We start from the raw sequence: 144179 nt of genomic DNA on the forward strand, positions 1-144179 counted from the left end.
TCTTCATTACGTTGGTTCAATTTCACTATTTTTTCATCAAAGTCGTTGGCTAACTGAGTTAATTTCTGGTCCAATTTTTCATCCACGTGTTGAATTTGCTGATCCAGTTTTTCTTGAATTTGCTCGAACTGGTTTCGCACTTGGTCCTTGATATGCTCGGACTGATTTTTCATCTGTTGAGCCAAGTATTTTAGAATGTCAGCCAAATTGTCACTCGGAGTCAATTCCGGATATACACTCTGTTCACCAATCATATTATTACTTTCCGTACTCATGGCCATATTTCGCTTAATTACTTTTCCACTTCGCAATATAGTAATATTAAGGTCGTGATGTAAGCTTGCCGTTTTTACTAACCTTCGAAACGACACTTATATAACACTCCCGTGGTTCGGCACCAATTTTTGTAAGGGCCTGGTTCGTATCTTAAGTAAATCTTCAAAATTAATTAAACGTTTTAACACTTTCTTAGCTGGCTTTTAATAATTGGCCATGAGAAGCATACATAATCAACTTTTCTGCATATTCAACAAGATGTCTACACCACTATACATACACTTATTTACTCGACAAGATGTCTACGTACATGTACATTTATTTATATCGTGGCTATAGTAACAACAACTCTTATTTTAGTTACCGATTACAAAATAATATCTCGAAATCTCTATATGTCTTTCTTTTTCTTTATACGTTATACTGCTCACATAATTCGCCTCTGATCCCTTTCTGTAAATAGGCACAGATTGCTAATGATACATACAACGTTATCGTTGTAAATTACCAAACGAGAAACAGACAATTTCTTAAACGTTTCACACAAAATTAACTGGAGAATCTAGTTTCATAACGTTCAGTAGAATATTATAGCACAAAAGCGTAATGGGAATACTGACAATAAAATGTGCTTGTTTTCATCAACAATTTCAATAATCTCTTTTAACTAAGCAAAATGCTTATTAAAATTTAAAAATGCCGGATTTACGAATAAGTCACTCAAATATTGAAGAAAGTAAATGACCAGTGACGTAACTAAGGGGGGAGGCAAACGAGACTTGTATACCGGGCGCCAAATTGGGAGGGGGCGAAAAATTGGGCAAATATTTATTTTCACTATAAGGTAAGGAAAGGTGTTTTACCAAACTAAATATCATTAAAAAAAAAAAAGTACTTCAGAAATACAGTGACTCACCAACCTTAGGATCATATGCGTACAGCATAAGTTAGCTTCAAAGCTATCTTTTGAGGACATTGTAAAAACCTTTGCAGCCAAAAGAGCTCACAAAGTTAAATTTTAGTTACAGTTTTTTGTGTTTTTATTTAATTTACTTTGATTTAAGAGATTTGTAAAATGTCCGAGTATAATACTCGAAACAACAGTTTGACTGTTTGTCATAATTAAATATTCTATTCTAAAGCAAAGACTGTTGATTCATTCTACACATATGCACATTCCCATTGTAATTCCAAAAACATTGGGGTTTGCAGTTATGATAAGACTATAAGAATATGTCTAGCGTGCTACTCTTGTGTTATTTGGTACAGGGATAAAAGTGATCTGAAAAGGTAGGGGGACGCTTGACGTCACGCCTCTCCTTGTGCCTATCTTCACCAATTGTAATTTTTTTTAGGAAGTTGGGGGACGATGTTATCTTGAACTAAAAATTAAATTCTGTACTGCAACTTTGAAATTAAGCTTCACCACTTGAAGAAAGAAAAAGAATAGGAGAGTTACTGTGTGATGCCAATATGAAATATAAAGGGGGGGCGTTTTTGTTTCGTTGATCAGGTAGTAAGAGAACGCTAAGGTAAGTTCTTGCCACGGAGACTAGTCTAGTTGCGTCGCTGTAAACGACATATAGCAGTTTTAATTCTCATATTTCATAAATTTTGAACATTTTGTACTTACGATAGTGCGTGGGAAATTTAAGAGCAAAATGAGAATTTCTGCCTTTCGCGATGGATTTTACAAGGTTGTGCGTTGGCATAACTGATCAAAGTGCTCATTAGAGGAATAAGCCAATTACATGGGTGCAGACTGATTTTGTCTCATTTGAAATACTGAGTTTGACTGTCTGCTCTAGGGGTTAAGATAAAATTACATCTGGTTTCTTACTTCCATCCTATAGCTTGAGAGAACATAACAACTTCCGAGTTTTATTAAACAAAAATTCGAACAACTTCTTTTCTTGTCCGTTACAAAGTACTGTGTATTACATTGCAGCATTATTTCATCTTGATATGAATCACAACTGCGTCATACACGTATGTACGTAAGATTGCGTGATGGAACATAAGACACGCCAACTACACATATGGTTCCATTGAAGTTGTTACTTGCTAATTACTGTGAACTGCATGTAAGAGGTATTTCGACGAAATGCACAATTCACAGGATACATGAGCGGTGTACAACCTTTTCTTATCAAAAGGTCACCTTCATTTAGGAAGTGTTTCTTTCTTTGTTCCATTGACTATGCAAGGAAATGATGAATGCCCACGTAGGAATTCGAATTAGGACTGTAAGCAGAATAGAATTTAGTAAAAATGCGACGGATCATGTCGTGGTGCTTTACTACGAGTTACACATTACACTTACATGTGCATGAATTACTGAGTAACTGTCCAAGAAGAATTGAAAAGTAAACGGCAAGATCAAGTGATTTCACTGAGTTTCCACAGTAAGACAGATAAATAACTTCAACTCAACTTTCTTCGCTCCTTATTTTTTGAACATAGGACAAACAACTGAAATTTGATCAACTCAGTCACTTCACCATAGTATAGTTCATTTGCAAGTCTACCGTGAAAATTTTAGGGGGCTAGCAAAAATTTAGGGGGAAGCCCGGCCCCCTAGACCCTCTGGATACGGGCCTGAGTCCAGATATACATTGACATATTAATTCACGCTCGGTTCAGACGTGCAGAAAAGTCTGTTGCGGGCCCGCAACAAACTCGTGCGGGCGTCACAGATCAACCAGTTCAGACGAGCAGAAAAGTCTGCTGCGGTTTTAACTTCGATAACCTTTTGGCGTGGATATCATTCTCAAAAATGGCACACGTTGTTTTTTTTTAAAAAAAAAATCAGTTTAACGTCCAACAATTATGCCCTTTAAGCTACGGGAGACGCATGATTAAGACAAGTGAATGATGATGGAAGAATCATGGATTGGAAATGTGGGAGGATACCCCAAGAAAATCGACGAACACGATGTTGTCCACAGACTTGATTGGCCGGGGATCGAACCAAGAACCCCACACACCAAGAGGGTAACGCTTTACCACTGTACCAAATGTTGGTAAACACAGCCTTCAGGTTTCTTTCAAAGTTTGATCTACTAGTAAATAGTTCACTGAGCCCCTTACTACCGTAAAATATGAGAAGATATTTATATTAATAAATGTTTATTTGACAATCAAAAGATTACAGTTTCTCCTACATAGAAAACCACGCTATGCCAAGGATAATCAGCACTGGTTTCTCTGGCCGGGGACAAGGAGACGCATCCCCCTAATATTTTGTTCAAGAGATAAATGGATCAATGCTAATATATATGGAAGAAGTAAAGATAGACAGAACAAATGAAGTTATATGTGTGTTAGAGTAATAGGCTGGTGCGATTGAAATGTTAACTAACGTGCCACTTTCAAGGAAACATTTTTTTAAAACACTTCTTGATTAATCAAAGTATTCTCGGTTGCGTCTAGGCACACCCTTTTCTCATTGTTTAATCAGCAACGATTAGATTCCAGTACGAAGGAAGACTTACATACAAAGTTGATCTGCGAACTAAGAAGGGAAATCTACAATAGGAGCAAAAGTGACGAGAGGAATTAGAAAGGATGGAGAAATCTGAATGATGTATATGAAAGTAAATTTCATGGAAATAGAAGGGTAGCAAGGAAGAACTACTATGACAATATAGAAACTAAAGATGGAAATGAGGCTTTAATGAATGAATTTGGAGTTTGAGGAAGACGGAAAGAATATATTGAGGAGACAGATTATAACAAGAATAAACTGTATATTTTAGATATTAAAACTGGAAACGAAGTAAGTGCGGATGGCAAAGGAATTGGGAAGCTGAAGGAAAGGTAAAAAAAAAAAAAAAAAAAATACTGTAAAGTTGTTTTGTTCTGGTAGAAAGTAGAGCAATTATACGACGGATTCGTTTTCTCTCGTTATCAATTTTATTGCAAAACTTCCCGGTATAATATAGTATGATAAAATTTCACGAAAATAAAAGTTCTCTAATGATTAGGATAAGGCTGCGTTTACTTTGGAGGCACGCTTGGTCAAGTAAAATGGAAGCGCACGCTTGCGTAAGCTTGCCCATACAAACAAAATCTTTATAAGTTCATTTGAAACAGGTGGTGATTTGACGGAACCGGTTACACTGCTCACCACTCGCAAGGGCGCGCTTGCACAAGCTTGCCCAGTCGCAATCGGGAAACAAAACAATTTGTTTTTACAGGCAAGCGTGCTCCTTCAAAGTTGGGCTCTTTCAAGTGACTGTGATTTTCAAGTAATATTTCGTCTTCTCTGTCCAATGACTCCATCTTGACTGATGAAATGGGAGCGCGATCAGTTGCTGTTGCTTGCCTGTAGTATAAACACACCCCCATCGGAGCAAGCTTGCGCAAGCATGCGCTTCCATTTTACTTGGCCAAGCGTGCCTCCAAAGTAAACGCAACCTAATTACATGTCCCAAGTTCAGATGGCCGAGAGAAGGATTCCTCACAAAGCTAGGCTACAACCTGAGTGAGGGGATGGGTTTATCAATGCTCCGTTGCGAGCAGAGAGAGGTCGGAATACCGCAGAATTCCACTGCAAACTAAACAGGATAAGGAGAACCATAAAGCCCCGCTGCAGGCTGGGTGGTTTTGTAGAAAGGAAACTCTCAAAGATCCACTGCAAGTTATGACAGGGGTTAAGTCTCCAACAGAGATCCGCTGCAAGCTAAGTGCGAAGAAGGGCCTCAGAGCTCTGTTGCAAGCTAGGAGAGGGAACTTGACCAGTCAAAGACTGACTGATTCCCGTTGGATTGATCCTCTGAATTTTATAGCTGCCCCAATGTAGCGGTGGCACAGGTTTTCCTCCTCCATCACGCAATGGGTGGTGGTGATGTTCCTCGTCTATCTCTGTAGTAGTGGCTTGTAGTAAATACACGTGGTATTGTTTATAAATAAGAGCACATGTTAATGTTTATAAGTAGCACCATGTGGAGGATTACTGTATAGTGAAATGAAGAACGAAAAGGTGAACAATGTACCTATTAACAACACAAGAATATTTTATTAAAAATACAGAAGGAAAAATAAATATTCGATACTTATAATCAAATCAAGAGCGTCATCCCATCTTAAGACTTCTTTCAGGGAGTCAAGATTTTTGTTGCTAAAAAAATCGAAATTATATATATGAGAACTACAAAGCTACACTGCTGCCAATGCACGTAAGAACACTGAGTAGGAATTTACGACTTTGGCCCAAAGTTGTACACAAGAAGAAAGTGATTGTAGATGGTACTGTTCACAAGATGGCATCCATGGAACATCCTGAACATGCTGTTCTAAAACGAACAGCACTCGCCTTAGTACCACGTATAACTATTTCAAGCAGCTACGCAAGCAGCAGTTTACGTGCGTAGCTGCTCGTACAGATGCTATATATCTGTCTGGGAGATGGTCATTTTTGAGCCCGACTGGTGGTCAGGTGCCGTCTCACCATGTACAGTGCTCGATAAGGCTTAGATTCAGTGACCTAGCAGGCCAGGGAAGAAGCAGTGTTCTGGGTTCACTTGTCAGTATGAGGACGCGCGTTGTGCTAATGAAAATAAACTCCTGAGAAGCTCTGAGGATAGTACCTATTGACACCACCACGAAAGCACGAGTACTGGTGATATTCCCCTGAAGGAAGGTGGATATGTAGCTTGTTTTATTGCCTTATCTTTTACTAATTACTAGAAAGTCTAGTAGTGTTACCTTGATAACTTTCCACATAAAATTGTACGATGGGAACACCACATTGAATTTGGGACTAGTTAGCAATGTACAGGGGCGCAGCCACAAGGGGTTCGAGAGGTTCCGGACCTCCCACAAAAGTTTCGAAATTCGACTAACATTGCACACTTTCTTAACGAACTATTCTGTTTAACAGAGAAATGATTGATGTAGGCTAAATATTTCATTTTACGCCTCATCATGTACTCTTTTTTTTCTTATAAAAATAATCGTTCTATCATTTTTTCTAAAAATATAGGTGACGGTAATTAAGAATTACTTAGTCTTTTTCAGATGCAGAAGAAGACAGGTTCAGTTATATTACATACATTATATTATTGGATCTCCTCAAATACTTTGGACCCCGTGTATAACTCACAATGCTGCTTGTTTTGACGTTCTTTGACTTTTGGCTTTTGTTGCATGCTGATCCTACATCTGGCAGGTTTCAAAGTTTGCTTTCCAGAATGTATAACATTGATAAGCATTGTTTCATCTCATGTGGAAGTGCATCGTGTATTGTGTTCATCGTGCATTCCTTACAAATAAGATGCATGATTTGGAATGTAGTTTTTCTTTTACGCATGTGCGTGTAGGTGTAACTACATGTAACATTCGCGATTCATATACCTCTTTTGTATCAGCTGTTTTGGCTTTTAGTTATTAGATTTACTTGCATTGTGTGCGCTGTAATTCTGTAAATAACCCCCGAATTCTGAATGAATTCTACACCATGACTTCTGTAAACTGCTTATAAGAAAAGTAATTTACTCATCTCTCCACTGAGGAAAAACTTGCAATTAAGGCTCAGACAAAACAACCAAACGGCAATTCAGGAGAGTGTTCGAAAGTAATCCCGTTTAAATTCATAAAACATCTTACAGCAGCAGTTCAGTTTTCATTTTTTATAACACTAATCTGCCACGAACTGTCTTCAGTCTAAACTGCAGAGGAATTTGGATCACTGTGAGGGACAGGGTTTCCTCGGATGAATTGTTCGCAATAATCTAGAAAAATTATTTAGTGAATCTACAAAGATCTTGAATTTAATATTAACTATACCTATGACGTCAGCAAAAGGAGAAAGGAGTTTTTCCACATTGAAAATAATTGACATTCTTAAGGAATTGAAAGTTCCAAGAAAGGATATCACCATTGGTTATGCTTTCCATCGAAAAAGATCTGACAATAAGAATACCAGAGTTCAACCAGCATGTATTAGACTGATTTGCTTCAATCAAAGAGAGGAGAATGGACTTACCAATTAAATACAGTGATTATTCGGATAAATTGTTCTGCTTTTTTTATTTTTAAAAATCTGAATTTTATTTAATTTCATATGTCACATAGCATTCGCATCTAAAGTTATGCTGATTAGTCAAGGAGTCAGTTTATATCTTCTGTCTCCGATCGTTCGTACTGCAACAGCCGAAACCACAATCCACCGTCCGGAACTGATTTATAGTACTCTCTGCATGTGATTATCAATCAATTTGGCCTTCGAAGAATAGTTTCTTTCTTTCTTATGATTATTGAAAAGGAGGAATTCAGCTGAAGGGTCGTTGTGGTGCATGTTTGTGATCAATTTTCTCTGCCTTCTCTTATCACGGGGGAAAACCTTTAAGATCTACCGTGGACAAGAAATTTCCTGTCTGCACACTAGGAGGTATAGGTATAGCCTTAAGTGGCTAATCCGATTGTTTCCATAGATCCTGCACACATTTTAGCGTGAGAGAGAGTCTCTTTTCGGTTAAACATAAGGCATTACTTCCAGACTACTTTTTCTTATTTATGCCAGTGACATACTCTCTCTCATGTTCATTCTGTCTCCCTCTCTCTCTCTCTCTCTCACACACACACACACACACACACACACACACACATATACACAATCACTTATAATTAATTCATTAAACAAAATAATGATTAAGGTTGGTGTAAACAGACAAGGTTTGTCGATAGATGTCACTACAGTCTTCGTATCTGTTTTTTATATATCTTTTTTAATCTTGTACGAAACTTCACAATTTCTCTCACAAATTTCAATCGAGAGACTTCAAAGTTTTAGAGAAGGAACTTCATAACCTACCGAAGGCAAGAATCCGTGTCGATTTTTATTTAGAATTTTCATTGTTAAAACAGTTCCATTGTTAAAAGTTTGGATATCCATTTCATGAAGAAAATTTTAAATAAATAAATAAATAATAATAATAAAAAGAAATCGGCACGGATTCTTGCCTTCGGTAGGTTATGAATTTCCTTCTCTAAAAATTTGAAGTCTCTAGGTTGAAATTTGTGAGAGAAATTGTGAATTTTCATGAAAGATTAAATATATATATATATATATATATACGAAGACTGTAGTGACACCTATCGACAAAACTTGTCCCTTTAAACCAACCTACAATTTAGTTGAGTAAACATTCCAGGAGTTAATTTTAAACTACTTCCGTAATGATTAAAAGACTACTCGTGATTTTTCTTCTAAAGAAAGACGGTTTCCTAGTGGTCTGAGTGCCTCGTATGTATCAGAATATCCATTTCACACAAAGTCACATTGCTAAAGCTACAAGAAAAAAAAAAGTTTACAAGGAACGCTAAATTACAGGGGTAAAGTTAGACTTTTTTAATCTTATAAAAAAGTTATTTTCAGCTAATTTGCAGTTCAGCGGTCACTTTATCTATATATATATCAAAAGATCCAATCCAATACATTTCAATCAAATTTTTTCTAGTAGGCCTCATATCTGGAGAATTACATATAGTGTAAGCAAACCCAAACTATCACTTAACTCAGTATGATGTGCTTATTCCGTAGAAAATACGAGAACTCAATTTAGGAGCCGTTCAAAAAAATGTTGTGGCCCCTGATCCAAAAACTAATTATTGGACAAGATCGCAGCTTTTTTATGCATTTTTTTTTTTTGATCATTCCTAAAATTCTTGGCCAAGATCGTCATCTTTTGATTCTTTTTCTTGGATCATTCCTAAAATTCATTTTTAACACTGTTCACAATTCCATTCGGATACCTCGGTTAAAGAACAGATGTTGGTGTTGTAAACTATGTGGTTTGAGTAGGATGCAATACGAATATCATTGTGGCGAGACGAGACAGTGTAGTGGGTAACAGTGTATACTGTGAAGGCTGATCTTGCGTGATGACCCGTGCACTTGCCAACTGGACTGGAGCCCTCCCCGCTGGTCTAGTGGCTAGCGTGCATGCCTTTGGAACCCGTGATTCCGGATTCGATTTCCAGTGGAACAGCATTGAAATTTGAACGAATTGTGGTGAAACTGGAGTTCATGTTTCGTATAGTCTTGCTGCTGAAAAGGAATACTGAACTTCAATAAACAAACAAACAGCACTAGATTCAAGCCCTGCTTACTCAGGTCCTGTCCTTCATACCCTAGGTGTTGCATAAGATGCACAAGAACTCAAAAATTATAAACATGTGATCAGCAGTCTTTGTGTGACCATGTCACAACTTCTGATTACTTTTTACTTCAATTTTACTTCTAGGGATAACATATCTCTCTCGCTAATATACACGATCAAACTTAAGTTAGATGAAGACTGATGGACAGTGGATCCTGTCTAACAACTGTAAGAGCACATCCCAATGATCGCTTTTACGTTCTAGTAACTATATATAGGCACTAAAGTAGTTTCTTCATTATTCGATTAAAAAAGTACCAATAAGCCTTTTAACTTAGTTTTTTTTATTCTTTCTTTCTTCAAGTCTAGAAGCATTGTAGAACTGTTACGTATGGTTTCACGCCTTTCTGCGTCGAGACATAGGGGGTGATGACATCATAACTTTAAAAAATATTTTTTGTTACGCCTATTATTATTATTATTGATGTGCTTACTTTTGCACCTAGAAGACTGAAATATTGCACATACATTCAATGCACCCCTTAGTGTTTTTCAGATGTCTGCGTTCAAACAGGGGGCCCATAGGGGCAAAAAAGTTAAGCAAAGGGATATTTTTTAACAAGGTTGAAATTTTGTACGCCATTTAATACACCCCTTAGTATTTTTAAGTTGATTTTGAGATGTGTGTGTTAACACAGGGGGGAGGGTCCAGAGAGGCTCAAAATTAGGGGGAAAAATTAAAAATCCCGATTTGTCTCAAAATTTCACGCCTCAGAGATATGATAGGGAAATACAAATGGTACCGTCAGAAAGGTTGTTCTATTTTGAAGAGAACGAGGTACGAACCATGATCCTAGGATAAATAGGAATGATGCTGTAACTGCTTGACTGGAAGTCTAGAATTTACCTAAAAATAAACGGGTTTAATGTTGCGAATTTAAGTAAAGTCAAATCAAAGCAACGGTACACTTCACTTTATTTACCATTCTAGTAAACATTTTATACAATATATATAAAAAGACGTAATTTTACCCTCTTGATAATTTGACATTTTTCTCCCAAGCAATTAGAAAAACCATACCGTATGTAGCTGAGAAATCATTTTCTAATAATACATTTCAATAAAAATCACAGGTTGAGATGACAAAGTCACAGGGAATGAAAGAAACAGATGAACAGGACAATGGTTTATGAATACAGACCACTCTCCCGCTCTCCTCCTCCTCATGCAGAGAAAACTGGTAGGAAATAACACTAATGTATCAATATGATACATTATTATATTAAAGTACAAGGTATCTTTAGGACTACATAACAAAAAAATTTTTTTTTCAACATTTTTTACCTTATTGTCAACAAAAATAAATTCTTCTATATACAATAAATGCTTGTGATGATGTCAGTCTTGTGACAGTAGCTCAATTATTTCAGTCTTTCCTCCTCCTATGTAAAATTGGAGACGTTGATGTGAATGCCTCTTTCGGGTTCTCTCTTTCGAGCTTCTCCCACATGATTAGCCGACTTCTCTTCGGACGAGTTCTCTTTTGTTTTATCTTGACGCCTATACAGAATGAAAGCACATACATTACCGTAATCTTATATAACAGAGGTAAAATTGTTTTACAGTTATGAACACGTAGCACTTAAAATTAAAATTACAGAATGCTGCATAGGAGAGTCAGAATTTCAGCTGCAGTAGTGGTGGGAGGAAAGTCAAATCAGTAAAAATTACATTTTAGCGTTAAAAAAAAAAAAAATAATAATAAGACAGTGCCGCACCGTGAAAAATCAGCGCCCGAGGCGGGAGTATACGACGGCGTTCCCATACATACGAATGAGTTCGACAGACCAGCCGCGAAATGTAAGAAATTTTAAAAAATAAACCCTGCTTTTCCTTGATTTTGAGCACTTTTTATTACTTTTTCCTTTCATTTTATATACGTGCACATGGATTTTCCTAACACGAGTAACATTATAGGACCATTTCCTAAAGCAGGAAGAGGATTTAAGTACATAATAGTAATATTCCAAGTAATTTTTCTTCCCTATTTTCTTTCCTTCCGAATTTTACGCCCGGGGCCGTCGTCCCGCTCGCCCCTCCCCCAAGGCACGGCACTGAAATTAAGGGAAAAAATTACCTAATATTCTAATTCTTGTACAGCCAGCGACAGAAGTTCTTTCTGTTTGATGAAATTAGTTTTGTAAATAACTTCAGAATGGAAGGACAATTTGAGTACAGTTTCAGTAAATTAAAAAAAGAAATATATAATTTTCTGTACGTTCCAGCTATACGACCGTTATTAGCCAAATAAATTTTACCAAACGGAAAGAACTTTTGTCGCTGACTGTACATAATTCTTCCCTTAGCTTTTAGCGATAAAATTGTATTTTTTTTTTTTTTTTTTTAATCTCGAGAGCGCCAATTGTGAGTAGCCATCCTTTCTTTTTCTAAACTATCAGTATTGTGCGAGTAAAAATTGATTTTATGGAAAAACATACTGTTAAAAGTAGCACACAAAAATTCACAACTATACATAAATAAATACAATTTAAAAAATAAAATTGAAAAAAAAAGCTTAATATCCTATCAAAAAAAATCTTAAATTTCGGAACAAATAATATTAGTAATTGAATACGAGTTTTGCTTGAGTTACTGTACAGGTTTGATTCGTTTCTTCCTTTCGTTAACATCATGCAATCTAAAATTCTGTTAACTGTAATCCTTCAATTCATTGCAGTAGCATTTTATCTGATTTTTAACACAGTGAACACTCGATAAAATGACATGAGAATGTTATATTGAAATATTGAGTGGACTTAAAAGTGTATGAGATGAGGCTGACTAGAGATGCACGGGCTCGGAAAAAACCGTTTTTTTTTTTTTTAGAAAAAAACTGTTTTTTTCTGCTTCGCTTTTTTGCTTGAGAAATTTTGGGCTTTTTTGAAAATTCTGCTTCAAATTCATAAACCAGATTTTGTTTCACTTCTCTATACCACAAAAAGTCATTTAATTAGTGGTTGATACCGATAATAATATAAAACCTCGGAAATAAACCATGAATTTCGAAAAGATATTTCAAACAGTTTTACTTCTCAACATATTTACATTATGAATTCCAAAGGATAACAAATGAATATAATAAGATTTTTTAAAACCTCCTACATACAAAAGTAAGCAGGTGGCAAGAACCATGGTTGTTTTTGAAAATGCCAAAAACCCGTTTTTGAGGGGGGAGTTTAAACTAGGTTTTTTGGGTTTAGATATTTTGCTTTATGTATTTATATTACATATTGACAGAAATAAGTTTGTTTCGCCTTGGTGTTATTATGCAACAACGGGGTTATGCTGGAAGAGGTCACATAAGCTTACAGAAGTCCGGTTATTAAATTTCTTAAATTGAGAAACTCCCGCCCTAGCCATCGGGAAAATCCCGTCATTACTCTAAATGTAAAACAATAACGGAAAAATCCGTTTATTGCTTTGCATGTAAAATTTAAAGGTCAACGTATCATAATCAGTACGCTAAAACTGAGGTATTAAATTACAAATTTAGTACGTACATATCATTGAAAGTACAATCCAAGCTAATGTTGGAAGCTACATAGGCAATCGATAAATTTTGCCAATTTATATCAATATATTTAAGCAACCTTGGCTTCTTTATAAAACAACAGGCATTCAGGCATGCAGAAATATACAATTTAGTTTCGTTTCGTATGTTCAGGCTTAACATCCTTACGTAATACCGAGGTTATCAAGGAGAAGACTTTCGCTTAAAGTTACATCCGAACCGCTACTTTGTTTACGCATGAAAGAAGGGTTGTGGTTCGACCGAGAATTGTACATGGGACACCTTGATTAAAAGGTGGAAAGGAAATAAAACTAATGCAGATGGTTTGATGTGTGGAAACGTCATCATAAAGTTCACACGATTCGCATTTTTCGTTTTTTTTTTTTTTGGTTTAAACGTTGTTTATTAAAAAAAAAAAAAAAAAAAAAAACAGCTGGTGTAAACCAGCCAACCCTAAAAGTAAATACTTCTTTTAAAAAATACTCAAATAAGTAGCAAAATTCTATGTAGTATTTTTACTTCAAAATATTCCATACCCTCTTTTTGGAACAAAATAAAATTAAAATAAAACATAAGAAAAATACTTAGATTTATATGATACACTTAAAGGCTGCATATCTAGAGCTTTTGGTTTTGTATATTCTTGAAATTCTACAGTTTTATATAAGCACCATCACGGTTTACTCAGTCCTCAAGTTTTCTGTATTTTTAACAAGAGGGATTCAACATATGAAGGGTGTGAGGTAAGAACATGGTAACCCAAAATTTTACTATTTTAAGAAATTAGAAATTTTCTGCTGCACAATCCATTTTGAAAGTCGTAAAGCTAATTTTTCACATGACTATACATGAAGGATTAAACGAAGCGGTATGCGTTGCTGTCTATCTGGTGCTGCATAACTCAGCAATTGAAAATTTGTTAGTTACCATGTTCTTGGCTCACACCGTTCATATCATTATAGAACTCTCCCCACCCCCACCATCACAAAAAAAAAAAAAAAAAAAAAGACTACGGAATATATTTAAGTTAAGATAAATACAACTGCACAACAAATATGACTGAGTGAAGCTTTTTCGCTTCTATCGGGAAGTCCGGGATTCAACTCAGCGTTTGACCATTCTGACAAAACTTTTCTTCATTCCATCTATGAAGTAGAAATATGCGTGTACTGTGAGTTGGTCGACTTCATTTCTTATTGTTTTTAAATCGTTATTATTACTAATTACCAGCAGTGACGGTTTTGCAAAGGTTAGGGGGACGGTCTTTCGGACTAAAGCCTGTTCTCCAAAATTACGGAATGTCTAAAACAAACGAAATATCTATTAGTTATGCCTTTACTCATAAACTTTAAGCTCCCGTCAAATAAAAATTACGAATGTTTAGAAAAACTAAACATTAGTAAGAAAAAAAACCCTCCCAAAATACTTTTCTAAATCCACCACTGATTCTTAGTATAAAATGATCTTCAAGGTTGTATCCGGAAGATTATCTCTAAATATATAAACGAAACGAAATACAGTATTAGTTATGCCTGTACTCATAAACTTCAAGCTCCTCCCAAACAAAATTAGGACATTTTAGAAAACGAAACAATCAGAGAAACGCGTCCCAAAGTACGTTTCTAAATCCGCTACTGATTATTTGCATAAATTAGTATTCAAGGTTGTATCCGGAAAATTATTGCTAAATCGTTGCACAGCTACAGTATAACAGAAATGTGGAAGTACGGTTAGACGGATATATTGAAAAACGTACGCTTTGACGGATATATAGAAAAAAGTAAGTTTAACTTTTGCGCTAGAAGCTAGAGTACTAAGCTCTTAGAAATAAAACACAGATGACAAACTGAAATGATCCCGAGAAGAAAAAATGTCGATAACTCAAAAGTTAAAATAAAGTTAAATAGCCTCTAAAATTGCCCTCAAATACTACATTCTTCATGTTAGCTTTAATTCGTAAAACATGTGCTCCATCCATCTTGATGGTGAATTTTAGAGCGAAATATGGAATTTAGGTCATGGAATTCTTATCTAACTATAGAATAGAAGTCTTTGAGTTTTACGTCCCACGGTTATGCCGGTTAGGCTAAAGGAGACGGTGATAATGAGAAATGAATGAAATGGTGGAATGAAGAAAGTGGGAGGAAACGGGAGAACCCCGAGAAAACCCACGCACACGGTGTTTGTCCACCACATATCTAACTATAGAATATACTATAAGAAAGCTATTTAGATAGAAAAATCATGAAAATGAAAAAAGCCAAAATTTCCAAAATTCTCGTTTTTTCCCCCAAAAAGCCGGCTTTTTATGTGAAAAAAACCATCCATTCAAAAAAGCCGGCTTTTTTGCATCTCTAAGGCTGACAATGGTAATTGCGCGGGAGTAACAAGCAGTTATCGTCAGCGCCCTCCCGTTAGAGTCAGTTCAGTGGAGGAATCAAGGTTAGCTAAACGGAGCGTTAACGCGATCTACTGAAAATGTCCCCGCGGGCTACTAGTAGCTCTCGATCGACAGTTTGGCGATCACTGCTCTTTAATAATTTGGAGGAGCAAAGGGACTACTTTTTCGAGTTTATTGATATTAATGTAACGTACCTTTTCTTCTTATTATCTGGTTCTTCTTTCAATCTTCTCTTATGTTCAATATCAGTGCACAACATGAAGTCCTCCACATTTTCTTTATCCACTGCCAAATCCTGTAGAAAGACGATTATAATCAAAATCAGATATAGAAGAGAGTACACCATTTGAATGAAGATTAAATAAAGGAAACCAAGTTTCGTTATAAAGAATATATTTCAATAACTACGCACTTTCTGGAAGTCTCAATGAAGTCAACCATAGCCAACCCAGAATTTCACTGTAACATAATAATTTTGACCCAATGAAAGTTCATTAGCGAATAACTTTAAATTTATTAGCACTCTAAAAGACTTAAAAGCAAGTACCTGTACATCGGCTTTCATAACTAACTACAATGGTGTCCCAGAAGTAGTGACTCACTTGTTAGGTGCGGTAGATTAGGCTGTATGATTATTGATGTTTTCTGTTTGTTTCTTGTTTTTTGTTTGTGTTTTTGATGGGGTAATTTTGACATTATGGTGGCAGCAAGATGGTGCTCCACCACACTTTTTCCGGATTGTCCCTGACTTTTTGAACAACACCTTTCCCGGGCGATAGATTGGTCGTCGGGGAAGAGTGGAGTGGCCACAACGGTCACCAGACTTCGCCCCTCCCGAATTCTTCCTATGGGGACACTTGAAGGACAAGGTATATATGCAAGATCCATAAACAGTGTTGCGATAATGACGGCGCGAATCATCGAGAAATTCAACAACATTCCCGTTCAGATGTGCCGAGATGCGTGCAGCAACGTGCGTCTCCGGATGCAGACATGTCTCGATGTTAATGGCAGCCAGGTGGACCTCAAATAGAGAATAGGGATTAGATACTGTACAGCACTTGATTTTTACATCATTCTTCTGTATCTACAATTTTGTTTAATGCCATTCTTGTTTATAAGTAAAATGTACTGATCACTCAAAAGGTTAGTCACTACTTCTGGTACACCCTATAATAATAAATATATTGGGTTGGTAACTAAGTTCCCGCTGTTTTTGGTGTGAGGCACCCATTCTCTATACTTCTGAACTTTGCCCATCGAGTGAAGATGCTTCTCTACAGCAGTGTGGGAGCAATCCATTGTCTCTGCCAGTTCCCTTGTTGTTTGACGCGGATTTTCGTGCAAAAGGTGGTTCAATCGCTCTTCATCGAACTCAACTGGACGGCCAGAACGAGGGGCGTCTTTGAGGTCAAAATTTCCTTTTTTGAACTTTGCATACAAATCACAGGCGTTTCTTTCAGCTATAGCACAAACTCCATACACAGCACAAATGATGTGAGTAGCTTCTGCGGCCTTAGAACCTTGATTAAAGACAAAAAGAAGGAGGTGTCAAAAATGCTCATTCTTCTCAGCTTGACATTCTATGTTAATGATCTGTAAATAACAAAAAAAAAAAAAAAAAAAAAAAAAAAAAAAAATGTATCTTAGTAACAACGAAACATATATTTAGGTAGAACAATATATTCCCTTTCGAATGATGTACAACTTCGTGCCAAAAGTATTTAATGTCATACAGATATTCCCAATTTAAAAAACGGCGGGAACTTAGTTGCCAACCCAATAAAATAAATGAGATAAATTGGGCGTAAGTCTAATAAGAAGATATTCTGGCATGGAGACAAACTCATACCACAATACAGACAAGGCGCATGTTTCTGAAGTTGATCTATAAAATCCTCCCTAATAAATAAAATACAATATTTACATTTTTCTATGTACGAAGTGTGATAAAAAAAAAAATACGGTAAATTATTAGAAACAAAGTAATAAGCTTACATGGAATTTGATTTAATCTCCTTCAAAGAACTTTCCTTGGCTAGCAATGCACTTATTTCAACATTGAATGCATGACTGGAAGCATTTCTGGAAGGCTTCTTTTGGAAGGACGCGCAGCTGCTCTGTCGTGACTTTTTCAATGTCAGAAATGGTGTCAAAACGTTTTCATTTACGCACGCTTTTAATTTTTGGGAAGAGTCAGAAGACACCTGGTGTTATATACGAATAATATGGTGGATGCAGACAGACAGACGAATATTTTTTTTTTGGCCAAAAACTCGCGGATCAAAAGAAAGGTATGGGAAACGAATTTTGCACTCACTCTTGTCATCGGTTAAAATTCTTTGCACGAACCCGTACGAAATGCTTTCTTCGACAAGCTCTCGAATAGTTATTCGTCTTTTTGAACGGACAATTTTTGACACTTTTTGTACAGCGGTGGACACTTCTAAATGGTACAGCCATATGGAGATTTACGGCTAAGGTGTACCATTTAGAAGTGTCCACCGCTGTACGTTTTCTTCTGTTTTTTAAGGCTAATGGACGTCTCGAACGTTGCTCGTCTCCTACTGATTCATTTTCACTTTTAAATCGTTCATACCACTTGTAAACAGTCTTCAGAGTTATGGCATTATCGCCTACACGATTTTCAACATTTCATGAGTTTCTTTGGCAATTTTTTGCAACTTAAAACAGGTCTTAATGCTCACGCGTTGTTAGAAATCCATGATGCATTAAAGACACAGCAAACACAGAAATCCATGATGCAAACCATGTAGACTCTACATTCGAAAGATAAATTGTCCTCTAAAATGGATATAACACAATAAAAAATCACGAAACATGCACATTAAAGTCAATGGCAAATCAATAAAGAAAAAACATGAAGTTGTCCACATATCTCAAAAACTGTAACAAGGAGATGACTAATTGAAAGCTTATTGCAATGAAGAGCTTAAAACAATGGACAGCACGTTTAAGGTAAATATAGACAGAACATTGTTTGAGCAAATCAGTAATAATGATATGCATCTTCTTCAAATTACCCAGGGCGGCCCACGCGGAGGTTATGTGCTTGAAATATCTCACATCTGGATTTGGAATCTCCAGACTCGACTTAGCACGCAACGTGACTTTTGACCTGATCACGTGACACAGTCTGGTCTTTATGCCAAACCGGATAGGTCCTTTTACTAGATGGTTTATAAAAGAAAGAAACAAAAAGAGAAAAATTAACGAAAGGAAAACAACTTCGATTTTTTTTAAATAAAACTATTTCTATCTTTCTAAGTATGTTCCATAAGCATTTCCAAAATTTAATTTAGGCCGTACAAATTTCTAGTAAAGCTTTTCTGGTCAGAATATTTTTGTTGGTAATTTATTTTCTACTACGATATAGTGATACGCTTCTAAAGATGAATCATTCAATTCACATTTGCTACAGAAGTTTTCGATGGAAGAATTAAGAAAAGACAAAATACTTCAGTGATATTTTGCTCATGCTTTCAAATAAAATAAAATAAAAAAAAAAAAAAAAAAAAAAACTCGTGACGGCTCTTGATGGAAGTGAAAAATTTTATTTCTACAAGGTAAAGAAAGAAAGATTCAGACAGTTCTGGTTTAACTGTACATTAGGAAGGATTTCATCCCTTAGCTTGTAGGGATAAAATTTAAAATTTTTCCCGATACGACTTCCCTCAAGATCCGCCACTGAGACCGTAATGAGTGAATCTTACGTTCAGTTAAACTCAACAGCGCTTAAATCAGTCACTGTACACATTTCTTTATAATGTGTTCACTTTCGATCTTTCTTACTGTAAATACAGATTGTTTGGGCGCAGCCTAGACCTAAAGAAACGTCCTGTGGAGGATAACATGAAGTAAAGCTTGTCCAGAAAATCAGAAATAATAACCATCAGCAGCAATAATCATGTCTTCAACGACAGGGAGACTATGAATTCCAGAGTGGTTAAACTCAACGGCAAGTAATGAAAAATGAAAGGAAACGAATTTTAAGTTTTACGCCTCACGGTTATGCCGGCTACGCTAAAGGAGACAGTGATGATGAGAAATGAATGAAATGGTGGAATGAAGAAAATGGGAGGAAACGGGAAAGCCCCGAAAAACCCCACCCACACGGTGTTTGTCCACCACAATGTTCACTTGGAACGAGCTGGGATCGAACCAAAGATCTCATGCACCAGAAGTGAACACTCTACCACTGAGCCATTTCGGCCCCTTAACGGCACGTAATAAAATGATTTAGTCCTGGGTGTAGGTTGTCACCTCATCGAGAGTTCGGAACTTCGTCCCCGCATATGGTTATTTAAGGAATGGAACAAACGGTAATGACAGTGCAATGTCCAGGAAATATGGGGATGCATTTGTTGAATTGAGTTGATTTTGAGTTTGTCACGTTCAGCAGCGAGGCTATATGAGACGTGGACCTACTGATTAACGTGGAATCCGAACCACATGAGCTCCCGCCGGGAATCGAACCCGGGTCTCCCACGCCAAAGGGGCGTAAGCTAACTGCTTAGCCACGAAGGAGCTCTGGGGATGCATTTGTGTTTCCAAACTAAGTCTGATAATGGTATCACGGATGATCTTAGCAACACGTACCTTCGAGTTCTCCTGAAGCATCAGTCATTTACAAGCACTGGCTCTACGGATGTCTGTTCCATGTATGCATTCCAAATGCTGAGACTACACAATTGTATTAATCGTCTGGCAAGATGGCAGTAATTCGCGACACACGATACCCCGAGGAGTCCACCGAACACAGATCATACCCTTCTGATGAGGCAATGGTAATTTTGGTTATTTTGGGCGCCCCACACTGTTCCCAATTGCCAAACCATGGCCGAAATACGCTAAATTGAAGTTTCAATTTGGAGACTTTTAAGATCCTAAATAGATAGGTTGATATCTTTTACGTTAGGAAGATCGTTTTTGAAGGCCAAGATGTACATACTTTGCTATCGAAATCAATTTCAATCTAAGCGTCCAACTCGTTATATCGAGATCTCGCTCAGAATGCAAGAACACGTAGTTTTCAATTGCGCCCCATTTCTTTCTGTTTGTAATTATTTTATTACATTTTTCAATGAAGTCAATGATTGAAAGTAACTAAATTTCAACTATGGACATAAAATGCAATAAAAATGTATTGTTATTAAATTACTGAAGTATTTACAGTACTGTTTTCTTTTTATTTTATTGTTTTCAATTTAAATAGCAAAAATTAAAATATGCAGACATCAGGAGTCCCACGAGATCTCACTCTCATTTTTTTCATTGTTCTTTTATATAAAATATGAAGTAACTGCCTCCCCTTGTCCCATTTTGTTTTATTCATTTTTGTTTTCTACAGTGTTGCATAAATACGTTTTCAGGTATGCATTGGAAGTTCATCTTTTACTTGATGGAAAATGAATGCAAGTATTCCGCAGAAAATAATAATGGAATTACTTTGTCATTAATTTATACAAAAATTCAAAATTACCGACCTCGGAAATCTCTCAATACTAATTACTATTCTTGAAATCGAATTGTTTTTATTGTAAGTCCGTCATATTGTCTCTTTCTTAATATATATATATATATATAAGGTGGCCCAAAAGTAGGTATACAGACCAGCATCGATCTGTATACTGACATTATTTTCTTCGGTTTGTTCCGAGCTTAAGGTATAAGTGAAAAGAAATTAAAAACAAATAACGAAGAAACTAAGCAGCGTGTCTACTAAAATTCCAAAATGAAATTTCGTGACTTTTTTGTCACCTTTTCTTTACAAAATCATAAAATTTCCTAACATTTTCAAGAGCGGATTTGGATGCAAATTAGGCCAAATTTTCATCCATACGATAGAAACGTACTTTGCTTGCGATTTGGTAGCGTCTAAAGCCGACCATAGACATTTTTGGTGGTGAATTTTGACATTTGATAGAACAAAACTTTCCAATCTGTACTTACATTTGTACAGTTACAAAAAAATCGTGACCCAAAAGCTAAATTTCGTGACTTTCATGACCGTTTTCTGATTTCGTCACTTTTTCGTGACTTTCATGACCGACAGACACCCTGCTAAGTCAATACCTGTATGAATAATAATAAGTAAATGATATAAAATGCCATGAGCCAATTGGTATGGGACTCTATACCTATTTTTGGAATATATATAACAAATTCGAAATTAGCAATCTCAAATACCTCTATGTACTGAGTTTTAGAGAGTAAACTACGTTGTCGACATTTGAACACGTTGTGAGAGACTGGGACCACGGTGCACCAGGAGACAACGCTCTATCCAGACACGGGTCCCTCCCCCGACAAAACAATAAACACACAAAGGTAAGTTCTCGGGTCACTTTCTGAGCCGCAGAAAACTCATGTGGGACCCATCGCTTCATTTTATATCATTTCCAATTGAATGCTCGTCCCAAGCATCGATTTACGAAGGATTTAGTATAGGATGGAACATAGTCGAAACGCATGAAACATTAATATCAATGAAAAACAAGTAATTCCTTCACTTATCTCAAAAACCAAACGAGGGAGATAGTTGAAATTCTGCCCGAATGTAGAAGAGACTACGTAGATTAGATGGATAGAACATAATAAAAAAATCACGAAACATTAAGTCATTGGAAAATCAATGAAGAAAGAGGTCGTCCATATATATATATATATATATATATATATCAGAAACTATAATAAAAGAGATGGCTACTTGAGAGCTTATTGCAAAGACATAATGAAGAGCTTAAAGACAATGTATAGCATATAAGGTAAATATGAATAGAACATTGTCAAAAGTCAAGTGCTTTGAGTAAAATCAATAATAATGATAAAGTATATACATCATCTGCGAATTACCTAGGAAGCCCAACGCGTGCTTAAGATATCTCAGATCTGAACTTGGAATCTCCAGGCTCGATTTGGCACGCAACGTGACTTATGACCTGATCACGTGACAGTCTGGTCCTTATAGTAAATCAGATAGACCCTTTGTTTAAACCACCGCTGCACTGTCCATTCATTTATCATATTCCTACATATAGATTTTGTTTGTAAAACACTAATGTTATCTACGAGAAATACATTTCATATCCAATTAAATGGAATACTTTAAGGTCAGCCTACGACTAATTTATGATATAAATATCGAATGATTTTGTTACCTTAACGCCAATTATGCATCCGTCAGTAATTGAGTATGGAGAGCCACGGAGATTGTTCGAAGGTTTGCTTACTTTCCTTGGACTTCTTCTAAAATTTCCACGATCTTCCTACAACAAGAAGAAAACTTTCTTACAAAAGGAATATAATAGATCTGTAGAAATAAATAGTCCAAAATTCTCATTCACAAAAAACATACATGAAGTTCTGTGATATTAAAAGAAGAAACATTTATTTAAAAAAAAGTTAATGTGTACAATTACGAGTAATCATTGATTTGAAATAAGCTCATGTGTGGAATCATAAGTAACCATAGATTTAAAATTTTTGTCTCTGTTGTGGAAACTGTCAGAAGACAAGTACGAGCTAAAAGTAAATAAATACCGTAAAGTCAGCACCTATTATATTAAATTACTAACTGAAATACCCATTCTTCGCATGAGTCAGATAAAATATCTAGGTAAACAAACTGAACAACGAAAGAAAAAAAAATCGGTCATTTTCATGTTTCGGTGTCCCCCCGCCCCCCTAGATGACACCCGGCCCGCATACAATGGTAGCTGAATTTGAAAGTCATCGTTAATGGAAGTGTCACCATTGATCTCAGCGACCGCGAAAACTATGAATTTGACACTAATATCGGTCATTTTCTATTACTTTTACATGTCCCGGTAAACGTCCCCCCCCCCTTCCCGAGACCCTCCTAATTAAAAAAAAAAAACGCTTCGTCTTGTCTGGGGCCTGGATCAAGGTACTCGTGACAAAGATTTGGTAACTCTCGGTTCACGTGTCTCATGGTTCCCAGGCCGCAGACAGACATACATAATACATAGAGATAGGACAGACAAACAAGCTCTTATTTTATTTATTTTATTTATATTAGATTAAAATTGCTCTTCATTGGCTTTGTCACGCCCATTAGATTAGATAGTGAAAGTTACTTTTTTATCATTCAAATCTAGCTCGTTTTCTTATGACACAGGAACGAAAATTCAAGTAGAAGTCAGTGTTATTTCCTCGTATTTCGTTATTTGTGTGTATTTTGTTACTATATTCTTGACGGCTTCTTAGTTAAGTAATTGATTTATTTGCTTGCACGACTTCAAGAGATTGCCTCTCGATTTCGAGTTCGACCTTTCATTTACGTTGATATGTTACGCTTTAGATTTTCGTTGTTTTATAACATTACACATTCATATTTTTCAGTTACAAGTTAAGAAACTTTTGGCAATGATCCAACTTCGTAGTAAGCTTCTGTTTCTACCACGAAATATAAACCAACTAGCGTTTCTGATATATATATTTTTGCTTAGTCCACCCACTGGTATAGTAGTGGCTCGTGTTTGTCTTTGGTGCATACCATCTCGGGTTTCGATTCCTGTTGCAGAGCACCAAAAATTGAATTTCACGATCATTCACTTTTATTAATCATGTCTCCCCTTTTGCCTAAAGGGATAATCGTGAGACGCTAAACAAACATTCATTTCATAATTTTTTTCTTAATGTTTGATATTCTAAGTCCAAAGATATCAGTGTTTTACCACTTTTCTCCTCAAAGCGACACGTGTGTTCAAAAACCATCGAACTCTTGGTTGGCAAAAATACATTTATTGATTTGTAAATCCGAATTACTAATCCCCTTGAGAGTAGTCTCCTTGGTAATGTATACAGTTCTCCCAGCGCTCCTGTCATTGTTGGAAACACCTCTGGAACGCTGTTTTGGAATGGTGAGCAAATGTGCCGTCGCATTCCGCATGATGTCGTATATTGACTCAAATAGGATCATTTTTAGTGACCTTTTCAGCTTGGCGAATAACCAAAAGAAACACGGAGCTATGTCGGATAGTAGGGAGCCCGACGACACACAGAAATGCTGTGTTTAGCGATGAAAGCCTGAATCAAATTTCCCGGATACTCTCCTCATGCCAAATTCTCGTTCAAAATTGAAATATCGATCTGACTGAATGTTTCCGCTTCGGTATCGCCAAGATTTTGGCAAATTTGATGCAATATCGCTGCTCAAGTGTTGTGATTTTAGAAAGAAAAAGAAAAAGAAATTCGACGACCGCTCACTACACATCTTCACGCGTTGATTGGCTGCCAGCCACTGACGTTTCCTGCGGGCAGGAAAAAATTCACGACCGTGCACAACATGTGTCTCCTCTACATCTCCACTAAAGACAGTCTCCCGCACTTCATTGATTTACGCGGGAAAAAAATAAGGTTCGATACTTTTTGAATACACCTCGTATGCTCAACTCGAGGAGCTCACGATTTCTGCTAATTCATCTGTTAAATAGATTTTCAGAATTAATGTGTTGCAGACAACTCCATAATGTAATGTGTTCTCGTAGTTTAAATTTTCTATTCTCCTATTGTGAACAGTCTAGTCAACTAATAATAGGACGCTTTAAGCGAATTTCTTAACATTAAGATTTCTTTACTACGTTGATATAGTCACTGAATAGTTAACTATATGTTTAAAGGATATAAATAAATCGTACGTAAATTTCGAATGAATTCACAATAAATTTATAAAGAATACTTTTTTCTTCAGAGTAAATACGTAAGAGTGCTTAGGCTTTAATATTTTGATACAAAGAACACTTTTTAAGCCCATATTTTACAATATACTGTAGATAATGATGTACAAAGAGTGAAAAAAAATGCACGACAGGGCCCTGATTCGAATCTTGGTCTCCGCTTAAGGTGCCCTTGAGGCTAAGGAGATAAATGATTAATGTAAATGAATAATTGATGGAAACATTGTTGGAATGAGAATGTGTGAGGAAACGAGAAAACTTGTGGACACGATGTTATCCATTACAAACTTACTTGGTCAGGAGTCGAAAGATCGAAACAGGGACTCCATGCAGCAAGATAAGCGCTCCAGTACTGAGCCACCGTGTCCCCTTCAACATTCCATAAATTTCATGTTCCTATCTACAATATTGTGGAGTTGAGTTGAGTTGATTTAGTTAGCGTCCCGATCAGCAGCGAGGCTATATGAGACGTGGACCTACTGATTAACGTGGAATCCGAACCACATGAGCTCCGCCGGGAATAGAACCCGGGCCTCCCCACGCCAAAGACGCGTACGCTAACCGATTATTAGACTTGGACGTTGATGAGTAAGTCATGTTAGTCTTCTTATAATAGTGTAGATAAGTCTTAAAACAAGAAAAAAAAGTACATTATTCGTGTTAAGTTCTGATATTTGGATCTATTTGAATTACGCTATAAGTCAGCGTTTCCCAACCTTTTTCAACTTGCGGCACACTACAGGTGTAACTTGAATTCTCGCGGCACATTCATATTATTATTATTATTATTATTATTATTTGTAAATATGAAATACCGTGATAATTTTTTTCTGTGATTAGGCTACTGATCTTCTCACAGAGAAGAAAGCTCGATGACTGGTTTTCCTTTGTGGTAAATCATTATGCTTATTTCATTCTAATTTAAAAATAGTAAACAATTGCAGTGAAATATAGGACTCGGATTTTTAAAAATCCACTTTCTCTTTCGAAAACTGTATCCAACGTTTCACTAAAAAGGAAGATCACTAAATAAGAACGAATAAACAAATCTCTTGTACTTTTAAACCAAATGTAGGTAATTTGTATGCCAGTTATTTTGTTAATAGGAATGAATGATAATTTAAACTTTCAAGTTAATGAAATAATCTGCAACAACAATGAAGCAATAATGATCAGACAATGATAACAAATATTTTTCTGAACATTAAAAAAGGACAGAAAATAACACAGTATGAAACTTTGTAGATTCATAGTAGAGGTCATAGTAATGAGAAATTCAAATATACATTTTTCCTGTCTTACAATTTGATTCCTATAGAATTAACAATTTTGTTTCGATTTCCTCGCGGCACACCAGTTGGGAAACGCTGCTATAAGTACTGGATCACTTAAACACTTTTCAAATAATTTTTCCATCACACAATAACTCACGCGTACAATATGTCCTATTACGGGCTTTCTCTGAGAGAGAGAGAGAGAGAGAGAGAGAGAGAGAGAGAGAGAGAGAGAGAGAGAGAGAGAGAGAGAGAGAGAGAGAGAGAGAGAGAGAGAGAGAGAGAGAAGAGAGAGAGAGAGAGAGAGAGAGAGAGAGAGAGAGAGAGAGAGAGAGAGAGAGAGAGAGAGAGAGAGAGAGAGAGAGAGAGAGAGAGAGAGAGAGAGAGAGAGAGAGAGAGAGAGAGAGAGAGAGAGAGAGAGAGAGAGAGAGAGAGAGAGAGAGAGAGAGAGAGAGAGAGAGAGAGAGAAGAAAAAATGGTGTCTACACATTTTCAAGAAAAAATATGGCAACCTTTTCCGTCAACACGTGCACGAAAGATTTTCGTGGTTACTTGTGTCTGTGGAAAGAGCTATTTCTTATGAAGAGTATGGGTGAGAGACGTTTATCGGTGGCCATAACTTTATAACTGGATTAGGGATGGCCACAAAGATCCGGTTCCGGCGGAACCGTTTCTCGGAGATCCGGTTTCGGAACCGGTTCCAGACCTGGATCCGAAAAACCGGTTCCGGAACTGGATCTTCTAGAACCGGATCCGTTCAGACCCGAAAACCGGTTCTGGCCATCCCTAAACTGGATAGCCATATCTCGAAATTCGTTAAGGTTACAGACATGAAATTTGATACTTAGATTTTTACTTAAAAGAATTAGACTTATTTCAGCGTTTTTTTTTTTTTTTTTTTAATTTTCTCTACAAGGGAAGAAAATAAAAGAGTGAGGTTGTAATTGTTATAATAAGAGAGCTGTCTTAAAATCCCTTAAGATTAGACGTATGTTGGAGATATGAATGATGCAAGGCCGTAGATAGAGCAAATGCGTGGGTCTCGGAGCACAGTCCTCAGCCAGCCGGAGGCTAGTATTACATATTCAAATGTCTAAGCAAAATGTACTATTATTATTATTATTATTATTATTATTATTATTATTTGTATCTCGCTTTAAACCGGTTTCAGCTTAATAATCTGATGACCGTCTCTGGCAAGTGTAGATTATTTGAAGGGTTCTTCTTCTCCAAAGAACTTCCTAACCATATCACAGTTTCAGGGCTCATAGTGGTCTGGTCTCTTGTAAATAGTTGAAAAGTGACCAAAAGCACACGAAAAAGTGACCAAAATCCCATCATAACCCTTTTTTTTTTTCTTTGTCAATTTCTCCATCACCTCTTTGTTGTTTTGTTTCATCTTTTCTTCTTTTTGAGCTTCCTCTTTCCTTAGGTTTTCTAAGTATGCTTTGTAGTTACGGTAAGCAGACTTAGCAGATATAAGAAGCTTCTGAGTAAGTGGAACCAGTTCTGGCCTATTTCCGAATTTTTCCCTCCCAGACATTATATTTACTTAGCATTGAGAGTTCTCAAAGTCATGAAATATTCAAATTCATCACTTACTCTTAAGAAGAACATACATGAAGCATAACAAAGACGAACATGATGAACCACACAAACACACACACACAACGTTGAGCGAAGCGTTAACTATTACGAGAGAAAACTTACGACTATTACGATACAAGAAAGAATAGATACAGAAGGGTTCTCAACCCCACCTTGAGAGCTTAAGCATCCACCAACCATCCACTGTGCTTTAGAAAGAATAAAAGCTGAAGTGAGAATAAAACTGACTGTTTCACATGTGGCAGCAAGTACTGAAGCTTTCAGAAGAGTAATGAGTAACAAGGTTCTGCCTTTTTCCATTTATTTTTATAATATTTTCTTAGAAAATTGCCAATGCAATACATAAATCACACGAAAAAGTCACTTTACCTCCCAAAAAAGTAACTTTTAGTGACAAATTTGAAAAAAAGTAACTTTTAGTTTAAAAAGTGACTCGCTATGAGCCCTGCAGGTTACTGATTTTTGTAGATTTTTTTAAGACGTTTTGCGTTTACTTTTCAAGTTGTTTTATTTATTATTATTATTATTATTATTATTATTATTATTATTATTATTATTATTATTACATACAATAGTCCCTCCAATATATTTAGTAACAAGTAGCCACTGAACAAAAGTAATAATTCAGGTGAGGTCGTACGCCAGAAGACAAGATTTTCTTTCTGTGACGATGAACCTTCGGATTTTTTAAGTCATAACGTTGGTTAGTTTGTCAATTTTCTCGTACATAATTGCCAAATCTTTACTTAAAAAAAAAAAAAAAAAAAAAAAAAAAAAAAAAAAAAAATTGCTATCCTGATTTCTTGGTTAGAAACAGAAATCACAATTGGTTCGAATTATTCCCTACATTGAACAGCTATATGCAATAGCAGTAATATCGGTGTATTTCTTCGTCCAACACTTCAATACAACATTAACTAACCTGTGCTTTCTTTAGAATTATCCACTCCTTCTTGCTAGGTATATACTTTGCCAATAGTAGAACTTCTGGTGTTAAGAAAAGCATTTTCGCCACGGCAGTTTTGAGGGAATTGAGAGAAGGATTGCTCGCATCCCAAATAAGCTCCACTGGATCTTTGTATGTACGGGTTCCTGGTACATGAACCCACACTTCCAGCACGATTTGGTTTGGCCTAAAAAAATACATAATCTTGAACAGAGTTGACACAAAAACTTTTATATATAGGGGTAATACAGGGGTACAGGGGTAATATAAATGATATTTCTGATTTCGAACGTACGTAATTCATGAAAATAAACACACTGCTGAACAAGACTGCACTTATTTAATATAAATACACATTTACACGTGACGTTTCGATCTTCTAGCCAAGATCCTCATCAGACGTACATGAGGAGGATGACGTACACTGAGTGTACGTCTGATGAGGATCTTGGCTAGAAGATCGAAACGTCACGTGTAAATGTGTTTTTATATTAAATAAGTGCAGTCTTGTTCAGCAGTGTGTTTATTTTCCTGATTTTCTTTGCAAGACGTATGACTATGATTGTGTGTCACGTAATTCATGCGTAGTGAATTCAGACACCAATGGGGAGAAACTTTAGAAGAAAAAAAAAAATACAGTACAGATGGGCTTTCAATGTGAGCCCTCTTGGTGACTGGTATACATGCAATAAATATGTATTAGAATTCCTGACAAGAATGCTGAATGACGTTTCGTTTCATTTATTTGCCTGTTTCATTAGCTTACAAAACACGAGAAATTCTCAGGTAAGCATTACATATATCAATAAAATACATAAATACAAACAATATTATCAGGTAGCAGAAGGTGTACATAATATTGTACCTATGCATCTTTCTAAAACAAAGCCATAAAATAAGAGATATAAATTGAGTTGATTTTGAGTTTAACGTCCCGTTCACCAGCGAGGCTATATGAGATGTGGACCTACTGATTAACGTGGAATCCGAACCACATGAGCTCCCGCCGGGAATCAAGAGATATCAAGTATCTAAACATGATCACTTACATCGTAATTAGGTAACCGTTTTTACCACAACTGGCATGTACTCAGGGGTAAGTATCTGTTATCAGTTCTTCATTTAATGAGTCATTTAAGTATTCCTTAATAGTGTCCTTAATAGCATTTTACAGCAAGTAGGTTAAGTAACTTCTTACAGAAAATAGTAACATTAGTCATATTCTTCAAGTACATAGAAAGTTTATTATACAACCTAACACAATTCATATACACAGTTTTGCTTATATTACCATATTTTCGGTATATCACAAATATGTCACTCCTTGTCTTGTATTATGGCTATGAACATTTTTATTAAAGGTAACAAGATGCCTGTTTTTCACCCTAAAAAGAATAGATTTATGTATGTATAAGCTGGGAAATGTTGAAATTTTTGCTTCTATGAAAACCTTTTTACATATTTATCTTGTGTAAGATATACGGACAGTCACCATGACCAGTCTGCGATTGGTCTCCCCTACTTTACCTTGCCTGATACTCGAGGAAAAACCCAATCTCAAAGCCTCTAGTTTGCTGCGAACTCTAGGCTTCCCTTGCTCGGAGCTCTGTTGGGATTCCAACCTCGGTTGCTTAGCCTGCTTCGGGGCTCTCTCTCTTTTAACCCCTCACTGCTTGCTTCGGAGCATTGGGGTTTCCTGCACCACTGCACTTAGCTTGCTCTGTAGAGATCCTGCTTCAAGGCTGCAAGGTCTTGGGCTACTTTTTTCTACCTCGCATTAGAGAAAGTTATATTGTAGTATTTCTGTACTGTTGTATTATTATAGGATTTTTATAATAAAAGCCGGTAGTGGAAGTCGATTTCGGACCCTGATTTACTCAACCTAGCTCTAGCTTCTTCACCTAAAAAGGGAAAAACTTTACAATATACGCACATACTCAAATGTAGGATCTAAAAGATTTCCGTGGTAACGTATGAGTTACCGCACAAGTAACATGCCTCCTCATGTTATAAATAGAGACTCTCTGTTGATTTCGCCGGAAGATATGTAGCAGTGTAGGAAATGCTAGGAACAGAGACAGATTAAAGCACGCATCATGTACTGTGCTGCTTACATTGGGAATATGGTCCATCGAATCTATTTTGAACGAGGATGATTTATCAGTTGATTTAAGCAAGGTCAAATCTAGCGCGTGGCCCAAAACCATTAATGTGAAGGCTTTGACGAACAGCGTAACTGGAGTATCACCGATTGGAAGAGAGTAGCTGGAGTGATAAGCCTCGATTCCGACTCCATTACACTGATGGTACGCTATGAATATGGCTCCAGCCACATGAAATCTCAGGTCCAGCGTACCAGGTTCGAACTGTACGAGGTCATGGTGGCTCCGTGATACCTTGGATATTACCTTTCGGCAACGTTTGGGATCTTTGGTGCATGTACCGCTTATTTCTCCCTGCTGAAATGGCCACCTAGAAGCCCGGATTTAATTTCCATTGAATCCTTCTGGGATAGTCTGAAAAAAAATATCCAAACATATTAGTCACCACCGGCGTCCTTAACTGATTTGTGGGAAATTCAAGAGGACGTTGGTAGGCTATACCTCCAGACTACTCTCCTAGACTTGTTGAATCTATGTCTCGTTTTGTGGCAGCAGTTATCAAGACGAAAAGAGCTATTAACTATTTCACGAAGCCACTTGGCGTAACAGCCCATTTGAGGGCCTAAGCCGCTCCAACGCTGGCTGAACTACGTCGTCTAGCGATGAGCTGCGTCGCCCTGCCATTAACGCGTATCGGGAGCTTTCTAGACCAAGTGGCCGTCACGTCTTTCATTCACGTGACTCCCCAGTTTGCCCCACGACGCTGGATGAAGGCCGAAAATTGGGAAGCACTAGCCGGGAATCGAGCCCAGGATCACGTGGACAAGAGTTGAACGCTATAACCACTAGACGCTACGGTGGTACCCTCTTAACTATTCAGTTCTAGTTCGTTGTATAAGGACAACTGGGAATTAGGGAGCTGGAATGGAATGAAAAAAGAAATCTAGTTCTGTCCAACGGTTATGTTCTTTAGGCTAAAGGAGGCGGATAATGATGGAAAGTGAATGAATGAGAGGAAACGGAGGACCCTCTGAAAAAAAAAAAAAAAAGACAAATTGTTGTCTAACACAAACTCTCATGGTCTGGGATCAAACCTGCGACTTCTCGCACCAGAAGTGAACGCTCTAACACATAATATGAAGAGATGAACTGAAAATCAGAATCAGGGAAACCATATATACAAGAACCCAGTAGTAATAACATCATTACACAGATATTCACTTGCTGACGGCAATTTATACTTTTCCAAAATAAAGCAACTTGACTTCTAGAACAATGTCTAAAACCTAGGCTCTTCACGGGAGCCTACCTTTGCCAAGAGTGTACAGCTAAATATGTCCATCCATCTCAACATTAACAAAGAACTTCATTTACAAAATGAAATAAATAAGCAAACAGCTCTTTTGTCTTACCACAAATGTTCTTCAGCTGGAAGCAGCTGCATACCAATTGCAGTGCCGTTGCTCAGTTTCATGTTTCGAATCGTTTGTGACGGCCCCCGTAGAACTCTTCCCAGGGTGAACGTATCTTCGTCTTGGTCAATCAGGCGTAGGCGGACATTTTTGGTTGACACACGACTATTGCTATGTGGTAACTGTGACAAGCACTCTTGCTTCAATTGCTCTAAGTTACATTCCTGTCCAACTTCTAAAGTCCCTAAGTCAAAACTCTGGATATGTAACGGCGACGTTTTACTTTTTGATGATATCCACAATTCTACAGAAAATACACAAAAAACAATATTAGTAATATTTACACGAAATTGATCTTTTTTACCACACATTTAACAAAATGGAGAATTTTAATACAGTCTAGCATACTTCAGGGCGGTACAAAACATAAAAATCATACCCTTATCTTTTAAGATCATTTAAATTTTTCGTGGTTCGTTCAATATATAAGTTTCCCTAAGCTGTAAAAAGATTATTTTTTAAGATACGTCTGTAAACTATATATATACATGTGTAAGTGAGTCTTCCCTCACCTCTCCACATAATCGCCATTAAGATTCAGGCATTTGTCTCACCCAGACCCGTATTTAGGTAAGTGCTATTCTGTGCTCGAGCACAGGGAGGCAGAATTTAGGGGACGGCAAAATTTTGAATTTTTTTAAAGATTCACATTAAAGTAATATTTAAAACTAGCAACCTGCAGGGTCCTGCACAAGCACGAGAAAATATCTTAATGTGTTTAAATCGCTCTAATTACAGTAGTTACTAATTAGCTAGCTTATCTGATTATATTTGAGAAGTCATCCTCTCCCACCCTCACCCCAAGGGGTGAGGATGAACTTGAACATTATGAAAAAGGATACCGTTATACTCAGCGATCCCGAAAACTATGAATTCAACACTAATATCTGTCGTTTTCGATTACTTTTCAATCTCGTCCCCTCCCTGGGGAGTTGAGTATGACCTTGAAGTTGAATTGGATTGAAACTATAATTATTCATCTCAGCGACCCCAAAATTTATGAATTCATCTCTAATATTGGTCTTTTTCGATTATTTTAAAAATGTCCCCATGTGATTCTTACGGGGAATGTGTATCCCCATGTCCCAGCTCAAGTGTGACCTAGGGACCTAGAACAGGTCATTTGGATCATTCCTCTGAGAGATTTAAAATATTACAATTCCATGTTTCTATCTATTATGGTTCTTGAATTGTCAAGCTACAGACAGACAGTTTGTTGCATTATTAATATAGATGCTAGATGCTATTAAACCATTACTGACGGTGAATAATGAAAACAATTATACTTCAATTATTTTTCTTATTAGTTATCACCAATTATTCGTGTTTCACAGTAATGCCCACTAATGGATGTCAGCCAATCCCAGCTTCAAAATTATACCCCCTCTCTCTCTCTCTCTGTGGATTCGGGTGTTCTCCCATTCCACTTCCTGTGCGTTGGTATAAGTAACAATCCCTCTCCACATTCATTATGTAAATATAATTTTTTTACATATAAAGTTTTAGAAAATTCTTTTTACTAAACTCACTATAATCTTTAATTATGTGATAAGCTCAAAATAAACAACGTCAGAAACATTGCCTAGTTTTTTTTTTTAAAATCCTTATTTTACTATTACAATGATAAGAGTAAATATTTAAGAAATTCAATCATAATTCAAGTGAAATTACGAAACAAGAATTTTAGAATGATCCAAAAAATGGATCAAAAGATTATGATCTTGGCCAAGAATTTTAGGAATGATCAAAAAATACATCAAAAGATTGCGATCTTGGCCAATAATTAGATTTTGGTTCAGGGGCCACACATCATACTGAGTAAATTATTAGTTTGAGTTTGGCTACACTATATGTAGTTCTCCAAATATGGAGCGTACAAGAAAATGTTCGATTGTATGAAATAAATTGAATTTTGTGGATCAGGGGCCACAAAATTTTTGAACGGTCCCTAAATCGTTTTTTTTTTTTTTTTTTTTTTTTTTTTTTTTTAACGGAATAAGCACATCATACTGACTAAATTGGTAGTCTTGGTTTGGGTACACTATATGTAGTTCTCAAGATATAAGACCTACAAGAAAATTTTTGCATGAAATATATTATTAGATCTTTTGATCCAAAAATGACATAACGGTTGATTAAGAATTAATAGAATTTATTTTCTCCAGACAATAAATTAAAACCTACATGAATAAATTACATGCCAGTATTGAGAGAATGTGTCCCCAATGGATGAGCGGTTAAGCTCGTTGCCATGTACTCAAGGAGTCTCGGGTTCGATTCCCGGTGGGTACACTTGGGGTGGAGGATCCGAAGTTAAGCTGTAGGTTTCGTCCTTAGTACGTCATCATCGTCCCATGGAAGGCAAATTACCATGGGTTTACCTTGCCCAGGGACATTCAGGTCAAACACCTACCTTCGGCAGAACATCACATCATAAGCATCATTGAGAGAATTAGGCCATTTCAAATTACGTTGTAACTTTTGTAATTTGTAATATGTAAACTGCTACTCAACAAAAGCTGGCATGTTTGCAAAATCACGGCTTGTTTCTTTGTTTGAGACTTACATACTTATGTGTGTGGGGGGGAGGGGGCTATTTAGAGCACAGGGACGCACAATATATAAATACGGTCCTGCTTTCACCGTTGCACCAATAGTGGACCCATGTGGAGAAGCGAGGAAGGACTCACCTTCATACGTATGCATAGTGTACAAAAATGTATCTTAAAAAATACATGTTTTACAGATTAGGGAATCTTATATATTGAGCGACCCACGCAACTATCTCTATCAACGAAACAAGCTGTCATATGAATGCAGATTTATGCAACAACTATCAATATATCTAAACATTACCTTTGCAACTAACAACATTTTGGATCCAAACTTTGTTTGTATTGTAGGTTGTTAGCTGTGAATGGATATAACGAATAGTTATAAATATACTGTTTTATTCATTACAAATAAATCTTATTCATTTATCGCGAAAGAAATTAATTTAAAAAATCTCTGAAATGATTACAGAAATCAACAAAAAGTAGCTCCGTTTTTAGAGTAAGAAGCAACGAAGTCTGATCTAGATAGCCAGAAATAATGGCATTGGAAATTTATGTGGCGACCACACATCACTCAGTTAAATACGTCTTTTCTTTCAGTTTAACGTCACACAATTTTGCTCTTTAGACTAAAATAGACGGATGATGGAAGAATTGATAGAATGAGAATGAGGGAGGAAACGGGAGTACCACGAGAAAACCCAAGGACACAATGTTGTCCAGCACAAACTTATTTGGCCTGGATCGAACCAGGGACCCTACGTATCAGAGGTAAGCGCTCTACAACTGAGTCATCGTTCCCCTCTTCTCCCAGTTGAATATGTGATATCTGGCACGAATATAACTCTTCATCGACAAAATCAAGTCTTACACAACATATGTATCTAAAAACAATACACCCGATAAACATTACCTTTACATAAATGATTTTGTGCATCGGTCAAATTTAGGCCTTTCTCGACGAGTATATTGCTAAAAAAAAAGATCACTGTGGCGAACTGGAGTGGGTTTTGTGGTGGAAAAATGTGGTGTATGTGGGTTTTCTTAGGGTTCATTCGTTTCCTCCCACTATCGTTGCTTCATTATTATTATCCATCAAATCATCATAGTCTTCTTTAACCCCGATGCATAATCGTTGGACGCTGAATAAAACAAAACAAAAAAATGCCGAATTCGACTAAACGGAGCAGCTAGTTAAAATGTGACCCGAGAGTAGACAGCAATTTTTCCAGTAAAATTGGTGGAAATCACAGAGATTGGTATCAATTCCGGGCACAGCCAAAAAAAACTTTAACGTTTGGAACACGGTGGTATGGAAAGCATCGAGGAACTACACCACTATTTTTTCCTAGTCTGCAGAAGAAAAAGGGAACTATGGTCGTTCGCATTGTATAAAAAAAAAATCGGTAACAAAGTATTCTAACATTCAGATCTCCGGATGGTGGATATTTTAAGAATATGTTGGATGGGACAATTGTAATACGGAAAAGATAGCCAGACGAGGACAAATATTAGCAATAGCAAAATAATTGCGACGCAACGCATTATGTTACAAGGAAGAAAGCTTAAAAAAAAAAAAAAAATGTAACAAAATAATCTAGATTTGTAAGATTCTATTGAAAGATGTAATTTAAATAAAAATAACATATAACCAAAGCAAACATTTAATATTATTAATCTATGTTTGCTTTGATTAGATTTAATTTTTATTTAAATTAAATATAGTTCCGAAGCTAGAAAATTTAGATGTAAGAGTTTCCTGTTCAATTCTATACTTGAAAATCGACGAAATGAAAGCTGAAGCCTAAACCACTGAAATATTGCCAAGGAAAATAAATGTCACGCAATATTAAGAGTCCCTATCACTGCGAAATTAAAATACCGCTAAATTTACAGTAATTATGTGATATCTTCAAATAGATAAAAGATAATCGAAAAGTGAAACAAGACCTCCTTAGACGATGTTATTTTGCATGAGGTACCATTATCACGAGTCACCTAGTAGCTTTCCGTTTGCAGTTATTTAGAAACGCGAAAATAAATGCCAATTTTCTAAATGGCTGGAAATCGAAAGCAGATACATGAGCCATAATAACGGTATCTCACGCAAAATAATATTGTCTAGGGAGGTCTTGTTCCACTTTTCGATTATCTTTTATCTATTTGAAGATATCATATAATTACTGTAAAATTAGCGGTATTTTAATTACACAGTGATGAGGCCTCTTAAGCTGAGCAAAATATTCCTCATTACAGAATTTCCGTAAAAATTTATCTTCAACATTTTCTATATGACGCTGATGATGTAAATATAATAGTGGATGATAGGAGGACAATAATAAAGAAATGCAAAGGTTTTATTACAACGTCTACAAGCATATGAGCTTAGAAGTAAACACAGAGAAAACTAAATACATGGCAATTCGCCGAGACTGTAATATTGCAGATTATACATACGGTAAAATATTAAATAATACTTTCGACAAAGTGGACATTTTCAAACATCTAAGATCTCCATCAACAGACCAACACCATATCCACGAAGAAACTAAATATCGACTGAAAGCAGGGACTTCGAGTTATTATTCAGTTCAAACCCTTTTTCTCTTCGCTAATTCTGTTGAAGAATTTGAAGCTTAAAAAATAAAACTATAGTTAATTCTGTTGTACTGTATGGTTGTGAAACATGGTCGCTTACTTTGAGGAAAGAACACAGACTGAAAGTATTTGAAAATAAAATCTTTGGACGAATATTCAGATCCAAGAGGGAGGTGAGTGGGGAATGGCGGAAATTTCATAACGAGGAACTACATAATTTATACGGTTCACCAAACATTTTTAGGGTCATCGAGTCTAGGACACTGAGATGGGCACATCATATACACAGAACGAAAAAAAGCAGGAACGCTTTCGAAATTTTAACAGGAAACAACTGAAAAATGACTATAAGAAAGACATGGGCACTGACGGAAGGACAATGTTAAAACAGATCTTGCAGAAATAGGAATATAAGTAGAAACTGGATCCAGCTGGGAAAGGACAGAAGTCAATAGAGAGCTTTTGTGAATGGAGCATTGAATCTTCGGGTTCCATAGGCGACAGAATGACTTAGTTAGTTCTTAGATTTATATACAGAAATTTCTATTTTTGCTTAGAATTCTTTGCTTTAATTCACTGCCATGACGACAAAAAGGTACCTTGACATGTTTATGTTATTTATTGACTAGGCGTAGTCTCTAACGCTCTCCCCTTTGGTGAAAGCGGTTCAGGGTTCGATTTCCGGGGGGCGCTCGGTCAAAAAAGCGTAAAAGCCATCCTGAGTGAGATTTTCCTGGCTTTTCCTCACTCACACCAGGCAAATACCGGGATGGTAGATGGTACCTAACATACAGATCCCAGGCCGCTTCCTTCCCTTTTCTCGGATAGCGTGTTCGCCGAGAGACGTCATCCTTCATACGTGACGGTCTAACATGGCCATAGATGCCGAAAGCCCAGAAATCTAAATCCTAATCCTAGTGACAGGCTAACATGGCCATATATGCCGAAAGCCCAGAAATCTAAATCCTAATCCTAGTGACAGGCTAACATGGCCATATATGCCGAAAGCCCAGAAATCTAAATCCTAAATCCTAATCCTAGTGACGGTCTAACATAGCCATATATGCCGAAAGCCCAGAAATCTAAATCCTAAATCCTAATCCTAGTGACAGTCTAACATAGCCATATATACCGAAAGCCCAGAAATCTAAATCCTAAATCCTAATCCTAGTGACAGGCTAACATGGCCATATATGCCGAAAGCCCAGAAATCTAAATCCTAAATCCTAATCCTAGTGACAGACTAACATGGCCATATATGCCGAAAGCCCAGAAATCTAAATCCTAAATCTTAATCCTAGTGACGGTCTAACATAGCCATATATGCCGAAAGCCCAGAAATCTAAATCCTAAATCCTAATCCTAGTGACAGGCTAACATGGCCATAGATGCCGAAAGCCTATAAATCTAATTCCTAATCCTATAATTTTCTTTTCATTGGAAGTAGTTGTTAATTTACTATCTAACAGAGAGACGTTGAAAATTAAAAGAACCTTTTCATATTCCAAACATTCACACATCTTCCTTTACATGTAGACATACTGGCAAAGGATTTTTTTTTTTTTTTTAAATTTTAATTTATTTTTAAGCGTAAGCGACGGTGGAGATTGTCATGATGTAAATGTTCGGCACGGTTAAGATTGTTGATCTAGTCTTACATCTTCACTGTTTGTCAAGTATGTGTGTATTTAAACTTACTCCCCCTATCCCCGCCTCTCATAAACCACATAACGAGAATCAACATATTTGCATGGTTAGTATTAATTACGTCTGATTTTAATAACCTTACAAGACACCCCCCTTGCTCTTTTGTACGCTATTATAGCTTAGATCAAACAAACACGTTAGGCGTCGAATTTTCGCTGACAGCTTGGAACACTGTCAAGACATAGGTAAAGCAGGCTTTTGGTGGGGATATGGTAGATGGGAGTTAATTACTTAAAAGGTAACATGTAATTAATATCCATACATTTGAACAGTATATAGGGGAGCAAACTGAGTATCTGTGAAGTTTTGTGGTAAGACTGTCCTTCATATGGCTTTTTGTTGTAATACAGGGGTGCCCACAAGGAAGGGCTATGACGCAAACTGTGTCATTGAAATATTTGGGGGGGTAAAAATCTATGTACGTTTGAGGGGGTGTAAAAATTAATCGAAAAGAATTTTTCTTGGAAGAACACCTACGGATAGACAATTGAGGGGGGGTGCGTCATGGACATGACGGGGGGGGGGGGCACCACTGTGTAATACACAACTTTTTGAATGTAAATTGTAAATCAAACTTCTTGTAAACTTTAACAGCTTGATTACAAAGTCGAACGTAAATAACAAACTAATAATCATACTTGCAAAATCCATTGTAAGAGCGTCGTTATTATCTCCTGATGATGCCATCTTCTTCGGAGGAGGAACCAAATGAAGCCGCAACCGGATAAACCCTCGAATAGGAATATCTCCTTCAACCAACATCAAGTGATCTCCATGTTTTACACCTTCCTTTTCAAGCGTTGTTGTGGGATCGTCCAAAGGGTCCGATGGTTCTCCACTCCACTGCGTACGGCGCAGATGCCACAAATTTCCTGAAAAATAGATTTTTAATATTTAATTTAAGGTCAGTGAGGGTAATTATGAGACACATTTCATAATTTTTCCATGTTACTCAACTTTTATTAGTTTTGAAAGCAGTTAACCTAGGCAGCATTTATGGTACCAATAAAGTAACAATTTGCTGCCAAGAAATTTCTTTTCATCTAATAAATTGATGAGTAAATGTCAAATTTGTGCTGTCTATAGGGGACAAACTCAACTTAACCTGTAACGTGTTGACCTACCAGGCTTTCACAAACATTTGGTTTCACCCATTGGTCTACTGCACGAGTAGATATAAAAGTTAATGACACGATTCCAAATTTCAAAACAATTTTTTTTGAATGAGTTTGTTTAAAAAAATGGTACATCGAAACTTGTAAACTGAAACTTAAAAATGTAGATGGAGCATTGTGAAGGATGTTACTAAATGCCTGTGCTCTTAATCTGTATTTATCTTACAATTGTTGAAGATCAGTGAGAGGTGTTTCTTAAGTACCCTCCATAGGCAGTGTCTCATAATTTCTCTCCCTGACCCTATAGAAATTACTACTAAAAAGTGTCGAAAAACAACTACAGGCTTTTGAAATACACTCGTCGTCCCGCGTTTTAACGCATAATTTTACACTCGATAAGACAGGCAGCAACATACAATAGCATGTATCTTTAGTATTAGAATTAGTGTGACGGATAGACTGAGACGTCTACTATTTATTATTAGGATTCAAACAATTATAAGATTCACAACTGGACTAGATTTGAACTCAGGTTTCCGGTCTACCGTACTGGTGCCGTTACCACTAGGCTACCCAGTCTTTTCCTGATCAGCTACACACATACACTTTTGCGCTCTTTAGGTCGACGTTCAGCCATTCCGCACCAGCACATTAGGCTGGAGACCCTGGTTCGAATCTCGGTCCAGTTCTGTGCTTTTTCATTCTCTGAATATCATTAAGTTCGGACCTATAGAGAAATTGATGTGTGAAAATATCGGTCATTTTTTTCATTTCTAATTTGCTTTCAATATTTTAATATTATCTCAACGTTTAAATTTTCGAAACCATTCGGATTTTACTTTTAAGGATAAGCTTTAACTTAAAAAACAAATAACGAAAAAATAAATGGTACATAACGATGTTGAGGATTTGTTAACAAAACTTTTCTAAAATGCCTGTAGGGCCCACGGCGGCTCAGTGCTAGAGCTCTTACCTCCGATATGTGGAGTCTCTGTTTCGATCCCAGCTCCCGCCAAGTGAGCTTTGTAGTGGACAAACACCGTGTGTGTGAGTTCTTCTGTCTCTCTCACTTTCTTCATCTCACCATTATCATTCATTTGATTATTAGTGTCTTCCTTAGCCGCAATGCATAATCGCAGCACGTTAAACTGAAAAAAAAAAAAAAAAAAAAAAAAATTATTGCTTCCTACCAACTAGTACAAGTAATGCGAGTATGAAACAATCATTTGCAACACCACGTTCCGTGACGTTCTTGTTTGATTCTCCAATTCTCGGTAAATCAATCAACTAACCAAACACACCAAGTAGATCGAGAAACCTGGTGTTGACAAAAGAAACGGGTAAACCAGAGTATTGACGATACTCGTAGAAACAATAGTAAACCATGATTTCTGATACAGTAAACTCTTTCTTATACCTTTCTCCTGCCTCACCCTTCTTCTTTTTTGCTCTTACTGTTTTTTCTGTGACGCCCTCCGAACGTCATGAATCAGCCAGTTGGTAATTGCTGTTATGGAAACTATAACGTCGCAATGATTTTTAAAAAAATCCTTTCCAGGTACTGAAATTATGCAGAAGTAGAAACCATATTTTGTGCAATTCCTGTCCAATCTTGTTTAAATTTTATACTTTTGTGTCCAATAAAAGATTGCTATTCAATTTTGAAACAAATCTTAAAAACACCTATTTCATTTTAATGTTTAGCCTGATCTCTAAATTCTATCAACCATTATCATTTCCTCCTTTCACAATTCTCTCTCCAACAATGCTAAGCTCCCAAAGTTAAGTAACTACTTTTCTTACATTAATTAAACATTATAATTCACTTTTGCTAAATGTGTTCAACTTATGATTTTGTTTGCAAACCTATACAAAGTGTAAAATTGCTGCAAATTCAGACTTGCATGCAGCAAATTTGAAAACATCGTTATCATCATTATGCCTTTCATTTTACTTCTGTTACCATTTGCTATGAGTTTGAGATAATGAACAAGCTCACAGCACCTTTTGTAGGTTGACTTCAGAGAGTGAGTACCTTATAACCCCACGTCCATTAGAATTCGCGGAAGACTAATACAGGGTTTCTATAGAAATTTTAGTTTTAATTTACCTGATTTAATATAAATTTTACGTGACTTTTCTTGTCGGCCTTCTCTTCCTGTTATAGCCAACCATACCTTCCCTTCATGTTCTATGTTTCCAAGTTAATTTTAATATTACAATTTAGTGTTTGGTTACAAAGAAATACATAAACCTTCCTATGAAATGAAATCTTTGAGTTTTACGACCCACGGTTATGCCGGCTAGGCTAAAGGAGACGATGATGAAAAGTGAATGAAAAGATGGAAAGAAGAACGTGGAAAGAAACGGGAGAACCCCGAGAAAACCCACCTGATTTTTCCTGACTTTTCAGGTCTGTAGAAACCTTGTAATTTCTTCCTACCAGTTAATCACTATTTGAACGAACTAGCATTATCCACGCCACATCACTCTTCCGAAAAAGGGCCATGGGACAGGCGCATTGCACAATCGGCCTCGAAGCTCAGCTCGAAGTTATATGCACCTCGGAAGGAAGCCTCGAGTGAGTAGGAACTACCCAGAATATCCAGTCTCGGCACCAGAGCGTTAAGGCAAGTTCATTTCTCCCCAGCACTGTCAGGACAGAGTTCACACTGAAATTCTTATATTGATTTCTCTGACTTACTTTGACTGAATAAGTAAAATTTTCTGTGACACTGAACACTATCATCTAGATTAAGTTTAGAGAAAAAAAGATTATATCAGCTTAATCCAAAGCTTTCCTTTTTATTTCTGAAATACCTCTCTCTTTGACTATTGTCTACAACCAGCAAACATACCTTATTTTTTTTTTTTTCCTTCTGTAGCATTTGATTTCTTAAAAGTTTTTATTTAATTTGTAAAATTTCCTTACTCTTCTGTGAAATACAACAGATCTCACTGACTCTGGACAAAAATGTAAAGCATCTCCCCAACTTATAAGGTCAGTGTGAACCCTGCACGAGGCGTTCCAACACTATCAGATACCGTTAACCCACGATTACACCCAAATCAATCCAGGATCTTCCTGAAACCAAGATGGGGTCGAGTTCTTCCCCTCCCTCCGCGTATCTCATATTACGACAGCTTAGAACGTGCGTTACCGAACTCAATGCTCCAAACCACTCCTTCCCTGGGAGGATAAAATTGAACTCCCTTGTGGTTATGTACTTGGAGTACGGGTCTTTGGCGCGAAAGATCCGGGTTCGGATCCCGTTGGAAGCTCATGTGGTTTGGATTCCACGTTAAACTGAAGATTCCCGTTTCACATAGCCTCGCTGCTGAGAGGGACGACACATCCTAACTCAATCGACATAATACATTTCTTCTGCAATCACTTCATGAAGGAGACGAACCTAGAAAATCATTTAATAAATCCACGACGATCAATACAACGACCGAGTAATGTCTAATTCAGCTATCCATGTACCTCTAGTCCATACAAGAGTGGGAGACGGTCTTGTCGACAGAAGAAATCCCGTCCGTGTTTCACTTGAAAGTATTACAGCATATCCAGGTATTTATTTACAGTTACAGTAACGTCATGAATATAAATCGAAACTAAATTTTGACATATCTTAAACATTAACTGTCTTTTTTTTTTTTACACGAGAAGAGATTGTAACGTTCAACAAATCTGTCTTTTAATGTTATCACAAATTTGCGAGAAACTTCCTGAAACAGGAATATGCAGTAAATGATTTCCTACCTGCTAAGTTAGCATGTTCCAACATCAACTGCTTGCATTTGCCAACTTCAGTATTTTTATTAACTATTATCTCTAATTGGCGTCCAATGTCTCCAGCTATAGGGGGAACCGTGAATTGAAGCCATAGCTGAAATACAAACAGGAGTTACATTTAACACCTCATAGTAATTGGTAACCTCATTCGCAGTCTAAATGTTCTTAGGATTTTTGGATAGTTTAATGAAAGGAAGACAATCATTTATGTACTTAAATTTGGAAAAAAAAAGAAAGAAAGAAAAGAAAAGAAAGAAAGAAAAAATAAAATTTAGTTAAAACCAGTTGAGAATACTTCAAGAGCATTGCCAGAACAAACTTAAAAAGAATTAATTTTTCTTATTAAGTTCTACAGACTTTATACCAATTGTTCTATGTACTTTATTATTATACTCATTAAACAATTCTTGTAATATATCTATCCATTTATAATTTCCTTCAGTACTAACTCTGTTCCACATGTTTTGTTTAAGAGTTCTGTTACAATGTTCTACGATATGTTGTTTTACGGAGATACATGCTCAAAATGGAGGGCTTAAAATTGAAAAAAATCGCAAAATATCATTTCTCTATGATTTACAGTTCCCGAGATATGGCACCTTAAATCCGAACTTTTTTGACCAATATCTCTTGAACGGTAAGTAACAGAGAGATGATATTGGTGTTGATCCAATACCTGAGGGGATGGTATCAAAATGTTTACCACCCTGTTACGTATTGATCAACACCAATATCATCTCTCTCTGATTTAAGGAGCCATATCTCGGGAACCGTAAATCTCCCGAAATTGTAACATTTTTTGGTCAACATCTCAGGAACGGTAAGAGTGACGCCGACCACATATCAAAATCGGATAAGTTTTACGAATGTTATCGTGTAACAAATGGACACACACACCAAGCAGAAGCTTCGTTAACAATTGTTTCAATTAAATGATTTCAACCTTCTCTAGGGTCTTCATCAGTAACTCTTCTTTCGCTGATACTTATTCTTGTGGCGGACAGTGTTGAACCACCAAAATTAAGATTATGAAGAAAAACCATAGTTCTTGTGTAGGTTGTAGAACTTCACACATCTTCAGGTTTGGGCTTTCATTCTTAATTTTGGTGGTTCAAGAATAGCCCTCACGTGGATTAATAATCAGGAGTTAAAGCAGTGAGGAAGAAACTATATATTAAAATTCTAGGTTTATATGTTTGTGATCAAGAGAAGTTTATATGTTTGTGGCCTATCCTTTCGACAGTGAGTTCCCGGGGTACCATACAGATGCCGTTTTCAGTGATTGATTGCAAATTATGTAGATTGTTCAGTTCTAATTAAATATTTAAAAAAAAAAACGACCGTTATTTCTTTATTATATTTTTTAGAAGTACACTGGAAGTGTTGAAATTTTAAAAAACTAAAGCATCATATCCTACGAGTTACACATTCCAACATTATGCATTTGTATACGGGGTTAGTATATCTCTACGGAGTTTGTTTCATGGCCAAATGGTAATGAAAAACGAATGATAACCATTTCTCCAGTCTAAGATGAATCTTATTTTTATTTGGAGTGTTTTGCCCAATGAACACCATATATCACTGACATTATAATGAACTGTGTGTGTAATGTATTTGCTTATTACATACTGCACGCAGCACGAAGAAAGAAAACACTGATCATACATGCATTAGAAACTCCAACCGGAAGTAGGCTCAAATCTTGAAAACGGTGCGAGATATTAAAAAATAATCGAAAAAAAAAATCTCCCCTTTATGGTACCCCTTGCCGATTTTTATCAAGATGTCCTTTACGTGTGTCTGTAAAGGTACATGTACATATATTGTGAGGAATGACAAGGAGATTCATATGTGAATGATACGCTGTGTAGAGCGCAGGTTCAGCTAGTTACTGATGAAGACCCCAGAGAGGGTTTAAATCACTTAATATAAAACAACTATCTTTTGGGAAACAAGGTTAGTACCTACTTTTAATTACTAATATGTATTCTATAGCGTCCATTAGCAAATAATAAGTACCAATATTTCCATAGAATTCACTCATAATTCCTAAGACTCAATTACCGATCGTAAACAAAGTAAAAGCGAGTATACTAAAAACTCACCTCATCTTTCCTAACCGCTGACCCTTCCTCTATGATAAGTTTTGAACCAGTCTTGATATGAGCTTCTTCCAGATACAGATGCTCATAAATAGGTGATTTGATTCCTAAGGTATCATCTTCTAGTCTCATTCTATACTTGCCTTCTAGAGGAAGCTGCATGCGCGACAGTGCCGCCGTTTTCAACTCCTCTACTGTCTGAAAACAACACAAAAAATATATCATCCAACAGATGATGCAAATTTTAGCAAAACTGACTTGTATAAAATTGGATAACAAATTACCGATAAAGTATTACGGTCATTAACGAAAAACGGATATTCAGAAATACTGTCGCAATTATTGTTAGAAAAAAGTTATTACTCTGTTGAAAATTATTATACTGACATCATATAGACAATGTAGCCATATCTGACAACTGTAAAGCTTAATTGTATCCTCATATTGTAACTTATAAACGAATTATAATGATTACTACGGGTGACAACGTGATAACCAAGCTCGGGAATCGAACTTGGAATCTGTTCAGCACCCGTGCATTGATAGCTTCACTAATATCGAACTGAATACATGCAAAGCTATCTACACACAAATGCTATTTTTCTGCTAATTGTGATGCGATTCAAACAAAACGAAGTTTTGTTCTAACCTCGTCACAAACAACCGCAATAAACCAGTAAATTAGAAGTTACAGAATAAGTAGCAACTTCAGCAAGATACGTTCGCTTGAAAGAACATCATATAAAGAAAAATATAATAGGCGGACTGTGCACACAATAGACAACGAGAGGATCAATGAATCCAATACATCTGTAATTCAATTTATGTATATTTGATAAATTTATAACAGCTACATACTAACGATGTTTGGTTTCGGTTAACAAAATTTTGGTCACTATTAAGGTAAATAAATATGGATATGAATATGACTATTGATGGACACGTAGGAATACTGTTGCGACATTAATTGCTGTTACCTCTTTCGCATCCAAAAAAGAAAAGTGCTGTTTCATGATTCACAGTTTATACATCGGGAAAGGTAGGTTAAGGGTTTGATTACATGTAGGTAAAAGGAAATCACTGCTACGGAACAGTCTTCAGTTTTTTTTTTTTTTTTTTTTTAAATTTATTTCTTTATTTTTTTAATCTGGTGTGCAAAAATTGGAGCATCGTGCAAGAAAGTGTATTGCACTTCGGGGGAAGTATGTAGAATAACTGTAATATTTCATCATTCCATGTGCACTCTTTAGGCTACGAACTTTTCAGCAGTCCCTCGTATCTTTGTTTTCTTGTTTAATTGGACTATCATATACCTAGTTATATCATAAATACTATCACAAGTTTGAATCTGAATAACGCAGAGAGTATTAACACCAAGGCAATTTATTTTGGTCATGTTTTACATTGATATGTTGTACACCTGACACACGAATCATTTTTCGAAATGTCCCCCCTTGGCCTTGATGCAGTCACGAAGTCTGTCCGGCCACTGGTCAATGGCATTACGCACCACGTCCATGGGAAAATTGTTCACTGCTCGGGTCAAGGATTGTTTCAGACTGTCGACAGATGGATGCCGTTTATGGCTGACCTTTGCCTGAAGGACTGCTTAAAGTTTGTAGTCCAACGGGTTAAGGTCCGGACTGGTAGAAGGCCAATCAGCGGTAGAAATGAAGTCGGGCACGTTCCGTGCCAGCCAGTCCTGGGTTGTTTTCGCTTTGTGGCCTGGAGCGGAATCCTGCTGGAAGGTCCACCTCTCTCCAGGGAACATGGTAGCAGACAGTGGTTTCACTATAGGTGTTAGCACTGTGTCCTGATACACCTTGGCAGATGTTTCAACATCTTGTTCGCAAAAATGCAGATAGGTTGTGCCTGAGTAGCTCTCTCCCCACCAAACCATCACTGAGGCATCGTTGTGCCTGAGTGCCCTCTGAACCCTTGGAACTGCCTCAACAGCAGCCGTAGATGACGTGGCATACACACGGTCATTTTGGGCGTTGTACGCCTGCTAAATTGTGAACACCTTTTCGTCAGTGAACAGAATATTTCTGTGCAGATTGTTAGCGTAACGCCGCAACAGTCTCTTTGATTTAAGGATCCTCTGCGACATTAATGTTTGGGTCAGAAAGTGACCAGTCCGCTTCTTATACGCCCGTAGATGTAGGTCACTCTTGATCACACGAGACATGGAATTTCTGCTGATGTTCATCTCAGCAGCCATCACACTTTGTGTTAGAACAGAATTTCTTCGAATTCTTGCTGCGACTGCTTTCTGGATCTCGGGGTTCGTACCGTTCGTGGTCTACCACTCCTTGCGCGGTCAGCTGCCGTTCCAGTCTCGGTGTATCGCTGTATGGCGCGAAGCACGAATCTTTTGCTGATTTGTAGGGGTTTCAGGAGATTGAAAATCTCACCTGCTGTCTTCCCGGCCTTGTGAGTGCAATTACTGCTACACGGTTTTCGTAATCGCCCCACTCCATCAAAACCCACTACAGTCAAACACACACTACATGCCTCTTCCGCTTTATACACAGATGGCAGCACTGTGGCACTCCGGATGCCTACAGCGCCACTCCAAACACTGTGACAATATTTATGATATAACTAGGTATATTCCTTGCAAGTACCGAAACTAAATGAGACTAGACTTACCGTTCAGCACGGGATCCGACCGTCTGTTTCCACTGGGAAACCAGTGCAACCCTTCCCGCTGATCTAGTGGCTAGCGTGAGCTTCTTTGGTGTTCGGGGTCTCGGGCTCCATTCCCGGTGAGAAGAAATCGAATGCATTACGGTGATTCGGAATCCACCTTAAACTGCAGATCCACGTCTGATCTAGCTTCGGTGCTGAAAGAGAACGCTAAACATACAGAAAAGAAAAGAAAGAAAAAAAAAAAAACATTTAGCGTAACGGCACATTTTGTAAGGCAAAGCCTGCTCCAGCGCCATCTGTTAGCGACCAGCTGAACTGTGTCCAGCCTCACGGCGAGTACGTGATTAGCGCACTGCTAATTCTGTCCATAGCAGGCTTATCAGAAGTTTTCTAGACCTAATGGTCGTCACGTCTTATTTTTACGTGACTCCCCAATTTCCCTCACGACTCTGGGTGGACACCGTAAATTGGGAAGCACCGGCCTGAAATCGAACCCGGGATCACGTGGACATGAGTCCAACGCTCTAGCCACTGGACTACGGTGTTCCCCGCTAAACATACAAACAAATAATGCACGAGAACACACTCCAAACGTACGTGTGCTAGCTTTGAAAGAAATTTAACAAAGAAACTGCTATTACATTATTATTACTCTGAAAATCTGTTTAATATTATATTATGCCAACGTAGGAAGCCATCTGGAATAAAGGAGCCCAGTATTCTTAAAAAGTCATTGTAGTCTTTCAGAACTTGTTTCTCTCATGGTTACGATGGAAATTCAAATTCTTATCAGATAAATCCCATGACTTAATTAATCATCTACTTAGTTTACTCAAATTATCCTAATTTGATATGAAACTTCTTCATAATGTTTTGATGTGCAAATTACTATTAATAAAGGCTCTAAATCTCTTATGTCCCTAACATGTCAATAAGAAATTTCAGAATTTTTAAATGTAATCCTATTCTCAGAGACGTCCCTACATATAAATATCTGACAGGTGTTAAACAATTACTTACATATTATTGTTTTCACTGCTGATTTTCTTTCTATTCAGAGGCAATTTATAACCTACTTGTTATAAATCTTATTTTCTTGTGCATGTATTGGGTCATTTTTATTTTACTGTTTTCTATGCGTGATTCTTATCATTATGGCTGATTCTTATCATTATTTTTTCTACTATGATTATTTCTATTCTGTATGTTTCACTTAAGAGGCTTCATCCCGGCGAAATTAAAATACCGCTAATTTTACAATAATTATGTGATATCTTCAAATAAATAAAAGATAATTGAAATGTGGAACAAGAGCGCCCCAGACAATATTATTTTGCGTGAGGTATTGTTATCACAAGTCACCTGGTGGCTTTCCGTTTTCAGCCGTTTAGAAACGCGAAAATAAATGCCGATTTTCAAAATGGCTCGAAATCGAAAGCAGATAAGTGAGTCGTGATAACGGTATCTCATGTAAAATGATATTGTCTAGAGCGCTCTTGTTTCGATTATTTTTTATCTGTTTGAAGATACCACATAATTACTGTAAAATTAGCGGTATTTTAATTTCGCCGGGATGAGGCCTCTTAACGTATTTTTGCATCTTTCAATTTTTCTTTTTACGATCTTGTTTTTTTATGCATGTTCTTTTATTTGTATTATTACGTAGGCTGATTATCAGTGTTTATGACATGAATACAACAGCAAGGCACAGAAAACGAAATATGTCGATGTAGTGGGAGAAGTAATGAATAGATCGAGCAAGTTTGAAGACCATGACGTCAGGTATGTGACTTTGGCAGCCGTTCAAACACACGTAGTTTCAGTTTCGCATAAGGCAACATGAAAGTGACACGCAAAGAACAGTACAGAAATTCTGTTGACTATCTTCTCAAGATCAACGTTCGATGTGTACCCCATCCTCCATATAGTCCTGATTTAGCCCCTTGTGATTTATTTCCTCCACGGACAGAGTTTCGCATCTTCAGGGGCCAGTGGTGAAAGCTGCAGAGGTGATTTTGAAGGATTTGTCCAAAAATGACTTCCAGCATGTCTTTGATGACTGGCAAAAACGTTGGAAAAAGTACATTGCATCTAATGAGGACTATTTTGAAGAAAAAAAAAAACTTCAATATTTGGAGGATTAGTACAGGTAATTATGTTTTATTCATTTATGATCAATCTTATTAATCAGCCCTCGTAATTCGTATATTATTACATTTTGGAAATTGTAATTGGACTCTGTGTATGTAATTTCCTGATACCAATAATATATATATATATATATATATATATATATATATATATATATATATATATATTATTACAGCGAAATCTGTCTATGTTGGCCACCGTCGGTTCCATTGAAAAGTGGCCAACTTACAGAAAATTAGTATGATTAGTGCATTTTTAGAATAGGATTTCTAATATTACATGACTGTAAATTTTTTATAAGCAATGGCACGACAGCTACTTTAAAACTGAACTGATTGAACAGTGACAAGTATTAAACTGAACTGATTAAACAGTGACAAATATTTGTACTGATTAAACAGTGACAGCTACTTTTAAACTGAACTGATTAAACAGTGACAAATATACCTTTCAAAAAACAGCGAATTAGTTATTAATACGAATTTATTCATGGTGGTTCATTATAGACGTATTTCTTTTATACTTTTTGGCACATATGTACATTCTAATTTTGTAGTTAATTGCCTCTTGTTAATGAGCTACAAGTTGCTTCCCTCGGAGCAAAAGATGTTTTGAGAAAATCTTAAGCGAATTTACATCTCAAAGCCTCCGCTACCTTTCGACAAGCCATCATGTGCCAATAGTTTACAATTGAGACGGATGGTTAGCTTTAACCTTGAGAATTTTTTCTGGAATTACTAAAGCTCCCCACTGATGAAAGCAGCCGATATAGGTAGTGGTTTTACCAAAACAGGCAGGGTAAACAAATACGTACAAACCATTCCCTAAATTTCTGTACGTATATTTTCTTATTCACATCTTCCTTCACCATCTCTTCATCAGAGAAGTGTTGATAAAGACTCCTCCAAAAACAAATTGTAGGAATCTATGCTTCTTTGTCTCCAGTCACAAATACAGAACATCTGCCTCTCATATCGGAATAAGAAAGAGTTACGAAAATGACAAAACGGTATTTGCGTGGCCAACTTCCAAGATGGACAGATGGCCAACATACACAATAATAAGTAACGAATGTTTTATGGGAAAATACACGTTCAAGACAAACTAGGCCAAGATGAGCAAGTTTATTATTATATTAAAGAAGAAAAAAATTATAACGAAATGCATCATAATGGTTCACAAGAGAGGTACAATAAAACAAAATGTATACATCAGTTGTCACCAAAGAATTTATCTTGTGTGCCAGAAATCTAACTACGCTCCGTTTAACAGCATTTGATAGGATTGATGGGTCTTCAGTTGAACGAAAAGTCAGTTAAACTTTTTTTTGACACAGTACTGTATATCTGTATTTGGTCTAGGAATTAATTCGTGCGGTTGGTACGCACACATTGAAGCTGTAGTACAAACACAAAATACATAAATACCTTAAGAAAAATATTGTCCATCGCTAGCCACCACTTTCGCCCATCTGTCAGGCAATGTACGGATTCCGTGGCGAAAGAAGTCCTCATCCTTGGAAGCGATCCAGTCAGAGACCCATGTTTCGATATCTTCTGAAGAAGTAAACCGCTGTCCAATCAAATCGTTGTTCATGCAATCGAACAAGTAGTAGTCCGAAGGAGCAACGTCTGGTGAATACGGCGGGTGGGGTAAAACTTCCCATCCGACATTTTCTAAATAGGTTTTGACCGGTTTTGCGACATGTGGGCGAGCGTTATCATGCTGAACAATAAGTTTATCATGTCTGTTCTCCCATTCTGGTCGTGTTCTGGCCAGAGCTTGCTTCAAACGCATTAATTGTCGTCGATAACGTTCTCTATTCATAGTTTCACCCGGTTGCAGCAGCTCATAGTACACCACACCTTTCATATCCCACCTTATGCACAGCATAACCTTTGCACAGTGAATATCTCGTTTTGGTTGTGATGGACCTGGTTCACCTGGTTTCACCCAGGCCTTTTTTCGTTTAGGGTTCTCGTAATGGATCCACTTCTCATCACCCGTAATAATTCGATGCAGAAACCCCTTTCTGCTCTGTCGTTGAAGCAGCAATTCGCAAATGGTTTTTCGTCTTTCAACGTCTCTGTCTTTCAATTCATGTGGAACCCAATGTGACATCTTTTGAATCATTCCCATGGCTTTCAAGCGTTTGGAGACTGTTGTTTGATCAACGCCTAATGCTGCTGCAAGTTGTTCCTGCGTTTGACACGAATCCTGCTCGAGCAATGCTGTCAATTCTTCGTCTTGAAATTTTTTTGGCTGTCCAGCTCGCTCTTGGTCTGCCAAGCCGAAATCACCACTTCTAAACCGTGCAAACCACTTCTGACACGTTCGCTCAGCTAGAGCATGGTCACCATACACTTCCACCAAAATACGATGACTTTCAGTCGCGCTTTTCCGCATGTTAAAGTAATGCAGCAGGACACCCCGCAAAAACACTTCATCAGGCACAAATTGCGCCATGTTCACTTAACTACAAACTGGTGTTGTTGACGCTTTAATCCACTGCCCTATACTACGAACGATACGCGATGACAGGGGTTTGCAACACATGTGTGGATACACGGAACTGTGGGACGCTCCGTTCGTTGCGCCATCTTTTGTCCACCCGCACGAATTAATTCCTAGACCAAATACACAAATCTCAACTGATAGGTATCTCTTGACCTTCACAGTACGTATGCCAAAAGCAGTGGCATGTTTAGGGGGACTATCGGGTTCAAATCCCTCAGCTTCGAAATAAATTTGTTAGTTTTTCGCATTCCCGTACAACAATAATCCTTCTTATGATTTTTAAGAATTTCATTGGCTTTCCATTTTCTTATGCTCTTTGTTCAGAAATAATACTGTATTTGTCAAATTTCATTCCACGTAAGAACTGCATTCTTTCCTTTTTCTTTCGTCCATTCTACTTTTTTTTTCTTTCTTAGTTGTTACTTTCTTTCGTTTCTCCTATCATACTGTCGATCGTTGTTAGTTGTGATTCAAGTCGGTTAAGAGGAGCTGATAAGTGGAACTGGTGTTCCACATCAACTTGCACGGATACCAACATAACGGGACTTTAGATATTATAGCAAAGGAATATTTACATAATTTAATTATACAGAAAGGTAAATGTTTGAATTAAAGAAACTCAAGAGGGGAAGGGGGGATAAGTAGCCCGGGAAATTAGGTAGGCCAAAAGGATGCTTCCTTTTTCTTCTATGAATAGAATAAAAGCTTAGCTTCACTGCAAAGTTTTTGTGTGTATCGTATTACATAAGATTCACCAGTCTGCAATTCTTGCCACTAAAACTGCAATAAGTATATTTCAGCTTCAACTTGTCTCAACATTTTGTTTCAGGTAAAAACGTACACATGTAAAACTGAATATTTCCATTTCTTTTCTATAATAAAATCAGTTAAGTTGAAATGAGATTATAAATGTTCAACACGTATTTGCAGAAGAGTCATTTCAGATTTGCCTGGCGATGAGGGGTAAGATCTTCCATCGATATACGAGTTTCACGTTTTTTCCCAGTATATTAGTAGACAATCGATTAAAATATAAATAATTCTCAAAATTCAGGTGGGCAATTGACCCCTGCTTTCCCATGTTGTGCATAGCCCCCCCCCCCCCCCGAAACAAAGTCTTAACTACGCCACTGGCCAAAAGTATATTGGAATGGCAAAGTGGGTGAATACAGCCAACGCACTGTAGTCATGAACTTACTCTTTGACAAATAACTTAGACCAACACAAATATTGTACTCATTGCTGGCGTTTTTACATAAAATTCGCGCACGATTATAGTTAGTTTTTTATTTTTATTTTTAAACGATTCGGTAAACATGGAAATTCGATTAATCAGGATTCGGTTAAACGGAATTGTAGTGCATATGCAAATCACCATCTTACTCTATTCACTGTTAACTTACCCTATCTCTTGGTATTTCCACGTGGAAAATTTTGTTGGAATCCCCTTGCTCCTGTGGCTCTCCGATCAGATGATATTTCGTCGCATTCTCCACCGTTACAGTTATTATTCTGTTCTGAAGAATAGCCTGTGTCGACAGCGTTGGCTTCCCTCTATTAGATCGTTTCTCCACCAATACTCGGCCGGCATTGGTCATCTGCAATTCACCCAGTGTCTTTGTGGACTGTGACAGGTCTAGGGTAACACAACCAGAACTGGAAGACCCTACTTTATCGTTGACGTACGTAATGATCAGCTGGCTTACAGGAATTGAAGACATTTCGCTGATAATGGATTGGAACTCCCACACTCTTAAAGACTTCCTGAACGCTTCACTGAATTCCTTTGTTTCCTTCGAAGGATATATTACCGTAATGAACAAAAGCAGCGGTTCATGTTCTGGACCAGCCAGAAGCACCGTTCCATTAATCTGCAAGAAGAAAGAACTGTAAGTGCAATCCATTATTTCATAACGAGAACATCAAGCAACTTGTGCATCCAAATTTATACTTTGGTCGTTGGGTGGCACTGTTCCCAAATTTTCGAACAGAGTTTTCGGCATTGAATTGGCATCATGAGCCAGCAGAATTGCTACTTTCATCCGATCTAGATCAATAAGTAGCAAACTCCGGCAGTGGCGCCCGAAGAAAGTTTTCTACGGGGGGCATCTACATGGTTCCTATATTAGTCTGGTATTTAATATACGCGGTTTGCTATATTATGTATACATTTTCCTGAACCAAGAGGGTGCCCCCTGCCCCCTTCGGGGGCCCATGAAACTTGGACAACACGCTACAAATAATAGTGCTGGAAGCTGATGCCTTGACTATATAATATCTAAGTGAATTCGGCCAAAGCTTTTCATGAGTTGTTCCGCCAGTCATTTTAATTTCTAATTTAGAACTAAAATATACGGAGTAAGGAATTATAGTATTCTAGTGCTGAATATTGCGTTGTATCCTTCAACTTACACGTTTAGTCACAATAAATTTGATTAACCAAAGTATGAATTTGGATGCGACCTCTACAATTTGAACTACAAAGCAGTCAGCAGCGAAAGTGTTAGCCCCTCACGGCAGCCGTGTACGATACGTGTGTACGTTCGGATAAACTGTCTGGCAGCCTCCAAGATCCTCTGAAATTAGTGTGCGCGATTTCTCTCTGTGCCGAATCTACAGGGATATATCGAATGCAAAGAGTATAGTATATATCCTCCAAATATCGTTGAGCTGAAACAGATGATTAAAGAAGTACTCAATGGCGTTCCTCAAAACGTAATAAACTGAGCGTTTCAACGAATTTGCAAAACATACTCGTATCATAATGTGTATACTGAGATGGGGCACATTTTTCCGATCTTCTTCATCTTCAAAAAATAAAGTGACATATACGTGCCATAGCTAATATCATTGTTAATAGCATACTATCTACATGCATCTCAATCATTAAACGTATTCTTTCGTGTGTTGAATAGTGCATTTTACGTAAATTAAAACTTTCTTGTTTTCCTGTGCCATCCTGTACCTTCCTGAGAAATAGAGCATGATGATTAAATTAGTGGTGGGCACAAAAACCGGCTTTTGGTTTTTTGAAAAAACGAAACCGGACTTTGAAAATTTTCAAAATAGCGGTTTCGGTTTTCACCGGATCCGCTTTTTTTAAAATTTGTTCTATTTCTGACCAGAATAGTGTTTCAATGTTTTCTGGAAACCGATTCCGTTTCCACAGAAATAGTTTAATGTGTTTTGCAAAGGTTTTCACCGAAACCGGTTTCGGAGAAAACCGAAATAAGTTTTGGTGAAAAACCGAACCGGTTTTGTAGAAAACCGAAATGTCGGTTTTCCGGTTTCGGTTTCGGTTTTTCCCATCCCTAGATTAAATACCACCCAAGGATGTTAAACAAGAACTATTTTTACGAGCAAAGACTACTAGTCTTCAACTAGGAAAAATTATCTGAACCAGAGAGGAAACATTTTTTTTTCCACGAAAAAAGGTCCCTTATTTTACAACAGAACTTTTCCAGTGGAAAATTTCGTTCTCTATGAGTATCCAAAAATTTTTTTTCACTCTACATATACCAGATTCATGAGATGTCTCAGATATTTTCAACGAAAACAACTGACCACTATTATTTCAAACCTTGACATGCATGATATAGGTGGGACGTTACACAACGGATTTCATTTCATTTCTTCTTATTTGTCTCCCGGGTGGATTGCTACAGTATAATTACAACTTCAAATTCAGATCAAGTTCATGTTTGGAATGTCGTTGAAATGAAATGAAATATTTTAAGTTTTACGTTCCACTCTTATGCCGGCTAGGCTAAAGGAGACGGTGATGATGAGAAATTAATACAATGGTGGAATGAAGAAAGTGGGAGGAAATGGGAAAGCCCCGAGAAAACCCACATACACGATGTTCATCCACTACAAAGGCTTGAAATGTCGCTACAACTGGTTACTAGGATTCACAGCAAGACTATAATTCAGTTTTGGGGCACAGTGGCTCAATGGTAACGCTCCCAAGTCATATGAATTTGTGGTGGCCGACATCATGTCCGAGGTTTTTATTAGTTCATGTTTCCTCCCGCATTCTCATTCCGCCAATTCTTTCATAATAATTTCTTTACATTAATCATTCGTCTCCCTTAGCCTAAAGAGCATAATTGTGGTCCGTAAATTAGATATTTTCATTCCATTACTCGATTTTAATTTACCAACTCGCCACAGAGACACAGATCTGCTTTCATATCTTGTACTAATTGAAACAAGGTTGCTAAGAGCATGCCAAGTTCAGCTTTATATTATCCTCCCGCCTTCTTGCTCCACCCAAGGTTTTTTATAATTACAACTCAACGCATCCCACGCATGTTTCACATACAAGATGTACGTAACACCCATCTTATTAGTTACAGTTAACTTACAATTATAAATAATACATTAAATGAAAGAGCAACTTAAACAGTTTTGTATGCACGCATGCACATCACTGTTTCCTCTGTCTACCGTTAGAAAGTACTCGTAGCAAAGATGGTGACTAGTGAGCAGAAAGCTTTTTGTGTTTTGCATTTGATTTTGCTAAGATTGAATCTACAGTTACAGTGCAACCATCTTTGAGGAGAGTTTTAATGAGACGCTTACAACTACGTCCTTATCGTTTGCAGCTGGTACAAGCCTACAGACTACGATTTACGTGCCAACTTTGTAAATGAAATTTTGCTGCACGACGATGAAGATGTTTTGGATCGTATCGTCTTCAGTGATGAATCGACATTTCACCTAAGTGGCGATGTGAACACTCACAATGTTCGCATCTGGGGGTCAGCAAATTCCCGCGAGTTGTTACACGACCCCTAAATTGAATTGTGTTTTGTGGCATATCCCGACGGAAAGTTTATGGGTCCTTCTCGCCTATCGATATGTGCCGTGTGACGAATGATGTTCACATTGAACACCTGTAGCAAAAGCTATTTGAGTTGCTCTTGCATTTCATGTATCATTTATAATTGTACGTTAAATCTAATAAAAACTACAAAGACTTAAAACCCTGATATACATTTTGAAACACCCCTGTACAAGTATAAAATTGAAATTACATAGGTTGAATAAAAAGTAGTGGCAACACTTCTCACGTCATAGGGCTGGATCTCAACATTACAAGATTTCCTAGCTGATAAGGGAATGTCGGGTGATTAAGTATGGTAAGTGGTAATGACTCTTATGTTTTTCAGGTAAAAGAGCAGTGCCGTAAAGTGGAAGCACCATACTACATTGCCTGCTTCGTTTTGGAAACTGTGTGGATAAGATTGAACTGTTTTCGGAGACTTCGTGATGACTTTTTCGCCAAAACGAGGGAACCACTTTGCGGGAAGCAGTATAACACAAGAGAACCCTTCCTCCGTATCATATGAGGTTCCTGCAGAACATCGACAAAGACCGAAGTGGTGATGGTGTACGATGCTTTCCACATGTGTGGCAGAAGGTGATCGAAATGGGTGAAAGTTACATTGAAGAAATGTAACAAGCTAACAAAAAAATTGTTACTTACCAATATATCCTCCAGTGGGAATACTAAACATTCTCCAGACGTATCTGAACAATAAGCTAATTCCGTCTTCAGTGATAAGGTTAACAAGGATAAAAACGCTAAGAAAAATACGGTATGGGAACAGGAATACATACCACCAAATGAACGTAAGGTTACTAAAAAGAACGAGCAGAGCACAGTGGAAGAAAGAAAAAGTTGAGTCTGAAAGAAGTGTGGTGTCTATGCTACGTCACTGTTGCCATTATCAAAAAACACACACCAAAGATAGGTAGCCAATCAATGTTGCCAGAATCCAGATTTAAAGCCGGTTTATAGTTATGAATAAAGAATGAGTTTAATCTTTTTTTTTCCCCCTAACTATTACACTAACCTGTTTCCTATTGTGTATGTTGCTTTAGATGAAGTGACAATTCCGACATAATCTCTTCTTGTGAGTTTTTTTTTTTTATTTTTTTTTTTTATTTTATTTTTAATTTTTAATGCGTTCTTTAATTCGGGAGATAATATTGCGCTTGGTTTGACCTATATGAAGAGTCACATTCGCACTGAGCACGATAAATACCTGATTTACTTAGTGGACCAACAAAATAACTTTTACAGCCGGTGAGATGCTTTTCTAAACTTTTTGAGGGGATACTGAAAGCAGGTATGTTATACTGTGAAGAATACGTTGAATTTTTGTCGATAATTGTGGAAACTAAGGAATTCCTATCCAGGTTTACGCTCCTTTGGATTTTTTTTTTTTTTTTTTTTTTTTTTTTAAGAAACTTGCACCAATCTACATGTTTGATTACACCATTTTTGTAAGGTACGGAACTTATAGCCGTTCTTTTGTCCTATTTGATACAAAAATTGTATTTCATCGCTGAGATCACTGAACGATCACACATTAGTAATACCGTTTGATGTTTTGTACAGTGATGGGTGGGTTGACTGTTGATTGTTTGCCTGGAATGGGTTTTCGATATACTTTTGTTATACATTTATTGTGCGATCGGGTAATCAGTAAACCTACAAAAGGAAGATAGATATCAGATTCATGCTCGAGAATAAACTTCAACTTAGGATGCTGATTACTGAACTGTTCGAATATTTGTAAAAGAGTATTTTCATCACGAACAAGTAGTAAAGTGTCATCGGCATAACGATACGAATTATAATAATGTTGCCATTACTGTTTTATCAAGCCCTTGTATTTTATCTTAGAGTTGCGTGTTCTTTTACCATGATTCATAAAACTACTTTATGAATCATTTTTCATAAGAACTAAAGAACCTAAGTTAAATTTGGATAGGGCAGTCTGGATAAACAATGGGACTATAAAATACATTTATAAGATATCAAAGCCTCGAAGTTTTGACACATTTTTGGACTATGTTTACTCACTACCCAAATTTCTTCAATTATTATTTTAGATCATGTATAAGTGAGTTATAACTAATGGAAGACAGTAATCAAATAGTAGTATATACTGATATCTCAAAGAAACTGTTACAACCTACGTTTCTGTTGCTGTTTCAGACACATCAATGTCGATAAGTACACCAGTTTAATGACCGTGTTAAGAACCCTAGACATTAGTCAACAGTGATTAACAATAAACACTGAATAACTAGCACATTCTAGCAGTGAATGACTAGCACAAATCATTTTAGTGTCTTTATATTGTGGATTTTTCGTATTTAACAAAGAAGATTGGAAGAAACAAGCTCCAGAACCTTACTACTAACCTACTGTAAGAAACTGTAAACCCTGAAGAATTTCGCAGAACATTTAGCGAATAAAGTATACAGAGTCCGCCAGAAAAGTGTATACACTTTTCGTCATCCTGTATTATTGACAATTGTTCTGAAATTTAAGTATGTTGTAGTATGGTTTTTCGACCAACAGATGTCAGCATTGTCAATGGTTTTCAGTTAAAATTGTTGTACTGTTTTTTGCTCAACAGATGTCGCTACTGTCAGCACGCTTGACGTTCGAGCAGCGTAAGTACTTTTTGCCCAGCAGACGCAGTTATGTCGACTGACTGTTCCATTAGTTTAAACAGACCCTCATCACACCACACTACCTTCGTCACAAACTGCTCATCGTTAGTTACCATTTGCTGATACCATTCACAAAAATGCATTCGACGATCGGGATGGGTCTAGGTCAAAACACCCACAGCCAAAACCCCCACACTCAAGAAATGTCAAAACGCCCACACAATCGGTCATAACCCCCCACACAGATGGACAAAACAGCCACACATAGCAACGGTCATAATCCCCACAAAAAATGGACAAAACTCCCACACAAATGGTCAAAACTCCCACATGCAGAAATTGTCACAACTGCCACACAAATGGACAAAACCCCCACACAATCGTACAAATCCCCCACACTCTGAAATGATAGTGATTACACGTCTTTGTTGCGGCTCTTTATGACGCCCACTTTAATGTTTCTGTCATTAGAAAACAGTGCAAGAAGAATAGTTGCAACATCAGTTTAAGTGGAGTAAAAATGTTATTAAAAAGTACAAGGGCAATACATGCAACCAGGATCATTTGAGAGTGTGGGAGATTTGTCCGATTGTGTGGGGGTTTTGTCCATTTGTGTGGCAGTTGTGACAATTTCTGCATGTGGGAGTTTTGTCCATTTGTGTGGGGGTTTTGTCCACTTATGTGGGGATTGTGACCGTTGCCATGTGTGGAAGTTTTGTCCATTTGTGTGGGAGTTATGACCGTTGGAGGTTATGTGGCTGTGGGAGTTATGACCGTTGGAGGTTATGTGGCTGTGGGAGTTATGACCGTTGGAGGTTATGTGGCTGTGGGAGTTATGACCGTTGGAGGTTATGTGGCTGTGGGAGTTATGACCGTTGGAGGTTATGTGGCTGTGGGAGTTATGACCGTTCATGCATTTGGGAGATTTGTCCGTTTGTGTGGGAGTTATGACCGATTGTGTGGGCGTTTTGACATTTCTTGAGTGTGGGAGTTTTGGCTGTGGGGGTTATGACCGTTGGTGTATTTGGGAGATTTGTCCATTTGTGTGGGGGTTATGACCGTTTGTGTGGGCGTTTTGACATTTCTTGAGTATGAGGGTTTTGGCTGTGGGAGTTTTGACCTGTTCCCATAGGGATCATTATCATTAATGACATGCAGTAATCGGAGAATGTAACATTTCCACTTAGCGTTTCTCAAAATTCGTCGCACACTTGTGGTGCTAACCCTCACTTCCCATGCATATTGCGTAGTAAACTTCTGTGGTGACGTTACAAACATTTTCAACACGAAAACCAACAAAGCAGGACTTGTTGCTATAAGCGTTCTTCCCGATCTTCCTTTGTGAATATTGCAAATCGTTTCAAACTTGTCAACAATGCGTTTGATTGTTAGGCGGATTGGTGGTTCAGTACCAAACTCCCCTCTCCACTGACGCTGTACTTCGATGGAATTCCCAAACCTGATAAAACACTTCAAAACGTACTTTTGCTGCTCGAATTCCTGCCATTTTCTTATCTCACTAACCGTGCTGACAGTACAGACATCTGTTGAGCGAAAAACCGTACTATAACATAATTTCAATTGAAAACAATTGACAATGTCGACATCTGGTGGGCGAAAAACCATACTACAACGTACTTAAATTTCAGAACAACTGCCAATGCAAGTATCTGATACAGGATTACAAAGAATGTATGCATTTTTCTGGCGGACTCTGTAGACAGCAAAAAGTGGCCCAAACAGGGAAACAACACACAACAAAGCAGTTTCAATTTTTATAGTACTGTAAGTTGCATAAAAAAATCAGCTCACAACTTGATATATATACAAACCGAATTTCCATTCCAAACTAGTATCTTGGAGTTTTTAGTAACACCCATTTCCATCAACGTTTTTGTTGGATCATCTAATACTTGGGACGGGAATAGACCACATGGAGTCTCGTGGCACACATGCAGAGAAGCGCACGCTAGAAACCATTCTTCCGGTAACTGGAATGATAATATGCAGCATGTCATAAGAAAACAAAACGTGTTATTCCATTACACAATTTTATAAAATGTTCGAATAAAGACAACTCAAATTTCGAATAGAAAAAGAACTATTTGGTCTAGGAATTAATTCGTGCGGGTGGACAAGAGATGGCGCAACGAACGGAGCCTCCCACAGTTCCGTGTATCCACACATGTGTTGCAAACCCCTGTCATCGCGTATCGTTCGTAGTATAGGGCAGTGGATTAAAGCGTCAACAACACCAGTTTGTAGTTAAGTGAACATGGCGCAATTTGTGCCTGATAAAGTGTTTTTGCGGGGTGTCCTGCTGCATTACTTTAACATGCAGAAAAGTGCGACTGAAAGTCATCGTATTTTGGTGGAAGTGTATGGTGACCATGCTCTAGCTGAGCGAACGTGTCAGAAGTGGTTTGCACGGTTTAGAAGTGGTGATTTCGGCTTGGCAGACCAAGAGCGAGCTGGACAGCCAAAAAAATTTCAAGACGAAGAATTGACAGCATTGCTCGAGCAGGATTCGTGTCAAACGCAGGAACAACTTGCAGCAGCATTAGGCGTTGATCAAACAACAGTCTCCAAACGCTTGAAAGCCATGGGAATGATTCAAAAGATGTCACATTGGGTTCCACATGAATTGAAAGACAGAGACGTTGAAAGACGAAAAACCATTTGCGAATTGCTGCTTCAACGACAGAGCAGAAAGGGGTTTCTGCATCGAATTATTACGGGTGATGAGAAGTGGATCCATTACGAGAACCCTAAACGAAAAAAGGCCTGGGTGAAACCAGGTGAACCAGGTCCATCACAACCAAAACGAGATATTCACTGTGCAAAGGTTATGCTGTGCATATGGTGGGATATGAAAGGTGTGGTGTAATATGAGCTGCTGCAACCGGGTGAAACTATGAATGGAGAACGTTATCGACGACAATTAATGCGTTTGAAGCAAGCTCTGGCCAGAACACGACCAGAATGGGAGAACAGACATGATAAACTTATTGTTCAACATGATAACGCTCGCCCACATGTCGCAAAACCGGTCAAAACCTATTTAGAAAATGTCGGATGGGAAGTTTTACCCCACCCGCCGTATTCACCAGACGTTGCTCCTTCGGACTACTACTTGTTCGATTGCATGAACAACGATTTGCTTGGACAGCGATTTACTTCTTCAGAAGATATCGAAACATGGGTCTCTGACTGGATCGCTTCCAAGGATGAGGACTTCTTTCGCCACGGAATCCGTACATTGCCTGACAGATGGGCGAAAGTGGTGGCTAGCGATGGACAATATTTTTCTTAAGGTATTTATGTATTTTGTATTTGTACTACAGCTTCAATGTGTGCGTACCAACCGCACGAATTAATTCCTAGACCAAATACAAACAGAAAACATAATTTCATTTTATGATTATTTTACGCATTATCATTATTTACATTATTTCTCTCACATACATTTAGCTCTACCTTATCTCCCGTTGTAATAAATAAATAATTATTAATTTATTAGTTTTGTTCATTCCTTCATTAATTTTTAAAAAGTTTGCTTTACCAAAAAATTCTTTATATAATTATCCTGTCTGTCCGTGTGTTCATTATTCTGTCCGGGAGACAACAAAAACTATTTGATGGACCACCATTAATTTTGGCCAAACGTGATATAGAGTGCCAAAAGTCATGAAACGAGCTCGTTGATAAAAGTGTTATTCAAACCGGAAGTGGTAGAAATCAACCAGTTCCGGTTTTAATGTTCTAGCAAAAACGATAATAGAAAGCGAGATGCGGTTTCCTGCAATTGATTAAGCATTCAAAGAATACACTTTAATTCTATCCTTAACTCAGTCCTAAAATCGGAATGAAATTATTAAAAACTTGAAGAGTTCTCTGTTAACCTTGGAAATTACAAGCTAATTTTATAACCAATCATGACAAGGTGAGCCTATGAGGTTCATACGTGTTTTCATTGACTACACACACTGATATCTACAGGTAAGTGTTGCTGTTTTATTTTTAATTGTGCGTACATACTTGTTAATAACTCTATTACTGATTACTACTGTTATAAATAGTGTTTATACGCCTCTTTGATTAAATTTTATTTTTAATTGTAAATGGTAAATGTTAGCAATATATCACATAAAATAACGAATAACGTTTTTGATAGTCTACATATTTTTGGTATATATATATATGGTTCAGAAGAACCTAAAGTTAATCACTTACAGAGAAATTTTCACTTCTTTCGACAACATACACACATACACGCATCTTGCTGAGCTCTTTGCTGATATTTTTTTTTTTTTTTTCACGTATCGCATGTTGCTGCATTCTTTTTCGGATCACACACATGACACCTTCTACGCTTCTTTTATCTCCGATTGTTTGTTACTTATATCTGGGCACTCCTGTAGATCACGGCAGAGTTCCACAGTCAATTTTATATCATTATGTAAGCCAAGTGAATTTGTCATTATACCGGAAAAAAAAATGTGTGATGCTATCTGTGTTGCATAAAATGTTGCCACATGTCGTTAAGTGAGGAAACTATACAAAACAGCTTGTGAAAAATAACTTGAATTTGGGATAACCATTTATACATGAAATAAAAATACATTCACTGCAATTTCTTTATTTTGCCAGTGCTTCCATCCAGTGATCACTAAATATTGTAATAATGAAGAATTTTGAACAGAAAGTACTGACCTATCATTTGAGCCTCGGAGCTCACCTTGTCATGATTAGGTATGAAAAAGAATCGATGCTTAAAAAAATAGTTAAAATATCATTCAAGCTAATTGAGGTATATCACGAACAAATATACAAGAGGCGCTTTGAGAATTAATAAAATTTATTAAAATTCTTTAAGTTTTATTAAAGCGGTTACTTAATAAAAATGGTACTCATGAGCCTCAAAGGCTCACGTTGTCATTTCTAGAGTTAAACAAGTGTAACTTAAGCTTTAACCATTTTCAGTGAAGTTGGGCATCAGTTATCAACACTGTTTCAATTTCTCAATTATGGACATGGTGGCTCAGTGGAAGAGCGCTTACTTCTAGTACGTGGGGTTCCTGGTACAATTCCCGGCCAAGTAAGTTTGTGGGGGACAAGATCATGTCCGTGGGTTTCCTCGCGTACTCTCGTTTCCTTCCACTTTATTCATTCCACCATTGTATTCATTTCTCATTATTACCGTCTCCTTTAGCCTAGACAGCATAACCATGGTACGTAATGTTTTTTGACCTCCCCTCCTATCTGATGAAGTATTTTAGCGAAAGAGTTTATGTTGTATCTCTTGTTGTGATTTAAGTTTCTTCTCAATGCGACATCATCTAATGCAATTTATTTATTGATTGATTGATTGCAAGTTTAATGAGAATGTCACCAGCAAGGCCAATTTGCCTTAGTCATGATAAGGCCATGGCCGACATAGTAACCTGCACGTTAAAAATTCACCGTAAAATTTCTAGAAAAGAGTAAATCAAATTTAAGATCTACAAATTAGAGATCAAATCAGAAAACAATAACAGTTATAACACAGGTTGCGAAAACGACAAAGGAATAACAAAATATAAAAAAATATATATATCAAGAAAATGACTCAAAAATAGTAATAACAGAAACTCATAACAGGAAAAATCTAAAAAGGAAATCGCACCTATAGAGTATCTGGTGTGTGAAAAAAAAAAAAAAATAAAAAAATAATAATAATAATAATAAATAAATAAAGTTATTTCCTGCTTTCAAGGGTCTGTGGTACAACCCACGTGATCCGAAATGAGAGCACCAACCTCGAGAGTGAAACAGTGAGTGGCTGTTCTGGGAAGCGGACTGGGTGGTGTAATGGTTAACGCATTGGCACGGTATGCCGGAGGTCCCGAGTTCGATTCTCGAACCAGTCGGTCACTTTTTCACTCTTTACGTTAGAATTCGTACCTATAAAGAATTTGGTGTGCTAAATAAAAAATCGGTTGTTCCCTCCTTGCATTAGTACAGAAGTAGGCTCAGTTCATACTGCATAATGAATTGCACATCAAAAAACTTTGCATAAGATGAGTGCCGCGCTTGCTCACTTTGAGCAGAGAAAAAGCACTCACTGAGCGCAAATTGGCCAAGCTGTGATTTGAACTGTTTCGCATCCTGCCTATTCACCAGATATAGATTCTTCGGACTAAAATCTACTCTCGAAACTAAAAACTCTTCTGGCAGGACGAAAATTTGAAAAATGAAATGAAATCTTTAAGTGTTACGTCCCACGGTTATGCCGGTTAGGCTAAAGGAGCTGGTGATTATGAGAGATGAGTGAAATAGTGGAATAAAGAGTGGCAGGAAATCGGAGAACCCTGAGAAAAACCACGAGCACGGTGTTTGTCCACCACAAAGTTCACACGGCGCGAGCTGGGGTCGAACCGGGGACTCCAAGCACCGGAGATGAACACTCTACCACAGCCACCGCGCCCCCGACAAAAATTTGAATCAAATGAAAGGGTCATACAAGAGTATTTTAAAAGCCTCTAAGAAACTCATTTTCGCAAAGAAATCGGAAAGCGGGAGAAACGCTGGGGCAGGTGCGCTGAACTTTCAGGGGGCTATCTCGGAAAACAAAGTACGTTAAGGGGACAGACTACTAAAATGATGCAAAAGCTAACCATTTTTCTTTTGCTCGTTTTTCGTAAGTGAGAACAGATAATGAAATGTAACTTACCTCAGTAATAGATAATGTTATTCTACACCCAAAAATACGAATTAAAAGAATTTTCAGTGTTGGCATCCACAGAAATTACAGTGTGACCAGAATATTAATTATCCAAAAATTTAGGTTAAGACAGCGATTAGAAAAATGAACCCAACGATAATTGGTGACTTATGTTGGCTTGGATCCTTGTTAACTACTTTTTAAATAATATTCGTACTTATTTTGTAATAAGCAATACAAAATAAATAAAAATACTATTTAAAATGTAGTTAACAAGGAGCCAAGACAACATGATAGATCATCAATTACCGTTGAGTTCATTTTTCGATTCGCTACCTTAACCTAGATTTTTGGGTAATTCATATTCTGGCCACACTGTAATTTCTATGGATAATAACGCTAAAAATTCTTCAGATTCGTATTCTCGGGTGTAGAATAACATTGTCTATTACTGGGGTAAGTTACATTTCATTATCTCTTCTCACTTACGAAAAACGAGCAAAAGAATAATGGTTGGTTTTTGTATCATTTTTAGTAGTCTGACCCTTTTAAAAAATCAAATTGTTTTCTTTAATATCAAACCAAGTTACTTATCAAACCACTCTTGTAAGAGAGAGGAAGAAATGAGAAACCTTTAGACAGCAACGAAATTAGCGCTCTCGAAAAGTACAGGGAAAAGAAAAACTGTTGTGGTAATTCCATGTTGTCAGTTGCCATCATCTTTTGTAACTGGAGCACATTACTGTAAGTACTTTCTATTTTTTTCTCCCCTCTGACAAAGAACACTTCAAGATTACACAATTTCTGAAAATGTCAGCCACAACAATCTTTAATTAAAAAGTAAATAAATAAATAAAAACTATTCTAATTAAGAGAGACTGACTGACCTGCTGTATTTTGTCAGCTAATTTATCCAGTGTACATCGTTGATCAATTGCTATGCTAACTGATTCAGGACTCCCTGGAATACATTGTAAGGCACCTTGTGATACTTTGTAGCTGTTCGCTGGAAGTAGCTGAATGACGATTTCATTAAGAGATGCTTCGTATTCCTCCCTATGTTAAGAAAAATATAAAATTTACGTTGACAATCTGCGCTGTAATATAAACAAGATATCACACAAATAATACGTGTTTATATATATATATATATATATATATATATATATATATATATATATATATACAGGATGTTTCAAAAGAATATCGACAACGTTTGGGAGTAATTCCTGACACTAAGGCAAGACAAAAGGTAAGGACCAACTTGGGTGTAGAAATTCGTCATTTCGGAGTTATAGGCTGCCGAAATCATGAAAAAATGAACTTTAAAGATCCATAGCTCCAAAACTATCGGATCTACCGTATCGGGTCAAGACTTCACTTAGGAACTAATATGTGTCCTATTCTAACATCCATGTTTCAGAATTCTGCGGTACTTCCGCAACAATTTTTATAGAGGTAGTTGGTGAATACTTCAAATTACATGCCGATAGCCAAACTCCCTCCATAAAAACTGTATTCAAACATTCTTTCATGTTTTCAGAGGCCTACAACTCCGAAAGGACGGATTTCTGCACCCAGGTTGGTCCATACTTTTTGTCTTACCTTGGTTTCAGGAATCACGTTCCAAATGTTATCGGTGTTGTTTTGAAACATTCTATATATAAATTACTTTCAAGTCTCAGACATGCGAAAACGGCTTTTAATTCTAATACGAAGATCATCATCTAGATAACGTAGAAGATTAGGTATTAATAAGCACATTAATTGAAGCGTACAGGTCTGATCAATGTAGTTATTATATTCAGTTCTTGTAAAGGGGACACTCCTAATTCTAAATTTCAATCAATGTTTTCGTTTTCCAGCTTCTCACACAATCGTAAATCACACAAGAAAGCAAATGATCTAGGAGCCTGCGTCAGGACAGAATAACCACATCACATACGCCTATTAAATAAGTGATCCTTTTCCTTGGTCAAAAGATGATTTTAATGTGGACTGAAAGCTCGGAAGAAACTGAACGGAGTGCCTCAAACGTTGATAACACATAGGAACGAACCAAATTGTTGAGTAAAGCGATTGAAGTTATAAATTGATGTGCAAAATAGCATCTTCTAATTATCTCCTCAAATTTCTCTTTCCAACTGATCTGTATTCGCAAAATAGCATCTTCTAATTATCTCCTCAAATTTCTCTTTCCAACTGATCTGTATTCAATAACTTCCGACGGTTAAATTGTTAGTAATTATTACGATGATTACATTATTTTGACGAAAAAGCATCAGATAGATGAGATATTGTAATGGGGGGTTATCAAGGTTTTGAGACCCTTGAATTCAAGAAACTCGGCAAAAATAAGGCAGTTAAAAATGCTGATGTAAAATTTAATCAAAAACCAAGATAAGAAAAATTTTCGTTTTTTCTTAAAAAAAAAAAAAGAAAAAAATATCGAATTATGTATGTAAGAAAGAAAAAAATAACTATCACTACTTCTAACTAATCTGTAATATGTGTGACATTTAAATATTACGGAGCGGAATGTTGGACGAAGAAGAAGAGAGAGGAAAAGAATTTGCATATCATTTCAAGAAGAACATCTTTTCAAGAAGAAGCCGCAGAAATCCACTGGATTACCATCAGTATTCTTCAGAGGAATATCTTGAGGCGGAATGACAAGAATTCCTAATTCCCGATCCAATTTCTGATAAAAACGCGGGGATATTCCGGCGGATGACTTGAATCCTCACCTTGTTGCCGTCCACATCGTACAATTGTGCGATGTCGATCCGAAAATAGGTGTCACGGTTGCACCGTACCAGCAAGCAACTTTCCCGCAAAACAGATTCCATAACAAATCTAAGCGGGAAACTCTTCGGAGTGGTGAACGCCCTTGGATCATTTTCACGGTATTTAAGCGCCCAAACGTGACCACCAACAGGAAGGTAGATATATGCTCCATCCATTGTGACAACTACTTGCCATTTGGATGCGACGTTTCTTTGTTTCCTGCAGTTCGTTTTTCGTTCAACAATGTAGGAAGTAAGTGGTGTATACGGACGCACTTTTACTGGAACCAATGCTCTCTGATAAAGGTGTCCAATTGAATCGCTGGCCCATTACATGCTGAGTCGGTGGGATTTTCTGACATGCCAATTGGTGGACCCATGCTGAACTGAAGCACTGTGGATGTTACTTTGCTTGGAGCCCTCTTCCTGGTGTTCTCGTGGAGGACTGTTTTGAAATGGACTTCTGGTTTACATGATGTGCCACAATAATTTTTGCAGTAGTCACCCTGAGCGTGAACCCATTCTCCCATTAATGTTTCAATATGAATGTAGGTAAAACGAGACTAGAAAAAGGCCATGACATACTGTTCCTAGTAATAATTTAATTTAGACGCTATTTGATTACATTCACCCACCTACTTCAGACATATGTTACTCATGACAGCAAGCGTATCATTCTAGTGCCATTTTCATATCAGTGGCGTTCCTAGTTTGCTCTGACATAAATTTAGCAGAATCCGTTTTCTTTTTTTGTTGGGTTTTTTCTTTAACTAACATTATTTTCATCTCATCGATTCTTCCATTATCATCCCCTAACATTAATCATCCGACACCCTTAGTTTCAAAGGCATAAGATTTATCGAGTGTCTATTGACAGTTAACCCTCTTACTTAGCAATCGGGTGGCCTCAGGTTCGAAAATGGCGATCATCAATCTTAACTGGGACTTTCTTCACAAGGGAAGGTCCCACAAGCTGTCGCTCAAATCTGACTGCCACATAACACATATAATAAGAACATCATGAGAAATGAAAATGAGTAAAATATAAAGTGCTATGGACCAGAAGGATAGGATCAACGGGGCTTCAACATTTGAATATCCAAAAGATTATATCACGGAATTATGTATGTTTAAAGTAAGTAGCTTGAAAACCGTTAAAGCAATCAAAACAAAAGGTGCACAATATAATGAGAACAAAATGCTGTTTCGAAATCCACAGTGTTGTCATAGATGAAGCAGTGCTGCCAACCCAACATAAAAGTATTTTGATTGAAATAGTACTATATATAAATGTGCGCAGATTTAAAATGCACTATTATCACTAAATATAACAGTGACTTGTAATGGTACAGTGTTGCACACTGCTGGAGCTACGCGTGCTGAAAATGTACAATGGAGAAATCTGATATGTGGCAACAGAGGGTAATAAAGGAATCTGGGTCTCATATTATGAATTTAATTCAAATGCGTAATAAAACCGGAAGTATAAATAGCAAAATGTCAGGAGTGTCACAAAATATTGATGTATATGAAAAACGAAATTGAGTGATGCCATTTTTACGTCCTGTGTCAGTACCGAAGCTATACAGGACGGGACAGTGTTCTCATTATATTGTGCACTTTTGTTTTGATTGCTTTAACGGTTTTCAAGATATTTATTTTAAACGTACACTCATGTCCAAAATGATTGTCGCATATCTATAACTGCCTTCTTGTAAGAATATAATTTGATAATGATTTTGTAGGGTACTTTTAATACTGATACTATGCGTATAGTCAGGAAATGAATATTTGTGGTAAATTTCATAGGAAAAGAATTATAAATAAGAAAATTAGAATGAGTAAAACAAAATGTTGCTAAATGGATAAGAAAGTTTTGTTTCCGTTTTATTGTTCTTATTTACTGCTCTTTTGACATGAAATTTGCCACATGTCTTTGCCGATTATACACATACTAACATTATAAGAAATACCGGGCGAATTCGTTATCAAATTATATTCCTACAACAACATATTTATAGACATGCGACAATAATTTTGGACATGAGTGTACATATTTCCGTGATTTAATTTTTTGGATATTCAAATGCTGAAACCCCGTAGATCCTATCCTTCTGGTCCATAGCACCTTATATTTTACTCATTTTCATTCTCATGATGCTCTATCAGATGTGCTATGTGGTAATCAGATTTGATCGACAACTTGTGAGACCTTTCCTTGAGTTCAGTTTTACCAATGAATTCTGGAAACGTTACTTATTCATATACGTGTAGGCCAACCGCCTTCCAAAGCTGAGGCTGATAGTGTCGTCCTGTAATTCAGCTCAATGGAGGCGAAATAGTATGGTGGGAAACAGCCAACAGCAACAGAGTTCAAGTTTCGGTCACGATTCTAAGCCCACATTAACAGTAGGGCCTGTCCTTCATAACCTTAATTTCAAAGGAGCACAAAACACGAAAACCCAAATTGATTGCTTTCCAATATTGTTAGCAGTTTGAATGTAAAATGGCTTTACAGCAATCTAAAACTTTCAATATAAAATAGATTAATAGAAAGTAAACTGAAGATTTCATTTCACTTCCAATTCTGGTTTCAAATCTAAACAAAACAGACAAAATAATAATAATGATAATTTACCTTTGTTTTTGAAGTTCCTCATTCTTGCTTTGCACGAACTGAATTAAGTGATCAGGTACACAATAACTAGGGTTTCCCTTTGCTGCGACGGGCCTCTCAAGGGATTTCCTTCTGTAGAACAGCATGTAGGCACATTCTTTCCCTGAGTATTGTTTCTCGATACACTTCACTGTAATTGGAGCTACACACGCATCGTTAAAATCAAACCAATGATTCTGAGACGACTCCTCGAAATTAAAGTCTCCCTGCGCTGCGTTTGCATACATTTCATTACTAAACTCTCCTGTCTGACACGTGGCGCCATCTTTGTCTACTTTACATCTCTTACCCGACTTCTGCTCAAACCAGTCATCCGACATGTCAATGTATTTTCCTTTGTCAGATGATGTATTATTTATACTGTTTTCGGTAGCCTCGACTGAATTTGTGTTCAAGTTAATTGACACTCCTGGTTGAATACTAACAATCTCTGTTTCTTTACAGTGAGTAAATATCTTACTATTTTGGATAAACTTCGTTATTGGTCCGTATTTTTGTTTAAATAGTTTCTTCCAGGAGGAGCCGGTTTCAGTTGAAAACCGTTGACAAAGCTCGGACAAGGGGAGCATACGGTCTGCTTCTCGATTGAGCAATTCGTACAACACTTCTTTAGGTCCTTTGTTTCGAAGACTATTTGTAGATTGCTGATTCTGCTGCACTGGATTTGAAGAGACCACTGGCGACTCAACCTCCTATTAAAATAAATAGATAAATTAATAAACTGATTAAGAAAAAAAAAATCAGTTATCTAATGGAGAAGTCTCGTAATACCTTGAACATGACTTCCTGTAAGGAGAGATATTCCTGTAACTGCTTAAAATGCCTTTAAAGGAGTTTACTAATGAAATCTTTTAGTTTAGTTTCCCACGTTTAAGTCCTTTAGGCTAAAGAAGATGAATGATTAAGGCGAGTGAATAAAAATGGAAAATATAGTGGAATGAGAATGCGGGAGGAAACGGAAGTATTCCGAGAAAATCCATGGACATCATGTTGTCCACTACAAACATTTTTTGGCCGAATATCGAACCAGGAGTTGAGTTGAGTTGATTTTGAGTTTAACGTCCCGTTCAGCAGCGAGGCTATATGAGACGTGGACCTACTGATTAACGGAATCCGAACCACATGAGCTCCCGCCGGATATCGAACCAGGAACCCACACACTACAGGTAAGACTCTACCACTGATCTACCGTGTCCCCCGGTCGTTTTTCACCGAAACAGGTTCGATCAAACCGGTTTCACAACTGAAACCAGTTTTTTATATAGAAAACCAAACCGGTTTTGGAAAAAAGAAACCAGTTTTTGATAGAAAACCGAACCGGTTTTGGAAAAAAGAAACCAGTTTTTGATAGAAAACCGAACCGGTTTTGGAAAAATGAAACCAATATTTGATAGAAAACCGAATCGGTTTTGGAAAAAAGAAACCAGTTTTTGATAGAAAATCAAACCGGTTTTGAAAAAAAAAGTTTTTGATAGAAAACCAAACCGGTTTTGGAAAAAAGAAACCAGTTTTTGATAGAAAACCAAACCGGTTTTGGAAAAAAGAAACCAGTTTTGATAGAAAACCGAACCGGTTTTGAAAATCGGAACTGGTTTTTGATAGAAAAACGGACTAATTTTGAAAAACACAAAAATCGGTTTTTGTGTTCACCCTTAGTAAAAACTAATGAAGTCTAATGGTTCTTCCCTAAATTAAAAGTGGAAAACTTAAATTATTTACATAGCAACATGATACTTACCGGCTTGGTCCAATTTCCCAGATGATCTATATCCCGAATATAAGCATGGTAATGTCCTCCATGTGTACTTCCATGGTGGATGACAACAGAGAACAGCTCATAGGTTGTGAATTCGGGTGGTAGTTCGTGCTCACAGAACGCTCCAACGTCTAAGTCTGGCGGGAAAGCAAAACGGCTGGTCTCCTTAAACCGTTCTAGCTTCTGAGGGTCGTAACTAAAGCGAAGCAGGGAGAAAGTGAGAATCGGCGGAAGCTTACGCAGTTTGGCACTCTTCAAAAGAAAAAGAAAGTATTCATCAGCACCTCAAGCATTGAATAGACAAATGAATACAGCATACATTCAACGGCTCTAAAGTTATCGTCTGGCTCACAGGGGGTTAACAATGGACAGGGGATAAAGTTGTTTCTTTTTAACAGTTGGCTATCTTCAAATGAAAAATGCGTTGTAATGATGAGATGGATTTTTTTTTTTTTTTATCTCGAGTTTCCCCTGTCCATTTTTAAATTACTTAGAGCAATATTACATTACGCTACTGGTTGTGTCACCGGTGGCACAACCAGCGGACGGAAGACGGAGGACCGGGCGTGGGGTATTAAAGTATACAGAGCCTATTACACTAGGGCGACTGGTGGCGCTATCAAGAAATCGGTGGATGGCTGGTGGACGAGTTCAATAACTGCCCGGGCAACCATTGGTGGCACAACACACACTTTGGGTCATTGTTCTTAACGTGGCGTATTACACGACTACTGGTGGCGCTACCACCAGTAGCAGGTTCAAGAGTTGTTTGATTGTTGGCGCTCGCTGTGTGATTCATCAGACCGCAATATATTGTCACTCTGTGTAGTGTTGGTTTTCTCTTTTGATTCGCGAGAAAATGGCAAATTACAATGAAGGTAGTGACAGAAATGCAGTGAAGTTACAAATTTATTCCCAAGGACAAGGGATTGGATATTCCAATGCCGAATGGTTCAAAAACTGATGACTTTGATATTCAAAAATTGAAAAACTTAGTGTCGCCCACACAAAGATAATTGAATAGTGTGTAATATAGTCCTTTATCTTCCCTTGACATCAATATTGGGTCTATGTACACTTTTTTCTTTCTTCGCTTCGTCGTTTTCATCAAGAGGGTAAGGAGAAGCATGCTTTCACTCACTGAAGACATTTTCTCATGAAAATATTCGTCTTGTTTTGGTTGCGCCACTGGTGATGATATGCGAGAGTGCGGTGTCGCCATCAGTTGTACCACCAGTGACGCAATCAGTGCCCTAATGTAATAGAGCTCTATCCTTGTAAGGCAATCGATAACTGCAGCAGCAATTGAATGAATCTTTAAAAAAACATACGGAACTGGTAAGTGAATATTACTGTTTTCATTGTGGATTCCGTGCATCGTTAAGATTTATTAGAATCCCTTATCTTAGCAGAGATGACAAGTGACTTATACAAGTGAATATCTCTATATGATGACGCCATAAACACTTAATTCCTAATAAGAATTGAAGCTTTCCTGGCGGCGAATATTATAGAGATGTTCCCGGGATATCAGCCAGGTGAAATCCGACGATAGAGCCGACGTTTCAAGAAATGACATCGTTCTTGTCTTCAGGTCCGTCTCAACGAGAACGATGTCAGAATTCCTAGTGTTTCCACTTCCGGTTTTCTAAATGAAATTCTAATTGCTGCCAACTGCCTCACGCTGCTGACTCAATACTTAAAAAAAAAAAAAAAAAAAAAAAAAAAAAAACATATAGTATAATTTACAGACATACTTTTGAATTCAGCAAAAATTATTACTGTGTTTAAAAAAATAGCGAACTGATGGGAAATACAGAGACAGTTATTTAGGACAATTAAAAAACGAAATTAAGTCACTGAATACTTTAACTGTTCTTTAAAGAAAACAAAATTTATAATAAAAGAAGTATACAGGGTAACTACTAAAATTCCAAAATGAAATTTCATGACTTTTTTGTGACCTTTTCTTTACCAAACCATAAAATTTCGTAACAATCAAAAACTCCTTTAGAACTTATATTTACCCTATCTCTACTTTTCAAGGCTGTTCCCTGGAGCGATAAAACTTGGTGTCTTCTCACATCACTTTCAGTATATTCACTGTATACAATCTGTTTCGTTCGGTATCTAACCAACAGCAAACACTCATAAATATACTGATCTTAAAATTACATATCTAAATACATATGATGTACACTCATGTTCAAAATTATTGTCGCATGTCTATAAATATGTTGTTGTAGGAATATAATTTTATAACGATTTCGCCAGGTATTTCTTATAATGTTAGTATGTGTATAATCAGCAAAGACATGTATGTGGAAAATTTCATGTCAAAAGAGCAGTAAATAACAAAAATAAAACGAAAATAAAACTTTCTTGTTCATTTAGCAACATTTTGTTTTATTCATTCTAATTTTCGTATTTATAATTCTTTTCCTATGATATTTACCACAAATATACATTTCCCGATTATACACATAGTATCAGTATTAAAGGTACCCTGCAAAATCATTATCAAATTATATTCTTACAAGAAGACAGTTATAAATATGCGACAATTATTTTGGACATGAGTGTACATATATTGACAAATCCTTAGCAATCCTTTAAAAATGTCACACTGATTGTAAACAGTTGAACTGATGGATTCTATCTCTCTTTCAAGTTGGCTAATATTCTTTTACCCTTTTTTGAGCTTTTTCCATCTCCTTTCTGAAGTATTTCAACTTCTCTTCAGTCTGTTGTACCAATCTTCTTTTCTTCTCCTTCAACTTTTTACGGTATTATTCTGCCTCCATCTTGATTTTGTTTCGTCTTTTGTGTTAATTTGGGTGCAAATTAGCCCGAATTTTCATGCAAGCGATAGAAGCGTGCTTTACTTACGATTTGATAGCGCCTAAAGCCGACCAGAGACATTTTTGGCGATGAATTTTGACATTTTATAGAACAAAATTTTCCAGTCTCTATTTATATTTGTGCAGATAAAAAAAAAAAAATAAATAAATAAGAAAGAGAAAAAAAAAAGCTAAGTTTCTTGACTTTCATGGCCATTTTCTGATTTCGTGACTTGCGTAACCGATAGACACCCTGAGTGAAATTAAGGACCCGGTGATACAGTTATAAAAATAGTGCTGATGACGTTCCCAGAAAAGAAGGAAAATTCAATTAGAGTAACAAACACGACGGCACAAGATAAGTTATAATTCATATTAATATGTGCCCTATACTTTCTATAAGTATATTTGTTGACCGTTGTTGCAACTCAATCCTGTATGTGTTTATTCCACTTAGAACTTCCAGATTTGCCTATCTCTTAACTGTCCGCCTCTTCTTCTGTCTGTGTCTGGTTGACCTGCTCCGTCACCAAGCGAGCAAGAGTTTAGGTGAAAGTTGTTTGTTGAGTTCTTCCAGATTTTGGAGTTGCGCACGGGAAATCAATGATCTCTTATACTAGGTGATATTCTAGATTCTGTCTGGAATTGCAAAGGTATCGGTAGGTGGCCACTTGCCAGTGAAACAGAATCTCGTTACATAACGACACAACACAACATACTACGTAGCTGGTTCGTAAGAAAATTACACTATTCGAATAGATTTACAATTATCATCATTGTCTTCATCATAGGTATTCTGCCCTTATTGGCAGGTCACTTGCCACAGCTTCCACGGTCCTCCGCTAACCTCTTCGTCTTCACGTATGATCTTTCTGTTTTTATATCATCCATTAATTCTAGCCTTCTTCGCTACCTCCTATTTCCTGCAACCATACCATCTAGCACATCCCTCATAATACAATTTCTTCTTAGACAATGTCCCAAACAGTTTCTCTTTCTCTTCTTAATAATATCTAAAATTGTTCTTTTTTTCCCCACCATTTCTAACACCCTCTCATTTGTTTTCTGCTTTACCCAACTAATTCTTTCAGTTCTTCTCCACACTCACACTTCGAAAACTTCCAGTCGTTTTTCATCACTTTTGTGTAATGTCCATGTTTCTGCACCATATGTACACCACTCCACACGAAGCGTTTTATGAGTTGGTTTCTCAACTCTTTATTCGAGGTCCCACAAAAGAGACTTTTCTTCCTCCTAAAGGCTTTTTTCACCATTTCTATCATTCTGTAATTTCACGTTCGCATTTCATGTCATTACTAAGAATACTACCCAGATATCAAAAACTATTCACTTGTTCTATTTTCTTCCCTCCTACTTTTATATATGACACAGACCGCTTCGTTCCAATCATGATGGCTTTTGTATTTCTAACATTTATTCTTCATCCCATATTCTTCAAAGCCCTCCTTCAAGTTTTCTAACATCCTATTGATATTCTTTTCTGATTCTGCAACCAGCGCCATATCGTCTGCAAATCTTATGCATCTAATCATTCTACCTCCTACCGAAATGCCGTCTTCCTCATGTGGGCTCTTTTTCACTATCTCTTCTAGAAATATATTAAATAACGTTGGCGAGAGACCGCATCCTTGTCGAACTCCCCTTCCAATTGCACTCTCCTCTGTCAGTCCCTCCCCTATCCTCACACTAACTTGTTGATTTATATATAAGTTTCTTATGAGTCTTCGAAAGTGTAATGAAATTAAAATCAACGAAAAACATAGTGAATTTTCCCAATAAATTATTGATGGTTTGGACTATAATAATTATTCCCTGTAATATGGCTCCAGCAGCTATTTCTGGAATTTCGAAAATAATTATTACAATCCTCACACACGAACATGTTTCTAAGAGTTTTATTTATTTATAAAGGTACTTTTTACTATCAAAGAAAATAGAAGGAGGGTATTTCTCCTTTGCTTTTAACCTACCTTTGTTGCGTCAACTAATGTATCACAGACTTCGCAATAATACCGGTTATTTCCCGACATTGTCTCCGTCTCTAAGAAAGAATAATATAAACTTTCCTGTAAAGTGTGCCTTCCTACGATAGCAGCCGTTAGATCAAGGAAGCTTTCTTCCCTCTCGCTTACTCGGGTACAACTGTGACAGGACACCTGGCAGAAAGATGAAACAGATCAATAGGTTACTTAAATAACTAATCATACTGCTCTCACTAACAATAAACATACAATATTATGCTTACCTTTGCATCCGTGGTGCACTTATCACACTTACATAAACATTTTTGGCGGGGAGAGGAGACCTAATGCCACCAATACAACTATTAGTTTTTTCAAAAAAAAAAAAGTTACTTCCTATTAACACTAATTTATCTATATATTAAAATGCTAGAGAAGTTTATATCTTTGTGGCCAATCCTTTCGACAATGAAATCTCGAAAACTACAAGTGCTAGAAACGTGCCGTTTTCGCAGGTCGGTTCCAAATTTTGTGTATTTTTTTCAAATTTATATATATATATATATATATATATATATATATATATATATATATATATATATATATTCCACATTTTAGGCGTCTTTTGACCCTATTAGTTTAATACTCTAGCTATAAAGGTAACCCAGAAAGTTCTGTCGCTCTTTGTGGAGGTCTGTGTTCAATTGGCCCTCACACCGTGAGTTGAATGCGAATTGAGATAAGGTGAAGGTCAGTTGTTGTGTGGGTAATATCCAACATACTACTACCTGGTTGTGACAGTTCAGTTACACCGTGAACTTGCGTAAGGACAGAGTGAACATCATACCTACACAGAACGTCATAACGGCGTGTATGCTATACGAGTTCAAACTTGGGTCAAACGCCCCTGCAGCGGGGCGGAAGATATGCCAGGCCTTTAGTGAGGGTGTCGTGACTACGCGTACAGTGCAGCGGTGGTTTAACAGTTTAAGAACGGTGACAAAACAATCGAAGACCCACCACGTGCCGGAAGAACAACACATGTGCAAAATGAAGATCTTCAGGCAGCAATTCAGGCGAACCGTGGTCAGACATGTGACGAACTGGATCTTCAATTCAGTGCGAGTGGAGAAACTATTCGGCAGCACCTCCATCAACTTGGGAAGGACTACAAGTTGAGTCGATGGGTCCCACATGATTTGACTCCCGGCCAGAAGGCAACGCTAGCAGACACTTGTTTCTGAGGTAGGAGCCGTTCCTGGACAGGGTGTTGAGACGTAATGAGAAGGCGATCCTGTACAAAGCTCCACAGCGACGTCATCATTTGTTAGCATCCCATGAACCGGTTTCAAAACAGTCAAAACCAGCACTGCACCAGAAGAAGGTCCTCCTGCATGTTTGGTGCACTGCCCGCGGCATCGTGCATCAGGAACTGCTACCAGCTAGTCAGAGTATCAATGCAACTGTGTACTGTCAGCAGTTAAGCCGTGTTCAAGAAAAACTCAAACTCTGGAGCCAGTATTTCTAAATCGCAAAGGGGTCCTCCTGTTACAGGATAAAGCAAGCCCTACGTGACTAGGATGACCTGGGACACTTTTCTACGCTTTGGGTGGAAAACACTATTGCATCAGCCATACTCCCCGGACATTGTACCGTCCGATTATCACCTGTTCCATTCCTTGGACAATCACCTTAGAGGATGCCAGTTCAAATCCTAGCAGGGATACAAAATGCACTTAATACCTTCTTCCCTTTACGGCACACCAAATTCTACCACGAAAGAATCAATGGCCTTCCAGAACGTTGGCAGAAGGTCATCGATGCTGATGGGGACTATTTTTGATCTTTCAGGTACGTCTTAGGTGGCATATCGATGTTCGGAGGTGGTAGGTGAAAAAGCGACAGAACTTTCTTGGTTACGCTTACAGGTTCATGTCCTTGTGAAAGGCAACCAGTACAGGAGATACGTATAGCTGGTTGATGGACATTTCAGGCGCTTTACTTTAATCTGAATAACAATACCTATTGCAAGCTGGCAACTTCGAAGGCTTGTGGACTCACAATGATGCGTATTCAGATATGCAAAATAAGAAGAAAAAAAATATTTGCATGTGTTATATGTTTGTCTATAGCAATTCACTCCCTTTGAGAGTTTTCCTGTCCTTCACTTGTGTTCGTAAAGGGACTTGCACAAATATAATGAAAAGTGGGAAGGAGATTCACGCTCATATTAGAACTGTGCGCTGTGTAAAAACCACAGGTTCAGTTAGTATACACTGAAAAATTTCCACTGATGTTAAAGCACAAAACCCGCGAAGATCTTACTGCATAATACGACTTCAGCCGATGTGGTACTTGAAAATGGATAATCGTCAAAAGTATCCGAAATACTGAAAATTACTACAGCCTACAAGAAATAATAATAATAATAATAATAATAATAATAATAATAATAATAATAATAATAATAATAATAATAATAATAATAATGAATACTACCTTGTACTATCTTGTAAAATATACTCGGAACGTTCTCTTAGTAAAGGAGGAAATACTTCATAAGATGTCTTCGCAAATCAAAGCAATTACGTATGAATCATATTTTATTAGAACCACGGATGTAAAATTAAACCAAGGTAATGGTATATTAGATAAACAATACGATAATTAAATACGTTAAGTGTCATAATTAAGTACGTCCGGGAATTCAAAATCAAACATATTAACATTTTCAGGGATTTTTCTACGCATTGAAGAGAAATCCGAACAGTAACACTTCCGATGCCGTTTAAATCCAAATTCAGCCGCGCAGCTTGGGAGAGAGGGAGGGGGAGATAAAAATGATCGATATCAGAAAGTGTTCAGTAACGGAACATATTACTAGTTTTGTTTATTTTAAAAAAAAAGCAAAGCTGGCAATTGACGCTGTTATTATCTAAACAGGAAGTTGTAATATATTTATACCACTTCCGGTTTTAGTAGAGAGAGAGTACAGGAGATGGAATATATTCTTGAGACGCTCAATCAGGGTGGCCCCTCATTTGGAATTTCAAAATTCCCTGACTTTTCCAGAAATTTTCCCGGTTTTCCAGAAAATTTCTAGAGAGATCTAAAATGGTATATATAGGAACCTTGGGCAACTCAGGGACACGAACCCCTAAATTCCAGTAAAATTATTGCTTTTAATTATTCTTTTGTGATTCCAGGCCCCCGGGCATTTGTCCCCTATTCCCCCTCCCCTGTCGCCGGCCCTGCAAACCCGTAAACCATTATTAAACACAAATCATGTGAGTTATACGGCAAAGAAGTCCATGTGTTAAGAAAAAGAATTACTCGAAAACATGGTATTTTTATCCAGCCCATAGCTAGGAAATGGCCAATGGAAGTGGAGCCCGCACCCTGCGACAATCCTCAACTCCCTTGACTGAAATTTTCATTTCTTTTTTAAACAAATATATGTTTAAAAAATAAGTAGTCAATAATTCTTAAATTTATTTTCTTGGAAAAACACCATTACAGAATTTACATAAAATCAGTTTAAAATTGCAAAATTCAAATCAAGAAACTGTTCTACTCATTATCTACTTATCTTTCGTTAATTTGCAATCAAATATTTCTCCGGATTTAACAACAAATACACAATACCTTCACCAGGTGTGCTTATTAGCAACCTCTGTCACATTGCAGTACAAGGTTATGCTATCGTTCTTTGACGTCACAAATTAATGGAGAGGACAATTATGGAGCTACCTGTATTAAGAAGTAGCGGACTTCGGCCTAGAAAGCCGGCATTAACAACTTTAGGTAGGCCCGGGTCCCAAAGGTTTTGTCGTGCCAGCAGTGGCGTGCGGTGGTTATGCAACCGGTGAACAGGTCGACATAGATGGGAAATATTGTGTAACAAAACAACGGAACTGAAGTAAATGAGCACTATTAAAATGTGCTTTTAAGAAATCAGAAAAATTTGTTTGAAGCTGATTTTTTTTTTTTTTTTTTTTTGGAACAATAGTACATGCAGTAGCGGAATTGGGTGTAAAAACTAGGGGGAGGGGAATGCCATTACTTCAAACTGGTGGTCAAAAGGTCAAATATCTGTATAAAAGCATGGCCAATTAATCGTGTATCGCAAAAAGTACTGCCGCCACTGAGTACAAATGCATGTGAAATCCACACAGTTTTTGATTCCACATAGAAATACACGCATTAACCAAAATTCCACACATTCTGTGGAATTCGACACACATTCGGAACTCTTCCGGCAGAAATACTCAACTATCGTTCAGCCTTTATATTAATCACGTGACCACCAAAACGGGATGCAGGGGCGCAGCCCCGAGCGAATTCTGGAAATCAAGCAGCCATCGAACTAAACAAGTGTGTTAATTACAAAATGGTCCCGATTTCGCTCCAGCTCAATTCATGGGCAGCACTAAATGACAAAAGAATATGAAGAAAGTATGCGCAGCCCAAACCAGCAGAGCTAGATAAACGAAACCTGGAAGGAAGGAGAAATCTGGGGGCGAAGCCCCCAGCGACCAAAGCTATTTTGTATATAAATAAACCGGCTAAATGGCTAGGAATACAGCAGAACGTAAATTTTCTCCCGAGTAAAAATTCCATGTTTTTCATCAAAATTCCCTGACTTTTCCAGAATTAAGAAATTCCCTGACTTTTCCAGGTTTTCCAGGTGAGTGGCCACCCTGTCAATTGATTACAGAAAACTGCTTCTCTCTATCTATTACCTTTTTTGCTCTATAGTAGTCAACGTTAAAACCAGAAGCTTGATTTCTACCACTTCCGGTTTGAAAAAAGTTTCTCGCTTTCACTCTATGTAGATCAGTATTGAAACCGGAAGTTGTAGTTGATTTCTAATCAAATGTATTCTTGAGACGCTAAATCGATAAAAGTAAACCACTTCTTCCTATTTATTATGTTTTTGCTCTATCGTGATCAACTTTAAAACCGGAAATGGTTGATTTCTACCACTTTTGGCTTAAATATCTCCTTCAACGAATTCAATTACTAATTTTTCACCCTCTACATCCTTGATGGTGATCCATCACAAGTAATTCTTTAAATTTCTGGCTCCCGGACGGACAGACAGGGTAAATATATTGTAAAATTCTACCTGTGAAAGGGTAGGTAGAGCTTAATAGAGTAGAGTTATATGTCTGGAATCTTTTCTCCATTGTTTGACTGCTTTTATTATAAACAGTATTTATAGAAATACTACAATATAACATTTTTTTAAACATGAAGTAGAGAAAAGACGACCCAAGGCCTGAACAGCCTAGGGCAGAAATCAAGCTAGGTGGAGTGGATTACGAATCCCCAATGCTCCGAAGCAAGCTAAGCGAGAGGAAGGAAAGCCTATGAAAATGAAATGAAATGAAATCTTTCAGTTTTACGTCCCACGATTATGCCGGTTAGGCTAAAGGAGACGGTGATTATGAGAAATGAATGAAATGGTGGAATGAAGAAAGTGGGAGGAAACGGGAGAACCCCGAGAAAACCCACGAGCACGATGTTTGTCCACCAGAAAGTCCACACGGCGCGAGCTGGGATCGAACCAGGGACCCCAAGCACCGGAGGTGAACGCTCTACCACTGAGCCACCGTGCCCCTAAGGAAAGCCTAGTGTTTCAAAGCAAACTAGGGGCTTTGGGTTCGGTATCTCCTAGAGCTCCGAGCAAGCTAGAGAAGGTGTGACCAATCGCAGACTGATAGCTGTTCATGGAATCCTTTTTGTTATATAGGCACTCCGGGAGGTGGTGGCGCTGCTGTTCCGTCATGTGACTGTAGGTGTCGCTGATGTCTCTGTCGGCTGCAACTTGTAGTACTCCAACGTAAGGTGAAGTATTTTATCGTAAAGTGCATGTGGTGCTTGTTTATAAATAGAAGGACGTGTAGAATGTTTGTAAAACACAAGCACATGTTGGATGTTTGTCAACATAAGCACGTGGTATATTACAATATAAAGTAGCTTTCCTCCTTAAAAAATCAATGAATGAATGAATGACTCAAGGCTGACTTGACACTAATTTCATTCTAAAATGCCACGAATAAGTGTCGAATTAACCTTTATAGTGGATAAGATGTGAAGAAAATTCGGTTAATTCCTCTATTTTTCTTATAAATATCTTACTGAAATTATCTACTGAATGGCGAGTCCGGTATTTTTTTCAGTTAGACAGAGAAGAACCAATCTAGAGCATTTCTATTTCAAGTGTACCCTTGAAAAATATATGAGACATACTTCGGCCCCACCCTCGCCGCTCTCTTACGGAGGAAACCTTCTCTTTGCTTTGGAGAAAGAAGTGACTGACTTCGGCTCTGTCATTCAGTCGTAAAAATGAAATTAAATCTTTACGTCCCACGGTTATACCAGCTAGGCTAAAGGACAGGACTGTAATGAGAAATGAAGAAATTGGGAGAAAACGGGAAAACCCCGAGAAAACCCACGCACACGGTGTTTGTCCACCACAAATTTCAACTGGCGTGAGTAGGGGTCGAACCAGGGACCCCATGCACCAGAGGTGAACGCTCTACCACTGAGCCACCACGGCCTCTTTGTCATTCAGTCGTTTGGCCTCGATGAATTAGGAATTACGACTGCAGGGCTGTCGGCATCGATGGTCATTTAGCCCGTCATGCACATAAGGGATGACGTCCCTCGGCAAACACACAATCCAATTAAAGGGAAGGAAGAAAGGATTGGGGAAAGAAGGAAGCGGTCTGAGATCTTTAAGTTAGGTACCGCCTGGTATGAATGAGACAAACCCAGGAAAAACCTCACTTAAGATAGCTTACCTGAAAAGGCTGTTACACTTTTTCGTTTTAATGTCTTCACCGAGAATCGAACCCGGGACCGCTCGCACCAAAGGCGAGAGCGTTAGCGACTACGACACGCGAGGCCACTTTGGTTTTGGTGAGTGAAGATCGTAGACTACTTTAGAATAGCTAGCAAGACAATGCTCAGTGGAACCCATGAAATAACTCAATGTGGCAATCATGTTCGGATCCAACTATTGAGGGCTCTCGGCCACAGTAACTTGTCCTTCCTCTTTCAAGGGAGGTACAGGAAAACCTACATCGACAGAAGCACCAGTAGGGACACATTTGAAACAGAAAGACTCTAGCATTTCATTACATAGTAATTTATAAAATCTGCATACCTGATTGATTATACTTCCACGGTACAATTGAGAAATAAGGTCACATCCTGATGTACCGATCAACGACTTTTCAATCGCGCAAAACAGGATCCTGTTCAGTTCTTGTACATCATGCTGTTGGAAAGCCTAAAATAAATATTTACATATATTAGGACAATGCACAAAATAAATTGCGAGCGTAAAATCGTGTTTTGGTATCATGAACTCACTGTACGACGGTGATACCCAAAAAGTAATGCCTCCAAGCCAATAATACTGCACACATTCTAAAGTGTTTATCATTAATGCACTGATGGTTAAGCTATAGAATGTCACGCGTTTCACCTTCCTATCTCTTTTCGTTCCAGAATAATGGAGCAATCCATGGCATCCAGTGATGACGTCCGGTTGAAACAGCGGGCTCTCATTGAATTTCTGACTGTGCGGAAGGTTGTGCACTCAGGAACATTCATCGCCGGCGACGAGTCATGGATACACCATTACGATCCGGAAATAAAGCATTAGTCGATGGAGTACCGCCACATATCCTCTCCTCCACCAAAAAATTCAAAGTTGTCCCATCTGCTAGCACAGTGTTGTTGAAATTCTGCCTCGTCCTGTCTATAGTCAGGATCTCGCGTCCTATGACTTTTGGCTCTTCCGCAAAACTTAAGGATCACCTTGAGGGCCAACGCTAGAGTTCTGAAGCAGAGGTGAAAGCAACAGTTCGGCAATGGTATCGCCAGCAGCCACTACAATACTTCGCTGATGGCATGAAAAACCTGGTTTCGCATTGGTGCAAGTGTGTTGACCGTAATGGGAACTATCTTGAAAAATTATGCCACCATTTGTAGCTGACATTGCAAGCCTTAAACTCATACCTGTATCGATGCTATCTGTCAAATACAAATAAAGGTATCACCTTGGAGGCATTACTTTCTGAATGACCCTCATATAATTTGGAAATAGAACTGAGAGAATTCTTGCAGGATTACAAGATACGAGAAAATTTGTATTTAAAAATATATAATTTCTTTGATGTTTTACTGGATTTTATATTATTTTTATTAATTGTCAGTTGAGTTTGAAAATAGAAACTTTTCATAATAACCTATTAATTTTCCCATGCTTTTAATTTTATCCATTGAATTTTATATTAACACACAACTGAAGGCAAGTTTTCATTGCATAATAGTGAAAATTGCCCTTTTAATTGCTTAATCCTTGCACTATCTAGGTATATTTTGTAACGCAGACTAAAGGGAGGGGGGTCATTTTGTGCCCATTTGTTAAGATTAAATATATCTCGCAAAAGAAACAAATTAGAATCTCTCACAAAAATCTACAGAAACTGAAGTGAACAGTACACAAGATAAGACAAACAGCTATTAATTATGCTGCCATCTAGGAGTGACACTTTTAAATGTTGGTCACATCTCCTACCAACGGGGGAGGGGAGTGTTTTGTGCCCAGTAACTTAAAATAGCAAATTTTACGAGACAAATTAACATTCAAACGATTACAGGAGTAATTACAAAAATATACTGTGATGGGCACAAAGTACCCCTCCCCCGTTGGTAGTCCGAGGGTTAATTCACTGATTTGAAGTTAATTTTAACCATTAGTCACTTATGACATTAATTTTTAATTAATTATATTTTATTTACCTTAATTTTCAAATTTAACCTGTTAAATTTTTCATCAATATTTACAACTATCCCGTTAAGGCCTAAATTGTTCATTTATTTATTTTCCAACTATGCACAAAATGTATCATTGCATCATCATTAGATTAACTTAAAGCAGCACGTAAAGTATATTCGCATAAGGGATAGTGAAAAGCACATCATCACTTGACTGATACAGTCGGCCTCAAAACTGATTTTAACTATTGCTACCATTGACTGATACAGTCGACCTCGACACTGATTTTAACTGTTGCTACCACTGACTGATACAGTCGGCCTCAAAACTGATTTTAATTGTTGCTACCATTGATTCATACAATCAACTTCAAAACTGATTTTAACTTTTGCTACCATTAACTAATATAATCGACCTCAAAATTGATTTTAACTGATTTAAATTTGATACAGTTGTCCACGATAAAGGATTTAGGCTTATATAACATATGAATAAAGTTTCTTAGGTTAAAAAAAAAAAAAAAGAAAAAGCCCACAAGCTACAGCGCTGATGAAACAATCGGGATTTTACTGTATTGCCTTACTTCCCCACTAGTCCATCCGAAGCTATCTGTAAGCTCGGCTGTAGACACTGCTCGTAAATCAGCCAGCAGCATGTTAGTAAACAGCTTCTGCAGCTGAATTGGAATGATTCGCATCTGTTTCTCATCCTTCGCATTATCTGTCCAACCAAGTTCTTCCTTCGGCAACTGCAGCAAACTTTCTGAGAAGACAGCAAAATTAAATATCTTTCAATGACTGTTTAAATACAAGAAAAGAATCACAATAATTATGGAACATACATACTGCTTGACCAGAAGCACAGAACTTTCTTTAACATAGTTCTAAAAAAACAAAAGTACAGAACACTATAATCGAATTAACTCATTTCAAAACATATTTCGCACACTTTGCTAAAGAAAACCTATATATGTTTTCGAAATTCTTCAGGGCTTATTTGTCACTCGAAATGACCTTGAGAACAATAGTTGTAGCCAAACATTAAAAGGTCTTGCGAATTGTTTATATTTGCATGCGACTTTTTTTAAACTACATTAATACCTTGTTGCTCTTGGAAGTTTAATGCCCCTTTTCAATATTGAGGATGAGACGAAGGCTTACAGTTTAAGGGGGAATCCGGATCACCGTAAGGCGCTCAAATTTCAATGCTCTCCCGAGAACCGAATCCGGTATCCCGTGCATTAAAGGTGTGTGCACGCTAAGCCACTGAAGAAGCGGGCAAGATATATTAAGTACACAAGTATATCTGTATTAAAAATCCTGAAATCGTTGTTTAGCTGTGAGTACGTTGTAGAGTTAAAAACCCCTGCAATATTTCGTTATCTTGATTTCTAGCACTTTTCAAGCAGTTTTCTCACTAACTGCGGCATTTATTCCGAAGTTGGTCGTCCACCTAGCTTTTGGTTAAAAGGGTAATAATTGTTTCCTTTGTGTACCAAAGCTTAATATTTAAGTCACATAGTAGTGCCGAGCGAGCGCTAACGAATGAAGGTGGCTTAGAGCCCTGCATGTCACGTTTTCTCTTTTTATTACAGCTAAATAGGAAAGGGACCTGTGTTCTAGAACCTTGCCACCATGTTGGTTATGTTACCGTTACATTGAAAAGTATAACTTTCTCCATGTTTCTTTAGAGTTATTTCCTTACTGCATTTTCTACAATTTATTTTTAGTTTTATTAAGTCATAACTTTTAGTTGCTTTTAATAGATTTTCCTGATTATTACCAGCCATATTTACAAAACAAATGCTAATTACATTCACATAATCCTACCGTAAAGTAACCTTGCGCGAAGTAGTTCCCTCCGCTTGCCAAATAGTTCCATGTTTAGAACTGTTTATATAAGAAAATAAACACACCTTTCTGTCTCCTAATACATTATCAAGCACACAAGCAAATTATTCATTTCTTTCTGGTAAATTTTCACAATTTTATTAGAAACGGACGACCAACTTTGGAACTTAACCCCTAACTGCTTCTGTTTTATCTTTCTTTCAAACTTTCAACATTAGAAAAAAAATATATAGGGTGTTTCAATACAACACCGACAACGTTTAAGAAGTGATTCCTGACACTAAGATAAGACAAAAAGTATAGACCAACCAGCACACACACACAAGTATATGCTGCACAAATGCTTCCTTTCCGAGTTATGGGATGCTGAAAACATGAAAAAATGAACTTCAGAGGTCCATAGCTCCTACCGTAATCGGGTTAAAACTTCACTTAGGAACTAATATGTGTCCTATCCAAATATCCATGCTTTAGAATCCCTTCCGCAACAATTTTTATAGAGGTAGTTGGTGAGTGCTTCAAATTAAATGCCCGTAGCCAAACTCCCTATAAAAATTGTTGCTCGAGTACCTTAGGATTCTGAAACATGTATTTTTGGATAGTGCATATATTGGTTCCTAACTGAAGTCTTGACCCGACTGCGATAGGTCTCATAGTTTTGGAACTATGAACCTTTAAAGTTCATTTTTTCATGTTTTCGGCAGCCTATAACTCCGAAAGGAAACATTTGTGCACCACGTTGGTCCATACTTTTTGACTTATCTTAGTGTCAGGAATCACCTCCCAAATGCTGTCAGCGTTGTTTTGAAATAACCTGTATATATATATATTAGGGATGGCCAATTCCGAAATTTTTACTTTCCGGAATCCGGAAAGTAAAATCGGAAAATTCCGGATTTCGGAAAAAATCCGGAATTCAGAAAAATTCCGGAATTCGGAAAAAATCCGGATTTCGGAAAAATTCCGGAATTCGGGAAAATTATTTTTTCTTTTTGTAATCCTAAGAATTTTGTTCAAATGCAACGAACAAATTTCCTTTTTGTAATCCTAAGAATGTATGATGCAAGTTAAGCTGAAACTTACACTACTCAATCTTCCCATGGTTAATGAGATGTAGTCCAAAAGTACGATGTACTCCTAATATTTAATTTTTTACTGTGATATTGTCCAGAGGGAAGACATATATGATACTGAGTTAAACAACTTGACATAATGAAGATATCATACGTAGTTTTCCAGAAAATCGTGGGAAACGAATTTTTATGAAGTTAAAATAAGCGTCGCTTGTTGCCAGTGTGATGCAATTGATAACTTTTATGTTGGAATAGTATTATTATTATTATTATTATTATTATTATTATTATTATTATTATTATTATTATTATTATTAATCGTTTATGTACTGTAAAAGAAAAATATGAACCGTTAAGTAGTAGATTTTATCTGTTGTTTTTTGATATCTTCTAACAGTAATAACAAACTGCTTGTAAATACGCAATGATTATCAAGGACAATGGCATATTAAAGTAAGGACTACTCTGCAGACTAGCAATAAACAATAAACAATAACAGATAAATAGTTGAAAAAAAAGTAACTAACTTGGGCACGTCAGAATGTTCGCGAGAATATAGGGACGCATTGGAACTCTAGCAAAGAGCATGGTATTATTATTACTCAAAGGGCCGTGCGATGGAGGCATTAACGTTAATGTTAATGGCACTAATGAGCACTTACTTGCTCTAACGGTTAACCTCATTTTTGAGATGATTCTTAGAAGTGGGCGTGTCGGCATGCAGGTAGAAGACTTATATCCATTATTTAAAAAGCACACGTTATCTGTGGAGTACTAACGATTTGCGTCACTATCGAACATTAACGTAGCACTAGCGACGTTTAAAGTCGAAATTGGAGTCTGACATAAGTGGCTTGTCAACTTCACGGACATTATATTTTCCTTGAATGCGAGAATTTTTGCGCCCGGAAAATTTGCGCCCTACCACAAAAATAGGAAAAAATGCGCTCGCAATATATTTGCACTGGGATGTTTGCGCTCTACCCCAAAAAGAGGGGAAAATGCGCCGGCTATATATTTGCACTGGGATGTTAGCGCCCTACAATTCAACTTATTTTTGTATTGTGTAAAGTAACTTCCACTCACACTTGAACTAGGCTTGCCTCTCATCGTCTCAGTGAGTTACTCCATCCGTTATAATATTCCGAACAAATGAAAATAATACAATTTTAGTTCACTACAGGGCAATCCATACAAATACAATTTTTCATTATACTACAAAATTTACAATAAAAGTATAAATGACTGATATATAATTATTTATTAATATAATCAAAGAGTATAATTTAATCTACAAAAGGCTGTTAGTAGTATGGGCCTGACTTCAGCTAACTTTTTGGCCCCTGGGTCCCTGCCTCAGGACCCATGGTCCCTGGCCGGGGTCAATGACCTAGGGGTACCTAGGACCACCCCCTAAAATTTGGCAGGGGTACATAGGACCACCCCAGGACCCATGGTCCCTGGCCAGTGTCAATGACCTAGGGGTACTTAGGACCACCCCTCTAGATTTTGGCAGGGGTACATAGGACCACCCCCCTTAAATTTTGGAAATTGCCAAATCTAAAAATTGGATGTGGTAGTCTAGGACCACAGTATGTACCTCTATCAGTATTGGGTGTCTATGTCGTTCCCTTTTATGAGTAAAAAATTGCCAAAAATTCAAATTTCGGGGGTTTTTGACCTAATTTATCCCCTTGGATGAGGTATTATTACCCTATATAGTTATATGGGCGTATACAGGGGTCCATTACCTTTCATAAGACATGGGTATATTAATGCACCCCTTGAAATTTTTGGGAGGGGTACTTTGGCCCACCCCTTAAAATTTTGGAAATTGCCCAATTTAAACATTGGGTATTATAGTACAGGACCCTAACATGTATTATAATAAATTTGGGTGGTCCACCTCGTTCCCTTCTAGGGGTACAAAATTGCCAAATTTTAGTACAACCACGTGTTTGGTTTTTGGTTGATTTTATCCCCTTTGATGAGGTGTTATTATCCTATATATATAGTTATATAGTCATGTATAGGGGTCCATTACCTTTCATAAGATATGGGTATATTTGTGCACTCCGGGAGGGGTACTTTTGGCCCACCCCTTAAATTTTGGAAATTGCTCATTTTATATATTTGGTATTATAGTACGGGATCCTAACATGTATTATAATAAATTTGGGTGGTCCACTTCGTTTCCTTTTAGGGGTACAAAATTGCCAAATTTTAGTACAACCACGTGTTTGGTTTTGGTTATTTTATTCCCTTGGATGAGGTCCTATTACCTTATATAGTTATATGGTTGTATACAGGTGTTTATTTTCCTATTGTAAGACGTAGGTACATTTGTGCACCCCGGCAGGGGTGCCTTGGCCCATCCCTTCAATTTTGGAAATTGCCCAATTTAAACATTTTGGTACAATAGTATAGAACCCTAGTATGTATTACTATAAATTTGGGTGGTCCACTTCGTTCCCTTTTAGGGGTACAAAATTGCCAAATTTTTAGTACAACCACATGTTTGGTTTTTTTTTTTTGGCTCATTTTATTCCCTTGGATGAGGTCCTATTACCTTATATGGGTGTATACAGGTGTTTATTTCCTATTGTAAGACATAGGTACATTTGTGCACCCTTTAAAAATTTGGCAGGAGTGCCTTGGCCCACCCCTTAAATTTTGGAAATTGCCCAATTTAAACATTTGGTATAATAGTATAGAACCCTAATATAGATCACTATAAATTTCGGTGGTCTACCTCGTTCCCTTTTAGGGGTACAAAATTGCCAAAATATAAACGTAAGCATTACGTTGTACCACGTGTTTTGTTTTTGACCTAATTCATTTCCTTGGATGAGATCCTATTACCTTATATGGTTATATGGCCATGTATAGGGGTCCATTACCTATCATAAGACATAGGTACATTTGTGCACCCCTGAGACATTTTGTTGTATAATAGAGTACAATGGTTTACTTTTTGGGAGTTATCGTTTCCTTTGGAGCCTTATTACGTTATATGGAGGTATATTTAAAATGATTCCCTTAAATTTGATAAGTACTTTGTGAACCAATTTGTTCCGCTTTAGGGATGAACCTTGCAATCGTCCCGAGTTCAATTCTTGGTGCTAGTTTAGGAAATGTTGAATTTAATGTCCCCGCCGATGATGAGAAATGATGAAATGAGAAAACATCATAAACTTACTTGACTGAGGATTGAAGCAGGGACCTCATACAGTAGAGACAAGCACTGAGCCATCGTACACGTGTGTTGATTACTATGCAATGGTCCCGAGTTTGATTCTTGGTGTTAGTTTCAGGAAATGTTATCGTCCCACTTGAAACGATGATGAGAAATGAGAAAACATCATAAACTTACTTGCTTGCGGATTGAAGCAGAGAACTCACACATCAGAAAAAGAAAAAAAACGCTGAGTCACCGTACTCCATTCAGTGCCAGCAGTTTCACGTATGAAAAAGAACATGGGCAGATTATGTTACATTACTACACATTTCTGCTCGTTGTTACGCATAGAAGCTTGTTATTGTGAAATTGCAGCATATGCTTATACTACATCAGCATTTTTTTCTCAGCTGACGGACTTTTAAAGCTCAACTTTACATTTATGTCAAAGACAGTTTCGTAACATATCGATGAGTGTTACATTTTTTCAATCAAGTTTAAGGAAAATGAATCACATTTTTAGATGTGGTAATTTGAATGTCGTAAGAAACTAACGAGTCAACGGTATGATGTCATGATCAAAATTGCAATACTAGATGTCGTAACGATTGATGTGTAAGGAGAAAAAACGTGAATAATGTCACAACCAATCAGATTGCTTCTTACATCACGTTTCGGCTCATGATGAAAGCTGTGTTTTCATTGGTTCTCCGTGATGTCATTGATTCATTTTCCTCGTTTCTGATTGGCTGATAGTGATGTCACTTTATAGTTGAACACGTTTCAGACCTAAATAAATTTCTTAATTTCATTTTTGAAGTCCTACTTCCACGAAGATCGTGAATGAACGTAGGTGTACCTCTAGTGACAGCGTGACTTTACTCCGTTCCTTGAATTTGAGGTAAGTATCGACCGCGTTTTCTTAACATCAATGGAGTGTTTTTGCATGAGGATAACATTGTTATCATTGTTTTTATTTTAGCATGAATTATTTAGCAAATGGAAGAATAACCCTCACTTACTTGACCGGGGATCGAATTAGGAATCCCACACATTAGAAGTAAGCACGAGAAAATTGTTGATTTTGGTTTAGCGTCCCTTCAGTAGTGGGGGGCTAGGAATACAGCTTAATGTTGAATCTGATCGCATACTGGGTGTTGAACCCGGGCCAGAGGTGCGTAACGCTAACCACTTAGCTCAGTTTCTTAACGTAAACAAAGAAACTACGCACGAATTTGTTCCCTACAACGTGAGACGTGGACCTACAGTTTAATGTGGAATCTGATCTCCGCCGAGAAACGAATTCGAGTATTCCTTGTCTTAGCTCGAAAAAAGCAAGCACATGAGATTTTTGTTTTCGTTTCATGTTCGTCATACGTTTAAAGTTCAGTGTCAGAGGAAAAAATGCTTATTACAATGATTCTCTCGGCACAGTTAGAAAAACAATTTCATTCATTCTTTTTTATCACTACAGAAACTTAGGTCATTTACATGTTGATGTTGGTCCCGGGTTTGATTTCCAGTATGACGACAATAAAACGTTTCAGTAGTAGAACTATTTGAGATATGATCATTCTTTTAGGATTGATCGTGTAGTCATTTTGATAACGTAGTGATCTCTGAATTCAATTTTAATTCGTGCTTTTTTTTTCTTCTCGTTTTAGATATTTGTTTTCTTTGCCTATTCCTTTTTTGTTTTTACCTTACCTTTTTCCCTATTTGAATATGGCTACTTCTGGCTTTACTGTCTTGCGAGAAATCAATAGACATTATCGGCGTTTTAATCTCGAAGGACGAATGCTGGAAATTCAAATCAATGCTCCGGCCAGTGGCACCGATATTGTTGAGTGGGTTCAGGCCTCCTTTCAACAGATGTTGGATTATTTATTGGAAAACGTCGACGAATCATCGATGGTTGGATTGTCGATTTTATCCCACGATGAGAAGAACAAGCCATTTTATTTATCTTTCCGGCATGCAAGTAATTTGACACTGGAAACTTTATGGGCATCCTTTGATCGCATCCTTCAAAGTAACGATAGTTTTCTCATGAACGAACCGTTCATTGTCCATTTTCATCATGTGGATGTGCCCCGTGGATTTGGATTGGTGCGTCGAGGTCTTTTATCAAACGACGAATTATTAAAGTGCAAGAAAGGCATTCTACGAGTAAAAAACACCGACAAGAAATGTTTAGCGTATGCAATTGTGATTGCTATTGGCCTAAAGAAATATAAGGATACAAATAAAAAAGTTTACGATCAATATCGCAACCAGAGCAAGTGTGTTGTTATTCCAGCCGTACATGAACTTTTGTCCAGATCATCAGTGAATTTAGACCATGGGGGATCCGTGGAAGAATTACGACAATTGCAACGCTACTTAACCGATTATAAACTTACCGTATACACTAGCTTTTCAGGAGAAGATATTCTGTATGAAGGACCGGGTGGCGAAGACAAGATTCCAATCAATTTAATGTGCATCAATTCACATTATGACATCATCACGTCATTAACAGCCGTTTTCTCTACCAACTACTACTGTGTTGCATGCCACAAAAAATATGATCATCTTAATAGACACGTCAAGAACTGTTCGGCCATGTGTGAGAAATGTTTGCAGAAACCGCCATGCAGTAAGACCAATACGGAGAAGCAGTGTCCAGAATGCAATCGTGAATTTTATGGTGAAACATGCTATAGAAATCATCTAACTGTACCATATCATAAGGGCCAACCAATATGCAAGATGGTGAAACAGTGCTCCAAATGTCTACGCATTTATTCGTTTGTCCGTACAGGGGAAAGAAAACATGATTGTACTGATTATTTTTGTAATGTGTGCCGTAAACACGTTACGTCTACCCATCAATGCTACATGAAGCCTGATACGACTCAATTAAAACCTGGAGTTCCATCAGTGTTACATGCCAAAAAGGCTATGATTGTCTTTTATGATATCGAAGCCACACAGGATACTTTCTTCGATGAAGACACATTCATTCATAAGCCCAATTTACTGGTGGCCCAACAAGTCTGTTACAACTGTGTTCAAGATGAGGATATACATCATCCGTGTGAAGTTTGTGGACAGCGGGAACATATTTTTCAAGATGATCCAATCAATGCCTTTCTTGCGTATTTACGTCAACCACGACCCAACATCAAACTTATTGTATCTTTGGCACATAATTGTAAGGGATATGATGGTCATTTTATTCTTAAATCTTTAGTGGAAGAACATGAATTGAAACCTACTTTGATCTTGAACGGAGCAAAAATTTTAAGCATGAAAGTGAATCACTTATCGTTTATTGACTCCTTAAATTTCATGCCAATGGCTTTAAGTAAATTATCCAAGGCATTTCATTTACCAGCGACCAAAGGATATTTTCCACACTTTTTTAATACTGCTGCAAATCAAACGTATGTGGGAAAATTACCGGACATCCATTATTATGGTGCAGATGAAATGAAAGTGGATGAACGAGAGAAATTCATGACATGGTACAACGAACACCAGAACGATACGTTTATTTTCCAAGAAGAATTGGTAAACTATTGTGTCCAGGACGTCAACGTACTTCGAATGGCTTGTATATCTTTCATGACCACTTTTGAACAAGAAACTCACGTTAATCCTTTCCTGGAGGCTATCACTTTGGCGAGTGCGTGCAATTTAGTATTTCGACGAAATTTCTTAAAACCTAATACTATTAGCATTCTTCCTGCACGAGGATATCGTCACAGAAACAATCAGTCACGGATTGCTTTGCAGTGGCTTGCCTACATGGAAGAAAAAGAGGGTCATTCAATTCTACATGCTGCGAGAGGAAAAGAAGTTTATGTTGCTGGTTTTCATCTGGACGGCTACTACCAAGATCCCGACACTAAAGAGGAACACGTGTATGAATTTGAAGGCTGCAGATTCCACGGATGTCCTCTATGTGTCCCTACAGGCCGTGATCAGCCCATTTATGAGAACTCCGAAGAAACAATGAACTATCGCTACGAGAGAACACAGCGTAAAATGAAGTTATTACGATCCATGGGATATAAAATACATGAAATGTGGGAATGTGAATTTCGTCAAGTGTTAAAATCCAATCCAGCATTGGCCTCTTCTTTAAGCACACATCCTTATACTAATAAGACACCATTAAATCCAAGAGACAGCTTCTATGGTGGCCGTGTTAATGCCATTAAATTGTATCACGTCGCAAATGAAAATGAAGGCGAAGAAATAAAATTCTTGGATATCGTCTCACTGTATCCTTATGTAAATAAATGTGGACGATATCCAATAGGGCATCCACGAATATATCTACAGGGAGATCCAGAAATGCCCGACATTCAAGATGTCAACGGATTGGTCAAGTTGAAGATTTTGCCTAGCAGAAATGTGTTTCATCCAGTGCTGCCATTTCGCTCAAATAAGAAGTTGTTGTTTCCACTTTGTGCTGCCTGTGCCACAGCATTAAATCAAGATTCTGAATGTACACATTCGGACAGTGAACGAAGTCTAACGGGAACATGGGTGTCCTATGAAATTCAAAAAGCCATTGAACTAGGGTATCAAGTCATTGAAATTTACGAAATTTGGGATTACGACATCACCGTATATGATCCAGAAACCAAGACTGGCGGATTATTCAGCGAATACATTAACACATTTTTGAAATCGAAGCTGGAAGCTTCTGGTTGGCCTGCCAATTGCGTCACCGAAGAAGAAAAGCAGCAGTATATTCAAGTGGTACAACAACGGGAAGGCATAACTTTGGATGCAGCAAATATAATGACAAATTCAGCACGTCGTAGTCTTGCAAAACTCTGTTTGAATGCCTTCTGGGGACGACTCGCTATAAGAGACAATTTCAGCCAAACGACCATCATTAACGATCCCAAAGAACTGTATCAGAAATTAACTGCTCCAGACATAAAAGTCAACCAAATTTTACCTGTTAACGATTCGATGTTATACCTTTATTGGCAGTATGAAGATGATGTTCCAGTACAAAATCACAATGCTAATGTTGTCCTTGGAGCATTTACAACGTGTCAAGCTCGTCTGGAACTCTACAAATATTTAGAACTGCTGCAAGAAAGAGTATTATATTTCGATACAGATTCCGTGATATTCACGCAGCGACCATCACAGCCCACAATAGAACCAGAAGTATTTCTTGGTTCAATGTCAAATGAACTTGAATCAATTGGACCAAAAGCATACATTAAAAAATTCGTGTCTGGTGGCCCAAAACAGTACGCCTTGGAAATCTACAACCCCGACACGAAATCAACCAGTTATGTATGCAAAATTCGTGGATTCACACTCAATTATACTGCAAGTCAAAAGTTAAATTTTAACAGTCTGGAGCAAATGATCATAAATCAATCGAGTGAAAAAATTTCCATTAGCACGCCGCACAAAATTTACAGAACCCACGATCATCATCTTGTCACAAAACCTGAAGAAAAGAAGTACAGTTTTAACTATAAAAAACGCCGATTAATACCAGACACATACGAGACATTGCCCTATGGGTATAAAAAAGCCAGAACAGAATAACAGCCATATTTTCCCCTAATCCCACCAACATCACTTCCCAAAGACGGGGCAAAGAATCAACGCAACACGGGACATGCTTCAACGATGCACGAGCGAAGACAAGCGAAGCGAGCGAAGACGAACGAAGACGAAAACAAAACTCAGATGACATCACCTTGCAGAAACCCGTGGAGAAAAAAAAAAGGAATTCAGGTACGTCACATTTGCGTTTCTTTTCTCACCTCACTCTCTCTTGATCAGTTAGTTCGATGTTAATAATCTGTTTTTCTTCTTTCACAGGAAACAAAATAAATATTACCATGTATATTCATATGTTTTATTTTCTCTTTACAGAATTTGTACCCGTCACGGACACGTCTTCCTTTGAAGAAAAAAGAAATTCTGTATTCATTTTCACATGCTAAAAAACCCGTCACGGACACGTCTTCCTTTGAAGAAAAACGAAATTCTGTATTCTATTTCACATGCTAAAAATAAATGTACAAAAACATGATTCTGTGTTTTTATTTCACATCCTAAAATCAAATTCTTTTTCCTGTACTGCGATTTCAATTTCTTTTTTTTCTGAATCAGTTTACCGGTAAAATAAATCAATGTTTTGCGGGAAAAAAAAATCAAACTAAATTTTTGTTTCAGAAAATTTTTAGTGTACGAAAAAAAACTGATTCAGAAAATTTTTGTGTACGAAAAAAAATGTTTTCAGAAAAAATTTTTTGTGTACGAAAACAAAATTCTGTTTCAGAAATTTTTTTGTGTGTACAAAACAAAAACTGTTTCAGAAAAATTTTTATGTACAAACAAAATTCTGTTTCAGAAATAATTTTTATGTACAAACAAAATTCTGTTTCAGAAAAAAATTTTTGTGTGCAAAACAAAAATCAGTTTTCGTCACGAAACTGCTCCGACTAAATGAATCGATTCATTCTGATAGTGTTGGCAACAATGGAAAAATTTCGGTAAGTATCGCTCAGGCACTGAGTTACAGCGAACACAACTAGATTCGAACCAGCAACCTTAAATGTCTGATTCATCTCTAAATACAGCCAACTAAACAATAAGATTATGTGTATACGTCAATGCTAGCACTGAGTCAACAAGGTTTTCTTCAAGGTCAAAGTTGCACACGAAGTAAAAAAGATGACAACGCAGATCTTCTATCTTTCTATATGAAACATAAACCTAGTGTAAACTGCTCGCACTGAAATGTGTAATGTAACATAATCTTCTTTTCATACGCGAAACTGTTCGCACTGAATGGAGTACGGCGGCTCAGCGCTTCAATCCACAACGAAGTAAGTTCATGTTTCCTCCTATCATCGTTTCAAGGGGACGTTAAACTCAACATTTCCAAGAATCGAACTCGGGACCATGACATAGTAATCAACAAACTGAACTTCTCAATGGGCCATAGTGGCTCAAATGTGTGAGATCTCTGCTTCAATCCGCAAGCAAGTAAGTTTATGAGTTTTCTCATTTCTCATCATCGTTTCAAGGGGGGCGTTAACATTTCCTGAAACTAGCACCAAGAATCAAACTCGGGACCATTGCATAGTAATCAACACACGTGTACGATGGCTCAGTGCTTGTCTCTACTGTATGAGGTCCCTGCTTCAATCCTCAGTCAAGTAAGTTTATGATGTTTTCTCATTTCATCATTTCTCATCATCGGCGGGGACATTAAATTCAACATTTCCTAAACTAGCACCAAGAATTGAACTCGGGACGATTGCAAGGTTCATCCCTAAAGCGGAACAAATTGGTTCACAAAGTACTTATCAAATTTAAGGGAATCATTTTAAATATACCTCCATATAACGTAATAAGGCTCCAAAGGAAACGATAACTCCCAAAAAGTAAACCATTGTACTCTATTATACAACAAAATGTCTCAGGGGTGCACAAATGTACCTATGTCTTATGATAGGTAATGGACCCCTATACATGGCCATATAACCATATAAGGTAATAGGATCTCATCCAAGGAAATGAATTAGGTCAAAAACAAAACACGTGGTACAACGTAATGCTTACGTTTATATTTTGGCAATTTTGTACCCCTAAAAGGGAACGAGGTAGACCACCGAAATTTATAGTGATCTATATTAGGGTTCTATACTATTATACCAAATGTTTAAATTGGGCAATTTCCAAAATTTAAGGGGTGGGCCAAGGCACTCCTGCCAAATTTTTAAAGGGGTGCACAAATGTACCTATGTCTTACAATAGGAAATAAACACCTGTATACACCCATATAAGGTAATAGGACCTCATCCAAGGGAATAAAATGAGCCAAAAAAAAAAAAACCAAACATGTGGTTGTACTAAAAATTTGGCAATTTTGTACCCCTAAAAGGGAACGAAGTGGACCACCCAAATTTATAGTAATACATACTAGGGTTCTATACTATTGTACCAAAATGTTTAAATTGGGCAATTTCCAAAATTGAAGGGATGGGCCAAGGCACCCCTGCCGGGGTGCACAAATGTACCTACGTCTTACAATAGGAAAATAAACACCTGTATACAACCATATAACTATATAAAGGAGTGCACAAATATACCCATGACTATATAACTATATATATAGGATAATAACACCTCATCAAAGGGGATAAAATCAACCAAAAACCAAACACGTGGTTGTACTAAAATTTGGCAATTTTGTACCCCTAGAAGGGAACGAGGTGGACCACCCAAATTTATTATAATACATGTTAGGGTCCTGTACTATAATACCCAATGTTTAAATTGGGCAATTTCCAAAATTTTAAGGGGTGGGCCAAAGTACCCCTCCCAAAAATTTCAAGGGGTGCATTAATATACCCATGTCTTATGAAAGGTAATGGACCCCTGTATACGCCCATATAACTATATAGGGTAATAATACCTCATCCAAGGGGATAAATTAGGTCAAAAACCCCCGAAATTTGAATTTTTGGCAATTTTTTACTCATAAAAGGGAACGACATAGACACCCAATACTGATAGAGGTACATACTGTGGTCCTAGACTACCACATCCAATTTTTAGATTTGGCAATTTCCAAAATTTAAGGGGGGTGGTCCTATGTACCCCTGCCAAATTTTAGGGGGTGGTCCTAGGTACCCCTAGGTCATTGACCCCGGCCAGGGACCATGGGTCCTGAGGCAGGGACCCAGGGGCCAAAAAGTTAGCTGAAGTCAGGCCCATACTACTCTGTTTGGCTCTACGCAGATATCTCTGTTCACAATCCTTGCGAGTTGTTTGGCTTTTCAGGACACAAAATATAGAAAAGAAAATGTAAAGTGAATGTAAAATCAGTTCAGTAATATTATCAAGAAAACTATGTACAGTGTGTTTACTTGCTGGAATTACACTTCAAACACACAATTGCGTTCAGTCGTTCTTTCAGAAAAAATGTTCCGGGGGGCACACTTAGTATTCCGGAGGGGGGTCACTGCTGGTACTATTCTATTTATTATTATATTATAGACATATTATTTTGGTCTCCTCCGAGGGGGCACTCTGAGAGCTCTGGGGAGGCCAGTATTCCCCCAAAATCTCTGGAAGAAGCAGTGATTGCGTTGATCCGTTGTGTTCTTTTGGCTTATATTGAAGTTTATTCTCCCCTTATATAGCCACAATGAAAACAAATCACAAATGGCATGATTGTGGGGGGAGGATTGTTTATGCTGTAATGTCAGCCCCTCCGAGCAAATGCGTAAGCTCCAATAGGTTCTTTTATTTCGCAGGGCTCAAACTTCCCGGTGGAGGTACATCGCAGGCGCAATTTTCCCTGTTCTTGAGGTAGAGCACAAATTTCGCAGACGCAAAATTCTCGACACCGTTCGAATGACCTCGGAAGACTATATCTTTTTTATATTCTTTTATTCGAGATTTCTTCATAGCTTCTTATTAAAATACTTACTAATATATCCTCATTTTATTGTCCTAACCAATCAATATGGGTATGTTGTCAGTAAAATATTTAGATTGATCGAGCCTCTGGTGTGTAACCACAGTATTTCATATCCCCCCATTAGAAATCTTGGCTAAACGAACCAATATATGTTGCCAATAAAATAGTTTAGAATGATTGAGCCCCTGGTAATAACCACAGTATTTCGTGACAGACCCCCCCCCCCACGAAAAATGCTCTCTAAATACCTAAGCTCATTATTTTCAGCAGATGCACAAATTGGGTGACATTCTATCTACATGAATGTTATATATGTCGATTACTGGAAACCGCTTCTCGCTAACTATTACCATATTTACTATATAATGATTAACGTTAAAACCGGAAATGGTTGATTTGTACCGCTTCCGGTTTGAATATTACATTCATCAGGGAACTCGATTCTTAACTATTGACTCTGTACATCATGGCCAAAATTGATGGTAATCCATCAGATAGTTTTTGAGACTGTTTGTTTCACTGATGAACAGAATGAATATATGGCTATAGAGTTTTGATAAACTAAATTCGTTAATGAGTGATGATGGAACAAATATAAGAAAGGGAACCAAGAGTAGGCCTACCACCGGGAAAATTTTCGAACACAACATTAGCCATCGAAAACCCACATGTCCTGGGTTAGAATACCATAGATGAAAACTCAACTACTGAGTCATCAATCACCCGCTTATTAGTTTTATTAATTATTATATTAATATAAATTAATGAATGCCTGCTTATGTTAATTATTGAACAACTACATTGTATACTTCGTAAAGTCAAAAATTTTAAATTTGTATTTACTGTACATACAGTGAGCGCAGAAAGTGTTCGTACACCTATGCTATTGAAACGAGAATGCCTGCGAAAAAGAAACAGAAAATTTAAGAAGTGTAATAACACACACAATATGAATAATGAAAACTCAGCTTTATGAATATATCAATAAAGAACCACAAAGACAAGTTTAATGGTCAGAAAGTAAGTAAATTCCGTAGAAAGTGTATAGAGTAGACGCAAAAAGTGATCGTACACCTGACGTACGAACACGAAACAAAGATACCACAACTGGGGTTCACTAGTATTCACCTGAGTAGACACCTCTGTATAGCATGACGAGTAACAAAATGAGTTTAGTTGTGAGTAGGAGTGAAAAAACTGTACGGTGGGCTGTCAAAATGAGCGATAATGTTTGAGACATACAGGCGACTTTTTTGTGTGTGAAAATAAGACCTTCCTCATAAAGCGGTAAATAACTGCAGTAGCAATTGACTACGTAAGTGATAAAGACATATCCAACTACACGAAACTAATACAGTATATATATTCATTATTGTGTTTCTCTTTTAACAGCTACTAGCTAGGGATGGCCAATTCCAGAATTTTTACTTTCCGGAATCCGGAAAGTAAAATCGCAAAAATTCCAATTTTTTTCTAAATTCCGGATTTTTTCCGAATTCCGGGATTTTTCCGAAATTCGGATTTTTTCGAATTCCGGATTTTTTCGAAATACGGAATTTTTCCGAATTCCGGAAAGTAAATGTACTGGCCAGATATTGGTGTTAGAAGCCACTGTGTTTGGAGGTAAGAGGGTCATGTGAGGTGGAGCCAAGAAGCAATTAGAAGTAGGAGTAAAAAAGAGTATTTGCGAGTGATTTCAATTGTCATTGAGTATTTAAATACTAGCGGAGTAGCAGCTTTACAATAATAAGACTTGGTAACCCTAATATTACAAATATCTTAAGTTAAATCTAAGCAACATTACCAAGGGAGCGAAAATTACGGAATCCGGATAATTTTGTCCATCCCTAACATATATATATATTTGGCAAGTCTTTCTATAAAGATTAGTTGAGGATTTACCATAGTTACTCTCAACTTAAGCAAGATATTTACAAGTGCTACTTTGAAAGAAAGAAAAAAAAAAGATTAAATTTGATTTTTTTTGTACTTACAGCAAGTTAGTTAGCATAATCTGTAACTGAAATTAAGATAATGTGATATGTATCAGAGGTGTCAGGAGCATTTTGCACGAAGATTCACCAACTGATGAAGGTGAAACAGTTCATTGAAACTATTCTGGCTCTCCTCGTCACATTCAGTAAAAAAAAAAAATATTTTTTTCTTACATTTGATTAGTGGAGTAAATAAACGACTTTTGGGCATTGTGGCTCATTGTTACAGCGCTCTCCTTTGGTGCCGGGTCCCTGCTTCGATCCCAGCTCACGTCAAGTGTACTGTGTAATAGACGAACATCGTGTGCATGGTTAAATAAATAAACAATTTTGTACAGTACCTTTATACGTGGAAGCGACAAAAACTTACCCTGACACATTTAACAAAAAAAGAATCTCACTGATTCCTGGCTTAAACGTTTTTTTGCCATTAAGGTTCGTTGCTATAGCACATACTCTGCTGCAGTACGTTATACTTTGTGTGGTAACAACTTTGTTGATATTTTATGCAGTGCTGGATTAAGGAATAGTTGTATCTGCTTCAGCATTGTGTTTGAAGTGTACCTTACTGGCCAGATATTGGTGTTAGAAGCCACTGTGTTTGGAGGTAAGAGGGTCATGTGAGGTGGAGCCAAGAAGCAATTAGAAGTAGGAGTAAAAAAGAGTATTTACGAGTGATTTCAATTATCATTGAGTATTTAAATACTAGCGGAGTAGCAGCTTTACAATGATAAGACTTGGTAACCCTAATATTACAAATATCTTAAGTTAAATCTAAGCAACATTACCAAGGGAGCGAAAATTACGAGAAAGGTTACATGCAAAAGATGAAAAATGAAACTCTTTTAGCTTCGTCCCAAGGTTATGCCTTTTAAGCTAAATGAGACGGGTGATTAATGAAAATGATTGATTCTGAAATTATTGTTTTCATTCTTTCCCACCGGGAATCGAACCCAAAACCATGCGCCAACCTCTAGCCTAGTGAGTGGGGCTGGTTATATCTACGATTGGTGGAATCAGAAACTGGGAGGAAACGTGAGTACCCGAGAAAAACCATAGACACGATGTTGTCTACCACAATGCTCACTTGATGCGAGCTGGGATCGAACCAATGACCCCATGGACCAGAGGTCAACGCTCTACCACTGACCTCAGGACAAAAAAAAAAAAAAAAATAAATAAATAAATAAATAAGGTAAAATATATAATAATAACGATATAGTGAAAAAAATATAAAATGTTGACAGCAATTAATAAAACTTTAAATACTAAAATAACTCAGGGAGCGTGAGTAACATGTGAAGTGTGCACAAATGCCAGAACACTTCCCCGAACAAAATCAACATCATTTCCCTGAGCAAGATCAAGTGTAAGTGGCAGTCCGTAACGCTCTCTGAGTGTCCAGTATTTCGAATGCTTTTACACGACCACTCCTCTTCAGGGACAAAACAGGCTAAGATAGTATTATTCAATAATTTACGTGCTATACTGTATTAACACAGTGGAGATTATAAGAATGATTGCTGAATTATATCAATAGCTACTTAGTGATGAAATTGCAACCCCCCGAAAAAATTGAAGCAACTGCTATTTTCTTTCTAACATGCTGTTTAAATAAATAACCTGTAATATAGCATGCATATATAACATTATATTACAGGTTGTATCAGTATATCCAAAACTAAACACTGATAAAAGTATATTTACTGAACAGCTGAACCTCCGCTCTCTATACAGCGCATCATTCGCATACGGACATGAATCTTCTTGTCATTCCTCACATCTGTACATGTCCCTTTACAGACAAAGTAAAAGAGGTCTTGATAAAAAATCAGCAAGGGATACCATAAAAGGGAGATTTTTTTTTCAATATCTCGTACCGTTTGCAAGATTTGAGCCTACTTCCGGTTGGAGTTTTTAATTTATGTATGATCAGTGTTTTCTTTCTTCTTGCATGCAGTACGTAATAAGCAAATACATTACACACACAATTAATTATAATGTCAGTGATACATGGTGTTCGCACTCCAAACAATAATGATTCACCTTAGACTGGAGAAACTATTATCCTTCGGTTTTTCGGTATTATTTGGCCATGAAATAAGCACCGGAGAGATATACTAACCTCGTATACACATGTGTGTGAGAATGACAAGAAGAATCGAAGGATACGATGCTTTACTTTTTAAAATTTCAACACTTCCAGAGTGTACCCTTAAAAATGTAATAAAGAAATAACGGCCATTAAAAAAAAAAAAAAAAAATCAATTACAACTGAGCGATCTATACAAAACTTGCAATCGATCAGTGAAAATGGCATCTTTCTAGAGCTTCTAGTTTCCGAGGTATCATTGTCAAAAGAATTGGTCACAAATATATGAATCTAGCATTTTAATATATAGATGGATGCTACGCATAGGCCTAGATATTAAAAACTGAAACTAATAAGGTTAGTAATTTCAACCGATAAAAGAAATCTAGAAATTGGAATAGCATCCACATCAATAAAAGCAAGACACATATATCAGCTTAAAATCTTTATAACGTACAGTTTAGATAAACCTAATTCATTCCTAAATACACAAACTAGAAAATTTGTGGTCTGTTTACACCAAATAGGATGGCTATAACGATTCAAATAAGTATTCCGGCGAACAACAACAACAATGATTCAGACTTTTTTCCCTAGCCGGAATATATATATTAAAAAATCCCGGGTATTTTCTATTTTATTTCTTTTAGGCTATTCATTCATTACCGTACTTCAGTTCTTTCGGTTCTGTGATTTGGTTCAGTATGTTCCATATTTTTGAACGATCTGTTCCAGTCGCTATGACAGAGTGATTCTTGTTTAGCAGGTAATACTGAGGTCACGTGGTTTTTCTGTGTGCTTGCTTGCACCTTGCATTAAAGTTGGTGAAGCGGTGTTTGATCAAAGTGTAATATGACGCAGCATCAAACGACGAGTTTGAGGTTTGAAGTGACGAATGTCATATTCGACGAGTTATTTTCTGAGGAATTTCCCTGTAATTTAAAACTTATTCAATTTGTCTGGTGAAGTTTGCAAAACACACACACAATAATAATAATAATAATAATAATAATAATAATAATAATAATAATAATAATAATAATAATAATAATAATAATAATGTTACAAATTCTGTTTCAGTATGGGAATACTGAAATTTAGTAAGACTTGTATTTCCTGTGAGAAAAAGTATAAGTTATTTTTCATCTTTCGTGAAGTACGACTAAAAGTGAGTAGTGTATAATATTTATGAGGCATGCACCTGAATTGTATTCATCCATACAGTGGTAGTTTGGGATGGGGGTTATGGAGGACTTGCCCCCTCCTCTTTGCAGTGAATAAAAATTCATGCATTATTTCACTTGCTTCTGCTATAAGAATTCCAATATAATGACGTCTCCTTTAGGCTAGCCAGCGTAAGCGTGGAACGTAAAAGATTTCACTTCCAATATAATTGTTCGTTTTAGGTTTCTATGAACTGTTTTCTAGAACTTGGTGAAGTTGGGAAATATGGTGATTCCTACTAAAGTATTTTCGTTTATTATTTTAAACATTGATTAATTTAGAACTATCCTAAGAGTGGAAATTAGGATAGTAATAAATTTTTCGTTATTTCTAAGCAACGTATAAAATAATTAGTGAAAGAATGACAGCAGAAAACTCCAGGATCCCTAATCCGATTCCGTTTAGGAGAAACTGCTTCCTTGGAACATTGAACGAATCAAAAATGAATGAATTGCCTAAAAGAAAGATTTGCCTTTTACTGCCCTAAACTGTATGTACGCACTTTCATGTCTGTAGAATATAGAAAGGTAATAGCAATGGCCTTCAATTTTTCTACTTGTCACTAATTCTTCATCGGTATTATTATCTCCACTGTGTTGAAACAATTAAACACGTGAAAAGCTTATTGCACATTACTTAAACCTGTTCCAGATCACTGTTCCGATTACTGTGAATTTTTATAAGAGTTCCCATATTCAAGTCACTTGGACTCGGATCAGTGAATCAAAAGATTGAACCGAGTTTGACATAAATAGACTGAAATAGTAATGACGTCAGTTCCTTTCCGTTACCATGGTGATCGTCATGTTTTTTTCTATACAAACGCATGAAGGGAATGGAGTATTTTAAAGTTTAGTACAAACAAGGACAACGACTGTAAATTTAGTTGCAATTATGAAATGTTTTAGAGACTAATACAGTCGGTGAGAAAGGGCGTAGATTTAAAATATGGAAATGCGTTTAGGAAACTATGAATAAAATCAAGAAAATTCATAAAGACAAATAATTAAGGAACCTATTTCTAAAAGTGCCACATCCCCAAGTAATAAGGTAGAAATTAAATAATTAATGTAAACGTCATTATCATGTAATCCACCTTAAGAAGCAATTATACATAATATAATCACACTAACGTGCAGATTGACAAACTGTCAGCACAAGGAAAACTGTAAAAATATACGATTTTTTAAAAGGGAAAATTTTTTAGAGCAACAAATTCTATTAGCACATTTACTTTTCTTATGTCCACTTGTACACAATATTAGTATCTACAATATTACAAAATAAAGGATACAAACAATCCTTTGGAAATTTTCAATCCGGACTATCAGTGGATATTGGTCAGATATTTTCTTATATTCCCTATCAACTTTTTTTTTTTTTTTAATAAAAAAAAAAAGCATTTAGAAACAGCACAATAAGAAAACATCCAATTATAAAATGTTCACCCATATATTCTAAACAACTGTTAAACATTAATCATGTTCACGTACGCAATGTTGTGATACTTACATTAATGAAAAAAAATCCCAGAATTATTTAAGGTTAATATCTGATAATGAACAAGATGAGTACATTTGTTTTCTCTTTGTGTTTTAGTTTCATTGACTCTTTGTGTTTTAGTTTAAAAAGAAACATAAATATTTCATAAATATTCTAATGTTTGCAATTCAAAAATAGTTTATCTCTGTTTTCGCTTTGCATTTAGGTGCTTTGTTATTTAGGCAACTTGTTGTTTAGAAAATAAAATCGCGATCACCATGGCAACGAAAAGGATGTGACGTCACACTATTTCAGTCTATTGTGAGTCCACTCGAGCAGACGATTGTACCAAATAGAAAATTTATAGGCAAAATATCATGTGAAACAATTTTCATGAAGGAATTAGGATTACCAACTCTGAGAAATAAAATTACTGGCATCTGCTCATAATCCTGAAAACAGATGACGAAAACTATATTTTAAACCTTGAGATAAGTTGGCCTGAAAAAAATACCGGTCTACCGGTAAAATACCAGTCAGTTTGCAACCTTAGAAGGGTGAGAGTTTGAATATAAGTAATTACTGTCAGTGCACAGCATATTGAAAAGAAGTTTGGGTGATAGTGAAAGTATTGTAGCTATGTGCGTGCTCTTCCACTATCCTCGTTTATGCCTATATTCCCATCGTTGACGCATGACTCGCTACCGCTTCTGCCCTGACTCGATTAGAGGCATTACTTGAGCAGACGGTTCTACTAAATTTTGACACATATCTAACATTTTCAGGTTAGGTTAGAGCTTTATATTTCTTTTATTGAGGTTATTGAAATCAGAAAACGAAGATTTAATAAAAAGAATGAAGGTATTAGAATCAAATGTTGATGCAAACAAAACTTCACACTATGAATGGACAAGAGTATGTTATAATAGACATAGGCCGAGATATAATCAACCTGAGCCAGTACTAGCTAGCCCAGGAGAGTGCGCGAATAAATTCAATGTTTTAGCGAATTTTGAATGTGAAGCTGTGGACAATCCAAAATCAGTGAATATTAGTAGCAAAACTGTAGATAGTTTGAGAACAATGAACAAGAAGAAAGGGAATTTCATTAACGCGAAGGGTAGTGCAAGGACAACTCTTAAGACACAGCTCCTAAGGTGCTCATATATGCTGACAGTCATGGTAGGGGATTGGCTGAAAAAGTGAACCAAGATTTGAAACACAATATAATAGTAGAAGGATTTTGTTAAGCCTAGAGCTAAAAGCGTGGATATATTATCCAGTGTTAATAGTCAAACAGTAAACAAGGAGGGTAACTATTTTGTGATATTAAGTGGAGCTAACGATGTGGCTTGTAATGAGGGAAGTGAAGTCGTAAAGAGAATTAAGTGTAAGCTTTCTGAACTAAACCATTGTAAGGTAATTGTAGGCAACATTCCACACAGGTATGATCCTCAAGAATCGTGTGTGAACAAAGCAATTCAAAATAGTAATGTAAAATTAAAGAATCTGTGTAACCGCTTCCAAAATGTCGAAATTCTGGATGTAAATAAATTAAGTAGGGAGATGTACACGAAACATGGCATGCATTTCAACCAACGAGGGAAAAGAATATTGAGCAACATGGTTTGTGAAATAATTGATAGGGATCTTTATGGCAAATCTAAATTTAAGGTAGCAATAAGAATGCCATGGTTAGTTCAGGGAAACTGAATACACCCGATTCCATGAATACACTGAATACTATGTGGGGCCAGGTCAAAACCTCAAGTCTAACGAAGAGTGTTGAACTGAATGATGTAAATGACTTAATAGATGTGAAAAACAATCGCCACTTTTTTCAAAATTGTAATAAGCATATAGATAGGCAAAATTTATTACTATTTCATTTAAATTTGCAAATCAATAAGGAACAAACTAGCCGAACCTGAGTTATTTTTAGGTATTCTTCCTTGTGATATTTTATGTGTCCACGAACATTGGCTAACAAGTGATGAAATTTACATGTATACGCCAACAGGTTACACGTTAGCTTGTATTTTCTGTAGGGATAAAACATTACACGGTGGCGTAGGCATTTATGTAAAAAATGGTATAGGTATTGAATACTCTGTTATTGACTTAACTTGTTTTTGCATAGAACAACATTTTGAGGTGTGTGTTACTTAAACATAACAGAGTAATAGTTCTTATGTTGTATCGGACACCGAATTCAGATATGCATATTTTTCTTAGTGATTGGGAGAAATTAAACAGCTATCTTTATAAATACAAAAATCATACAAAATTCTATATTGGCGATATAAATGTTAACGTCCTTATTAGTACACCCATTAAAGCACTACTATGTGATGTTCTTAGGTCCCATAACTTTTATTATATTAATGATCAGCCCACAAGAACCTTTGCATGTTTAGATAATGTTTTTACTAATGAAAACAAAACTAGCCTGTTATGTGGTACTGTACAACCTTTGATGTCTGACCATGAAGGTGTACGGCTATTGTTCCCTGTGATGTCACATATGAACGCTACCTATCCAGTAATTAAACGATTCAGATTGTTAGATGAACTTATATACAAAAACTGGGTTAGGGAATCTTGGGAAAATTTATTTTCTGAATGTGCCAATGTTTCCGATGCTTTCCATAAGTTTATCAATACTTTGATTCTATATTTAAATGAATGTTGTCCAGAAAAGATTAAGAGGTATACCACCTGCGGAAGTAAACATTCACAAACAGTTCCTAATTGGTATACGCCACATCTTAGATCTCAGAGGGATAGACTAATCACATTGTATAATATTGCTAAAAACATATACAGAAAAGAGATTAAAGCAGCAAAAATTATTGCAAACGAAAATTGGATAAATAATTCAAAAAACAATTGTGCAGCGGCTTGGTCTATAATCAAAAAGGAAATCGAAAAATGCAATATTAAAGACCCCATACCAATATCCGCCAATGAATTCAATGAACATTTTGTAAATAACATAAGGAAATTAAGTGATAAGTCAAAAAGTGAAGACTTTTCTTCTGAAAATCAAATCTATAATTTTAGTAGTTTATTAGCACAGCAAAACCTAAATAACGTTAACTCGAATTTTCAGTGGACTAGAATAAATACCAGGACTGTTTTACAAATTGTTAACAAATTAAAATCTTCAAACAGTGAAGATCTTTATGGGTTTTCTAATACCGGTAATTTGTTTCGAAAAATAATTGACGTTATAATTGATCCTTTGGTTTACTTATTCAATTGGATAATTTTAGATGGAATCTTTCCTGACTGCCTTAAAATGACAGTTACAATACCGGTACCTATACATAAGAAAAATGATAAAAGTGATCCTAATAACTGCCGTCCTATATCAATAGTCCCAATTATTTCAAAAGTTTTTGAATAACGCATCAAAAGTCAGTTATCAATGTACTTTGAACAAAGTAAAATATTCCACAGTTCGCAATTTGGATTCAGATCTGGCCTTTCCACGATTAAGGCCGTAGAAAACGTAGTATCACACATATTAGATAGCTTCGAAAATAATTTAAATATGTGTGCAACATTGATAGATCTAAGTAAAGCATTCGATACGGTGTCACATCATATATTGGTTGAAAAATTATATTATTATGGTATTTGGGGAACTGAGTTGTCATTGATTAAGTCCTATCTTAGTAATAGACGTCAATGTGTCCGTATTATTAACGAAATATCAACATTTTTGGATGTAACAGCAGGTATACCTCAGGGTAGTGTGTTAAGACCTTTACTTTTTCTTATCTATATAAATGATTTAACGCGTTTTCTACCTTGTAAATCTGTATTATATGCTGACAACACAACTCTTCTAAATACGGGTAAGAATTTAGTAAGTGTTAAAACTAAATGCAATGAAATGCTTGAAATATCATCTATATGGTTAAAGCATAACAAACTTTATATAAATGAATCTAAAACAGAGACTATATATTTTTCTCTTAATAATCATATGATTGAGGTAGATATGCACCATTCCGTAAAACTACTGGGAATCCATCTAGATCCGAAATTAAACTCGAGTGAACATACTGAAAATTTATGCAGGAAATTATCTAGAGTGCTATTTTTATTACGTAAACTGAAAACAACAGTTACAGAAACAATGCTTCTTGCAGCATACTATGCCTTTTCTCATTCTCATCTACAGTATGGCAAAATGTTGTGGTGAAATTCACCAGGTGCTCAGACTGTCTTTAAATGGCAGAAAAAAGCCATAAGAGCAAGAAAAGGTTTAACTGATAGTGTATCGTGTAGACAATATTTTACGGATTTACAGATTATGACAGTTCCCTCTCTATATATTTACAGTTGTCTTATGTACGTTAAAGAAAACGAGAGCAGTTTAGGTTATCGTAACAATACCCATTCATATAATATTAGACATAAAGATGACTTAAATACGTCTTATATTAGGCTAAGTATAACAAAGAAGTTATAAATATATAGAATGAAACTATATAATACATTGCCAGTGCATATACGAATGATATGTGATAATGATTTCAGAAAACATTGTAAATCTTTTCGGAGTATGTTTAGTACAAGGGGTCCAAAAGCACGTGAAAAACACAAAATTTACAGGAGAAATGAATGATACAAGTACTTAGACGTAACCAAATCTAACCTAACCTAACATACACTACCCTAAGCTAACCTGAATTAACCTAATATTAGTAGAAATAAGCGAAATTCTATCATTTTTTGGAAAATTATGATGGACCCCTAAACTAATATAACATAACATAAACTAAACTAACAATGTTCCGTTAAGGGGTCCAGTGTCTTTGACACCACTTCTTTCTATTTATTTTCGTTTGATTACATAATATAACGTTATATTAGGTTAGGTTAGGGCAGGTTAGGTTAAGGGGGTCCAGTGTAGTTTTGGACCCCTTTAACGGTACATGGACCATTCTATTTATAGTATCAACGAATTTGAAGACAAGTGTAAATTGTAACTTTTCTTTTTTTCCTTTCTTTCTTTGTATATATTTATTTATATGCTGACAATGTCTATTGCAACAAACGTTGTTTAATGACAATAAATATTCAATTCTATTCTATTAACACACGCCCATCTCCAAGCAACAACTTTCTATACCCTATCCTGAGGAACTAGTTCCTGAAAAATCAGTTCCTTTGTTACTGTATGAGGTGGAAGGAAAAGGACCTGCTTTGTATCATTAAGACACCGCCAAAGCCTACGATATATTTAGAAACTTCTGCAGTGAAATTACCTCTGAACTCCGGGGTAAACAACAACGTCTGCAAGAGTGAGTTTAGATAACATGTAGCTCCTTGGTTTTCTATTCCACACAAATTTGAGGCTGCCCTCGGCAACGGTGGAGCTGTTAACTTCGTCGCTGTATGCTGAACTTGATTCAAATTAACCTGACCGGCGGCATCTTCTTCATCAAATAATTTGCCGAACATGTTTATCAAATCTAATTTCTATATACAGTATAAACAATGCAAAGTGTAAATGAGCAATAAGCTCATGATTTTTTACTCAGCTTCTGTTTACGATTTGTTGTGCTTCTACACTAACAAAACTAGTATTCACAGAAAATGTATCTCATCCAGTTTGAATTGATTTACAACTACAGACAATACAGTTCACGAAATATTCATATATTTTTAAACACATCATTTTATGTCTCATTGTGAAAAATAAAATGGTAGAGAAATTCCTATAAATTGAATGCGAACAGATGAATAACTCCAGCTGCACACTCGGCGATCCAAATAACTATCATTCACAAATTATTTAGGAAAATCTTGTTTCTGTAAGTAGTCGCAGCACACATAATAGTAATAAATATTTTAGAAAACTGTAGTACGTTTTTTTGTGCAAAATCCAGTAGTTTTCCTATTATTCGCGCAGTAAACTACGGGCTACACCGGTATCATAACTTCCTGCAGTCTGCATAAGAAGTGTTGCAAACTACAAGTTTGACAGACGTAACGCTAATAATAAATTAATAAAACAAAACCCTTGATTTTTGCTTCCTGTATATGGTTATATGATTGGATTTGGATTATAAATGAAATTAAAAGTGCACGGAGACATACTGGTAGTGAAGACGTTAATTTATTACGTAGTAATGTAAGATTTTGAACAGCAATATCTTTCTGTAATTGATAACACTGTTTCTATTGCATCAGCTGTGTGCAATCCCATGTTGCAATGTGTTCGTAGTTGTGATGGAAATTTCTCTAATCTAGGGAAATTTCGTAAGTAAATTTAGCAAAAAGAGAGAAAGAGATTTTTTTCCGTAAAATGTGAAAATCCAGGGAAATTCTCGTGCAAACTGGTTGACCAATATAAATCTTTAAAATTTTCTGTGTTCCTCCAGATATGAACAAACATAACAGCCGTAGTGTGCGTGTGTTCAAAGTAGCTTCATTTGTACCCATTGTTGATTGAGTGTATTTGTGTATTTTTTTGGTGAAAAAAAAGCGAGGTAAAAGAAATAGAAGCAAAACGCAAATGAACAAAATAAGTGCGGTTGACACTATCTTTAACAGCTTATTTAATCTTATCACACAACTTCTGTCTGTCATAGGATTTGGAAACTCAACAAACCAGGGAAAATTTGATCAGAAAAGGGAAAGTTTGTGCCAGTGGAGGGAATTTTCTTAAGGAAACCTACGAACACTGGTCCAGGCTCCGGGTGCGGATTATCGGAAGAAAGGGAGATTTCTTCCGTCAGTAACATTTTGAGTCCCCCTCAAAAACAAACAAACAAACAAAGAATTAACTGAAATGTGTCTGCCGGGGATAGACATTCTGCGCCTTATGCAGAGTCGTTTTAACGTGTGATTAATGCCACACTACGAGGTTGACTAAAGGATGGTTATAAAAATTGTATTCAGAATCTCTGATTAGGACGTCGTATTTGATGAAGTTAATTACATGTGACTAATTAATATAGAGCAGAGGCTAATCTTACCCGCGGTTTAGCGTGCGGCACAACATTTCGGATTTCGTAATTCATCTATTTTCATTTTTAAAGACTACACATGAGCTCATCTACTTTTCCGTAGTTGCCACATTTATTATTATTATTTTTTTTTACCAATGCATTGGGGTTGTGTAAGTTAATCATACCCAAATCAACCGTTTAGTTGTACTCAAAGTAGACTCTGAATACCAAAAAAGTGTACCTTCCTTAGTAAAGTTCTAATACGCCATTAACTAGTCCGAGACTAACCCACTATTAACTCATTCTCTCTGCATACCGCCCTCTGTCTCTTATATTCCCCTCCTGAACTGTGTTTACTGGTAAAAAGTTTGACTGTATGGTCAAATTCCATTGGATTCTGTCCAGTGACGGATCTAGAAGGTAAAAACTGGGAGGGAAGCCAGAATTCAGACTATGATAGTTATATCATGAGTTTACCATAGCCCAAATAATTTTTATCACTCAAAAAACTGTGCGGACCTAGGGGCCCCGGCCCTGAACTAGATCCGCCATTGATTCTGTCGTTTCATGTAATCTTAATCTGTTAGCTAACTAACTAACTCTATAGCCTATGGAACCCGCAGGTTCAGTGCCGCGTTCACAAAAGCTCTCCACTGACTTCTATCCTTAGCTAATTGCATCCATTTTCTACTTTGTATTCCTATCTCTGCGAGATCCATCTTAATATTATCCTCCCATCTGCGCCTAGGTCTTCCTAATGGTCGTTTTCCTATGGGTCTTCCAGTCAAGACTTTGAAAGCGTTTCTACTTTCTTCTATTCTAACTACATGACCTGCCCACCTAAGCCTCCTAGACTTGACGACCTAACAATGTTGGGTAAACCGTATAACCTATGTAGTTCCTCGTTATGAAGTTTCCGCCATTCCCCATTCTCGTTACTCTTCGGTCCGAATATTCTTCTCAGGATCATCTTTTCAAATACTTTCAGTCTATGTTCTTCCCTCAGAGTAAGTGGCCATGTTTCGTAACCATACAGAACAACAGGCATGATTATCGTTTTATATATTTTAAGCTTCAAATTCTTCGACAGAATTCGCGACGACAAGAGATTTTGAACCGAATAGTAACACGAATTCCCTGCTTTTAGTCGACATTTAATTTCTTCGTGAATATGATTTTCGTCTGTTAATATTGATCCTAAATATTTGAAAGTATCCACTTTATCAAAAGTATTATTTAATATTTTAACGCCTTCACAATTTGCCGTATTACGGTCCCGACGCACTTCCATGTATTTAGTTTTCTCTGCATTTACTTCTAAACCCATGTCTCTGCAAGCATTTAATAAGATCTCTGCATTTATTTCTACTGTTCTCCTATCATCCCCTATTAAATTTACATCATCAGCATATGCCATAACCTGGTGAATGCCGTTCAACTGTAGGCCCTGGTTGCTATCTTTGATTTTCCTTATAGCGTATTCCAGCACAAAGTTAAATAATAATGGCGACAACGCATCTCCTTGTTTCAGGCCATTTTGGACGTGAAAGCTCGTGGACAAAAATTTTCCTACCCGGACTTTACTTTGGGATTCACTTAAGCATATCTTAATTAATCCAATTAGCTTTCTCGGTATTCCAAGTTCTGTAAGAACGTTGTACAATGTTTCTCTTCTAGCCGAGTCGTAAGCCTTTCTAAAATCAATAAATAGTTGATATACTGGGGTATTGTATTCCCACTTTTTTTCGAGTATTTGGCGAATGGTAAATATTTGATCGATGGTTGATCGATTTCGTCTAAATCCGCACTGATAATCTCCAATAATTTCATCTGCGTATGGGGTCAGTCTTGCTAACAGAATATTTGAAAGGATTTTATAGGATGTTGACAGAAGAGAGATGCCTCGATAATTATCACAGTCACTTTAGTCGCCTTTCTTGTGAATTGGAACAATGATTGATTCTTTCCACTCTTGTGGCAATTCTTCCTTGTTCCAGATAAGGAGAATGAGTTTGTGTATCTTGTTCCACAATTTTTCGCCTCCAGCTAAAATTAACTCAGCCGGAATTTCATCTACACCCGGAGATTTGTGTTTCTTTAATTTCTTTATAGCGGCTTCCACTTCTATTCGATTGGGTTCTGGAATATACGGTTCTGCGGTGTGTATCTCCTTTTCTCCACGCACATTAGTTTTTGGCTGCGTGTTTAGCAAATCGTCAAAGAAATCTTTCCATCTATTTAAGAGGCTATCCGTATCAGTGAGAACTGTTCCGTCAGATTTCTTTAATATATAAGCACGAGGTTGATAGCCTTTCTTAAAATCGCTTATCCCCTTATACATGTCCCGAATATTTTTATTTTTACTATTATCTTCAAGTTCCTTAATTTTAGCTTTCAAAAAATCGCGTTTCTTTGTTCTAAAAGTTTTGGAAGTTTCCCGCCTGATATCTGCGAAATTTTGAGTAGTTATTTCATTCGGATTTTGTAGCCAGCGTAATTTTGCCTGTTTTCTCTTCTCTACTAGTTTAATGCATTCTTGGTCGAACCATGGTTTGTTCCTACGTATTTCCGCGTGTCCCAATTTTTCTTTTGCTGAAATTTTAATGCTATCTCTAATTTCAATCCAGGTATCCTCAACACTATTGCACTCCGAATCTTCTAAAGCCGAGAATCTATTCGAAACTTCAATCTGGTATTTCTCTCTTACCTGGCTCTCTTCTAATTTCTTTAAATTAAATCTCTCCGTTTTCGGACAATGAATATTACCTTTATTCAACGATAACCTCTCTCGTATTATCGCTGCTACCAGGTAGTGGTCAGTAGGGTATGAATGTAGATTCTAAGACACTTTTCCCCCTTCCACCCTCCTAACTACCAAAAAAATTATGAAGCCACCACTGGTCAATATACTTTAACACAGAGGGATACCCTAAAGTGAGATCGCATAGACTTTTATGACATTTAAAATCATAAAAACTTATATCTAAAACTTACAACTTATTGTGCTGTCTTTGATTGAAAAAATAGTTTTTGTTTGATCGAAATCGGTTTATTAATAGCTGAGTAATACGAACTTAAAGTTTAGTATGTCGCATATGGTTGTTACATATATATACACTTTCACCACACATATATACATATATTCAGTTGAAGAGAGCATGAGCATATATGTACATGAGATTTATAGCGTCTCTCTTTCCTTTTTCTCCTCCCACTAACATACATATATATACATTAGTCTCCTCACACCAACAGAACTTCTAGCTGCAGTAGACACCAGATGGAGCTGTTATGACGTAATCCCACGAGATGGGACTACGCAATAACTATGACGTAATCCCACGGCATGAGACTACGCAATAACTATGACATAATCCCACGGGATGGGACTACGTAATAACTATGATGTCAATTGATACACGTCATTATATCCTTCCACCTTCAGCAAGAAAGAGAGAGAATGACTTACATATAGCTCAACATGATTTCCTCAACATCATTTCCTCAAATAAAAGAAAGAAATTCACAACTCACAAATTGTACATGCTGTTCTCACTAGATCGTTTTTTAGCACCAGTGTCTTCAACTCAATATTTTTTTGGAACGTTCCAGGATTTTAATTTTTCAAGATATCGCTTAAAAACATATCGGGATGAATTCACCCCATTACTAATAAATATGATAATTGTTAAAAATGAGTTGGCAACACTGACAGTCTTACCCCCAAATAACGTTAAAATTCAATAGCTCGGTTCCTAATTAACCGATTTCAAAAATTTAAACGGTAAATGAATACTAATAACATAACCAATTTTATAAAATGCATAAATGGTTGCATAACCCTCAGGATATATTTCCCTTTTTTAATATCTTTACAAAATTTCAACAAATCGAAAAAATAAAAAAATACTACTTTAATTTAAATAAAATTCTAAGACTTTTTAAAAGAATAACATTTTTCCGAAAACTCAAAAATAAAGCGTCAAAAAATTCCCGAAATTTTGAATTTTTGCTAAAATTTGCTGTAACTTCACCGAATATTAACCGATTTTCAAAATTCAAACGACAATCGTCAGACTTCCCAACGACATCGAATACGCAATTAAATGGATAAACAGAACGCAAGATATACATTACTCACACAAAACATACAAACAAATACGACTCCTGGAAAACGGGACCCACGTCCAAAGGTCTTAGTTTTTTATAGTCTGATACTATAAAAACACTTATACACTTAAAATTACAAGTTTGGATATTGATAATGAAATCATAAAAACACTTATACACTTAAAACATACTTAAAATTACAAGTTCGGATATTGATAATGGAATCTTCTGCTAACCTCGTTCTCTATAGGAAGCAATGAATTCTTAATCTCTGTCCACTGATCACAATTCAAGCTGAATAGACAGCCGTTAATATCAAAAACTACTTGAACTTCGGTTTGCACATTTTTCACAATTACATTGAAATTATTAATAAGTATAAATTTCTTTTGAGGATCCATTCTATCCACTCCATTTTTTACTTCTGACAACATATTTTTGATCATTTTTATTATTTTTTGGATTTGCAAAACCGATCCTCATTTGAAATTTACATACAGAACTCAACAGTTGGATAATTATCTTTTAAACCAGTGTATTTGATTTTTATTCCATCTTTAACGATCTCATCAATCATTTTATCTGTTAAGTGTTTTGTAAATCTAGATGGAAGAAATACCTTAAACTCTTCACATTCAACTAAAATGCTCTTTCCAAACTTAGTTTTAATCTTTTCCATTTTCACAATCTTATATTCTGTATCTAATTCTAATTCTCTTAATCCAATAACTTGTTTTTGTTCAAGACTTCTAAGCTTGTTTAAAAAATCAACGTGTTTTGCCATATTTATTATATAGAATTTTTCTAATAGTCTCGAATTTCGTTAAGTATGTCATTGATTCTGTTAACAATATCTCTTACATTTTCATCTGTTAATTCTCCATTTATGAGCTTAACTACATTAAGCTCATCTTTAAACAGCCCAATTCGATTCACCATATTTTTATAATATTCTTTCTTTGAAGCTATATTAAACCGTGTTGTTAGACCATTGATAACAGCAGAAGCCGAAGCAAATGCAGTTGTAATAATTGAATATACTGTAACAGGAATAAACACATTGATGAACCCTGTAGAAGCTGATAATAGAATTGATAATGTAATAAGAGTAGTATAAACACATTTTATTCTCTTGAACTTCCTTTTTTTTCATTAATAACTTCTCAAGATTTAATATAGTATCTTCAATTAACGCAATTAAATTCTCACGTGGAATGTTATCTGGAATAGGCATTTTATTAAATAAGTTTTTATGATATTGTCATAAAAACACTTACAAACTAAATAAATCTAATAAACATATAATTGATTTATATCTTCTCAATTATTTTTTCTTTCTCAACGTCATACTCTAAATTTATCTTACCAATCATAACAACATAGCAAATTGTTTTATCTGGTACATCGCTTTCAAAATTAACAGTTAATTTCAAATTAGTTCTATCACTTACAGTTACTGATTTTTGCTTGCTTGTGTTAATTACGAACATTGGTCTATTTTCTAAAAACTCTTTAGGATAATAAAACATCTCAGTATTTCCAATTGTAGCTCGCTTATATACCGTATACATTTCATAAACTTTCAAATACAGTGGAGTCTCGTTAATTCGAACTTGGATAATTCGAAATATTGGCTAATTCAAACAGAAGTCCATTCCCCTTGAAAACTGTATTGAAAACAATAGTAAAAAATCATGGATAAATCGAACTTTTGAACCTAAGTTTTGGATAATTCGAAGTAAATACATTTGAACATTTTTAATGTTGAACAGATGTAAACAGAGAAATACAGTTTTAACGTGTTTTCAGTTATCCAGATGCAGCCATAGGGAAGAGTAATACAAAAGATAAATAGAAAATCTATGTAATGATAAAGATGAAGGTGAGTTGGGGAAGAAGTAAAGATAGAGAACGTGTGCCAATCTAATCTTGTTTCAAAATTGGTTGAAAATTTAAGATGAATTATTGATAAAGTCAACCAAATGTTATTGATATCGTATTCCACGCAATACATGAAATTCAAGATTTATTATTGACCGTACAGAAATAATCAAATTTAAGCAAATGAGGTTTACTACTTCTTAAAAGTGAGAACAGAATATTCAAATTTGTTACTGGTATTTAATTGTTTGGGCTATTCAGTGTATGCTGTAGTGTTGTACGTAAATATATTTTCCATTGTACACGTAGTTTGAATTATGTGGAGTCAATGTCGTTTGTTAGTTTGCGGTATTCGATCTCGCAAATGATAAGCTGCTTTAAAGGTAAAGTCTACATCATATGAATATGTTTTTGATGCACAGTACTTTGGTTTGTTTGTTGTTATATATATGAAAATGAATGTTGTTGGATATTTCGAATTTTGGATAATTCGAAGTTTTTTCGAGTACCCTTGGACTTCGAATTAAAAGGAGTCCACTGTACTTATGTTTTGCAAAATCTAAGTTTAAAGATTCTAATGGGAAAGATTCATTTCTAGAATTACGAAAATGGATATTCTGAACCTTACAATGATCAAAATAGCTTGAATATTTTTCTTGATTATCATTTCTATCAGTTTGGAAAAAGGCAATCACGAAATTAGGCATATCAAATTCACTTGAGTTAAATTGTGTGGTTAAATCGAATTCTAAACATTTGCCACTAACTGATTTCTGTAAACATTGATATGTGTTGAATGAAATAGGAATCTTACCTTCTTTTAACATATTAGATCTTAACAAGGTGGCATAGTTAGGTTCATAATTAACAATAGGCATTCTTAACTCCATATTTGTAATCTTAACTTTACCTGGATGTGGTTGATCATTCTCATATGTTCCATCCTGCTTTTTTGTTTTCCAAATAGCAAATGCATTATCATCAGAATCACTTCTTTTAAATGTATATTTCAAACCTCCTTTCCACATAATATCTTTAAAATCTGAACAAAATCCTGGCAAAAGTCTTAGAAAAAACACTATTTCTTCATCTGTTCTTGCCCACGTAATTCCTTTCCATCACATTCATCATAGTGATTTGCCTCTGGTTTTGAAATCGTACATGTGTTTACAGCTGTTGAAGTTAAACCAGGATAATCTATAATATCTAATATCTGTCCATGCTTACTAACTTGAATTTGAGAAAACAAATGTGGGAAGAAATTATTAATAAGTCTAATATTTTGACCAGTAGTATATTCTCCATCAGCATCTCTACCTCTAATTTCAAAAGTTACATAAATATCAGCATAATAAGGATCTATGAAGCCATCATCTACGTCAATATCAAATTCAATAGACCTGTTTGGCTTATTTAAATTCTCGATTGTTTTTGATTAGGTTTAAAGGATTGTAATTCATATGATTCTATCTTATCCATATTTATTATTAAAAAATATTTGTAATCGTTTTATGAATTAAGCTCATAAAACTTAAATATAACTTCTCCAAATATCCTTATTCCTATTCACCTGACTGATAATTTCTGAAAAACTATACCCATCTGTAAACATTTTTAACACTGTAATGCATAAATGTCCACAAATTACCTCGTTAAAATGTTGTATACGGCTGCTATTGTACTCTATATTATGACCAAGATATTTTACGAGTGTTTTTGGTGGATTACCTCTAAATGAATCAAACACATACTTTCTATTTCCTTTTTTCCAATAACAAACCCAATGCGTTCCTATATTTTTAGACGTATCAAAATTAACAATACCACACTCATTCTTCCTTGGTTGTTTAGGCAATTCATCACTCATAAATACACCTCTAAAGTTTCTTATCTTAAGTTTTTTAACAAGTTGTATTAGGTCTAAATTACTTAGAGGTTTAATTTCTTCTTTTTCTTTACTGTTTTGAAGTTTACGTTTTTTGAAAGCTTACCACCTTGTTTTCCTTCCATTGCTAAGTTATGTCGCTTTTGTTCCTCTAATTCCATTTTATTCTTTTTTGCATCATCTACAGTCTTAGCAATAGCAGCCGCACCTCCAGCAACAGAACCTAGAGCACCTATTAAAGCTAAAATCGTTGGAATAGTAAATATAAAACCACCATAATGAACTTTATTATCATTTGTCTTCATTTCTTTGTTTATTTTCTTAAGTTGTGGTATAGAAAGAGATAGAGACATACATTGTCCTTTACTTAGTTTGGCTTCCTTTTGTTTGAGTTGTTTGTTAGTTAAAATGTGATCTATATTTAATTGTTTAAGTTCCTGATTAGGAATCGTAAATGTAAAACCTTTTAACTGCACATTTATTATATAATTAAAAGCTTTTTATGAAAAATTTCCATAAAGAGTATACATAAACCTAAATCTAAAAAATACTTATACACCTAAACCAAATCTTAATTTTGTTACTTATAAACCTAAACCAAATCTTACTTTTGTATTCATCACTAAAGCAGTTCCAAGAGCAGGTAATTTTTCAGTTATTAAATTAGCATCTTTAGCAAAAACTCTTTCCCAAGCTTTATTTTCTAATTCCTTATCTGCAATATGTCTTGATTCTGTATCTTTATTATCCCTATTGTATATATCATGTTCTTTACAAGCCTCATCTAATGGGTTAATACTTTTATCACCTCTTTCTAATCTTTCTTGAAGTTTTGTACCCGGACCACAATATTGAAATCCTGGAATATGCAACTCGAATGGAAGTTTATTAATCAAATCATTTACTAATCCTTTTCCATACTTTTCACTATTCCAAAATTTTGGTGGTAGCGTATTCAATATCTTTATCAAATAACCTATACCTTTTGGATCATTAGGAATAAATTGTATGAGTTTAGAATTAATCATATCCATAATACCTACTTTCTCATTATAAAAGTTATCATTTCCAGATTTTTCTTCCCCATCAATAACAATCAAGCGATCAATCAGTTTTCTCACATCATCCATCCATATGTATTCTTTTGATAATTCATTATATACTTTTATTCCTTCTCCAGATTTTGGTGTCTTTTTTGAATGTGTTGGTTTTATATATTCACTCCAAATAGGTTTGATAATCTCTTTATATTTTTTCCTTTACTAGATTATTGTTTTCTTGTACTTGGATCATTATTATGAAATGCAACACTAGAATCAATTACTATTTGTTTATATTTTTCTAGATCATCATCATTATAATTTGTTGGATTATGTTTTGTCAATAATTCCCATAAACCTTCTGTTCCTGTATAATGTCGATTATTAATAACTAAATCATCACCATGAATTTTAACTTCTGCATTTCCTATCATATGTATAATTTTCCCATCTTCATCATATGGTTGTATTCCAAAACTTTTATCATCTCTAGTTGCATAATATCTTGAGGCAATCTTACCAAAATAAGTTGTTGCTAAAGATTCTATTCCTTCTACTTTATCTTTACTTTGTTTTCTCATGTGTTTTATTTCTTCTGTTATAGGCGTATCACTTTCATTTATAGGACTATCATACATAGGTGGTGTTTCTAATAAGCTTGAATCCACTCTCGCACTTTTATGTACAACTGGAACTAACTCTTGAATTAGATTTTTATTTTCTTCTGCTACTTTTGATATATCTTGCCCTAAATCTTTAATTGCATCAATAACAGGCTGATCTTGTTCTTTAAATTTCTCATACTTATTTCGATTACTTTGTTTAATTTCCTTAAATCTTTTAATAAGTTCTTCTTTTAACTTAATATAATTCTTAGCTTTATTAACATCCATTTATTATATAAAGAAAAAATAAAAACATAACATAACATAACATATACGTTCACCTGCGTTCATATACGTTTAGTTTGCACTTGGGAAGACAGCTGATGCCATTCAAAACAACGTCAAAGAAAAATATCAAAAAGAATTCAAGGATCTGGGGTCCACCAGCACTGGACCCCTTTCACCTGCATTCATATACGTTTAGTTTACACTTTTAGAAATTCTTTAATTTTATTTCTATATTTACCATTATTCACCTTCCTAGTCATATCTATTGTTAAGAAACCATGTTCTTCACTCCAACACTTGCGACATAATAATTGTAATTTTTCAAACGTCATATCAGATGCAACAAATTCGTCACATATATGTTTTAAATTTACATTGTCCTGTCTAAATATACAAAGAAAGTTTAGGTTATCTCTAATTAATTGTTTTGGTACTTTAGAATAGGTTTGTCCAAGATAGAAACAGTTCAAACCCTTATGACGACCTCGAGTAAAATATTCTCTAACGTGATTTTGTTCTAATATGAAATCATCAAATACTACCACAGAATAGTCTTCACATTCATCTAAAGGAATAATCTCTTCATTGTTTCCTTTTATTATTGCTACTGTATCTTTAATATTACGTTCTATATCTCGAAAAAGCTGTATTACGTGTTGGTATTTAGATTGATTTAGACTTTTAGAATAGATATAAACATTTGCATATTTTAACCATTTAGGTGCTAACAAAAAATTATCAATCATTAACGTCGTTTTACCACAACCACTAGGCCCAACTATTAAACATCTTATATCATCAGGTAACAACTCACCATTCCTATTTCTCTTCGCCATTTCTTCTGTTAACCTTACTTTAATATCCCAATTATCCATTTTTATTATTTATTATATAATAAATGAAAGTATTTAATTTAAATGGTTATTCATCTGTATTAAACATGTCATTGCATTACCCATTTGAAAACGATTTAGAAGTAGCTCTTGCAGGGTTTTACACAACATACTTAACTCCAAACATTACAGAAATAAACAATAAATTAACATTTTGTAGTAACTCAAGACATACAAAACAATTCATAGTTCAACCTGGTCAATATAATTTAAAGGAATTAGAAGAATATATTTGGTCTAGGAATTAATTCGTGCGGTTGGTACGCACACATTGAAGCTGTAGTACAAACACAAAATACATAAATACCTTAAGAAAAATATTGTCCATCGCTAGCCACCACTTTCGCCCATCTGTCAGGCAATGTACGGATTCCGTGGCGAAAGAAGTTCTCATCCTTGGAAGCGATCCAGTCAGAGACCCATGTTTCGATATCTTCTGAAGAAGTAAACCGCTGTCCAATCAAATCGTTGTTCATGCAATCGAACAAGTAGTAGTCCGAAGGAGCAACGTCTGGTGAATACGGCGGGTGGGGTAAAACTTCCCATCCGACATTTTCTAAATAGGTTTTGACCGGTTTTGCGACATGTGGGCGAGCGTTATCATGTTGAACAATAAGTTTATCATGTCTGTTCTCCCATTCTGGTCGTGTTCTGGCCAGAGCTTGCTTCAAACGCATTAATTGTCGTCGATAACGTTCTCCATTCATAGTTTCACCCGGTTGCAGCAGCTCATAGTACACCACACCTTTCATATCCCACCATATGCACAGCATAACCTTTGCACAGTGAATATCTCGTTTTGGTTGTGATGGACCTGGTTCACCTGGTTTCACCGAGGCCTTTTTTCGTTTAGGGTTCTCGTAATGGATCCACTTCTCATCACCCGTAATAATTCGATGCAGAAACCCCTTTCTGCTCTGTCGTTGAAGCAGCAATTCGCAAATGGTTTTTCGTCTTTCAACGTCTCTGTCTTTCAATTCATGTGGAACCCAATGTGACATCTTTTGAATCATTCCCATGGCTTTCAAGCGTTTGGAGACTGTTGTTTGATCAACGCCTAATGCTGCTGCAAGTTGTTCCTGCGTTTGACACGAATCCTGCTCGAGCAATGCTGTCAATTCTTCGTCTTGAAATTTTTTTGGCTGTCCAGCTCGCTCTTGGTCTGCCAAGCCGAAATCACCACTTGTAAACCATGCAAACCACTTCTGACACGTTCGCTCAGCTAGAGCATGGTCACCATACACTTCCACCAAAATACGATGACTTTCAGTCTCACTTTTCTGCATGTTAAAGTAATGCAGCAGGACACCCCGCAAAAACACTTTATCAGGCACAAATTGCGCCATGTTCACTTAACTACAAACTGGTGTTGTTGACGCTTTAATCCATTGCCCTATACTACGAACGATACGCGATGACAGGGGTTTGCAACACATGTGTGGATACACGGAACTGTGGGACGCTCCGTTCGTTGCGCCATCTCTTGTCCACCCGCACGAATTAATTCCTAGACCAAATATTAAATCAAACCCTCCATATACGAACAATGCTTCTGAAGTTATTAAAATTACCGAGGACAGAAAGACCAATAGAGTTAAAATATTTAGCAGTTTGTGTGATATAACCTTAGATACCATTAATACTGTATTAGGTTTTAGTGAAAAAGCTTAGCTAGAAACACAGAACATGTTGGAAATAAGCCACCAAAGTTTCATCCATTTGATACTATAAATATTCACTGTGATTTAGCAGAAGGTATGATTTTAAAACATAATGATACAACACACAACGAAACAGATTTAATAGCAACATTTAGAACAAATGCAGAGTTTAGAGAACCAATCATATATGAACCTAGACAAAAGATATTTTTTCCAATACATCACAACAAATTTAATAATATAAAAGTTTCAATTCAAGATGAGAATGGTGATTTGATTGATTTTGTGGAGCTCGTATAACTGTTTTACTCGCTGTTAAATAATTTGAATTGTTATATAATAAATATGGATATCTTTGGTAATACTAAAAGGAGGACTACAAACCTCAATCATGTAAGTGAAGTTTTTACATCAAATAATATAACATGGGTTGATTTCAAAAACAAAAGACTTGTTAATGTAGGTGATGCAATTGACCAACATGATGTAGTAACTTTACAACAGCTAGATTCAATAAATAGTAATGTTAATAGTCAATTGGAAGGTGATAAAAACAAATTTGAAGATGTATTAAAAACATTACAAGACATATATAAAGAAAGATGATAATGAGGTTTTAAAAGGTGAATATATGGAAGAATTTAAAAAGACCAATAATAATGTTACTCTTCTATATAAGAGAGAAATATCATCCCTGTTAAACACACTTACAACAAAAGAAGATTTCCAAATGCTGAAAAAGGAAACTTTTAATCTAATTATGCAAAAAGAAACTATAAATTTATTATGTCGATTGAGAACTAGAAATGTTTCAAATCCAATCTTCAGAATATTTAATTTATCTAGTGATTATGAGTTTCTCTACAATGGAAAAGTAATGCATATAGAATTTAGTTTGGATAGATACTCTTTAGATATATTTTTGAACAATACTTTCGTGGCAAATCTTCCTTTAAACATTAAAAAGGGTGATAAAATTATGTTTCAAGCACAAAAAATTCAGCTATGGAAGAAGGTAAGTTATTATTTGTTATTATGTATATAGAAAGAGAACCTTAATTATTTTCTTTTAATAAATAATGATGTATTGTGTTAAGTGTAAAAAATCAACAGGTGCAATGAAAGGCACCATTAGAGTAGAACAGACAAAGAATGAAAGATATGTTAAGAGGGGTATATGTGTTGTATGTGGTACTAATAAATCCCAATTCGTTAAAAAGCCCGATTGACTATATAAAGGTGAAGGTATTAGAGAAGACATTATAGAAGAAATTCATAAACCATCTAGAAAGAATTATCCTAGGTTAAGTGTTATTGTTAAAGGTATAGATGATTTATGGCAAGCAGATCTTGTGGAAATGGATAGTGGTGTGTTAAAAGGTATTTCCAAAATCAATAAAGGGTATAAGTATTTGCTAACAATTATAGATGTGTTTTCAAAATATGCATTTGCTGTTCCCGTTAAAGATAAGAGTGGTAAGAATGTTACAGAAGCGTTTGAGCCAATATTAAAAATTAGAAAACCTAATAACTTACAAACAGATCAAGGTAAAGAGTTTTACAATAAAGAATTTAAAAAGTTGATGGAGGTAAATAAGATTAATCATTACTCAGCCTATAGTGGTAAGAAAGCTTCTGTTGTTGAAAGATTCAATAGAACACTGAAACAAAACATGTGGAAAAGGTTTACAACACAAGGAAATTATAAATGGATAGATACATTACCAACACTAGTTAAAGAGTATAATCATCAAATTCATAGAACAATCGGTTTAAAGCCTATAGAAGTTAATAAAAAGAATGAGCAAACATTATTGGAGAAAGTGTATCAAAAAGAATATAAGCGTGTTAAGTCCAAATACAAATTAGGCGATCATGTTCGTATAAGTAAATCGAGAGGGTTATTTGAGAAAGGATATACACCTAATTGGTCAACAGAAGTATTTGTTATTAGTGAAGTTATTCCATCTAATCCGCCTACATATAGAATTAAAGAGTTAGAAGAAGAGGATGTACAAGGTAGATTTTACGAACCATAACTATTAAAGACGAAACATAAAGATGAATACTTGGTGGAAAAGGTGTTAAGAAAGAAAGGTGATAAAGTATATGTTAAATGGCTAGGTTTTGATGATTCACATAATAGTTGGGTAGATAAGAGTAGTGTTGTAGTATAAATATAAATGATGTCTTTTATGGAATAATAACCATAAAAGGCTGGTTTAAGATTACATAGAACAGGCGATGGGGATGATTCTACCAACCGCTCTATGTACACAATCAAAGGTGGAGAAAGAGAGACAAATATAAAGTTAACAGGAACATAACGAAATGAAGTTAAAAATCAACATTTTCTATATAATAAATATGAGTACTATTGATAATTCTCCTAGTTTAAACGATATTTGCTATGAACAGATTAAAGATGATTACTGGTATGGTTTGTTTGGTGATTTTAGATTGATTATCGATAAGAAAACTGGCTACTTTAATGCAACTAAGTTGTGTCAAGATGGAGGAAAGAAACTTTATAAATGGTTAGAAAATAAACAATCTAAAGAGTTAATTTCTTATATAAAGTCATCGCACCGAATTCGTGGGGATGACTTTAAGATTATCAAAGGCGGTCAATTAGATATTATACGAGGTGGAGTTCCGAAAGAGTTAATACTTGATATAACAAGATGGGTTTCGCCAGATTTTTATATTAAATGTAATAAAATTATTATTAATTACTTCACTCAAGAATTTGGACAGTATCAACAAGACAATGAAGAGCTACAGACAAGAATAGAAGAGACTGAACAGTCAATGCAAAGATTAAAGATTCAAAACGAGGGCTTAAAAGAAATCGCAGCATTATATACAAACGATAATTCAAAAGATGATTGTTTAATCATATACAAAAAGAACAAACCTAATGATCCTTTCCCTTATTATGCAATCAGATGTCAAAAGAGAAGTCTATACAAGCCTCTTAATGAAGCAGAAGAAAAATATCCGAATCATGTAATAATATATGAAAAGTTTAGAGATCCTAACAGTATTAAGCTATTCAACCTAATGCAGCAAGAACTAGATATTCGTAAAGGTAAGGGTAATGAGTTTTGGACGCCACTATCAGAAGAAGAATTGATTAATAGTATAGATCGCTTGTATGATAGGTTATTATCTGATAATTAAGGTTACGAGTTGAAGTCCTTTACAGACGTCGGGAAAATCGACGCCGTTGTGTAGATGTTAAAACAATCTTCAATTAAGGTTACAACTTTTATGATATAATAATCATAAAAGTTAATTAGTTAAACATTAAACAAACCATCTGTTGTAACATTGAATGCTAAATTCAATTTATCACCTAAATCAGAATTATTATGATATTTTCTTATTATAACTCTCCAATCTACGTAATGTCTAAATAAATATATACTCTAAAGAGAGGTGCTGATATATTGAAATGTTATTCCAATGAACTCTGTCTTTAAACTCCGCAATAAATCCTTCTGTTAAATTTTGAAATATTGAAATTATTTCCCAATCTACTTTGTCAGCGTAATCTATTATAAGATTTTCTGATAATTGTTGAGTTCCAGATAAGCGTCCCCAAGAAACTTTATCTGCATGTTCTCGTATAAAGGCTTCAGAGAGTTTGTTTCCATAAGATATAGCATCAAAATCAACTTTATCTATAAACTCATTAATAAATTCTTCAGATAGGTTTTGATTATACGATACTTCTTCCCAATCAACTCTATCTGCAAATTCTCTTATAAAGTCTTCTGATAAATCTTGGCTTCCTGAAATAATCCCCCAATCAACTTTATCAGCTAATTCTCTTATAAACTCTTCCGATAACTTTTTCCATGAACATATTTCGCTCAAATTAACTTTCTCCTGATATTTACGTATGAAATCTTCTGTAATGTGATTATAGTTATATTCCCCCTCATAATCATCATAACCTATAGATAACCATTGTTCATCAGTCAGTGAATCTAATATCTCATCAGACAAGTTCATAACGTTTGCATAGAGAATGTTTTGTATGAGAAATGAGTTCTTTTCTTTAGTGGCTTTCTTGAACAAATGATCTAACATACCTATGGACACACTAAAATTTATTTTATCTTCATCATTATAACCACCAATATCTAAATGTTTACATACACAATCAAATATAGGTTTGTAAGATAATATTTCCTTAGCACTAGTCATGTTCGTTTTTATTCTTAGATTTTTTAAATTTATATAATTTTTGTTGGTTTTCTATATAATAAATATGGGGAAAGATTTTGATTTATTACATGATAGACTTAACCTAATTCATCATGATCTTAAACTCTTAGCAGCACTATTAGAGAAACAAATACAGTTAAAGGAAAAAGAATTATTAATAATGCAACAAAAAACATCTGATTTGAGTAGTGATGATGAATATAAATATGGTAGTGATGATTATGATGATGATGGTGAGTAAGTTTACAAAAATGATTTAATTTTAATATGTGTATATATGACTTTGATGGGTTATTCCCATGAAAGTCCTGTTCTAATACAACGCGTAATATGTAGACAATGGTAGGGTGTACAATGTTAGGTGTTGTATTAGGATATATAGAGGTAAAAATAGTACAAAAATGAGCTGAAATAATCCGGCGAAGATAAAAATTGAGTATAGTAAGATTTTCTATATATTAAATAAGATGAGTAATTATAGTAGATTTACCGTAATAGAGTTAAGACGACAATGTAAAGAGAAGGGAATCAGAAGATATTCTCGATTAAGAAAAGCAGAACTAATAAACCTTCTTAAACAATATGATGATGAGCAAAGCAGAAGGCAGATTATAGATATATTCCCATTTAAACAAGAAGTAATTGCAGAACCGAAACCAACACGTATACCTATAAAAGTAGAATTAGAAGAAACAGCATTAAAGAAGCGTTTACAAACCATTAATGTTGAAAACACAGGAGGATATAAAGACCGAATAAAATTTTTAGATACAAGTGGAAGAGTTGCTATTAGCAAAATCAAAGAAGAATTAAAATTCAACCCTGTTAAAGTAAATCTCGTTTTCACTTGTGACTATATTAAAGATAAAGAAATACAAGAACGCAATTTTAAAACATCAAACGAGAGAATATTAGAATCATCTGACTTAAATGAATATATATCTTATGCCAAACAAAAGCTTCGTAGGGAAATGGAAGAGTTTGAAGGTAGAGGATCAGGATGGACATTACATCAAATTAAATATTTACAAATCAGATTAAACAAGTATGTACCATTAAGAGCTTCTTCCTATATTGAACTTCCTAAACCAATTAAAGTTAAGAAAGCAGTGATTAATGTTAAAAATAAAGACAATAAATGTTTCTTGTATTCTATTGCAAGTTACTTAAAACCTGTCGAAATACATCCTGAAAGACCTTCACATTATAAACAGCTTGTTAATGAGTTGCAAAAGAAGTATTGTGATAACATTGAATTTCCTGTACAATTAAAAGATATTCCAAAATTTGAAAGAAGAAGTAATATCTCCATCAATGTTTACAGCTATGACAAATACTATAATATATATCCACTTCAAATCACAAAAAATAAGCAGGAAACTCATATCAATTTATTATATGTAAAAGATGAAAAAAAACAGTCATTTTTGTTGGATAGAAAACCTATCACGATTAATAAGAAGTCAAGTGACAAAACATGAGGAAAAACTATACTTCTGCGACAGATGTTTAACGAGGCACTTTCGAAATGAGAAGTAGTTGCAAAACCATATGCTATATTGTAAAGAGCATGAGGCTGTTAGAATAGAACTTCCAAAACCATACGACAATCAAATAGAGTTTCAAAATTATAATCGATCATTAAGAGTTCCATTTGTGATAATTGCCGACTTTGAATGCATCTTATGTAAGTTAAAAATAGAGCATAATTGTAGTAAAACAGTAAAATATCAAAAGCATGAACCAATGAGTTTTTGTTACTATGTCAAATATTCAAATGGGAACTATAAAGCCCCTGTTAGTTATATAGGTCCAGGTGCTGCAAAAGTATTTATTGAAATGTTACTAAGGGAAGCAATAGAAATTAAGAAAATATATAACAGGGTAGTTGATATGACCCCGCTTAGTGAGGAGGAAATAGAAGCTTATAACAGTTCGGATACTTGTTATATATGTGAGAAAAACTTGAATGACTTACCACCAGCCGTTGATAAAAAAAATAAATATATTAAAGGGGAAAATACAGTTCTACAAGGATAAAGATGATATGAGTGAAAAAATAAAAGAATGGAAGCATGACTTAAAAAAGTGTTTGTATAAGATAAATAAAAATTAAGCAAAAGTAAGAGATCATGATCATTTAACTGGAAAGTTTAGAGGTGCAGCTCACAGTTATTGCAATTTAAACTATAAAAACCCAAATTTTATTCCTGTATTTCTTCACAATTTAACTGGTTATGATACGCATTTGTTTATTAAGGAGTTAGCTTATGATACGCAGAAAATTAAACTGATTGCAAATAATGAAGAAAGGTACATAACATATGAAAAATATGTAAAAGCAGGACCAGAAAAAGATGGAATAAATTTAAGATTTGTTGATTCATTTAGATGTATGCCAAAGAGTTTAGCATAGTTAACTAGTAATTTAAAACCAGAACAATTTCGAGAAACATTAAAGTTTTTCCCGATTGATAAACTTGATCTAGTTAATACTAAAGGTGATTATCCATTTGATTATGTTGATTCATTTGAAAAATTAGAAGAATCTGTTCCACTATCTATAGACAAATTTACAAACAGATTAACAGGAGAAAAATGAGTCCTGAACGTCATAAGTTTCATGTACGAGTTTGTAAAGAATTCGATCTGAAGTTAGTGAGGGACTTAACTGAACATTATAACAAAACAGATGTCCTCCAATTAACAGATATATTTGAAAACTTTAGAGATGTGTGTTTAAAGGCATATGGGTTAGATCCTGCTTGGTATTATACAGCACCGGGTCTATCGTGGGATGCAATGTTAAAGATGACTAAAATTAACTTAGAAATGTTAACTGATTATGATAAAATACTAATGTGAGAAAAGGGTATACGGGGAGGAATCTCACAATGTAGTAAAAGATATGTAAAAGCTAACAACAAATATATGCAAGATTATAATAAAGATGAGTGTTCAACATACCTAGCATATTTAGACGCAAACAATTTATATGGATGGGCTATGAGTCAATACATGCCTTATAAAGACTTTAAGTGGATTAAACCTTACATAGATATAATGAACATTTCAGATGACTCAGAAACTGGTTACATATTAGAAGTAGATTTAGAATATCCAAAGTATTTACACAACAAACATTCTGATTTACCATTAGCTCCAGAAAACATGTGTCCACCAGAATCTAAACAATCAAAACTACTAACAACACTTTATAATAAGGAGAGATATGTAATTCACTATAGGAACTTAAAACTATATATGTCGCTTGGAATGAAATTAAAGAAAGTGCATAGAGTATTAGAATTCAAACAATCAGACTGGTTAAAGAAATACATTGATTTAAATACAAATATGAGAACGCAAGCTAAAAACAAGTTTGAAGAAGATTTTTATAAGCTCATGAATAACTCAGTATTTGGAAAGACTATGGAAAATATTAGAAAGAGGCAGCCCATACAATTAGAATGTGATCCTGAAAGAGTAGAAAAATTAATTGCAAAACCAAATTTTGATTACAGAACAATATTTACAGAGAATTTATGTGCTATACATATGAAATAAGAGCGATTAACATTTCATAAGCCAATATATGTTGGTATGAGTGTATTAGAACTATCAAAACTATTAATGTATGATTTTCACTATAACACTATGAAGCCGAAATATGGAAACAATATAGATTTATGTTATATGGATACTGATAGCTTTATATATGAGATTGAAACTGATGACTTTTATAAAGATATAGCAGAAATAGTTGACCAGTTTGATACGAGTGAATACGGGGAAAATAACATATATGGACTACCACTAATAAACAAAAAAGTAATAGGTAAGATGAAAGATGAGAATAAAGGTAAGATAATGACAGAGTTTATTGGATTGAGATCAAAGATGTATGCTTATAGAGTAGAAAATAAAGAAGAGAAAAAAGCTAAAGGAGTAACTAAAGCTGCAATATCAAGGGAGTTGCAGTTTAATGATTATAAAGAAAGTTTATTTAAAAATGTTAAACCGTATAAGGATATAAACCTCATTAGGAGTTATAAGCACGATATATATAGTATAACCGTTCATAAGGTAGCATTAGATTCTTCAGATGATAAAAGATATATATTAAGAGATGGGGTAAATATATTAGCTTGGGGGCATTATGGGATAAAAGAGGAGTAATTGTAGTTTTACTTATAAGTTTTAGATGTAAGTTAGTTATAAGTTTTAGATGTAAGTTTTTATGATTTTAAATGTCATAAAAGCCTATGCGATCTCACTTTGGGGTATCCCTCTGTGTTAAAGTACTATAGCCAGTGGTGGCTTCATAATTTTTTTGGTAGTTAGGGGGGTGGAAGGGGGAAAAAGTGTCCTAGAACCTACATTCATACCCTACTGTGGTCGGTGTCGCAATCAGCCCCTCTAAACGACCGGACATCAATTATGCTAGATTGCCTTCTATCTACTAAAACGTGATCAATTTGATTATGTGTTTTCCTGTCTGGTCATGTCCAAGTGTATTTATTAATGTCGCGATGTGGGAATTTTGTACTCTTCACGATTAGGTTTTTGGATGTTGCAAAGTTCACGAGTCTAACACCGTTGTCATTACTTTCCTTATGCAAACTTTCGTTCCCTATAATCGGTTTGAAAATATCCTCTCGTCCTACCTTCGCATTGAAATCCCCTAATAGAATCTTCATATGGTATCGCGGGAGTTGGTCAAATATCCGTTCCACTTCTTCGTAAAAACTATCTTTTATATCGTCACCCTTATCTTCAGTTGGAGCATGTACATTTAAAACAATAATATCACACCACCGTCCCTTAAGAGTAATAAAAGAAAGTCTGTCAGTAACAAATTCAACCCGTTTAGTTGCTGGTAATATTCGTTTGTGAACGAAAAACCCTGTTCCTAACTGGTGATTTTTATTTCCTTCCCCGTAAAACAACGAAAATTTCCGGAATTCTCAGATCCATTTCCTTCCCACCTAACTTCCTGAACTCCTACTAGGTCCATCCTGTATTTCTCTAACTCACTCATAACATTTTAACGCGCCTGCCCTATAAAGACTCCTAATATTCCATGTTCCAAATCTCATGTCCATTTTCTTTTGCTGAGGTCGTGCCAAGTTATGAGTCCTTGTCCGAGGCTTTTGTGAATTTCTGAACAAGTACCTTTTTTACAGGATGAGGGTGTTAGCCTTACCCAAACCCCCAAGCTGGAGGACCACTCCTAGTCGTCTGTTCGCAACTGCTTATTCAGTATATTCGCAGCTAACCTCTATATCTAGAGGCCTTCTCCTCGATCCGCAACTTGAGGACGCGCCATGTCGTGGTAACAGGAACCCACGTTACATGGTTCGTTAGTCGTTAGCTGTTAATCTGTTAGCTGTATTCTGAAATGAAAGATCCAAATCAGGTATATCAATTTCAGTGTCTGAACGGGCCAAATAGTCACCAGTGTGAAATAGTACAGGCTGCAAGGAAGTTTTCGTACTTAATCATATATTTAAATATCAGGTTCTGATATGTTTAAGTAGCAGAAAACTTGAGAAAATATCAGGTTGTTTATCGGTGGTATTTAGAGAGAACATGTTAATCAAGAGTTAGTGACGTGATTAGTTAGTATTATTTTAGCTCTGTACTAACACGAGTGTACTTTTTGACAGTCAGAGTCTGCTTGAAGTTCAGCTAATAAGTTTATTGGAGTATGATTAATTCATATAACCCCAATACCTGTAGTGAGAAAAATAAACGGGAAGGAATATCGAGATATGTTTCTTGTAATTGATTCAGCTATCGTCCCAAGAGTAGGTTCTGTCTCCTTAATTAAATCCGGAATTTATTAAAATTAACGATTTCCGGTTTTAACCTTTATCGCCATGTAACGAAAGCAGTAAGATAAAGCGAATACTAACTTTTTGATATGAATTCAGCGTCCGAGGAACAGGTTCTATCTTTAATCTTATCAATTTATTGAAACCAATAGTTTATAGATGCACTACTTAAGTTTGATATTGCATTCCCATAGTCTGGGAATCTATTATAGTTTCACTGTGAAACGAAAATTCACTTGCTTATTTTTATTATCATCAGCGTTAGCGTGCGCGACCTTCTTGTACATGGTCGTAATTCTATTGTCGGTGGGAGTACTAGAGTTTTCCCAGCATCGTAAGGCGATTGCGGAGCTACCTGAATTAAGGGGTAGCCAACTCCTATCCAGAAAATCAGAATTAATTTCACCTATGCGCTGGCCATGCATCATCCAGTTGAATGAGCCATCTGGCTGGCCATAGCCTTTTTATGGGCTGTAGGCGCCAGGGATTTTAATTTAGTACTTTTTAAATAAATTTTGTCAGAATTTCAATATTGTGTAACTCTTGACAGAATTTTCTAAAGAGGGTGTTTTATGAAACGATTTAGACATTATCATCAGTAAGTTGAAGTCGAGATTTGACAAAAACAGTGACCTGATTGAAGCAATACCCTGTTCATCTTGGCTTTTCGCCCTCTTTCCCTGTCTGAACTTCTTTCCCGATTTTGACCTTTCCCTGACTTTGACTATTTTCCTGACTTGTGTCCATTTTTCCCGATTGTGTCCTGTATTTTATTCTATTTTGCTTTTGAATCCTAAATCCTCTGTTTGAGGTACACATTTGACTATTTAGCATTTGTAGCACATATGACTAGTGAGCTGGTGCACCGACCTATTTGACTGATAATAGTCATAAGACAAGACAAGAATGAAGCAATATTGGAAGTGCCTATGACTTTAATAATGAAAAATAAAGGGGTTATAATCACTAGGAATCTCTGTTCTGTCCAAAGAACTTTTGTCAATGAAGGGATATCTAGTGAGGCAGAAAATTGTAGGAAATGACCATATACTCGTATTTCGGGAAAAATTCAAATAATATGCACCACTAGCAGCGTTCACCCCGCTTCGCTGCGGTCACCCCGGAACGCAATAAACTTTGTTACTTAGATAATTTTTACTTTTTCGCTTTCAAGTGATATGATAAAAACCATAGAAGATTGCAGTAAATCTTAACATTATATCGCCTGTCATTTATGTTAACCCGCCCCGCTTCGCTGCGGTCATCCCGGTGCTGGCATATTGTAAAAGTGTCTGTAAAAATAAGCAAATCAATTAAAAAATTTTAAACAGAAGATTCAAGCTATTTTCCGCTGTATATCGCCTGTCATTTATGTTAACCCGCCGAGTGATAAGATCATGCGGGTTGCATATAAATACGTTTATTTTTACCTATGATGAACTAATAACAAAGGATTTGTGGACACCTGAATGGTCAATTATCTCAAGACACTGGTAATTAAAAATTAAAGTGATATGATAAAAACCATCTAGGGTCCAAATCCTAACAACCCCCCAAAAATGAAAGAAATTGGTTCAGCCGTATTAGCGTGATGAGCGGACAAAAAATTGTACGTTCTCTTTTATATATATAGACTAGCAGCGTTCACCCCGCTTCGCTGCGGTCACCCCGGAACGCAATAAACTTTGTTACTTAGATAATTTTTACTTTTTCGCTTTCAAGTGATATGATAAAAACCATAGAAGATTGCAGTAAATCTTAACATTATATCGCCTGTCATTTATGTTAACCCGCCCCGCTTCGCTGCGGTCATCCCGGTGCTGGCATATTGTAAAAGTGTCTGTAAAAATAAGCAAATCAATTAAAAAATTTTAAACAGAAGATTCAAGCTATTTTCCGCTGTATATCGCCTGTCATTTATGTTAACCCGCCGAGTTAACGGTCATGCGGGTTGCATATAAATACGTTTATTTTTACCTATGATGAACTAATAACAAAGGATTTGTACCTGAATGGTCAATTATCTCAAGACACTGGTAATTAAAAATTAAAGTGATATGATAAAAACCATCTAGGGTCCAAATCCTAATAACCCCCCAAAAATGAAAGAAATCGGTTCAGCCGTATTAGCGTGATGAGCTAACAAAGGATTTGTGCGTTCTCTTTTATATATATAGACTAGCAGCGTTCACCCCGCTTCGCTGCGGTCACCCCGGAACGCAATAAACTTTGTTACTTAGATAATTTTTACTTTTTCGCTTTCAAGTGATATGTTAAAAACCATAGAAGATTGCAGTAAATCTTAACATTATATCGCCTGTCATTTATGTTCACCCGCCCCGCTTCGCTGCGGTCATCCCGGTGCTGGCATATTGTAAAAGTGTCTGTAAAAATAAGCAAATCAATTAAAAAATTTTAAACAGAAGATTCAAGCTATTTTCCGCTGTATATCGCCTGTCATTTATGTTAACCCGCCGAGTTAACGGTCATGCGGGTTGCATAAATACGTTTATTTTTACCTATGATGAACTAATAACAAAGGATTTGTACCTGAATGGTCAATTATCTCAAGACACTGGTAATTAAAAATTAAAGTGATATGATAAAAACCATCTAGGGTCCAAATCCTAATAACCCCCCAAAAATGAAAGAAATCGGTTCAGCCGTATTAGCGTGATGAGCTAACAAAGGATTTGTGCGTTCTCTTTTATATATATAGATTTGTCTATGTTTTACTCTCAAGACCTCCATTTTCCTTTCTTTTTTCATTTGTTTCTATTTATTTATTTATTTATTTATTTATTTATTTATTTATTTATTTATTTATTGAACAAATTCCCAGATACAGCATAACTTTGCCATTTTACACAGGGACATGCTAACAAAAGAAAGAAAAAAAACAAGACAACAATAAAAACAACATAGAAAAAAGAGTGTAAAAGTAAAACTATTCCGTCAAAGCTCGTTTAATTGCTCTTTCAAACACTGGGTAGCTCGAAAAAATGTCCACATCAGTTGTTACTTGATTATAACAGTTTGGTATTCTATAAAAAAGAGACCTCTGTATAACAGCCAACCTAGGACGGGCAAGATGGAATAGGTGGGTATTCCGCGTGATGCGGGAAGGGACACGTAAGGATAGTTCCTGAAGTAATATTTCCGATCTTAAGCTTCCATTAACTATTTTATGTAGATATTTCAGGTCAGAGATAATTCTGCGTACTTCAGGAGTCTGAATATTAAGATGTCGCAAGAGCTCCTTCTTAGATAATATTCGAAGTGCAGGAACACGAAAACGGACTATAGCGATGAAGAAATTGAGAACAGAATCAAGTCTGGAGAGATGTGTAGGTGCTGCCATGGCCCATATGGGAGAGCAGTATTCGATCTTGGGCGCTATTAAAGTCTTATAAAAAGTTGCTAATGAAGAAACAGTGCGTAGTTCGGTGAATCGATAAAGAAGTCCCAACATGCGCATTGAATTCTTTAGTATTGAAGAGATGTGGTCAGAGAAGGTGAGTTTTGAATCAAAGATGACACCAAGGTCGTTATGACTAGCAGAATGTGTGATAGGGGAATTGTTGATGTGGTATATGGAGGGGACAGGAGACTTTTTCAAAGTGATAGTAATACTGTCACATTTCTTACTGTTGAATTTCAAGTGCCACATTTCACACCAGCCTGTAAGGTAATTTATGTCTTCCTGTAGAGCAATTG

The 144179-nt window shown here is 36.1% G+C and overlaps 2 protein-coding genes across 2 annotated transcripts; one reads left to right on the forward strand and one right to left on the reverse strand.

Moving 5' to 3' along the window:
- Positions 1-10334: 10334 nt before the first annotated feature.
- On the reverse strand, positions 10335-117046 carry LOC145669005 (ubiquitin carboxyl-terminal hydrolase 40-like). Its single transcript, XM_081737329.1, has 17 exons — positions 116338-117046; positions 89277-89455; positions 87071-87196; positions 79906-80091; positions 75057-75326; positions 73280-74010; positions 68743-68911; positions 62985-63143; positions 55080-55547; positions 46360-46554; positions 44219-44345; positions 39976-40209; positions 32418-32721; positions 28880-29090; positions 22535-22642; positions 15548-15648; positions 10335-10941 (listed from the first exon to the last, which is right to left on the reverse strand). Exons 1-17 carry the CDS (start codon positions 116531-116533, stop codon positions 10824-10826), a joined length of 3882 nt encoding a protein of 1293 aa, XP_081593455.1. The 5' UTR covers positions 116534-117046; the 3' UTR covers positions 10335-10823.
- On the forward strand, positions 98279-100838 carry LOC145667534 (uncharacterized). The gene is made up of 2 exons (XM_081735008.1): positions 98279-100557; positions 100699-100838. The coding sequence occupies exon 1, from the start codon at positions 98296-98298 to the stop codon at positions 100363-100365; it is 2070 nt and encodes a 689-aa protein (XP_081591134.1). The 5' UTR covers positions 98279-98295; the 3' UTR covers positions 100366-100557; positions 100699-100838.
- Positions 117047-144179: the final 27133 nt, after the last annotated feature.

Source organism: Thermobia domestica, chromosome 13 (assembly GCF_964235325.1).
Source record: "Thermobia domestica chromosome 13, izTheDome1.hap1.1, whole genome shotgun sequence".
Lineage (NCBI taxonomy): Eukaryota > Metazoa > Arthropoda > Insecta > Zygentoma > Lepismatidae > Thermobia > Thermobia domestica.

Coding starts and splice junctions, on each gene's coding strand:
- LOC145667534 (XM_081735008.1), top strand. CDS start 98,296: ATGACATGGTACAACGAACACCAGAACGATACGTTTATTTTCCAAGAA.
- LOC145669005 (XM_081737329.1), bottom strand. CDS start 116,533: ATGTTCGGCAAATTATTTGATGAAGAAGATGCCGCCGGTCAGGTTAAT. Junction 87,197..89,276: donor TCGGATGGACTAGTGGGGAA/GTAAGGCAATAC, acceptor TATTTATTTTAG/GCTTTCCAACAGCATGATGT. Junction 75,327..79,905: donor CATTAGTTGACGCAACAAAG/GTAGGTTAAAAG, acceptor TTTCTTTTGAAG/AGTGCCAAACTGCGTAAGCT.